The sequence below is a fragment of the Vitis riparia genome, chromosome 6, assembly GCF_004353265.1.
Source record: "Vitis riparia cultivar Riparia Gloire de Montpellier isolate 1030 chromosome 6, EGFV_Vit.rip_1.0, whole genome shotgun sequence".
In the NCBI taxonomy this organism is placed as follows: Eukaryota; Viridiplantae; Streptophyta; class Magnoliopsida; order Vitales; family Vitaceae; genus Vitis; species Vitis riparia.
Window position 1 is genome coordinate 15,119,776 of NC_048436.1, and position 143,407 is coordinate 15,263,182.

Sequence of the window (143,407 nt, forward strand, 5' to 3'; positions counted from 1 at the left end):
ACCATAAGTTAAAGAAAAAAAAAATTATTCATCGAGAGTAATGGAGTTTGTGAGACCATTTCAAACAATGAGATAAATAATTTCTAAATTCCATTTATCTTTTTATTTAATCATTTATGAGTAAGTTGAAGCAAACCATTATTTAAAAAGACCACGTTTGGCATAGGTCAAGGTAGACCTCAAATATTAATTAGAGTCTAGAAGTTTAGTGCTCATCTCACCTAGATTCTCTTTCATGTTGTCAATTTCAAATCCAAATTATCAAATTTCCAGCATTTTTAGTATAGTTTATTTATTTTGCTTTAAACGTAAATTATATCAACTCTTCTAAGATGATTTTCATAATAATTTTTGTAATAAAATGTATATTAAAAAAATGCAATATTTAGTAAAAAATCACCGTCCAACTCCTGCATCAGATGAAGGGTTCAGATTTTAGGGGAATATGCAGCTTGGGAGCACATCAAAATGACCCTCCCTGATCATCATCAATCAATCTGTGGGGGCACAACGGATCTGTATCTTTCAATAAATATAAACTAAAAGATAAAGAAATAAATAAAGAAAGAGTAGCGTAAGGGGAGATGGTGGTTACGTCGTACGGCCTATGCAATCTGATTGCAATTTTGTATTGATTTTTAAACGCAAAAGAAAACGCATCCAATGCCTTCTCCTCTCTCAATTTCTTCTTATACCCTAAAACCAAGACAAAAGATGTCCATCTCACAACCCCACATTATTCATTAATAATTTTTCACTATCTTCTAATAAAAAATTTAATAGCCGTATGCCCCACCACAAAACGATTCCTTTCAATCATTCATGCTTGCTTCGAAAATGAAGCCCCATTAGATGGGATGTCTCAAGGCTTTTTACCCCAAATCTTTTATTACTCATCATAATCTTATCTTATTGTAATATACTATTTTGCTCTTTAGACTAATTAGTACATTAGGGTCTTGGATGAGTAGAGTCTGACCCATATCAGGAAATATTTACTTATTTATGATGGTGATTTCATGGCTTTAAAATAATTTTAATGATGGAATATATTTTTTTTAATGTATTTATCACATAATATATTCTTTCATTTGCAAATGTCTAATGTAAAAGGTTACTTGGAAAGGTTTTGTAGGTCATCCACAGACTTGTTACAAATCATTAGTATTATATATCATTGCTAACATTTTTTTTAATTTTTTTTTTTAGTGTGAGCAAGCCACTTTTATTTTAGGCAATCATTTCTTTTAATTATGACACCATTCACCAAAAAGTTAAAAAAAAAAGAAAAAAAAAGCCCTCAAATCATATCATTCAAAATAATTTTATAGCACAAATGTTTGATACATAAATAAGGTTGCTTGGACAATTTTATTGGATATCATTAACATTTATTAATCTTTTTTTTAAAAAAAAAAAATTAATCATGACACCATGAAACATAATTTCCAAACAAGATTTAAAATTACTCAAACTTCAAATTATTCTTTACCAGATAATAAAATCATACTCATATCATTTTTTTTGGGGGGACATATTTTCTATAATATTCCTATCTAACAGTCCATGAAGAAAAAGAACCCACGAGAAGTGATGTAGATTCAAGTAGTGACCATTACAGGTTGATTTAAGACTCAAAAGTTTGAGCTAATTGGAATTTTATACAAGATATTTGTTTAGATTTTATTATCACTAAATTATTAAAAAAGAGAGAAAAAAAAAGGGGTCATATTCGTTTAGAGGCGATAAGGAGCAGCACAAATATAAGTAAAATAAGAAGAGTGTAGGATTGGTGGTGCATGATCTTTGTTGAAAGCATTCATGTGAAATGGGTATCTCATATTATGTGTTGTACACATGTCGTTGTTTTATTTATTATCCCCACCCACCATTCATGTCTGTTGTTCTCATTCTTATGTAGAGTCTATTTCCTTGTGATGGTGACCCTAAAGTCATGAAAGCTTAGAATGACTAATTGGATAAACCCCACACCGAAATTTTAAAATAAATATACAAAACTCCCCCCACCCTACGGATAACCTATATGTATCAATCAATCTGCACCCTCCAATCAATCATCTACTCTCAGAATAGAGGACCCCCCCCGGTTGATCAGGCTTTTTCAAATTTACGTGTAGGAAAAAAGGTTTTAGTGACATTTAAAGATTCTATTTGTTTTTTATTTTTTATTTTTATTTGTTATTATAAAGTTTTGCCAAGGTTGGAGTGGCAGATTTGGAGAGTAGAAAGTTAGATAGCAGGGTATAATTTTTTGTGAGTGGGTAGGCCTTACTTTTCTCTTTGTCACCTTCTTGATCCATGTCAAGGAGTCTAATCTCTACAAAGCGGTGTTGGGCTCCACCGACCCACATCGTACTAGTGTGGGCCCAAAATTTTAACTTGGACCAACCCATTTGACGGGTCTCACACCAACCAGGTGATCCAGTGCCATAATCATCATGACCCCATTCAAGGGCATTTAATGGTGTGTACATCTATTTAATTCTGTAGGAGAAAAAGTGAAATAAATTAAATTGCTTGAAAATGAAGCGATTGTGCACCATTTTTCCTCAAAAAAAAAAAAAAAGGGAAGCTGACGACCAGACGTTCACTTGGGTCTATATATCCCTCTACTCCTTACTAAAACTATTTAAATACCGAAGAGGGTCGAACTTGGGACTTCTGGTTCATTGCAAGAGAACAAACCGCCCGGCCACGCCCCAAGGTCAAGGAATACGAGGATGTACATTGGCTTTGAGAAACATGCTAGTATAATTCACTATAGGTTATGTTTGGTTCCCGGAAAATACTAAGGAAAGAAAAAAAATGCAAAGGAAAATGATTTTTTTATGTTTGATTGTCCTATGAAAAATATCAAAGAAAATCAAATATGATTAAAACTAATTAAAAACTTATATATTTTTAAATTATTTAATTTTTATATTGACGAGTTAAAATAAATAAAATGGGTTTGAAGTAACAAAAAAAATAATTTATCAACTTTTAATCTTTTTTTTTTTTTTCCTTCACTTTTTCTTTCCCTCTACTTTTCCTTTGTATTTTCTTTTCCTTGCATTTTCCTTCAAATTTTCTGGAAACCAAACATAGCCAGTGTAACAATGTTTTCTTAAAACAAATGAATTCGTTTCAAAAGCATGTAAAACACAGAAGTATTTGATTTACATGGGATGTCCAAGAGCACCCTGAAACAATAATCATGCCAGGACAAGCCCATGATACTGTGTGCACTAACACACACTTTGAAGGAATGAATAGGATTGTATGCATTGTGTAGTAGGACCTTAATCACAAGAAGCGACTGAGAGGGCTACCTGGAGATCATTTGAGGTTCCACATATATACATCCGATATGTTTCTATTTCTTGTTCATAGCCCCGGCTGGTGGAGGCTGCATAGTGGTTGCCACTCACTCTATCCCATATGGAAAATATTATCTCCCTTAGGATTGGTTCATGGCCGTTGAGAAGATTACCCATGCTTAGAACTTTTCTCCAAGACTGATTAGCGGTGGGTGGTGTAAACATATTTGCCAGCACTTGTCTCTCATGGAACCTTACTTGTTGCTTTGAGTCAAACTCCTAAAAAAAGTTGACAGTGACAGAGTATCAAACCAAGTTATAACAATAGATAGGATGTTTTGGCCTGTATGACATGTCGTATGGCTACAAAAGCTTACCAAATAAATTTTTGAAATTTCCAAAAATGAAACTTCATTTTGGTTGTGCTCAGACCATTCTGAAGTTTCATACAATATGCCAAAACTTCAAAATTGTTTTTGGTTTCATTTCTATCCAAATCAAACTCAATACTGAAATTGAAATCTACAACCATGATCAAAATGATGTTATCTCCCAGGAAAGGGCTAAGATTATAGTTTCTCAAATAGCAAAATCCAGAATGGAACTTTTTCTAAACCGCCTAAGAGGCATGGTGCAAAATGGCAGGGCAAAAGATATGTCATGGCATAGTGGCAGTACCTTATGAACATCACCTCCAACTGAGCCTGTTCCCATTTTTGGAAGATAAAAGTTGTAGTAGTCACTAAAAATTGCTTCTCGGAGGCGTGGTGCTTGCAGGAACTTGCGATAAAGAGAAGCCGCAAGGGTTAGCAACTTCTCAACATGTTCAAAGACAACACACAGCCGTCTTACGTCTTCAATAATCTCACTGTCACCAAATAAACGATTTGCTGCAACACACACAAGTTTGTAAATTCTGAAAATTCACTTCCAAGGATTACAACCTGCAAGTGAGATGAAAAGCAAACAGAAGGATGAAATATACATTGCAGAGGCTTCAATGTAGAAGCCATAGTAAGGTAAAGTTGCCCTATTTTGGTTGTCATCTGCTTTAAGCCACCAAAATTAGTCTGGTTTAGAGTGTCAGCTGATGCTCTGAAGGCGGTACAGACCATTTGCTCAAGCAGCTGATGTGGTCGTAATGTTTCCAGGTAATGAAGGACCTACAGAATTTAGGCTTGTGATCAGATAATTTTTCAGAAAAAAAATCGACGAGTTCATAAAATCAACAAAAACAAAAAGCATCTCAAGAAAACTAAGCACTTTGAATGAAAATACAACAATGCTGAAGTTATCATTAACTGAGCTACAATCTAATGACCCCAAATGATATATTTATAGGAATAGTCCTTCATGCTTCTTTCCATTGAATGTTTCATCATTTTAACAAAAAATCTAAGTCAAAAAAACCTTGTAATATTTCCATTCCCCTACAAATCCACACCTATCCAACCCCCCACCTCCACCTTTCTCTCTTTCTTATTTGCATAACAGGATTAAAATTTGAACAGGTAACCAAAAGTCAATAGTTTCTTTCTACATGCAAATATATAAATAGATAACCAGAATTCTACGCTTTATTTCAAGAGAAGCCCATCACTGACAGCTGAGAAATTATTATCTCAAAATATAAGTCATGGTTCCTTCTAGATGTCCTTGAAAGCAAACCATTGTTTGTGTTCATTAGGATATTACACATACCAGTTCTGATTACATGGAGAAATGGATAGGTGCCATTAAGAAGCAGTGACATGTAGAAAAAATTTGGAAAGTTTCATTGTAAGTAATGCATAGAAAGAAAAACTGAACCAACTATCGAATAGAGGCAAAGGTGATGTTCATCATACCCACCTATCATCTCTTTACATCCTCCTTATTTTCCCTTCTTTTTTAATAATAAATGTGTGAAAGGGCAAAAATGCCCTCATTTTCTTGTGTTTTTTGCACCCCACCAAACCCTTAACCCTAACCTTTCCCCTTCCCTTCCCTTTCCTTCCTTTTCTTTCTTCTTCAAATTTCTTTAAAATAAATAATCAAGGAGAGGTGGCTGTGCAGCCATGGCTGCTGCTGTAACTGGCGGCAAAGCCTGGTGCACAGCTGTGACCTGAGAGGATCATTAAAATATATTTAACTTACTTCTGGCCAGAAGAACCAAACAAGGTTAAAGTTGGGCCTTTTTATTTGGTTTTTGCTCATATCATCAACAAAATCTTTGATGCCAAATACTAATCCTCTTGTTCTCATGGACACTTGGATTTGGCTGACACTGCAGTCTACACATGCAAAACAAGAGAGTCCACAAAAGAGTTTGGTAGTGGAACTGCTCTTCCTACGCCACAATGTTTCTAGTAGTCTTCTTTTAGTTCTTGTTTTTATATGATTGGCCTGCAGGAGACCCTGCTGTCATTAACAAAAAAGGCAGGAATGAAAGCAGAACCTGATAGGTTTAGTCAAGAATAACAAGCTGAAAGTTTCTGCCAAGAGATTTACCTTTTCTTGACTAAGCCTATCAGGTTCTGCTTTCATTCACACTACAGAGAAAGTGGTTTCGTGTAACATGCTATGGTCTCAACGCTCTAAAGAGGTAGTGAGATTTACCTTTTCTCCTTCTCTATTTGGATCCAAAAGCGGCTTCTGCTCAGAAGCTGGCAAAGCAGGTGCATCATTCCAAATTTTTCGCCATGAATTCCCATGCGCCGACATTCTCTCAGAAAGTCGTCCTCGAGGTGGCCAATCATCTTTTGACCCCTCTGCTGCATGACTTCGGCATACTCCACCCTCCTTGATGTCATCATCCACCCAATCTCCAGGTGAATGCCATCGGATAAAATCTTCAAAAACAGAATCTGGATTTGCTGCTTTGAATGCTGACATGTCTAGTTTATTTTCAAAATCATCAATACCAAACTAATACAATGGCATAAGAAAAGAAAAATGAGCATTTATTCGAAACTAAAGCATTCCTCCATATGGGATTAGGATCTATATGACATCCTCCATGAATCTTTACCCTTGAAACAAAAATAATAAAACAGAAAATAAGAAGAAGCTGTGTATCTGCACAAGCATGTCTCAATTCCCCTTTATCATTGAAGCTTCCCATTTTACGACTTTTACTGTATTGCTTGTAAAGGCAACTAGAGCCAATATCAAACAAAATGTAGCACAATTTGAGGAAAATAAACATGAGTTAGAGAATAAAATTTAGAGCTTATCACCTGAAGATAAGATATCTTTCTCCAGTTGAGCAGAGAAGCTCTGTAACAAAATGGTACACAACACTTTATTAGTAAAAACAATAAAATTCATCAAGAGTAATATATTTCCAAATATGGTACACCGATGAAAAATTAAAATAAAAGCATTATGGTACCCCAGAGGAAAAAAGGGATAAATGAAACATGATGTAAACATTCTGCAAGCAAAAGACTAGTGAACATAAAAAATTCAAATACACAACGAAATGGTTAAAGGAATAGTTTCAAGGAATATTTCAATTTCAAAGTAAGAAGAAGAAAATATACAGTGCCATCAAATAAATGGAAGCAACATTAGCTCCATAATAAAACAATGATGATTAGAGAGCAGTATTTGAACCCTTCTCAGTCAGGGAAACATATACTCCAAACTTGCAAGGGTTCACATGTGGAGATGGAATAGAGATACAAAATGTGCATCCCACACTTGATTGTGCAGATCCATCCCAACTACAAAACAAGGAGACTCCTACAGTCCCCAACTTTTTTTTCTTTTTTTCTGTAGGATCTATGCTTGCCGATATGCTGCTGCATCAGGCACAACACCCATGTAAGGTTGCCAGCCATATTCATTGTTTTGGAGGTTATCCCGTCATACAACTCATAACTGTACCAGTCACTAATTGTGTGTCAGTGTCCTCTTATCGTAAATCTCAACTAGTATAGAAGTCCATCTTCAGAAAAATTTCCACAAAATGTCAACACTTATTTCACCAAACCTAAACCACTGAAATGTAGAGCTAGACCTCAGGTTCACCACAGAATTGAAATTACCCTATTTAGATGCCTTCCCACAATATATGCAGTCACCTTAGGAAAAGGATGGATGTAAATAATATCAAATGATAGGGTAAATTTTTTGGTGTGAGACAACATGAATTGAATAAAACTGATATGTTCGATTATGTGGTATTAATGATATGGTATCTGGGGAACCAGATCCTGCACCAGGTCATGAAATGGTCAACACATCAAATAACAGGACTTATCCCAGTGAAAATGAATCTACCTCTACAACTTACTTTATATTGTATCATAACCTCACAACCATATGTATGGTAAATGAGGATGGACTCCCTTTGGCTCTGGCTTTGGAGGAGCATATAAGAAAAGGTTGTGGGAAGGGAAAGAGGAAAAGAAACCTCAGTTGTAAAATTATACGTAAAATGATAAAAAAAATTCATCAATATTATCTCCATAAAACTAGAGTTTATTGGGGTAGTGTTAACATCTATAGAAAACATCACAAGCGAATTAGTCTTGTTCTTAAGTTTAGGTGTGGTTGAAAGACACTTCTTTTTCTTTTCTTTCTCTTTCCTCTTTTCATAGAAAATACGAAGTTACTAGTAAAAAAAATTAATAGCTTCTATAACACATCACAAAGAAGTGTAGCTAGGTGTTCAATCATATTCTAATTGCCTAACAAACTTTGAATGACTGTTCAGTACAATAGCAAGTTTTGATGAGTAGCTGGAACATTAGGGAAGCACCTAACCCCCTAGAAGCCTAATTTATAAGCCTTGAAAAGTAACCTGAGACTGCCCAAGCCTTAGCTTGTACCATGAATCCTTAATGCTGAATTAGGGCATCACTGAGGGTGGACATAAGCAATAATCTCCCTAGCCTCTTACACACCAGAGTGAATGGCAGATATTAAGGGATCACGTTCCTTGAGTCTATAAAGGATCAAAACATAGGTTTTGCTCCTATCAATTCATTACAAGAAAGAAAGAAACATTTTTTTAAGGAAAAACAAAGGAGGGGCTTGGCAATAACAAAATTTCAATGTACAAGATCTAGAAAACCTTCCCACAGAGAGAAAAAATCCCTCTAAAAGGAAAGCATCTCACTTCGAGACAACCCTACTTGCATGATGCACAAGGAGGTCCAATCTCCATGAAGACTTTGTCACAAGATTGGTAAGCTCCTTGGCACATTCATCCTTCACCATTCACCAATTACTGCCACCTATGATATAATGCATCTGATAAATTTGCACAGCTGGAGCTGCTACCCTAAATCAGATAATTGTGTCATTGAGAAAAATAATGTCTAAGATGAAGAGTTTTAAGCTTACAAATGAATCACCAAAGGCTTCAACCGCTTGTAGTCTTTCTTCATGCATGTCTTCTGTCATTAGTGGTGCATCCTATAAGATAAGAAGATTAACCATTGTATTTTCAAACTTGGTAGGTGAAATAGAGAAGCCAAAGTAATGTGGAATAATTCAGAAAGGTAAGAGAAACCTGGGTGAATGGAGCATGCAAGTTCTGGTGTGAGTTTAGAAGCATCATATTCCCCACCACTCCAGCTGAACCCCTCCCGATCCCATCTGAAGGTTTTTGATCAGCACAAACCACAGCATCCTCTGGCTCAGTACTAAACCTTGACACGGTTGCTCCAGAATTATACAAACCATTTGCTGTCAAAGGGCTGGAATATGAACATGGAAAGTAAGAACAATTAAATGCATGGGAAGTATATGGATCATTTCCAAGGGTAATAATCACACAAATAGCATATATTAACTTCTGTCATGAGTGCAATGATATATACAATGCACATGATGCAGCAGATCATCAGGCAAGCCAGAGTGTAACTAAATCTTGTTTATGAAGTGGAAATTCTCTTCCCTAGTCTCTATGGCCCTAATTCCTATTATAAATACAGATCATATGCTAATACTCAATTCAAAAAAGGAAAAGAAAATTATCAATCTAACTTCAGACGAATCACTAAGAAGTTAATCAAATATAACAATGCCAAGTTCAATTCCAAACCAACATTAAGGATAGACCACAGAGTGTTGCATTCCATGCTAGCCAGGAATGGATAATACAACAACCAAGCAACCAGGTAGTTCATAAACTATTTTCAAAATAATTACTTACTTAGAAAGGTGATTGTTAGGATAGAGACCTTAAAAGCATGACATGATATAACAAAAAAGGATTTTATTATTTATAATATGATTCTAGTCTCCCTTTTATCTATCATATTCATGCATTACACTATTAAAGCATTTAGGTCTAACATCTCTTGCATTGTATATGACTTGAGTGCATTAGGAGTTGTACAAAAAATCCAAGCCCTAGGTTCCTTGCAAGTAAATGAATCGTTCACAACTGGTTCATGAACTTAGCCAATTCCTTTGAGGTTGTAGTGAACTAACTTCTAATTGGAGGTATGACTTGTCTTGGTTATCAAGATGGGTTTCCCATATTAAGTGCATTAGTGTGTGTGGTTACACATTAGATAAGACTTATGTTGAGTCATGATAGTTATTTTTTTGATAAGTGAGCGCATATATTTAAAAATAGGCAAAAAGCCACAAAGCATACAGGAAGTATACATAGTAGCCTACGCAAAAACAAAAACAACACTCACCATCCCTTAGGGAGTGGCAAGCCATTCCAAAAAACCTAAAAGCGAAGAGGACTCCTAATGCTAATTACAAAAAAAACTTATGTTGAGTCATGATAGTTATGACTTCACCAAACTACTATGTTGTATGGATTCTCAACCTTGAGAGGATACTAAACTAATGTTAAAGTCTTCAATGACTTTAACCAACAGGTGAGACCTTGAGGTGGTTGTATATTTTCTATGGATTCAGTTATTGTTGATTCAGGCTAGCGGCAACAAGTATTCTCAAGATAAACACTATAATATCTCATAGGTTTGAGATAGCGTGTCCCCTTAGGTGATTTTAAGGACATGTAATTAAGAAATCTATGGTCGTAGTAATTCCTCAATTGGAATTTGACATATGCTTTTAGAGAATTAAAGTATGTTAGTTGATAACAAAATAGAAGGATTTGAGACTCAAGGATGTCAAAGGTAACCTTGCGAGGTTGATATCACCCATCTCGTTAGATTATGGACACCAGTTCATGAAAACTTTACATATAGTGGATAATAGATCATGAACTTGAGTTCCAATATCTTATATTAATATCATACGATATTGAAGTGTAGTTAACTCTTTATAGTGGGATGTTGAGTCAACTTTAGAATTAGATTCTAAAAGAGCCAGTATTTTCCAATGTTTTTAGAATCGGACCGATCATTGAACTGGAAAAGTTACCAGTTCACGGTTCACTGGTCGGACCGGCGGTCGAACCAGTGAAGTCATTAATATATATTTTTATATATTATTAAAATTTAAAAAAAATTAATAAATAAAAATTATAAATTCTATCTAAATTTTGATAGTATTTATCATGTTTGTTGATTTTTTTCACAAAATTTTTTATCTATAGTTGTCAATCAACCCTATATTTTCAATAATTTCAATAAATTAAAATTTCAATATGTAATAAATAAAAAAATTAAATATTAAACATATCACAACAATTATAATCAATAAAAAAAATTAAAAAATTAAATATAAATTTTTAAAAACTAAAATGGAAGGCAAGGCTTTTCTAGTCATGGGGGGATGAGGAGGAGGAGAAAGAGAGAAAAAATTAAATTTTAAAAAACTAAAATGGAAGGCAACTTTTCCAGTTGTGGGGGAGAGAGAGGGAGAAATGGGAGCTTTCCAGGGGTGGAAGGAACTTCTAGTGGGAGGGCTTTTTGCCGTTGCGGGGGGAGGAGGGAGTTTTCCAGTCCGCCACCGAGGGTGGGGTGACAGGATTTGCACTGGGTGCTGCCGAGGTTGGGAGGGCTTTTCAGTGCGCAGTGGGGGAGGTGGGGTGGGGTTCCCAGCGTCGGGGGTGCTGCCGGCGGGATGATGCTCCAGGCGACAGTGGAGGTACCGTTGCTAGCCGGACAACGCTCCAGGTGACAGTGGGGGTACCAATCGCATGGGGAAGGGGAAAGGAAAATGAACTGTTGGGTCTGGAGGGAACCAATTGGTTCGTCCGGTTCGCCGATCGAACCACCGGTTCAAACGGTCCAATTCCGATTTGATTGCTTCCCAGTCCAATTGGCCGGACCGGACCAGAATCGTGACCGGCCGGTCCGGTCCGGTTTTCAAAACCTTGGTATTTTCCAATCAATTCTAGTGGCCACCGCTTAAGCTCATATTCCTAGGTGACAGATTTATTAAGGGATATTTGGGTTCTCTATTCATATTTATGCATAAGAGTATTTTAATAAATACAAAAAGTTGTACAAAAGCTTATGAATAGTCTTTCTAAATTGGGTTAATTAATTAATTAAGACACAATAGACTAGATTAAGTGACCCAAGTCTAAGATGGGCTCAAGTCACTTCAGAGCACGGGGAAGTCTATATAAACCCCCTTAAGGGTTAGGGCTTCACACTACTCTTACTATTTAGTCTTCCAAAGAGAAGACTCCTAGCCTCCATCCCCATTAAAGAGGATTTCACTTCCTCGTGTGCCAAGATCTACGAAAAAGAGTGTCATCAAGTGAAAGATCTACTAATCTTCGAGATTTGCGCCGACTCTTCACCAACTAAAATCGATTTGGGAACATTCATATCACAAGTATAGCATTCATTCTCTAGATCTAAGTTTTTATATGTATATTGCTTATGCTATGTAGATCTAGATAGCTCCTAGGATAGTCTTGCATGCACCCTATAAATCCAAGGACAGGAATGGAATAATCCAAGTTTTTCTACAGTAACTTAGCTAGTAGGTTAAGCTACTAATGAACTACCTAGTAGGCCAGACAATGACCCATTAATATGACAATAAAATACTTTGAACCCCTTTAAATTTTAACTTTACGTAACCTGCCTAGATTTTAGGCATTATGATGTCATGTTAAACTAAAAAAATTGACAATACAAATTATTAACACTCAATTGATAGAGGTGAATGAACCCAGTATGAAAAGCAATCACCTTAAGAAGCTAAAGAAACATACAAAGTATGTCAATCAAGAATAGAGGGGCACCTCTCTAGTACACCAAGAGCATACAAAACTACTATGATCCTATATAATCAATGAAATAAAACAAAGAGGAAGAATTTGTCTACTTGCTATTAATTGTCAACAAAGAGGAAGAATTCTTTTCTTTTCTTTTCTTTGGTTCATTTTTTTTTTCTTTTGGTGTGTGTGTGATCCACTAAAGGTGTTCTATGGATGATAACTGTGAAAAAATATTGCAGTAGTCTGAAGTTATAACATTAAAATCAATCGCTAGGGGGTGTAAGTGAAAATCGATAGAATCAATCCAATCAAACCAAAACCAATCAAATTGGGTCAGTTTTCAACAACTATTAAGGTAGGTTCAGTTTTTAATTTCCTTGTCTCCTAACTAATAAAAGTTGAACCAAATTGACATTCTAAGACTTACGTCTTTACAATTGTTCGATGTCAATTTTTTTTTACATTTATTACTATGTATATTTTGTAAACTTTATTATTCATTGTCATTAGGTAATCAAACAATTTTTTAAATGCATTCATTATATTTTGGAAAAGAAATTTTAAATGTATTTTGAACTTAAAATTCAAGTTGGTATTAAAAATCAATTACATTTAAGACCTACATCAACTTCAACTTAAGAACTAAATTAACTTCTATCCAACTGATCATTTAAAATGAACCAAACCAGCTTTAAACAAATTTGGTTTGGTTCGGTTTTCCCATCACTTAAAGGTCAGTTCTATTTTTATTTAAGCATAAACTGGCCATGTTGGGTCGGCTAATTTTTCCTTTCAAAATCAATGAAACCGCACCTTTTCACACCCCTACCAATTTCCCATTACCACTTTGTAACAAGTGAGCCTCTTCATCCTTCAAAGGATTTGCTCTATTCTTGAACAATACATTAACCCAAGCAAATTCATGTTAGCCAGAGATACCTTCAGGTGTCAAATATGGGATACCATGTGTTCCGCATGCTGACAAAGGAATTGAGATATTTTGGCATAATTAAACTCATAAAGTAGGTTACAACATAAATATTTGGGGGGTGAAGACCGCAACTGGCTGATGATGATAATGATTAGGTGGTCAGCACAAACATCAACAGACAGGGCCATTCCAATATCCTAATTTAAGGTTTGGCCAGTTTCCACAAAAATAAATAAATAACATAAAATAAAGAAGTTCTCACTTGCTTATTTCACCTGTCACGTTTCCCATCAAAGTCTTCAGTGGGTGTCTGCATATGAGATGAGTCCTCCTGAATTAGAATGTCTTCCTGCATCATAAGTTAGATAACCATTTCAGGCCAAAAGGACAAGTATCACTGATTCTCAAACACTATAAACTGTATATGCTCTGGAAAAAGATAGCATAAGAGAAGTATTCAAACCTCAATGGGAGTAGAAACCTTGCTTTCAATACTGTCTTGATAATCTTCACTCAGTTGACGCTTCTTTTCAATGCATATCGCAAGCTGCACATATTAGTGATGGATTAAAACAAGTTCGACGTTGTTATCATGTGTGATCTAAGAGAACAAAGATAAAGGCATTTCAAAATTTTCAGATCTATAAGGCATTTTACCATGTCATTTTCAATAAACAACATTTGTCTTTCAATGGAATATAATGATGGCATAGAGTTGCTTATGTAGGACAGCAGAGAGAAAAAGAATATAGGAGAGAAAACTATAAGTAGGAAAGAGAAATTCCAAAGAATTATGAATATTATTAATCAAAAGTCTAAAGTATTTAAAATCATAGGCTCTATATATATATACACAATTCTAACTCTATTAAGAAACTAATTTTAATAATCCTAACTCTAAAAAACTTTATCACTATATAATAATAGCCCTAAAATAGATAAGAAAATAAAATAAGTGGTGCATGTTCTCCAACCAAAAAAGTCCTAAACAAACAAAATAATATAGGTGAAGAGAATTTGACAAGGCCTAGCTCAGGTGGCAAGGGGTTGGGGTAGGGATGGGGGAGGTTCTAAGTTCAATTCCATATCCCAAAAAAGATGTATGTAAAAAATACAATAAAAGAGCAATATTGTAATTCGTTTCATCAACAAGATTATGGCACGAAAAAAGACAGACAATATTGATGTATGCAGGTGAGAGGATTGTCTTTGAGAAAGAGGAGGATGCAACAAAACACTACCTGAAAATTTGACGGATACACATTACTGGTCTCACTATGTGAGGATTTGCGGTAACAAGAGATGCACACAGATGGCTATTTGACTATGTCACATGATCAACAATGAGGTTCTTACATCTAAGAAATTGAAGGCTCTAGCAATGTACAGAAACTCTTATTAGGCAGCATATCCACCTATGATATTCTTCCACATACAACCACTGAAATTTGGACAATGGAAAACCAGATATGACAGCACAAGAGATTCTCATTGAGCCAACAATTGATTGATATGCACATTGCACACACCAGGCAGGCATACATAGAACCAAACACAATTATTTCCAAGGTTGAAGTTCTACATCTACCACTGCCATCATGACACCCATGCATTGGAGATTTGACCAAAAAAGGACAATCTAATTATTCTGAAGAAAATTTAACAATTAGTTTTTACAATTATCATGGGTAAGGGTGAAATATTTTGGCCACAAGAACATTATTCAAACTAATCATCATGAATATGATCCATATCCACAATATATAGCTCATTTGTGTTCCCAACAATTGATGCAATAGAGCATTTGAAATGAAACCTTTGAACCAAGAAATATTAACAGATTTATCATATTTAAGAACAAAAAGCATACTTCAAACTTTCATCATTATCATACACCTGCTCCACACATTCATATGAAGAACAAGAAGCAAATTACACTTTCCCTGCACTTCAAATTTTAGCACTTTAAAAAAAACATTAGAAATAAATTTTCTCTGCATTTTGAAAAAGTCCATGGCAGAATAATTTTTGGTAGCAAACAGTCTTCAACACAAAATGCAAGGCTACCTTCTAAAAATTGAGATGCAAATATGTGTGCAGGGAATAAATTCCTAAGTGCTCTGGAAGAGTTGTACAATTACTACCATCTTCAGTTTCTGGTTGATCAAACAAGTAGATAGGTCAATTACACCACTAGCTGCCATATGAGGCAATGGCTGCGACTCTTCCCAACACCAACGAACTTCTCGAACAAACTCAATCCAGAGAGATGCAATAGCTATTCACACAAAGATAATAACCAAACCAAGTGAAGAGACAAGAATAAAATATATTTTGGAAAAAAATTTCAGTAATATGTCCCATATGTGATCAACAATTAACTTCACAGCTAACAGAGTGGTAACACCCACAGCATTCCTGTTTTCATACATACCACGTATGTTGCAGTTCCCAAACCAAAGAGAATGTAAACAAAACTGTGCAAAAAGTGACCCAATGGGTGCGCCTTTAATGGCTCGAGAACTCTTATGCTCAGCCTTAGTAAGATCTGGGGATTCCACTCCTGCAGGTAGTAATATAAGAACAATTAGCGATACTAGCATACTGAATTAAAGCAGGTAATAGACTCCTGAAGACCTAAGATTGTCAAAAAACATGAATCACATTGAAGTGCAGCCAATAAGAAATGAGAATAAGGAAATGAAATACCTTCGTGAAAGAGATCTTTTAGTACACGATCCAGAACTGTTGGAGGTGGTATGACCATTGAGGACTTCAAATTATCAGAACCAGATTTTTCAACTGCTTCAAACCAGAAAGAAGAATAAAGGAGTGAAATTCTTAAGAAATATTATATGATGTCTCCAACTAATATGGAGATGATGCTCATAATATGTGTCTTTTCCTATTCAGACCTGATACAAAATCTTCCATAAATTGAGCTTCAAAGGACATATCCAGTGCATTAACCAAAAGGAGCAATTGCGAAGAAAACCCCATTGTGTTTTCTCTCGAATCATCAACTCTGAAAGAAAAGTTATTATTACATTTTTTAGGTTATAATACTCCAGACAAGCACAACAAAAATCAATTCAGAAGCAACAAGAAGAATATCCCTCAGGATTCTGAAGAATATAATCAAAAGTAAACAAAGAAAATATGCAAACCTTGTCTTTACATTTTTCATTTTTTATCCCAGTACAACAAATTTAGAGCTTCTTTATCTTTGACAAGAATACAAATATTGTTTTAAAATTATTATAGCTTCCAGGAAAAGAATGTAGTGGATTGCTCTATTAGTTTTCTATCACTTGTACACTAGACAACTGATTTTGCTGACCACAGCTGCTTCTTTTTCTTCTTTCTGAAGGAGTTGCACCTGATAATCTTTTACTAATGACAATAAAAAAAATTATAGGAAATCACTTTTTACATAGAAATTTGTGTTGTTGCATAGATAGAATAGATTTCAGACACATCTTTTGCATATCAATTTATTTTTATTGGAATTACATATTTTCTGATAGGAAAAAAGATTTTTTTTTTTTTGCAAGAATTTAGTATGAGCAAACCATCCCAAAAAATATAAAGAGGATAGAAAGACTGAGCAAAACAGACACATTAATTCATGTCAATGTGATCCTCAAGATACCATTCAAATTAAAAAGAAGGTTCTACAAGACAGCTATAAAACCGGCTTCGCTTTATGATAAAATGATGGTAATAAAGTTCAAAAAATAGCCCTCAAGCAAACTGCATCTGTAAACCACCATCAAATACTGAACATTCATAAGAAAAAAACAGAAATCATGCACTTGACAATCAAAAGCAAATCGTACAGCTGTGAAGACAGATTTGGAAATACTATCCACTTCTCAGCTTCATGGGGTGAAGCGTTTTCCAATTCAGCCATTTCCAAAGAGTTTTCAACCATTTTCTCTGACCACAAGGCAATCAATTCAAATCCTGCATGCATTTAGTTCAATACATGAGGAAAAATTATCTTCCAAAACAGGCCTAAAGCAAGATTAAACATTTGAGAGCAGATAGGTTTGATAAAATATTATCAGGTACCCAGGACCAGTAGTAGATTATGAAAAGAAAAAGGAAAAAGGGTGCCCAGATAAGATATGATGCTTGAACCGCCATATTGAAGGGAAGAGTTACTTTATGACACAGAATAGCTCCCATAAAAGGACAATTTTTGTGCTTGGAAAAAAGAAGCGAAGTTTTACTCATCACCCAATGTATTCCAAACACCAAAACTAGCGTAACAGCACCAAACAGGAAATGAGAGCATGGTAAAAAAGTCATATATAAGTTTACCTTTTATTGGGTCTTCTGCAGAATACCACTCACTCCAGGGACAATCGTCATCCCATTGAGCTTTGTTGCGAGTGTCACCTCTAGGAGTTCCACCAGATTCTGTAATGTCAGCATCAGCTCCTTGAATATCAACATCATTGTCATCATCGTCATAGGGAAGGGTTCTGTAGGTTAGCTTCATTGTAAAATGGACTTTGAAAAGATGTGTTGAAACGTCCAATGTGGTGAATGCCTTCAACATTTAAAAAAAAAAATAAAAAAATAAAAAAGCAAGAAAGAAAGAAAGAAGGTCTTGGAAGGATAAGAGACTTTATTGTAATCTGAAAATAATTATTCGAAAACATAACAAACACATATTCTTTTAAGAAAAAAATGGAAAACAAACATTAGTACAGAAACCCTTGCACAAACTTGGGCTTGAAAAGGAGATGGCTAAACAGATAGTACAGCAAGATGTCATATGATAAAAAACAGGATACAGAAAAATTATATATAAAATACAAAGATTATATAGCACTATTGTTATTGAGAGCATAATACCACCTCTCTCTAAAGGGCATAGACATTAAGTTAGATATTCAAAAGTTAATGTTACTATGAAGATATATTTACCAATGTTTGACTTTCTAAATCCTTCCCTAGAACAAAGAGTAATACAAGAAAAATACGAGCAACAAAAGATCATGAACAAATAGTACCACATGAGTTATCTGGTCAATTTCAAATCACAAGAAAATGAGAGGAACTCCTTAATTTTCAAGTTCAGTAGAACTAAGCTGAGAGAATAACAAAGCTGTCTTCTATCTCTATGAAATATGAACTTTGGAAAGAACTTACAAACTTAGAAACAAATAACTCATATAACCCTTCCAAGTGCATGAGTTTTACTGGAACCTGGCTGCCAATACGATCTGCCTCAAATCTTCTAGTGAAAACTGTTCCCATATTTTGGATGCCGATATACGCTTTCCGAGAAGGATCATGCACTGGAACGAATGCTGGCCACAAACTGCATTGTCAAAATGTACAAGGGATCAAAATTCAATCTAAGATGCTGAAAATCTTACATAACACACTGACCTATGATACAAATATAGATGATGTTCATTGACAACAAGTTGATAAAAACTTCTAAAACAATTTTCTTTTGTTTCCTTTTTTTTCTCTCTTTTTCTTTTATAGGTTCTATGCTTTGTTGATAACTTTATAGAAAAATTTTCAACTCAAACCTCACCTAGAACAATTTGACAAAGCAATTGCAATAGCACTTAGAAGCTTGCTAGCCTCCGGTGCATCAAGAACCACACCACTAGCACTTTGGGGTGCAATCACCTGTTGACACACATATAAGTACAAAAATTATGAATTTTTATTTTCATATACTGTGCAGATACAAAGTAGAAAACATACCAAAAACTCCTTTACTCCAAAAGACAATTGCAAATCATGCATAGAGACATTCCAGTCTGTAACCTTGCCTGTGAAAACCAGAACTCAATATAATAAAATTGGAGAAATCCCCTTTTATAAAAAGATGACTATTTCCGTGGAATTTCTAGGTACCAGCACTAGTAGTTTCAAAGTAATACTCCATGCAATAACTTCTCATAAGATACTTCAGCTCAAATTTGACCTTATACAAGTCCCTTGAAAAACCCAAGTGAACTGCACCTTTTTCCTACACCCAAATAATAAAGGAAAATTCATATTGAAGGTCAAACAGATCTCAAAGAATCAGATAACATTGCATGCAGCCTATCTCTTAACAGAATTTTTTAATCAGATGGTAATAAAAATAAGGGTTGATTTCATTTGCCTCCCCTTAGAATTTGGCTAAATACACTTGACCCCCATTGGTTTGAAATTTCGTCAAATACCTTCCTTATTTTGAGTGATAGGGGAGGTGAGTGAAAATAACAAATGAAAAGGATAGTGGAGGTATTTGATGAAATTTCAAACTAATGGAGGTCAGGTGTATTTAGTTAAAACCTCAAGAGAAGTGAATGAAATTAACCTTAAAAATAAAAATAAAACATGAAGCCAAGGGTGTAATGCTTTCATCATGAAGGAAATGGATATCAAAGATTACACATTGTACATGAATTAAACCAACAGCATACCTAAAGTCTATGATTCAACAAAATATTTAGAAGTCAAACTACTGTGTTTATAACAAGAATTTTGGGACTGATCACAGGAAACAAAGAATCCAGCAAAGGATAAAATCTGCTTACAGATAATGATAAAATATAAAAGCAACGGCAGGCATGAGTATGCCAAATTTGAATCTCCTGCAACTTTAAGTAGAAGAAACAAATTTGTAACACCAATTTTAAAATTTTAATAAATAAATAAATAAATAAGGATTCCTAGAACTACCAATTATTCATAAAAGGACTTGATCCATTCAACATGAGAAAACCCTCAAACACTTCCATGTGAGAATATTAGTTGAAGCTCTTGCAAATTTCAGTGGTAAAAATAAATATGTAACACTATATTTTAAACAATAAAAATGCAAAAATAAAATAAAATAAAATATTACTGGCACCCCCAATTATCTTCACAGCAGAACCTTGACCCAGTCACCCACTCAAAATTCAGACCCTCAAACACTTCCCATGTGAGATCATTATCGGTTTTTTACCCTCAGGGAACTGAAAGGTGATGAATGATCCATATCAGGAAGTTACATATAGACGAAACTTATAACCAAGTCAAAAACTTCAAAACCATGAGTTTTGCAAGGCGTCAAGCAAATTACCAAACAGATGTCCATATTGATAACAATCAAAGAACACACATGCACACATGTCTCTGTTTGTTTTATTCATTCAAAGAAAACATTTAATGAATGAAACAGGTTTCAAATCCAAGCAAGCTTACCAACAAATTCTTTGGGCCATCAGCCAACCATAACCGACATACTGCCTCTATTTCAGAGATGAACCTACAAAAGATGAAATTAGTAACACCAATCCTTCATTTTGTAAGTTACATGGTCTGATATATGTAAGAGAAAAAAACAGGATGGAAGAGTGAAGTTACCTTTCCCATGAAGAGGCAAGAGTGAAATCATCAAACCGTTGAAGCTGCACCAAAATTTTAGAGTAATCAAAATGAACCATTAGTTCATTTCCTCCTTAGTGCATCTAAATTGATAACAATGGAAGTGAATATCCTCTCTTGTCATGAAGAGATGGTTATGCACATTACACTTAACATGCTCTTCTGGAGGGAATTTTAGCCATATCAATGTTATTTCAAGTTGAGAAACCAAATATGTTATGAACTCTGGACCACTTCTGTTGGTTTAAACAGACAGATTGTCCCATTTTCTAACCATCTTAAAGGTCCATCAGGATGTATTTGCAAACAAAGTTGAAACTAAAATTATGTTATCCATATACAATTGAATAAAGCTGCCTGATCAACCTAAAATACAATGGATCAAACATGGGAGAAAATAAATAGACATAACCCAAGTGTGCTACACATTTAAAGTTTTTTTGTTGCTGATTTAATGATAACAGTCAGAGAATAATTGATTTGTTTAATATTTTACATTATTCTCAATTGTCCAATGCATCTATCAGCCTCGTTCTCAAAATTCTCCAAATGAAAGTAAAGCAACTTAATTGTGCTGTCCTCATGACAACCAACATAAAGCTAGCAAAATATAGAGTGGCCGTCTTTCTTTCTTCCTTTCATTCTTTCATTCTTTCTTTTTTCTTTTCAAGCAGACTTCTTGCTCTAATGTAAATGATGACCACATAATTAATTTGAAAAAAAAAAAAACATTGGGAACAAAACAACGCCAAGAAGAACTTGAAGCAACATTTGCAAATGGATAAAAAAACATGGTAGTTGCAAGCACAATTTCAGAAACAGATGACAAAAAGAAGAGAGCAGCAACATAGACATACTTCTTCCTCGTCATCTTTTCCTGTAGCTTCCATCTTGCTGGAGGACGCCATGAAAGATCAGTAAGCCAAAAGGTAAAATGCTGTATTTCAGTTTCCTGTAAGCAAACAGATAAACACCATTGTGAAAACCTGATATAAATAAAGAACATCGACATGTTTTGCTACTAAACAACAATCTTCATACTTCCAAGACACGATGAAATTCAGATAACAAAAAACTATCACATGTTTGATTGCTGCAAAATAGAGGAAAATGAAATAAATTTCAGAATTTTCGAGTAGTGGATGAGAAAATTTTCCTTTCTGCAGTTTTTTTTTTTCTTCTTTTCCCGCATTTTCTTGGCAACAAAACGAATCGGAAGTTTGATTATACCTTTTATGATGACAACTAATGCTTTTAGATCTTGTTTTCAGCAACAGGACAATTAAACCTACCAGTGGCTGCTGAATGTGAAGAAATCAACCACTCTGTGTCACAATTTCTCGCCACAATTAATAGGAATCAATTCGTGTATCTCAATTTCTTGGCGCAAGCCGACTCGGGACAGAGAAGAAGACGGAGTAGGATCTGCTTGTACAATGAGGCAAAAGGAAGACGATGGTTTTGGGTTGCGGGCTAGGATCCTCTGCTGTGGGGTGCACGAACTTAAGGGATTCCTGCTCTTCGTGGTTGTACCTTGTGGATCTCCCTAGTACAATAGGTTTAGGTGGCCGAGCCCGTAAGCAAACCATTAGATTCCGACCCTCAAGTGACTTGGGTCTGTTTTGAAAATCAGTTTTTTATACTTTTTACAATAAAACTCTGTTTAAAAATACGGTGTGTTTTATATTTTAGAAATCGATTGCATTTACTGGATTAATGACAAATTAGATGGAAATGTCTTCAAAAATTTATTTTAAAATTTGAAATTCATTAATATAATGGCATTAAAATTTAATAATATGATTTTAAATTTAAAAAAAATTAGTGGTGCATTAAAAATAATGATAATGTCTAAGAGTTATTATAAATTATTTTAATTAATATAATATTATACTCAATAATAAACTTTAAAACATTTGAATTCAAATTCCATTTTATTTTATAAGTCTATGATCTTTTAATTACTAATCCCAAATTATTCTTAATTTTTGCTAGATAAAAAAAAAAAATTATATCATTTTATACAAAGCCGCTATATTAAATATATACATCATTTCATCTCCCTAGTAATTAAATCTATTTTGTTTTTTTTTTTAAAAAAAAAAAGGTTTGTTCCTTGACTTGCTTTTTAATAGTTTTACAAACTATTCGATTAAATTTATTGTTGTGCTAACAAAAAAATTTAATACAAATAATACTAGATTAATACTATGAAAATAAAATATTGTACATAAATATATATGATATTTTAATGTAATTAGATTAATCATGTTTATATTAATGAATGAGATAGAATCATTTTGCTATACAATCAAAAATATTATAAATAACAAAAACCAAATATAATTATTGGATTTTTAAAAAATCTTATATTTATCATATTTTGTATTTATGCCCTAAATCATGAGGGTCCTTGCTCTATTAGGTGTCTTTTAGCTTGGTATCTGTTGGCGTGAATTGTTAGAAACCAACTTAGGAATGATACAACTGTAGACGTAAATATAGAATCATGTCATACAAGTATGGCATGATCTTTGTCGAGATATTTGTATAGACAAAAATACGATTGTAATTTTCTTATTTATTTTGTATTTTCTCCATGTAAATAATATACTAAAAAAATCTAGAAAAGTTGATATGGTATTAAAGCAAAGAATCTGATCCTTGGCTCCCTTCATCGGAAAAACTCTAGTTTTGTTTGTTTGATCCGTGCCTTTTAGTTATGACTGACACCGGCATTATCACCAACTCTGGTGATCCTCCATCACATATCGACTCCATTATCACCACCCTTACCAGCCAAATGATTGAAGCCTTATCCAAAGTCCAAGTCTTGACTTCAACGACCAAAAACTCAACTGCTCCATATCAAGTTGGATGGTTCCAACTATGCCCTTTGGTCCCAGGTTGTCGAGATGTACATCTCCGGCAAAGATAAACTGGGTTATATCAACGACGATTGTCCACCATCACCACAGGTAGATCCATCCTTTCGAAAATGGCGTACTGATAATGCCATTGTCAAATGATGGTTGATAAACTCTATGGATCAGACACTCATTGGAAATTTCATCTGATTTCCCACAGGAAAATTGGTCTAGGATGCCATTGCTACGACTTATTTCGATGGTAGCGATACTTCTCAAGTCTATGAACTCCGACGACATGTGACTCGTCTATGACAAGGTAGTGGATCCCTTGAGAAGTTCTACACCGAACTACAAGGACTATGGTGGGAAATTGATTTTCGTCGTCCGAACGATGGAATGTGCCATTGACATCTACCACTACAACAACTTATTCCAACAAGATCACATTTACACTTTCCTTGATGGTCTTGATGATCGCCTTGACGACATCCGCAGTGATGTGCTTCAAATGCACCCATATTCCTCAATCGAGCAAGCTTATGCTCATGTTCGCAGAGAGGCTCTCCGACAAACAGTCATGAGCATTAGCGATCTCGACAATACCTTAGGCGTGGTTTTGACTACCAAATGACTGAAACTGAGTTCAACCAACACAAACTCTGTTGCAGTCTCTAGCCATGGGAAATCTACTACAGCCTCTAAGTCACGAACTGTTCCTGATGGAATGAAATGCTCCCATTGTGGCAACCAGCGCCACACAAGTGAGAATTGTTTAAAAAAAAATGGTTATCCTGATTTGTGGTATGAGTTGCATGCAAAAAAAAAAAAAGAATGACTCAGTTGGTGTGGATGCAAACAAGGGCAAAGTGGCTATAATGTCAGCCGAACCTCACCTTTCCTTGATTCCTCAGGCTGAGTCTTCTCAGGATGCAGGACTCGTCTCTAATACAGGTAACTGTGGTTCTAATTTAGTTACCTCATCCTATGATGTTGATCGTGGTGCATGGCTTCTTGACTCCGGAGCCACAGACCACATGACTTTTGCAGCTACTAACTTTACTACGATATCTCCATCGCGATGCACCAGTGTTGCCAATGCTAATGAGGTTGTCTCTTCTGTCACAAGGGTCGGATATGTGTATCTGCCTCCTTCACCCTAATTATCGAATACGTTACTTGTTCCATCGCTCTCACATAAATTACTATCTGTTAGTCAAGTTACAACAAAACTAAATTGTGTTGTCCTAATGTATCTTACATTTTGTATTCTTCAGGATATTCTCACCAAGGAGATAATTGGACATGGTACTAAAAAAGGGGGTCTATACTACATGGAAGATGTTAACACAGGTCATGTTCACCAAATACAAAGTGGTGTGAGAGAACGACAAATTTGGCTTTGGCATCGACGTTTGGGGCATCCAAATTTTGGTTATCTGAAACATCTACGACCTGATCTTTTTTCTAATACGAGGTTGTCTGACCTTAAATGTAATACCTACATTATAGTCAAAAGTCATCGGACTTCCTATCCACTAAGTATGAATAAAAGCACTCTTCCCTTTGCTTTAGTTCACTCTGATGTGTGGGGTCCTTCCCCTATCTCGATTGGTTCTGGTGTTTGTTGGTTTGTCATTTTTGTTGATGAATGTACCCGTATGACTTGGCTTTACTTGATGAAACATAAAGATGAAGTATTACATGTGTTTCAATCATTTTATGTGATGATCCAAACTCAGTTTTCTTCCAAGCTCCAAGCTCTCCGCTCTGATAATGGTGGTGAATATGTTAATTAGCGTTTCCATACTTATTTTGAACACCATGGACTTGTTCATGAGACATTGTGTCCTCAAACCCCTCAACAAAATGGCATAGCTGAACGGAAGCACTACCATATTCTTGAAACTGCACGAGCTTTACTACATGAAATGCATGTGCCACCCCAATACTAGTCTAATGCAGTGTCCACTGCCATCCATTTACTTAATAGACTACCCTCTAAAGTCTTAAATTTTAAGACTCCGCTCCAAGTTCTGGCATCACACGTCTCTTTACCTACAACCCTAATGTTTCCTCCTAGAGTATTTGGGTGTGTAGCTTATGTACATCTTCACAAAAATCAAAGAACCAAACTGGATTTGTGTGCTCGTCGTTGTCTCTTCCTAGGCTACACTATGCACCAAAAGGGCTATCGGTGCTATGATCACTCTACTTGACGCACCTATGTAACTATGGATGTCACCTTCCTAGAGTCTGAACCTTTTTTCCCAGCCCTCACTTCTTCTTTTCAGGGGGAGACACGAGATGAAGAGCAAAAATGGTTGCACTTTGACTGGCCAAATAGTGAAACTATGGTGGATGAAGCACCAAGCTTAGTGTCGATTGATCCCACAAGACTAGATGGACCCATAGAGCAGAATATAACTTCAGAAAATTATACGCCTTCAGCAACTGAACCAAGTTTCCCCCTTCCTTAGTACATGCAGACCTACCTCCTGATAATATCCCTGAGGTAAGGATTCTTGACACGTCTTCCAATATAAGTGACTTGAATACATTTGTTGGATATACATTGCCTTTCAGGGAAAATCGTGGCAAGCCATCGACTAGATATTCTCATGATATTGAAAAACGAAAATCAAAGTATCCAATTGCCAACTATGTGACTACCAGGAGATTATCTGAACCCCTCAGAGCATTTGTCCATGTACTTTCCTCAAGTCAAATTCCAACTGGAGTTCAAGAAGCCTTGTCTGACCTGAAATGGACTCAAGTAATAAAAGAGGAATTGGAGGCACTACTAAAGAACAACACATGGACCATAGTTCCGTTACCTGAAGGGACGAAAACAATAGGATGCAAATTGGTATTTTCTATCAAACACAAGCCAGATGGTACGATCGAAAGTTACAAAGCAAGACTGGTGGCAAAAGGCTATAAACAAACATACGGGGTAGACTACCAAGAAACTTTTCACCAGTTGCAAAACTGAGCACTGTAAGGGTATTCTTATCTCTCGCAGCCAACCTTAACTGGCCATTACATCAATTTGATGTAAAAAATGTCTTTCTACACGGAGATCTTGAAGAAGTGTACATGGAACTTCCTCCGGGATACACGACATCTAATGAAACCAAGGTTGTGTGCAAACTACAACGAGTACTACATGGATTGAAACAATCACCTCGAGTGTGGTTTGGGTAGTTCAGTCTAGCAATGAGGAAATACATATTCAAGCAAAGCAACTCGAACCATACACTATTCATAAAGCACAAAGTGGGAAAGGTAACTATGTTGATAGTATATGTGGATGACATGATTATCACAAGAAATGATGGAGAAGAAAGAACCAGACTACAAAAGGAGTTAGCCACCGAATTTGAGATGAAGAACTTGGGAGGACTCGAGTATTTTATAGGAATTGAAGTTGTCAGGTCCAAACAAGGAATATTTCTTTCCCAAAGGAAGTATGTGTTGGATATATTAACTGAGGTAGGAATGTTGGAGTGCAAACCGGTGGATACTCCAATTGTTCAAAACCATAGACTCGGAGAATACTCAGATCAAGCACCAACGGATAAAGGGAGGTACCAAAGATTAGTTGGCAAACTCATATACCTCTCACATGCTCTTCCAGACATTGCATATGTTGTAAGCGTAGTTAGCCAATTCATTCTTTCCCAAAGAAAGTATGTGTTGGATATATTAACTGAGGTAGGAATGTTGGAGTGCAAACCGGTGGATACTCCAATTTTCCAAAACCATAGACTCGAAGAATACTCAGATCAAGCACCAACGGATAAAGGGAGGTACCAAAGGTTAGTTGGCAAACTCATATACCTCTCACATGCTCGTCCAAACATTGCATATGTTGTAAGCGTAGTTAGCCAATTCATGCATAACCCTATTGAAGACCACATGGATGCGGTAATCAGGATACTAAGATACTTGAAGTCCTCACCTCGGAAAGAACTTCTGTTTTCAAAGAATGGTCATTTAAGAATTAATGACTATACAGATGCAGACTGGGTTGGAAATATCTCAGACAGAAGATCTACTTTAGGTTATTTTATGTTTGTCAGTGGGAATCTTGTTACATGGAGAAACAATAAGCAAAAGGTAGTATCACTTTCTAGCGTTGAAGCAGAATTTCGTGGAATGGCAAAAGGGGTGTGTGAACTACTCTAGATCAAGAGACTACTTATTGAACTAGGTTTCGCCTCTACCTTAGAAATGGATCTTTTTTGTGACAACAAAGCTGCTATTGCAATATCTCAAGACCCAGTCCAACATGATCGTACAAAACATGTGGAAGTGGATCGACATTTTATCAAGGAAAACCTAGAAGCAAAAATAATCCGATTTCTATTTGTGAAGTCCAAATACCAACTAGCAGACATACTCACAAGGCGATATCAAGCAAAGAGTTTCATAACTCACTCAACAAGTTGTGCATAAGATATTTGTATGCATCAACTTGAAGGGGAGTGTTGGCGTGAGTTGTTAGAAACCAACTTAGGAAGGATACAATTGTAGACGTAAATATAGAATCATGCCATACAAGTATGACATGATCTTTGTTGAGATATTTGTATAGACAAAAATAAGACTGTAATTTTCTTATTTATTTTATATTCTCTCCGTGTAAATAGTATATTGAAAAAACCCAGAAAAGCTGATAGTATCTTTATCAATTTCATATAATCTTTATAAATCCTAATATATATATATATATATATATATATATATATATATATATTTACTTTATAAAAAAATCTTATACTGCAATAACATATGAAGATTGAAAATATTTTTTAAAATATGAATTTATATTAATTAAAATTTTGAGACGCTTCCTTACATTTATGATTATTATTTCTTTCATTCTCATTTTAATCCTCTTTCCTTCTATTCTATTTTTCAAAAAAATAAAAATAAAAATCATTAGTCACTCTTTCTATTATCTTTTATTTTTATTTTGATTTTTTTTTTGAAAATTTTAATAAAAATATAATTCTATTTTATTTTGTACAAATTCTAATAAATATATCATAAAATTACACCAACTATAAAAATGATAACGAAAACCTCCGAAAGAATCCTCTTAGCCTTTAATTACTAAAGCGATGAGGATCAAATTTTACATGATAAAAACTTCATCATCATTTGATGAATGTTCTGTTCCATGAGCCGGTTGGTTTCGGTCGGGTTAATGATGCAATTAAATTGACTAAAACAAACCCAATTATGTACAAACATGACTAAAAGCTCAACCGCTATCATTAACATCATTCCTTCTTATCTTGATCTTGATGTGGCTGGACCCAGGCTCAACATGTCTTTTTGAGGGCCAGGGTCCGGCCGTTAGGCTTCCATGCGAGGTCGAATCGGACCGGCCCTATTCCAGATATGCCCACATCAGTTCGTACAACTTATTGGTATATGTGGGGAATGATTGTAATGGATGCATTGGGATGACACGATCCATAATAAGATTTTTTAAGTGACACCAAACGACTCGAGCGAAAAACCGCTCCAACACGTATATGATCCTATCGACCATAATGATATTGTCTCTCAAAGTCCCCAACCCCATTGGCCCGCCTTTAATTGTTTCACGTTATTTTTTTTCTCACAAGGATTTTATTAGAAGCTTGAAATTTCCTCTCCGTAATTTGTTTGCTTTAGTTTATATTTTAGAATCATTCTGTGCACGCAGCCATGTGATAGGTTTTTTATTTTTTATTTATTTATATTTATGAATTTAAATGTACATGACATATGATTTTCCATATGCATGAATATGATATGTAGAAAATAATCTTTCAATAATACCAAAAATAGTTTTTAGAATAAATTTTAAAATTTATTTATAAAAATAATTTTTTGTATATAAACATATATATTTTTAATTTATCCTCTATGAAAATACCATAACCTAAAACATATGCAAAGGCTCTCAAAATATTATAATTTGAGTGGTATAGTTTTTGTTGGGGCATTATCAAAGTCTCCTATTGTTTTTTAAATTAGTTTCTTATTTGTTACAACAAAAATTAGAAAATATATTTGAATTTTAAGTAGAGTTTTATTATTAAAAGTGATTTAAAACTGTTTTCAGAAATTATTTGTCGAGAACTTGATAACGTTTCGAAACAGCCGGAAATTCATCGGTGGAGATTACCAAATTGAGACAAATTTTCTGAGGTAGGGTCACGTGGCAGACCGATGGGTCGCGCAAGGGCCCAAACGGGGCACGTCCCGTCAAGCCTACTGGGCCCCACAACGTTACCACGACAGCAACAGTGCTCCATATACCATCCTGAGCATACACAAAATCAAACCGGACTCTTTCAAATACTTCTCCGCAATGATTGTCTAAGCCAAGACCAAAAACAAAATTAATGTTTTTTTTTTTTTTTTTCCGTTGCCTTTTAAACTAAATCTAATATATTTTATAACTTTTCCTAAAATTAAGCGTAATGCTATCCTCTTCTCAATGTTCTCATTCAGGCCTCGTCAAAAGTCACAACCTCATTTAGTAAGTCGTTTGGATTATTTGGATTGAATTTTAAGGAGGTTTTTTTTTTTTTTAAATGATAAATAACACAAACAATAAGAAAAACATAAAAAGTGGAGTGGTAATGATTTTAATTTTTTAAAGCAAGTAAAATGTTTCTTTTTAAAGAAAGAAAGTACCGCTATTAAATACAAAGAGCAGTATATAGTGATAAAAATATTATTTTCTGGAATTTAATTTAATAAATAATTAAAATACTTTTTAAAATTGCTTTTGGACAAAATATATGTTCTTCAGGCATATCTCAATTTAATCCCTAAACAATTTTATTTATTTTTTAACAATTTAATATAAAAAAACTCAAATTATGAAAAAAAAACTATTAAAATAAATAGTCTATTTGAAATTTAGATCTGCTTTAAGGGCTTAAAAATGACTAAATTCATGAGGTGGTTTTTATAATTTATTATATATTTTTTAAGATATATAAAAATATATCGTATTAATCTATTATAAATTTTTTTTTTAAAAAAATTATATACTGATAACAGCCAATGTTGGTGACAAAGGAGGAGGCCTAGCGGGCATTTCAAAACAACTACTTATTTTTACGAGAGAAGTCAGTAGTGATTTAGTATAAGATTAATATTTGTAAATGTTAATAAAAATTTAAAGAATGGATCAAGTCAGATCACAGAGGTTTAAGGCCAAAAGAAAGAGAAAGGGAAATGGAAGTGAAGCAGACCAATTTCACAAACATCAGGACCGTCATCCTCATCTGATATAGCAGAGCATCGCCATCAGTGGTCCTCATCACTGTCAATCATAGCTCATTATTTATTACTCACCCTCCCAAAAAGACTCCCTTCACCTCCCATAAACGTTCCTCACCCCTTCTCTCTCCCCAAAATTTCTCAGTGTCAGAAGGAAAATGTGGGAAACCTCAGCAATCTGATTGAAACGTATCTCCACAGCCTAAAGCTAAGGTTTACTCTGGGTGTGGTTCGAGCCACATTTTGCTTGGGTTCGACCATGGCTGCAGCTCTCGAGTGTTGGTCCAGCCGAGCTAGCACAGACGAGGACATGGTGGAACAAGTCCTGATGAGAACTCAGGACAGATCGGAGGGTCTGCCGGAGAATTCGTCCGGTGCAGGAGTCAAGGAGTCGTCGGCGATGCAGAAGAGGTTGCAGAGGCTGAGTCGAAATGTGTCCGAGGCTATTGCATCGCTGAAGAACTCACTGAATCTGGACTCGCCCCGTGATCCGCCTGCTTCTAAGATCGAGAGCTGTCGCAAGCTTGTGTGGGGCGGTGTTGTTCGGAACCTCACGCAACTGTACCCTGGTAGTCAGCTACCGGAGAAGCTCGTCTCCAATATTCGCAAGCATTATGATTCCTTGCCTCTCAGGTTGAGTCATTAAAGTTTATATGAACTCGAGTTCCACTTTGGTTGCTGAAAAAATGGAGGAAAAATAGAAAGAAAATGAAATTTCAAGTATTATATTTTATGCTGTGTGTTTTTTTCTCCCTTAAAATGAAAAAGCGCTTGACCTGGGGGCGACTACGGTTGAAGTTCTTAAATATGCAATCAACTTCAAATTAATCCCATGTTTGGCTACTCAGAAAATGAAGGAAAAGCACAGAAAATGAAAACTTGAAATTTTGTTCTGTTTTTTTTTTTTCCCCACAAAACGTGAAAAACTAGGTCCTACTAAGTCAAATGAATCTTAGTCGGCTCATTTGTGCGGTTTTTTTTTTGGTTATCGTTTGCTCAGATCCTAAGAAAAGCAGTTATACGTTGCAAAATTTGATTTGTTTTTTTTTTTTTCCTAACATTTTCTCATCAACCAAACAGAGCATGGACTGTATTTATTGGACTCAGAATATTCTTACACTCATTTATAATCTACATATATTTTTTATTTTGTTGCCATTTATCTTACGTTTCTTTTGGGTGATCTTAACAGTTATGCCCAGGCTGGATTCGATATGAAAGATGTCTTTCTTCATATTAGAATGATCGAGCAAGCATCCGTGGATGACCATCCTGCGATTTTGATTCAAGAAGTGTCTGATGATGAGATTCAAGGTTCTGTTTTCAAGCTCACTTTTGCCTGTAACTCTTCGATTTCATGGCCAGCCATGTCCGGTGCACTTGATAGTGCTTCCATTTGTTGCAAGAAGATACAGATCTTTGAGAAGAAAGGATTTACTTTAGGAATTATTCTTCTTCTGGTTCAAGCTGGGCAAGAGAAATCGTTCCAGAACAGGATTGAGAATGCCCTGAAGTTTGCTATAAAGAAGTCCAAACCCACCACCGTGAAGCTTCCATTTGGCCTATGTGGCTGTCAAGAGGAAAATACTAAGGGGAGAGAGGTGGGGGAGATTGAAGAGGAAGGCGGTGAACCACACCATAGAAATGGCATTGATAATTCGAACACTAAGGTTCAGCTCCAGATGCCACTGCCAACATCATCTTTTGTTGTTTCAGTTGATGAATGGCAGACGGTCCAATCAGGTGGAGAGGAAATTGGGAAATGGTTGTTGAACTCAGATAATCTTGAATTTGTTGATCAGATTGGGCCAAATTCATTTAAAGGGGTTTACAAGGGAAAAAGGGTTGGAATCGAGAAGCTCAAGGGTTGTGACAAGGGAAATTCATATGAGTTTGAGCTCCGAAAGGATCTGTTAGAGCTGATGACATGTGGGCATAAGAACATTCTGCAATTTTTTGGTGTTTGTGTTGATGAAAATCATGGTTTATGTGTTGTGACTAAACTAATGGAAGGTGGATCAGTTCATGATGTTATCCTAAAGAACAAGAAGTTTCAGAACAAGGAAATAATAAGGATTGCTATTGATGTAGCAGAGGGGATCAAGTTCATGAATGATCATGGTGTTGCATATAGAGATCTCAACACACAAAGGGTCTTATTGGATAGACATGGGAATGCTTGCCTGGGGGACATGGGTATAGTCACTGCTTGCAAGAGTGTTGGTGAGGCAATGGAGTATGAAACTGATGGCTATCGGTGGCTAGCTCCTGAGGTTTGTCTCCTGCTATATCAGTTATTCTTTCCAATCTCATATTGTTAAAGTCAGCTTAAGTTGATCAGGAAAATTCCATTGAATGAAACATCTTCATGTTAACAGTCATGAGCCTAACATTTTAATTCTGTGTTAGCATAACCAGTGAAAATGATGCCATTCCATGTTGTTTCATGAAGTGTTTGAAACAAATCTCAGAGCTCAACAAAAACATCGATTCTTTGTGATGATTTGTGTTTCAGATGCTATGGAAACAAATGAAATGGTTCATTTCTTGGGGATACTTATACAATGTTCAAATTAATAATTCTACATCGATTCTTTGTGATGATTTGTGTTTCAGATGCTATGGAAACAAATGAAATGGTTCATTTCTTGGGGATACTTATACAATGTTCAAATTAATAATTCTGTTCTGATAATAATAATAATAATAATAATAATAACTAATAACTAATAACTCTGTTGCCATATTCCTAATGTTTCTTCAATATGTTCAACTATCCTGACAATTTAGATAGCATTTGGATCGTACAAAATAGAAAAGAAGTGAAACATTTTTCAAGTGAATATTTTTGTTTTGTTATGTTTGAAACTGAGTCTTGCCTTGCTGCAATTTTTAGAATCTTAATAAACAAGGTAGTATAGATGTTTTTCCATTATTCTTGCAGTGATGGAAACATCTGTAAGATTTTATATTCATGCAATGTCCAATTGCCTTTAAAAACTTTGCCCATTGAATTGATCTCTTGGCTGTAATATTTGGATGGTGCTCAACATAGAAATAGCCTTCCAATAACTGGTTGGTTATGTTATAACATACTTCTCAGATTGGTGCTCCATGTTTAATGATTTAACTGAAATCTGTGTGCCCATAACCCACTGGCCTAATGAATATCATTGTGTGAGGTTGAGAGTTCACATCATTCTCTCCTACTTTATGTTGGAGGAAAGGGGTCATACTAGCAGATTAGTTGCATGGTAGTGAACTGATGCTATGATATTTACCAAAAAGAAAAAAAAGAAAAAAAGGAACTGATAGGAATTTAACTGTATCACTTGAGTACATGTTTTAACAGAAGAAACCATTATATCCATGCTTAGTAAATCATTTGTGCAATATATCCTAGTGGCCCTGCCATGATTAACTGCTGCAACTTTACCAATATGAATATTTCCAATGTTTGCTGTAAATTTCCTTTTGATGCTCTTTTTGGGTTTTACTATATGTTGTGTTCAAGGATATTAGTTGGCTTCAATGTATTTGCAGAGGGTTTTAAGGGTCGGTTTAGTCTTGTTTAAAGTGGCTTTACCTCACTATCCTAAACATCATTGTTTTAGCATGCGTAAACATGTCTTCATAATTTATTTTGCTTTAAACTCGAATCAAGTGTTTGCCTTTATGTAAGCGCTCCTGTATGTTAAACAAATTGTTTGGCTACAACCTTGCAGAATTGCACTTTAGCCCAAAATTGGTTGAATCATGGACCCTACCTTAGGAGCCTTTTCAATCTTTAGCTTGATCTGTCCAAATAATATATGGACCTTTTTAATACCTTTCTTGTTACTCCCAATGAATTACTGGACACTACTTTTGCAAATTTAGCTTCTCAAAGTTGATGTTATGGGTGTGTCTGGGAGCAATTTCAAAGATGAATAGCTTCTAAGGATCTCCAAATGTTTTTTTATTCGTATACTACATGAAAGTAGTATTTACTTCTTTTATGAAAAAATAAGGTTAGCAAAAATATTATTGCTCCTAATTGAACACTTCTCTATTGGCAAATTGTTTATTTGTATTTTGGTCATGAATTTGCTTGAAATTCTTATTTCACCACATGACTGGTAGTTTTAATACAATTAAGAGTTTAAAAATGAAATTCAATTAGAAGTCACTCTTCCTCGAATTCAATTCTCTACTGTAAGTGATGGAAGCAATGAATTGAATTTCTTCTCTTTTGGTTGAGACAGATCATTGCAGGTGACCCAGAGAGTGTTACAGAGACATTGATGAGTAATGTGTATAGCTTTGGGATGGTACTTTGGGAGATGGTAACTGGTGAGGCAGCCTACTCGGCATATTCACCTGTGCAGGCAGCTGTTGGAATAGCTGCTTGTGGGCTTAGACCTGAAATTCCAAAGGATTGCCCACAAATCCTGAGATCTCTGATGACAAAATGCTGGAACAATTGCCCTTCCAAGCGCCCTCAATTCTCAGAGATTCTATCGATATTGCTGCGGCCCAACAACAACAACAACAACAACAACAACAACAACAATAGCAACAATAGTATTAGGTAAGAAGCCTTTGGATTACCAAGGAACCTAATCTACTGATACTAAAAGTTTGTGTAAAAAATGAGCCCCTTGTTAAATGGGTGCTGCCATGCCTAAATGTAGATCCAGTAAGTTTATTTTTCTCAAAGGAAATGAAGATATAAATCTTCTTTTCATCCTTGTCAATGGAAATCCACCTCTTTCTTTTACCATCTTTCTAATAATATCAGAAAAATTATATATATATAAATGTTTGTGGGTTGCTTTATAATATGTCTGCCATCACATGTGTCATGCAGATATACCTTTTTTTTTTATATAGATATGAATGGTGGGAATCTTCATATATTTGTTAGGCATGTGTCATTATGAGTCACTGGGCCTTTCACATTTCATCGCCTCTAAGAGACTAGATCATTGGCTTAGAAAAAGGGGAATAAAAGGCAAAAAGGCAAATGAGATTATGTGGCCCGATGGGTATACGAGTTTCGAGCGATACAAGGGTTTTTGTTTTCCAATTTCTCTTTTTGTTTGTATGGTGGCTATCTGAGGGGCCCGAGGGACTTCACTCCTTTTGCTTTGGTGTCGTGAGGGAGGTGAAAACCATCAAACACCTCTCCCTGCTTTCCTCCTCTCCAAGAAGTTTCAACATCAATGGACCAGCTCCTAAGGCCCCACAATTTAGGCATAATTTATATATTATGACCCTTTGCTTCTGTCATTCGATACTTTTAGACTGACTAAGCCCCTTGTGGCACCCATCAAGGCGATGTTCCCGGCTGTGCCCATGAATTTAGACTGTACCAGGTCAGGTTGCTTCCGCCTCAATAGACAATTGGTAGATTGTTTGTCTATATTGTGCTAGATGTATACATGACTCTGGGACTGGGTAGGGTAGGGCCGGGGTTTGGAAGGTTAACCTGTGTCAAACCCGTCTATCATTCGTCTACTATGCCAAGCTTGTCGGCTATATGTCTAAACTCATAACAAACCCAAGCCACCCTAAAGTGGAGTCGGAATTCTCATGATAAATCCGTGGGTAACTTAGGTTCCAATGGGTTTTCATGTGTTATCAAACAAATATTTATAACAGAGCTTTCTGATACGTAAAATATTTATTTTAAACCTATAAAATAAATTTTTAGAAATGAAATATGTTACAAAATAATATTGAACCTCGGGTTGGGCAAGGGTTTGACCGCCCAAATTGCAATCCAGGTTAGGCTCAGCTTTCAGTTACACGTGACGAGGATTTGCTGAATTTTACTCAAATCTGTATACCTCTATACTAAGGCCCCAACATAGGTCATAGGATCAGTTCAATCATACTCAACATCTGCACATGCAGTTGCATGTGCATGATGAACATGCAAGGTCAAAACAGAACGAGCAACTCCCTTCAATTTAATACAGTTCTCCTAGGTCTTAGTTCTTTCAACCAATGCATCGCTAAATAATTGAAGGAATCTGCCTACCAATCCCATATTATATTTTTGTCATCACACCATCTATGTTGTAGGCTGCAATTATCCATAGAGGCATTTCACAAAGCCCAAGCAGTCAGTTACCTAACTAATAATTCAACTAGTAATCCTTACACCTTACACTAAATCCAATTAGCTCGATATGTGTTACTAATTCATTACCTTTAGGTTGAATCGATAATTTAACGATAATGGTAGGTCGTTTATTATATTCTCTTTTTGTTAATATATTTTAATTCTTATTTGCCAATCATTTTTTCTGAAAATGATAATACTCAACTTAAGTGCATGAAACATGGAGCAAAAGATCAAAAAGCAAAATAAATAAATCAAATTCCCATGCCTTGAACACCTTATCGTTCTGCTGTCTCTCTTTTCAAGCGATGTTTTGGAATATCCGAAGACAATTGAAAGCCCCTGCCACGTCCTGACCAAGTGATCGAGTGTTAAGTAATGAGAATGCGCCATGCACCACCATTTAAGGCATCTTATCTCCTCCTAGATGCTCGTTTATCGCCTTCTGCTTGCCTACAATAAATAGAAAAAGAAGTGACCATCACCCTAACTCTCTTTCTCACGCGCACAGAAGAACCCTCGTTGTAGCTCTGAGCCCTGCATCTACTGGCTGGACGTTGCCGGGCCCTGCTCCTTCAAAGTAGGCCGGCCAAACTTGCCATCCTCTCAACTTTGATTAAGACCCAGTTCCTTTGGGTTAAGCCCATAATTCATGGGTCAACTGAGAAGAGTTGACTTGTACCCTTTAGTCCAAAACTTTACGTAAAACATAATTTGGGCTTAGCTCGTTTCTTAAGCCCACTGTCAAGGTTCATACAATTTTTGTGGTTTTCAGTTAGTGAGCCCATCATGGATGGACATCATTCTATTAATAACAATAGCCAAAGAATGGTTGGAGTACAATGGTATAAGACACGTAACATGAAGACACTAAATAATTTAGTGGTTATACTTTTTATCTTGTTTCTCCTTTAGTAGACTTTATTCTGGTCCCCTAACATTATCGCAGAAAAAAATATGGAGGAAGAATAAATTCGTTCAAGACCAAAGGAAAAAAAATTTCCTCCTTACCTGCAACAAGATCCGAGTCACTTACTACCACATAAATTAAAAAGGGATCCTGGCACAAAGTCCCCTGCGCCATACACACCAAGAGGTTGGTTCATGAATCATGTATTTTTTGCACCCATTTCACAGGACATTCTCACACTCACTCCAGCTGTTGAATAAATACATGCCATACGACCCACGTGATTTTTTTTTTTTTTTTTTTATAAATAATTTTATATCTTATCTCATTTGTTTTTACGATTTAAAAGTTTTAAATAATAATACTAATATTATAAAAATTTTATTAAATGTAAAGTTAATTTTTATAAGTCAAAATGTAGTTTCCATTAATTTTTTTTATACCAAAAATGATAAAACTTTTAATATTTTTATATATATATTTTTATTTTTTATAAGTTTTTTACATTAAAAGGGAAAGAAATGAAATGCGACTTGTCAGTTATGAGGAGTGTTAGGCTAGGCACTATCGCATCTGATTTGGAACCCAAAATATGGGCAAATTTTTACCCTGAACTGGATTCAGCCAAGGTCAAAACGGTGACGTTTTAGATGATGTTTTTCACCTGAAACGACGACGTTTTATGTCTTATTCCCGGTTTGCCGTGCATAATCAGCCGACTTTATCTTCCAGTGCCGCTCTCCTCCAATGACCACACCAAACAAACCCTCCCTCTCTCTCTAGAAGAGGAGAGAGATGACCGACCATCACAATTCGCAACAGCACCTGTCAGCCCAAAACCCTAGAAATGCAAATCCATAAATACCCCTTCCTCTCTTCACAAACCCAAACGACCCCTTCCAAATTCACCAGCGTAGAGTACTAGAAAAGGAACATACATCACGCCAAAGCAATTCTCTCTTTCTCTCTCTTTCTTAAACATTCAGATTCTGTTCTTTTTTGTTTCTGCATCAGAGCTCTAATCGGTACGTTTCTTTTTATTTGCTTTTTATCCATCCCTAATCGGTCTTTGTCTCTCTAGATTAATCTTCTTTGCTTCGATTGTCCGTTTCGAATCAATAAAGCCAGAAATGACGGTGTTGATCAGATTAGGGTTAGGGTTAGGGTTTTTGGTTTTGGCACCGATCATTGTTGGATTCGTGTATGACAAGTCTTTCGATCTTTATACTTTGTTGAATGTGTTTGGGTTGTCGATGATTTGGATGGGGTTTTGTGGGGTTTTCAGCAGTTTATTGCACTATATGCTTCCTAGAAAGAGAGCAGTTGCAGGAGAGGTTGTAGACGACGACAGTGATAACACAGGTACTTCTTCGATCAAGAAGCATCGGATCTCCTCATCGGCCGCCGGCACCGAAACCACGGTGAACAACAATAACAGCGGCAGCTCTTTGGGCAATAACAGCGGCAACAGTAATCACAGCGGCGGCAGCGAAGTTGAACTGCAAATTATGGCTTTGGGCGATGGAAATCCGCCAGATATCGATGAGGATCTGCATAGCCGCCAGCTTGCAGTGTACGGCCGGGAAACCATGCGGCGGCTTTTCGCCTCCAACGTCCTCGTCTCTGGGCTTCAGGGACTTGGTGCTGAAATCGGTATAAATATTGCATTGATACTTGCCTTCTGGAGTTATGTAGTTAATCATTGGTTCTTCCTTTATGCCTTGTGGAATTCTTGTATGGTGATAGGGAATCTTGAAATTTCAGGAGTAAGTAGTTTTCATGATAACCGATTTTGTAGTTTTCTAAGTTCCAAGTTTACTTTTATCTATCATTTGTGTTTATTTTTGTCTCAGTTTCTCTGATATGAAACTATTGCTGTTGAATATTGTGGATTTGTCTTATTCATTGTTTCATAGTTTTTGCCTTTCGAGCTTCTTCTGATGAGCTACTGCTGTTGAATATTGTTGATTTGTCATATTGGTTATTTCATAGTTTTTGCTCCTTGGTAGAAAAGACTGAAAAAAATAAATAAAAAAGGTGCATGCAGATGCTTGAAATTCTAATATTGCCTACTTTGGGAATATTTTGAATGCATGGATTTCAGGTAGTCAAACCTGTGGGCATATTTACCCAAAATATATATCCACGGATTTAAAATGCTCTTTCAGAGCTGAAATTCATGTCTATACGTATAATTTTTTTCATCCATTCTTGTTGAGAACCACAGTTGCCAATGTTTCTTTCCTGCAATTTGTTGTGCAACTCATGCTATGGATTGATTTGGACAAGATTTCCGATCTATCTGTCATTAGAAAGTTGATCTTTGTGTTTGAATTTTGGATTTTATGAGATGTGCTGTTGTCTTTCTTTTGAAGTGACTGTTGTGTGTAAGTGACTGAGAGACTCATTGATTTGATGATATACTTGATTTTTGCAGCAAAGAACCTCATTCTTGCTGGCGTAAAATCTGTGACCTTGCATGATGAAGGAACCGTGGAGTTGTGGGACATGTCCAGCAATTTCATATTTTCAGAGAATGATGTTGGTAAGAACAGGGCACTGGCTTCTGTTCAAAAGTTACAAGAGCTGAATAATGCTGTGGTTATTTCTACCTTAACGACAAAATTGACGAAAGAGGATCTTTCTGATTTTCAGGTGCGTCCTGTTTTTTCCTCAATTTCAGTAGTTGGTTTTGGTTTATGAATGACTGTTAAATTATTAGATTCCAAGATTTTGTTCATTTTTTGAAGCAGCTAAGAAAAACACCAGGTGAAAATATAAAACGTTGTATGCTGTTTTAGTTTTTGGTTTAACTTGTAATTCATATATAAAATTATATAAACTTCACTGAATCAGTTTCCTTTTAAGGAACCGAAGTGTAACCCAAAATAAATGGTGGTTGTGAACTTAATTGGTCACACCCTTCAAATGAATCTTGCCTTGTTTTTGAGGTGGCTTTTTGAAATTTTGATCTAAGTGATCAGGTAGAGTATACTTTTTTTTGGTGTTAGTATTCATGCATATATTTCATTTGAATGCATGCAGGGAGTTTTACATCTGAAGATGTTTCCTTTTGGTTGCATGTTTACTCATTTATTGTCTATAAAAAAAAAAAAGGTTTACGCATATGTTAGCTGCACTGTTCAATGTATATGTGTGGTTACTTTGGTATGCAGATAGGTTGTATGATGGACAAACTTACAAAGCATAAATGGAATATTACCTTATCATGATCATTAATTCCTTTTTGATTCTTTCCTTATCCTAAGTATTAGGTAGAAAAAATCTATGGTGCGTATATCTCATTCCAATTCTTAGACTTCAAACAATATGAATCTATATTTCAATGTAAGACTAGAAAAATGTCCCTCATTACCATTTGTTCAAAATTGTTTCTCACTGCTGTTTATCACTTTTCCTGTTTCAAATACAGAAAACACCTGCTTCATTTGATTCACAACATTAAAAAAAATAAACAATCACAGAAATGTCATTTTTCTCACTTAATTTCACCACATCTTCCAAATTTTATTATATCTACCAACACACTTCTGATTTTCATACATTTTTTAAACATCTTGTGAGATAAATGTTCATCATTTTGTATCATTTGGCATTGAGAAAATGGATATATAAAAAAAATTAAGTTGGTATTAAAATTCTAATTACCCCACATTTTTCTTGACCTAATTGGATGTGTATCATCTCTTTATATAGTTTAACGTCAAAAGAAGACAGTGGTGTTAAAGAAAATCAAGATAGAATACAAAGTTTTTAGAACATTGAGTATAAAACTAATTTACTAACTTCACTCATAACTTGGTCACATATGTATTGTGCATAGTTTAAAAAGCACAAGGCGCACCTAAGGGGCAAAAGTCTCCTACAACATATACTCCAAGTGTGTGCTTGAGCAAAGTGAAACTTAACCTATGATGCATATCAATTTTATCAAATATGATCCCAAATCTAATCCAATCAATAAAAATTTTAAACATTTAAAGGAAACATTCAACAAAAAAAGTAGTGAAATTATATAAATTTCAAAATACAGTTAGAGATTTCAAGAATATAAGTGTTTAAAAATGGAAAATAAAGTAAATGAGGCATGCCTCTCCAACAAGGTGCTATAATTAGGGAGTGGCTGTGCCTCCGCCTTGGGCCTAGGTGTGCTTTAAGCTCTCCTTTTAAAGCCATGTCATTCTGAACATTTTTAGTAGATATCCATGCCAAGATTGGCTAGGTTGCACATACATTAGGAAGACAGAGAGTTTCTTGAATAATTAGTATAAGATTAATCACATGCATAAAATTAATCATCTAACTCTTGACTCACCTATGTAGGTCATAGGTGCATTGTGTGTCCCCAACATCTAAGTACATATCAATGCCAAAATTGACTAGGTTGCACATACATTAGGAAGAAATACATTTTTTGGAATAATAAATATGGAAATAATCAATTGCATAAAATAGATGTCAACTCTTCACTTAGTTTAGAGATGTATTGAGTGTACCCAATATTTAAGTTCGTATCTATGCCAAAATTGACCAGGTTGCACATACTTAGGTGTATCATACTACTAGTATGTATATTTACCAAATTGATCGGTATACCTTTCTATGTGGTTAATGGAATTATGAAGCATTTTTATTTTAATTTTTGTTTTTATAGGTTGAATATGTATTATTTTCATAATTTTTTTTTAATGTCTTATGCTTCTAGTTTGACTTTCCAAGTGAAATTTTTGGGTTCGCACTTATATTGATTGTCTCTCTTAAAAGAAAATCATATAATGCAATTTTTTTTCCATACATTGAATTTACTTCCGATTGATAATATCCAATGATGAAAAGGTTGATGTCGATAGAAACATCGACGAATTGATTTTATAGAAATATCAATTGAAATATGGATATCAATGAAATATTGATAAAATTGAAAAAAATTATCAATGGGATGCCAAAGAAAGTGAAATGACCCTTTTTGATGAAGAGGTTGAAGCTAGAAGGATAACCATGGAGGAGTATTATCATTTGGCCTTGTGGGAAGAAGCATCTTGGAGGTAGAAACCAATGGAACTTTGGTTGAGGGAAGGGGACATAAATGCTATTTTTTCCCCTACAAGATGGCGAAAGCTCACCAAATGAGTAAATTTCATGGCTAGAGTCAAGATAAATAGTAGTTGGCTTTTGAGGGAGGAAGAAATAAAAGGGAGTAGTAACTTAGTCCTTTTGAAACCTATTATTTAAATTAAGAGATTGGAGTATTACAGGTTTGACATTAGAGTCTTTGGGTGGGGTAGGGTAGGGAGAATGTAGAGGCTTTGGAAGTCCCAATTTCAAAGAATGTAAACACTTTGGCATCCTTTGTATACCTCCCATGTCCTTAGGGTCGCCCCCTTCTTTTTGTTTGGTGTCTTTAATTCTTCCCATTGTGTATTTGGGTCTTCTTCCTAGGGACTCCTTATTAGTCCATAAGAGGCTAACTATGTGGAAAAAACAATAATCTTTCTAAAGGTGGGGGACTCACTCTCATAAGAGTACTCTATCAAGTTTGCCCATTTAGCATGTCTCCTTTTGTCATACTCATGAACGTGAGATGGGGAGGGATTGAAAGGGGGGATTGAGAAGATTCAAAGAAGTTTTTTGTGGGAAGGAGGCTCGTTAGAGAAAAAACCATACTTGGTGAGATAGATTATGATTTGCCGAGATCAAATAAGGAAGGCTTTGGGATTAAAAACCTCTTGGTTCTCAATAGGGCTTTGCTAGGTAAGTGGAATTGAAGGTTTATCTCAAAAAGTGAATCCTTGTGGAAGTGGGTTCTTGTTGGGATGTATGGTTAGGAGGAAGGGGATTGGCATTCCATGGAAAGTAGGGATAGTTTTCTAATTGGATTGTGGAAGACCATCATATGAGTTTGGGAGAATATCAATAGGAAAACCTCATTCAAAGTGGACAATGGGAGAAGATGAAGTTTTGGAATGATAAATGTTGTGGTGATTCATTTTTAAAAGAGTCTTATGACAGGATTCTTGGGTGGTTGATGTGTGGGAAGTCTTAGAATGATAGATGGTGTGGTGATTCATCTTTAAAAGAGTCTTTTGACAAAGGATTTTTTGGTGGTTGATGTGTGGGATCAAAAAATTGAGGGTGGGCATTGGAACACTAGCTTCTAAAAGAATTTGAATGAATGGGAGATGGGGAGGCTTAAAGCCTTCCTTGTAATACTTCAAGGCAAGGTTGTGAATAGGGATTGGGAAGACATGATGGTTTGGATGCAAGCAAAGAGGGTAATTTTTCAGTCAAATCCTTCTAAAATTTCTTGGGATTGGAAAGAGTGGAAGAGTTCCTTACAAAAGTTATTTGGCTTGCAATGGCTTCACCCAAGGATTAAAATATCGGTAAATACGGATATATCGGTACTTGGATTTTACGTATATATCGGTGGATATTTTGACAAAAATATCGATGAGACAAAAAAATTATTCAAAATTCACAAGAATGCTTGAAAAAACTCAAAAAAAAAAAAGATAAATTAAGTAATGTTAATTTTTTATAAAAATTAGCATAAATTCCTTTACTATATTTATATTCATTTATTTTAAAAATTAAAATACTTTTATTAAAACATATTTTATTACATTTTAAATAAAAAATGAAATTGATTTATATAAAATATTTTATTTGAGATTTGATTTCTAAAAATTTATTACAAGTGATAAATTTTCTATCATCATTTAAATAATTAAAATTATTACTAATTTATCTTATCAAATTAATTTTAATTTATAGAATATTAAGACTTCATTAATTTTTTTATATTGTAGCAATTTTTGAGTAAAATTATATTTTTAATATTTTAAATAAATGAATATAAATTAAATAAAATTAAATGGATAAAAAAAAGAATGAAGTGATAGTAATTTTTTAAAATAGCATTAATGAGATAAATAAAAAAATAGTTAAAAATAAAATGATAATATAGATTTAAAATAAAAAATAAAAAAAGGATAAATATTTTTAAAAAAAAATCTTTCAAAAAAATCTCTGATATTTCCCAGATATATCCGATATATTTGTCGATATATCCGATATATTGCCGATATATCTTTGATGTTTTGACAAGCTTCCTTTGCTACTCCGTGCGTTGCTTCACGCTCAATTTTTTTCGTCGATTTTCCTGATATTCCTCATGTTTGATAATTGGTGCTCAATATCCTTTCAGGGCCATCCAATATCCGATATATCGTCGATAAAAACCGATTTTGAATCCATGGCTTCACCTAAAGTTGTTTTTTTTTCTTCTTCTTTTGGTGGGGTGCTTATTGGGGAAAGGTTTTGACATTTATAGGATGCAAAGGAGGAGGGATTGGTCTTTGGTAAATCAATCCTTTCATTGTAAGGATGATGAAGAATCATCCTTTTGCATTATGTTAGAGTTGAAGTGTTATGGAATTTGGTGCTTTCCTTGTTTGGGATTGTTAGGGTGATATTAAGTTTGGTTGGGAAATTTCTCTTGGGGTTGCATGGCTCTTTTATTTCAAAAGGTAGTGTGGAGGGTTATCTAGTTGTGCGTATTTTGGTTTTGGTGGAAGGAGAGAAACCAGAGAGCATTCGAAAGTAAAGAAATGTTTGATCAAATTCTTAAGTCAATTTTTCTTTGCAACCTTCTATTGTGGGTAGGATATATAGATGACGTTTCCCTAACCATGATAAATTTTATTAATTGGTTAGGATCTACATGAAGGGTCTTTTGTTTTGTGTGTCTTCCCAACAGTTTTGTCAAGTTCTCCAATTGTTTGGGGTTGCCAGTTTTGGGTTTTGAAAAGGAAATCAGCTTTCTTCTTAGAAAATTGGAAGCGAAGAAAGGTCATGGGGTTAAGGTGTTAGGGGAAGGCAAAAATCCATGTCCTCTTCGAGTCTTGAGAAGGAAATTTGAAGGCTCAAGTGCTTAGTCAATTACAGTGGTGTTCCGTCCACGGTAAATGGAAAGGGGAGGGGGATGGGGACTTAACAGCAGGGGTTTCTGCTGGCCACTGGTATTTAATTTATTTTGCTAAGGGTTTTTTGTTTGTTTCGAGTAGGGGTTTTTGTTTTTGTTTTTAGGTTTCTGCTTGGGGGTTTCCAACCGCCGTGGGAGCTGGGTGTTGGTGGGAAGGTGGTTTTTAGTCTTTCTCTTTTCTTTTCTTGCTTGCCTTGGGCCATATATGCATACTTCCTGTGTACTTTGTTGTGCCTTTTTGCAAGCGCCTTTAATATATTTTGCTTATTTACCTATAAAAAAAGCCTCTTGTTTATTATTTTTTATTTTTGCTTTGCCTCTTGACGTACAAAGTACACAATAAGATGGCAGCATGTTAGTATTCTCGTATTGCAACTGGTATAAAGCCAAGGGAGCCTTTTCTATTTTTATAAGCAAATAGATAATATATAGAAAAGTGCCATATAGAGGTTGAGTCCATTTATGTGTGCCAAGCAAAAGTAAAAGGTTGAATGACTTTAAGAAAAGGTTAGACCAATGGCCTCAAGCCATCTCCATCAAATTGATAAACTTCAGATATGACACTCTTTTTTGCAAAAGAATCCCTCAACCAAAAGTGCAGGAAAACATCTTTCAGCTTTGACAATTCCACCCCTTCAAAGATTCTACCCTTTAACCAAGGGAACTTGCATGATAAGTCTGGTCAGAACCCTTACCTTCACAACTCCTATTGGGAGGTCAAAATATTAGAACTTTCTTTGTTTTTTCCAGCTGCACAAAAGCAAGGGGCAGATCTTACACAAAATTCTCCAGCCTCCGAAATTTAGATGTCTGTATACTTGATGATGACCTTGAGTTCTGTAGACAGATGGCGCCCTCATCATGCTTAGCTTTATTCATGATTCCTTTATTGGGGAGTGAGCATTATATTGAGTGAGGTCTTCTTTGTGTTTGTATTGGGCCTGCATTTCAAGCGGAATGGCACCCTAAAGGGGTTTGAATAGTTTCAAATAAATTCTAAGTCTAGCAAAATGATGCAGTGCAGACAGATGAGAACTTTTGACCAATTAGATTGAAAAATAGATTGTGAATGAGCTGTAACCACTTTTTCTTATTTGAATAATGTTAAATGGAACGAATTAACTGTCACTTCCATCATTATATATTTTTGTTTTGGTGACAAGGAGTTCAGACATAGAGTAGTTTTCTACTTCCAGGGTGTAGGGCCTTTTTGACATCATATTGTGCTTTATGACTTGTATTTTTGTTCCATTGCTTGTGTGTGGGTGGTGGGGGTTAGTGTTTGGTCGTGTGGGGGTTGCATAGAGACTGTGTTATATGTTGCTACTTGCTACTGTTGATAAGATTATCTAATGATTATTTACCGCTGAGTGGCTATTTTTTTCTATGCATGATGCAGGCTGTTGTATTTACGGATATCAATTTTGAGAAAGCTATCGAGTTCAATGATTATTGCCATAGTCATCAGCCTCCTATCGCTTTCATCAAGGCTGAAGTTAGAGGCCTTTTTGGTTCAGTGTTTTGTGACTTCGGTCCTGAATTCACAGTTTTTGATGTTGATGGAGAGGAACCACACACGGGTATAATTGCATCCATTAGCAATGATAATCCTGCACTGGTGTCATGTGTTGATGATGAGAGGCTTGAGTTTCAGGATGGGGATCTTGTTGTATTCTCAGAAGTCCATGGAATGACAGAACTCAATGATGGAAAGCCAAGAAAGATAAAAAATGCAAGGCCGTATTCGTTTACTCTTGAGGAGGACACCACAAATTTTGGTACCTACGAGAAAGGTGGTATTGTCACACAGGTGAAACAGCCCAAGGTCTTGAACTTTAAGCCATTGAGAGAAGCACTCAGTGATCCTGGTGATTTTCTTCTGAGTGATTTCTCCAAGTTTGATCGCCCACCCCTCCTACATCTGGCATTCCAAGCGCTTGACAGGTTTATATCCGAGTTGGGACGCTTCCCTGTTGCTGGTTCTGAGGAGGATGCTCAGAAACTGATATTCATATCCAGTAACATCAATGAGAGCTTGGGAGATGGGAAACTAGAAGATATTAATCCAAAACTTTTGCGGCACTTTGCTTTTGGTGCCAGGGCGGTATTGAATCCCATGGCTGCTATGTTTGGTGGTATTGTAGGACAGGAGGTTGTGAAGGCATGCTCTGGAAAGTTTCATCCACTTTTTCAGGTTTTGTACTTTCAATTCATTGATTTGTTCTATTTAGATTGGAAATTACACATTGATATGTTCTATATGTATATTGGTTAGTCACAAGCATCTATCTCCACTTTTTTCATTGCTTTGAGTTCCATAATGATACTTGATTGCTTTTGCTGGTGAATTAACATTGTTGTTACTTGCTTTTGCAGTTCTTCTACTTCGACTCAGTGGAGTCACTTCCTACAGAGGCACTGGATTCCAGTGATTTCAAACCATTGAATAGCCGATACGATGCACAGATTTCGGTGTTTGGGTCTAAGCTACAGAAGAAACTGGAGGATGCTGTAGTGTTCATGGTAGGATCTGGTGCGCTAGGTTGTGAGTTCTTAAAAAATGTAGCTCTGATGGGAGTTTCATGTGGCAATCAAGGGAAGCTAACAATTACTGATGATGATGTGATTGAGAAGAGTAACCTTAGTAGGCAGTTCCTCTTCCGTGATTGGAACATTGGGCAGGCCAAATCCACTGTTGCTGCTTCTGCTGCTCAAACAATAAATCCTTGTCTCCACATTGAAGCTTTGCAAAATCGTGTGGGCCCTGAGACAGAGAATGTGTTTAATGATGCCTTTTGGGAGAATTTGAGTGTCGTTATCAATGCACTAGACAATGTCAATGCGAGGTTGTATGTTGATCAGAGGTGCTTGTATTTCCAGAAACCACTGCTTGAGTCGGGAACTCTGGGTGCCAAATGCAACACACAGATGGTAATTCCTCACCTGACAGAGAATTATGGTGCCTCAAGAGACCCACCTGAGAGACAAGCTCCCATGTGCACGGTGCACTCTTTCCCACACAATATTGACCACTGCTTGACATGGGCTCGATCCGAGTTTGAGGGTTTGCTTGAGAAAACGCCAGCAGAAGTGAATGCATTTTTGTCTAATCCAACTGAATATGCATCTGCAATGAGGAATGCTGGTGATGCTCAAGCTAGGGATAACCTGGAACGTGTTCTCGAATGCCTTGAGAGAGAGAGATGTGAGACATTCCAGGACTGTATCACCTGGGCCCGTCTCAGGTATTTCCCGTGTAATTGATCATATTTGTCATTTCCCTACACACTATGTTCTCTGTGCTGATTTCTCACTGCCTTCTATTTAACAGGTTTGAAGATTATTTTGTTAACCGTGTTAAGCAGTTGATTTTTACTTTTCCTGAGGATGCTGCAACCAGCACTGGGGCTCCATTCTGGTCAGCTCCCAAGCGATTCCCTCATCCATTACAGTTCTCAGCTGCTGATCCTGGTCACCTCTATTTTGTCATGGCGGCATCCATTCTACGGGCAGAGACATTTGGCATCCCAATTCCTGACTGGGCCAAGCAACCTAAGAAGTTGGCTGAAGCTGTTGATAAGGTGATAGTGCCAGAATTTCAGCCAAAGACTGATGTGAAGATTGTGACCGATGAGAAGGCTACTAGCCTTTCTACTGCATCTGTAGATGATGCAGCAGTCATCAATGAACTACTTGCTAAGATAGACCAGAGCTGGAAGAGTCTGCCACCAGGGTTCAGGATGAACCCAATTCAGTTTGAGAAGGTTTGTCTCCTTTTTGCTTTTTTAGAAATTTCGAAACACTTACAGGTGTGTTTGAATAAACTGTGTTAAACTTGGCACATCTGGTAGATGGTGTGGAAAACGCCCTATGTTTTGTTTTAACACTCCTTAATATGGTCCCATAAATGTAATGTGCAGGATGATGATACAAATTACCATATGGACCTGATAGCTGGTCTTGCAAACATGAGGGCGAGGAACTACAGCATTCCTGAAGTTGACAAACTGAAAGCCAAGTTCATTGCTGGAAGGATTATCCCTGCGATTGCAACCTCCACAGCAATGGCCACGGGTCTTGTCTGCCTTGAACTGTACAAGGTTTTGGATGGAGGGCACAAACTGGAAGACTATCGCAACACATTTGCCAACCTAGCCCTCCCACTTTTCTCCATGGCTGAGCCAGTCCCGCCCAAAGTCATCAAGCACCGGGATATGAGCTGGACTGTTTGGGACAGGTGGATCCTCAAAGACAATCCGACTCTAAGGGAACTTCTCCAATGGCTCAAGGACAAGGGGCTGAATGCATATAGCATCTCATGTGGAAGTTGCCTGCTCTACAACAGTATGTTCCCTCGACACAGGGAGCGAATGGACAAGAAGGTAGTGGATCTGGCCCGGGAAGTGGCCAAGGTGGAACTACCTGCATACCGGTCTCACTTGGATGTTGTGGTGGCATGTGAGGATGATGAGGATAATGATATTGACATTCCTCAGGTATCAATTTACTTCGGGTAGGTTGATTGTCTGCAAGCCAATCCACTTCCTGTGGTCGGGTTGGTTGGTCTCTGTTCTCTGTTCTTGTGATTCGTGGACCAACTCTCTTTAGCATATGTGGCCTTTTTATTCTGCTGCTCAATTCATGATGAGAACAGAAAATGGATATTACTATTGAAACACCACCTTTAATATAAAATTGATTGTCTTGATGGTGTATCCATATTGCTTGTTTGTCTTTGGATTGCATTTGCATATTTGGTTTTCCTTTCTACTCTCTTTCATTTTTTGTAGTAGCCAACTTAAAAGACTTTTCATGCTTGCAATTTGCCTTTTAGGACGGCTTTATGCTTTTAGTTCAGTTTTATAGCTTTGGTTTTGGTTTGTGTGAAAGAGGATTGTTGTTGCCTCGCAAGACCCATAGTACCGCAAATGTATTAGGTCCAGGCCCAACATGATTTCATCAAGCCCTTTGCCCATTAGCCCTCTGATGTCTATCGGCCCAATAAGCGCATCACAAAAGTAAAGCTTCTGATGCAGGCCCATTACGCCATTTGCCCCCGGCCCAAACTCACTTCGGCATGCTCATCGCCCATCGGGTTTATGTCCAAGGCCAAGCCCATTTCTCATTGGGCTCTAGAGGCCATGGTCCATTGGGCCCAAACCTAAGATGTAAAAATCTACTTGCATCGCGTACTTGTGCTTTCTAGGCTATGGGCTCCTTCTATTTCTCTTGGGCTCTTTAGGCTCAGGATCAGGCTCCGAATTTTCGTTGATGAAGTAGTGAGAATTCACTTTCAGATCCATCCCTCGGGTTCTCCAGGCGGCTCAGTTTAGGTTCCAGTATTAAGTTAAGCCCAAAAGATTTTTGCCATCCGAAAACAAACAATAGTCCATGTTTATGATTTCAAAAAATGTGACAGAAAAATCACGCATAAAAGAGAGCTACAATGTTTTGCACCTGTAACACGTCTGAATCTATTTGCGGAGCCGATTTATATGAGCAGCCAACTATGCTGTCAGTTTTTATCAGCTCCTTCATCAAATGCGGTAGAGTCCACAACTCTAAAATCCAGTTGCTTCTGATGTTTGTCCCGACGACGTTCATCAAAATTTTCCCATCCTTCAAACTGGCAGATAAATGTTCATTTACATGTCTTAGAATGAAGTGGGCAGAAAAGGAACCGAAATTAATGTAATGAATGACAGAAAGGAAAGAACATACTTGACGGAGGAGATCCATAGTGATTTCGGTGCCATGGAGATCAAGGGTTGAGAGTTGGAGGCACATCTTGAATAAATTACGGGGGAGGGATTTGATCCCATTGTTACTTAGATGCAGAGCCTGAATAAATAATTGCACCAAGAGAAAAACGTTGAACATAGATGCATCACAAGTCTCACGTGTGTAACATACCATTAATGATATATGCAATTAAGGCTTTACAATCAATATGAAATGCATGGAGATGGTATTAGAGCAAATGTCATATCATGGACTGAGTTTCAACAAATATAGCTAAAAATGACCTGTGCGCTGGGGTATAGGCCAAAGACCACTAAAATCCTGAGGAAAAGACAGTGTGTAAACTTGAGATACAGAAAAGATGGCGATACTCACTGAACAATGAATACCAGGTGCCGCATAAATGGTAAGGTTCAATACTCATAATATTATGAGATTACAACTTATAAGAACAAGGAGATTTTTTATTTATTTTTTGATCAATTTATAAGAACAAGGAGATAGCAACGAGAATTATAAGAGCGAGGAGAAAGTTATGGCAAAACACACTCACATTTACTAAATGAAAACATATAAAACAATAGAATAATCAAGTCTCTAAATTAGTTGTGAAATATTTATGGTGCTCCTAATAAGAAGATAATACTAATTGGAGTTGGCTTCGTTCCTATTGAATAGGGTAGGAAATCTAAAAAGATAAAAAAATGGAATAAAAAAAAATCCTTAAAAGTTAAAAAGAAGCTACTCTATATTTTTTATATTAGCAAAGGTTCACGTAGTCGTAGGGCAGGCTTCTCATTTAAAATACTAGCAAGGGCCTCAAACTTGCTCTCACCAAAAAGCAAGTTAGGAAAACAAATAAATACAAAAGAAGAGTATTCTCTATTTTAATTGACTAAGATATTAGCAAAGATTCACATACTCATTGGGCAGCTTCTCATTTAAAATGCTAGAGGTTAACACAGGAAATAAAAACAAAAGAGAAAGAAGAAATCATTTCATCAGAGGATAGAAGGGGACCTTTAGATTTTGTAAATTGCTAAATGTCTCAGGCAACTCTGACAGAAGGTTCGATGAAAATTCAACCTACACAATGTCAAAACTAAGTCAAGCATGATAATGAAACTACATAATAGAGAAAAGAAATCATCTCTTTAATCTGGACAGTGGGCACCTAAAGAGGATCATAAGGTTTGTAACAAACACGAATTAGATATTAAAATTTTTAAGCATTAATCAGAAATCTACCTCAATTAGAGAATTACAATCGCCTATTTGTGTAGGAATGGTGCTTATCCTGAGCCAGCGCCAAAAAATTAATTAATTATATCAATCACAAAACATGTATAAAAGGTTATTAGCGTTCCATAAAAATGAAAAATAGAATATTAATATCAAAGGAGTCTACATTTCTGGACATCAACTGCTACAGTCAAATGAAAAGAAACTGCTACACTCAGTTAAACATTCATACCAAAAAAATAATAGGGAAAAATATAGGAGAAACAAAGCAGGGTGATTGACTTACTAATAGCATTCTACATTTCAAAGTTACCTATTATTGTTAGCTTTCAAAACTTCCAGCTGAGTCATAAGTCCTATCTGGATTGGGAGACTTTTCAGCTTGTTGCTTGCAATGTGAAGTTGCCTTAGAGAAGTCAGAGCACCCAGTGCAGAAGGCAACATTGTTAAACTGCATAAATTGTGTAATGCAAGATAATCAATTATGCAGATTTCACAAACTAATCGGATAGCAATAGTGCTACAACTTGGATGGATTGAACCCAACCCAAAAGATACAACCTTCATTGAGAAATCCCACCCTGATCTATGGTTGGGTTGGGCTTCGCCTCTGGTGTTGACAATCCAAATTTGAGTCAACGTATACATTTGTTATCATTACACATATTGTTTTATGTTAGATGGCTATGTTTCCAAATGTAACTTGTTGAATTTTTTGTTAAAAACAATACAAATTTTTAAAATTTGAAAAATCACCTATAACATGTGACATTTTAACAAAGGGCAGGTGTAGGGGTGGAATCATATAGAGCTCAGGGAGGCACATGTCCCCTTGAAAAATTAAATTAAAAAAAAAAAAAGAACTTAGAAAGAGCTGTGGTCAAACTGTTGACCTCTTTTATAAAAGAAGAGGTTTGCCACCAAATTAAACTTTTCAGCGATGTTTTATTTTGAAAACCACAACAACCTCCTCCCCCACCCCCTCCTCTCTCTCTCTCTCTCTCTCTCTTTCCACACACACTAGATTGAATTTCTGGCTCCACCACTGGTGTATGGTAACTTCATTTTTATTATATTCAAATATGTAAACAAAAAAGTTGAAAATAAAAATAAAACTAGATTAATCAAAGCACAGAATGTAAAATGAACCTTCCCACAATTACAAGCGTGATAGAAAACCTTAATTTAAAATATATCAATTTTTTGTATATATATAATATCATAATTATTTTCATTTTAAATTTACAAGTCTTTATGTTGTTCCATTAATTAATATGGATGGAAATTGAGGTACTAATAAATAAAAATTAAATGTATACATCTAAAAATTCTTTAAAAAACAAATTTAGTAAAGATATATTTCTTATATAGCCTATGCAACTCCGTTAATTTGCTTGAACCTGACTAAAGCCAATCTCTTAGGTTGAAAATCTACAATCTGATATGAGAATGATTAGGCTTAGGTTAACCTCAGACCTGACCCAAGACAGCTGAGTTGACAATCAGTATAAACTTATACCTAAAGCCTTAGGCACGTAATACTTAATACAAAGATCAAAACAGTATCTGAGGTGAGGTGTTCAGGGGAGGGTGGGACCTTGGGGCTTCACAAGCACAGCTTCTGTAAACAAATGGTAAATGCCATACGATACATGATACAAAGATAATCGTATGTGAGAAAATAAAATTATGCTTTGAGATATATCTGTCATGTGCCTCATTTAAGGTGTAGTGTGAACCTTTTATGCCTTGTAACAGTTTTTCATTAATGAGAAATGCAAGCCTAAAGGTGAAGTTCAATTTCCCATATTTTCTATGACAATTTGCACCAATGCACACCTTGGTCGGTAGTGCCTCAAGCATCGTTGAAAACACTGCATCATTGATCAAACCTACAAACTTGAAGGTCATAAAGGATTACAAAACCAGCATGCTCAAGGTTTTTCTATTATTTATTTATTTGTGTGTGTTAATAATTCTGGTCACATAACAAGTTCATCACAGAAGGCAACATGATTTCTGATATGCACTTCAGAGAAAAAAATGAACAAAACCAAGTCAGGGTCATGAAGGACAGAAACACTTACTAGTTTTGGCTCAGAGACAGAACTGTTAGAGACTTCAGAGATACTACTCCTTCCCAGCTAATGGATTCATCCAATATATCATTTGCACTAAGGAGCAATTTCTACCCAAAAAAGAAAAAAGCAGCAGTCCAATTTTAGTTTATAAAAGAATAGAAAAGAGTGGTACTATTCAAGCTCCACAATTATCCTCTCCTTCCCCATGCTCCACCTAATCAATGAATGGAAATTACAAGACATCCATACTGGGGTGAGTAGGACGCTAAAAGTGGAGCACAAATAGCAGAGCGCAAATAGAAATAAAACAGTATAGCTAACCTGCATAGAACTCAAACAGCCAATTTTGACTGGTACATCTTGAATAAAGTTGTTGTTTAGATCAAGTACTCTTGCAGAAGGTCCACAAACCCACACTTCATCAGGTATAGCCTTTCAAGTCCGAATCAACAAGAATAATAGTGATAGTTTCCCACCCACAAAAATCAAAACGAAAATTGGAAAATGGAATAAAATAGTAAAATATTGATATATAACCCTTTACAAACACCCAATTTCTGTTGGTAATTAAATATATTTCTTTGTCTTTTTCATACATACATACATGCACACACATATATATATATATATGTACGTATGTATGTATGTATGTATAACACATCAAAGTGGAAACAACTCCTGCCCGTTGAGACTAAAGCTTGGGACACCAACAAAAGAAGTACAAATGAATAAAAATAAAAGAGAAAAATATTCCTAGAACATTCACCTGGATCCCTGGGCCAACCCACGCCATTAATAGCAAAAAAAAAAAAAAAAGAGAAAAAAAAAATTCTAAGGAGAAAGCAACAGCACACAGCACACTTTATTTCTTGAAGATTTTAATGGCATGCCTCTTATCACTATTTCAACACCAAGAAGGAAGAATGATAAACAACAAGAAAAGAAACTCAAATTTTGCAAAGAAAACAGAGGAAGGCACATATATTAGTTAAAGGCTAATTAATGATTCATAAAATTTTCAAATCACAGCAGGCTCTTGTAGAATCTGCATAACCAATCAATAATCAGAACTGTGGGGACCTTCTTCCACGTGTCTGCCCACGTGGTAGAACCCTAGTCGGACCACGTGTCACTCCTTCCATCACTGACCGGACAACCTTCGAGGCACCCAGAAGCATTCTATCATGACCATTTGGGGCCACTGAGTGGGATACGTTTTCCTGACGTCCCCAAATCCCCTCTGATGTGGGAGATGATAATTACCAGACACTGGAGTGACTGATGGGACTCTTTTTACCCTTATGTCTACATCAGTGGACTGGCACTTCCAATCCCATACCCTCAACAGGATTGAAATGATGGCAAGTTGTGTCTTGACACGCCGCCTGACACAGCTACCAACCACCTTACAACTACGATGATTGCCCTGACACTTATTGTGCAGTAATCATTGCGGCATTAAGTTAAGGGCCAGCTCATCACTACTATGCTCTCCTTTTGAGCATTATAAAAACCCCAATGAAACAGGGCACAGGTACGCAATACCGAGGATTCTTCCTCTCTCTCTCTCTCTAAGGGTTCCTACCCACCTCAGGGTCTGACTTAGGCTTTGGAGAGTGTGTCCGGACAACCCGTCCGGACATCTTTGTGCAGGGACGACGAAGGCCCAGTCTCTGGCATCTGGATAGAGGCTCTCGCTGCCACAACCAAAGGAGGAGTCCATCCTCAGTTGATCAGGTATCAACAAGAACCAGTGTTACACATACCCAATCTAATTAAATTGTTTCTTAGAAATATTTTTGTGCATTATAATCTAAAGTATAGACATTAATGCTTCAGCTAGTCATTTGTAGCTGACACACCCATAAAACATATATAACAGATCAAGAAAACATGAAGCATATGAGAGATCAAACGAGCAATGCATTTACAAAAGCCAGAATTTGCAAGAAAATACATAATTATGATCAGTTTCCTATACCTTCAAATGGCATTCAGACAATGCAATAACTCCAGTAAGCTTCCACCGATCCAAATGACCCTTACCAATAAAAACTTCAGACCTCTTATTCCCCTTTGGATTGGCATGCGCTGTTTCCCTCAAAATGGGACGGGTTGGAGCTTCCTTCAAGATTGGACCGCCCTGTTCAAACAAACTACAAAATTAACCCTAATTTCGAAATCAAAAACCGTAACTTCCAATTGAATCTTGAATCAATCATTTTACCCCTTTCCCTTTTCATTTTACGGAACCAAACACCCAATTCAATTCTATTCGAACTTCGTAATGCCAAGAAACAGTAAAAGAAAAAAAAAAAAAAACACAATGAAGATACCCCTTGATGCAAGCCCTGAGAAGCCATCAGCATAACCTTAGCCCCATCCGTGATCTCCGACTCACGCAACGTCATGCCATCTGCCAGAACCCTCCCTGCGCAAACAGAAACCATCAAGAACCAATTTCTTCCCCGTGTTTGTTTCTTGAGAAAATATCTAGGGTTTCGTGATTTGTAAAGAGGGAAAAGACCTTTGAAAATGAGTTTTTGTCCCCGAGTAAGGACATTGGTGAGAGGCTGGAGAAGAGACTTGAGGTCTTTGACGGTAGAGTTCGGAGAGACAGAAACAGGTATGGATCTTCCACTGAACTTGATGTTCAGTGTTATGGTGGTGGCTGTCTTGGCATCGTCAACGCCACCGCTAGTACCACTGTTTTCCATTTGGGTTTCCAATAAGAAATCCCAAGAAATGTTTTGCCGTTAGCTCTCTGCCTTGCTTTTAAACCAAAAATCAAACGAGGAACCTGCCCTCCTGCCTTGCTCCCTTCGCGTCCCTCTATTTTCTAAAAAATTCATAACATTTCGTTGTGTCTTTGCGAATTGAACTATTTGATATTCAAATAATAAAGACAGACCGTAATTAATTTTCTATATTAATAGAGACAATCAAATGATAACAAGGTTTAGTTTCTTGAATTTTGTTGACACCTCAGCGGGTCCTTTATACTGCAATTCTTGTTCTACGTGTCAACCAAAATTTATAGTCACGTGCCAGTATTTTATATTTGTTTGTTAATTTTCTAAAGTCGGTTCCTCACTTAAAATGTAGCAACTCGACAATGATATTGGGCATTTGGGATAGTGGATGCAAGTCATATTTAATATGTTCAAAACCGATGCATAATGTTTTGCCTCTTTACAGGATTTACCATTATGATCTATGAGTAACGATGATATCCCTTTCTTTATGGTAGAAAGAAAGATAGATGTGTGTGATGCCACAACCGTTTCAGTCATGTCAAGCATCAACGCTATAAGAGTTGAGTTTGGTTCCATCATATCTCTAATCACTAATGATAATTCCTTTGCGGTGGACAGTGGTCAACTAAGATGATGCACATAGTTCATTTGAAAGACGAGAGATCCAAAGAGATATCGAGTATAAGAATGTGGTGTTGGTTCTTGATATTGAATTTAAAGAATTTGGTTGAGTTTTTAGGTATCCTTTTGGTCATTATTTGCAATATCCAAATTATGCATTTTGAAGATCTTAAATTTTTCTTTAAATAGTTCGGGGAGAGTAGGATAGGATGTGAGAAAAGATAAAAAGAAGAATCATTCTCTAAATATAGTTCTTTATTCAAGAATATGCCTTGAAATGTACTAGAGATATAGTGAATATGCCGAAAGCGATCGGAGAAAACTATTTATGGAATTTTTTTTCATGAGTTTCTTGTAAGATTTTTTACCCTTTCAAGTCTTTTTTTCTTTTATAGGATTGACAACTTTACAGGCCTTGGAACCATAAATTTTTACTATTCTCGTGTTTGCAATAGTTTTTTACTAATGTTTTTAGAATAAAATTGATTAATGAATTGAAAAAGTTATTGATTCATAGTTCACTAATTGGATCTGCGATTGAACTGATGACATCATAAATATATAATTTATAAATTATTAAAATTTAAAAAATAATTTATATATTATTTAAAAATTTAAAATTTATTTTTAAATAAAAAACTTATTTTTAAATTAGAAATTTATATAAAATTGTAATGTTTTCATTAATTTAAATTAAAATCATAAGTTTTAAAAATCATAAAATAAAAAAAAATATATATAAAAAAATAATAATAAAGAGATGAGGTAAAAATTTTTTTTTTAAAAAATTGGAAAGGAAGGGAGGAGAGAGACGACCAAAAAGGGCATTGAAAGGTAGGGAAGAAGGAAGGATTGCTTGGAGGTGGGTGGAAGGGGAGGTGTTTTTGCTCTGGGGGTGAGGGGTTTTGAGGTAGGGGGGCGACGTCCAACTGATCAGTGGCTGACAACAACAGCTCGGTGCCGATGATAGTGGGAGGTAGCAACTAAGGCAAGTTAGGCAACCACATGGGGGTGAAGGAAAATGAGCTTTTATACTCATCAAAATGGTCCCATTTTGATGTTGAGAAAAAAAAAATGGTTGAATTGGACGGTTTAGAGGGAACCGTCCAGTTCAATCGATCCGATTTCAATTCAATCACTTTCTGGCCCAATTCATCAGATTGGATTGAAACCGTGATCAGATAGAGGTCGATCCGATCCGATTTTTAAAACCATGCTTTTTACTTAGTGATTATGTTTTGTGTTTTTTTTTTAATTAAGTCATTAGGTTTGGTGATTGATTTCACTGGCCTTAATGAGAAAAGTGTACTCTAGAATACCCAAGGTGAGGTGATACATTCGTGGCCATCCCTTTACAGCAACATGTACAGACAACTGAAGCATCCGTTGTGGAAGAGCCCAATACACCTAAAGTACCTCCCACAGAAGAGCCCAATGCTGCCACTCAGCTAGTCACCAAGCATTCCAAGGCCCAGTCCAACTCAGGCCCACGCAGGCCCAGAAAACCACCAACTTGGATGAACGACTACGTCGTGTAAGGAAAGGAATGTGAAGCTCCAGTTTTATCTTTTGGTTTGTTTTTTTTATTTTTCCTGCACTTTACTATTTCTGGTTGTAACCAATTCTGTTAGATGGTGGTGTTGCTGTGGTTTTGATTTTTCCAAGAGAAGGCATAAAACTCTCGGGAGAGGTCTGCTTAAGGGGATTATGAGATTTTGGATCTGATCTTTCTCTCTTTTCCTTATTCTTCCTTGTTCTGCTCAACATTTTCTCTGTTTTCTCTCTTCTTTGTTTTGGAGATATTGGAGCTGACACTCGCTCGAAGAGTGCCCTTGTGCTAACCGGTCATTTTTGCAGGAAGATCGTATCAATTGGTGCTTTCATCGACTCCTTTGATGGCGGACTCGGATGTGCTTTCAGCGGTTAAGGCTTTGCAGGATCAATTTGAAGCTCAATTTGAGAGCCAAACGGTGTCGTTTCATCAAATACTCCAACAATATATGTCTACTGTGGATTCGCGACTGGAGGAGTTTCGTTCTCAGTTTCGTGGATCGTCGGGATCGCCTGCGAGTCTTCTGGGTCCTCCACCGGCCCCGCCGCCTATTACTGAGATGGGTGCTGGAGGTAATGAGTTAGCCACTGCCTCACGTTTTATGAAAATGGAGATTCTGAAGTTTAACGGAACCGATCCACACGGGTGGGTATTTCGCATTGAGGAATTTTTTGATTTTCATGGAACACCTGAGCCGCTCCGGTTGCAGATTGTCTCATTCCATATGGAAGGTCCGGCAACAGGTTGGTATCAATGGATGAAGGCCAATAATATGTTGTCTTCGTGGAAGACATTTTTACTCAGTCTGAAGCACCGTTTCGGAGCTTCCCTCTATGAAGACCATCAAGGTAATCTCTCTAAGCTCACTCAGACTTCGACTGTGGCGGAATTTCAGTCGACCTTCGAGGACCTGATGAATAAAGTCACGGGAATTTCTGAGCCGTTGTTGATTAGTTTTTTCATTACCGGCTTGAAATCGGATATTCGTCGTGAACTACTTTTCTCACGGCCGTCCACGTTGATGGAGGCTTTTGCCTTAGCTCGAGCCTATGAAACTCGCTGTGAGGAGATCAAGCAGAGCGCTCACCCTTGGCATAAGTGGTCCTCATCCAATGCTGCCAACACGTCTACGGTGACTTCCACTAGACAACATGTTGTAATGGCCGTTCCGACGGGCCCATTTCAGACAACCACCCCTGCTCCAGCCTCACCACTGACAACGGTCGGGCATAAGCAAACACCACCCATAGCTCCGGCCCCTGCTTTACCTATTCGTCGCCTCACCCCTACTGAGTTACGAGAAAAGCGCGAAAAGGGATTATGCTATAATTGTGACAAAAAATATTCTGCTAATCATCGTTGTCGCAGCAAATTTTTGCTTCTTTTGGGAACGGATGATATTGATGAGGATACAGATGATGATGGCGTGGCGACCGAACTGGCCGAGGACTTGGTCACGGGCGACATTTCCAGCCTCAATGCATTGGCAGGCCAAGGTAATCCTCGCTCCCTGCGTTTAGTTGGTGAGTTTGGGTCTCATCACTTCCATGTGCTCATCGACAGTGGTAGTACTCACAATTTTATTAAACCGACTCTGGTGGAGCGTTTGGGTCTCCCTATTCAGCCAACTCCTAAATTTCGAGTTTACATTGGCAATGGAGATTATTTAATTTGCCAGCACACTTGCCCCCAAGTTGCTTTGACGTTGCAAGGGAATGTGTTTCCCTTAGATCTTTTTATCCTGCCAATTGAAGGACCTGACGTCGTTCTTGGCATTCAATGGCTGCAACAATTGGGTCGTGTTGCCCATGATTATGCAGCCCTGTCAATGGAGTTTTGTTGGGAAGGGCGTCCGATCAGTCTCCATGGGGATTTGCACCAGTCCTCTGGCTTGATTACTTTTAATCAATTCCAGGCACTGATCCACAGTTCAAATGTCCACAGCATGTTTGCCTTACAGCCATTAGCAACAGAAGAGTTGGAAACTGCCTCACTTATGTTTCCCAATACCTTGCCCGTGGCTATCTCTACTACTTTGCAGAAATTTCGTGACCTGTTCCTTCCGCCAACAGGCCTTCCCCCGCACCGCACCATTGACCACAAGATCCATCTCATTCCTAATTCAAAGCCAGTGAATGTTCGTCCTTATCGGTATCCACATTTCCAAAAAAATGAGATGGAAAAATTAATTCGAGAGATGCTGGATCAAGGTATAATTTGGCCAAGTCAAAGTCCTTTCTCCTCTCTGGTGTTATTGGTTAAAAAAAAGGACGGTACCTATCGTTTTTGTGTCGATTACCGCGCTCTCAATGCAGTAACGATCAAAGATAAATTCCCGATTCCAACCATTGACGAGCTTTTGGATGAACTAGGAGGCGCTACTATTTTTAGCAAACTGGACCTCCGGGCTGGTTACCACCAACTCAGGGTACATAATAGGGATGTCTATAAAACAGCGTTTCGGACTCATGAGGGCCACTACGAATTTCTTGTCATGCCTTTTGGGTTGTCGAATGCCCCATCCACTTTTCAAGCTACAATGAACCGGTTGTTTGCTGCATTCTTGCGCAAGTTTGTAATCGTTTTTTTTGACGATATTCTGGTTTACAGCACTACTATTTCTGAGCATGTTACTCATCTGGAGCAGGTTTTGACTTGCCTTCACAAGGGTAGTTTTTACGTCAAGCTCTCCAAATGCCACTTTTGCCAGGAGACAATTGAGTATCTGGGACACATAGTTTCTGCTGGTGGGGTACGTGCCGATCCGCAAAAACTCGATGCCATGATGAAGTGGCCCATACCCCGCACCTTGAAGCACCTCCGCGGTTTCCTCGGCCTTACTGGCTATTATCGGCGGTTCATTCACGGTTATGCTTCAATCGCGGCTCCGCTCACGGATTTGTTACGCAAAGACGCTTTTAATTGGACTCCGGAGGTTACCGTGGCTTTTGATGCCCTGAAAAGTGCAATGGTTGCAGCGCCAGTTTTACGGTTGCCAGATTTCAATGAGACCTTCGTGATCGAAACTGACGCGTCTAATGTGGGAATAGGCGCCGTTCTCATGCAAGCAGGTCACCCAATCTCTTATTTCAGCAAGAAATTGGGTCCGCGCCTACAAGCTTCATCAACATACCTCAAGGAACTTCACGCCATTGCTGAGGCAGTACACAAATGGCGCCAATACCTATTGGACAGGTTTTTCATTATCCGAACGGATCACAAAAGCATCAAAGAATTATTGCAACAGGTGGTACAAACTCCAGATCAACAGATTTATATCCGGAAGTTGTTGGGCTACCATTTTCGGATTGAATATAAGCCGGGGCGTGCTAATCAAGCTGTAGACGCTTTGTCTCGGGTCCATGAAGAGGAATTGGAACAGCCTGCGCTATCCACGCCTTCATGTCTATCGTTCTCGAGCCACCCCTCCTTAGAGTTTTTGACCACCCTTCGTCAGGAAAACTCTACACTCCCGGACTTAGTCTCCCTTCATCAACAGTTCACGAAGGGTTCCCTCTCTTCGGACTATTCCCTTCATGATGGCTTGTTGTTCTTCAAGCATAGATACTACATTAGCCCCAACTCTTCCTTGAAGGCCCTACTGTTGCACGAGTTTCATGCTACCCCATTCGCGGGTCATGGTGGAGTAAAACGTACCTTGGTTCGCTTGGCTACTCTTTTTTATTGGCCACGCATGCGGGCAGATGTGGAGCAATATGTTTCAGCATGCTTAGTTTGTCAACAGACAAAGTATTCAACCCAAGCACCAGCTGGACTCCTCCAGCCACTCCCAGTTCCTTCGTTGGTCTGGGACGAAGTCACCATGGACTTCATTACCAACCTGCCCCCTTCCCGCAATTTTACAGTTATCATGGTGGTGGTCGACCGTCTCACCAAGTTAGCGCACTTCGGGGCTTTGCCAACTCAGTTCACAGCCGCCAAATCAGCGGAAGTTTTTGCGGCAATTGTGGTCAAGATTCATGGATTTCCGAGTTCGATCATATCCGATCGCGACCCCGTCTTCATGAGTAAATTTTGGCAGACACTCTTTCAGCTTAGCGGGACATCCTTGCGCCATAGTACGGCTTACCACCCACAAACGGACGGGCAGTCCGAAGTCACCAATCGGGGACTAGAGCAGTACTTACGTGCATTCACGAATGAGAAGCCACACTCGTGGATCTCTTTTCTCGGTTGGGCTGAATTTTGTTATAATTCCAGTTATCATAGTGGACTAAAAATGACTCCTTTTCAGGCCTTATTCGGACGTCTCCCTCCAATCATTCCGGCTTATACCCAGGGCTCTACTTCAATCCAAGCCCTTGATGAGGCACTTGTGGAGCGCGATGCCTTGCTCCGTACCTTGAAGGAGAATCTACGTCAAGCTCAACACCGGATGACGCAAAAGGCCAATGCACATCGGCGCGACCTGCAGCTTGAAGTAGGAGATATGGTTCTTGTTCGCTTACAACCGTATCGGCAAACTACCGCAGCTCATCGTCCCTACCAAAAATTGGCCAAACGGTATTATGGACCGTACCAAGTGCTTGAGCGGATTGGGGCCGTCGCTTATCGTTTAGCATTACCCAGTGGCTGCAAGATCCATCCCGTGTTTCACATATCCGCCCTTAAGCCTTTTCGAGGACCCGTTCCTGAAGAAATCTATCCACTCCCAACCGAAACTATGGGCATCCATCCTCTATTAGTACCAGCGGCTATTTGTGCTGTTCGAACGATTCTCCGACAAGGAAAAGAAGTCCAACAAATTCTGGTGCAGTGGATCGCCAGTGACCCTGAGAATGCAACCTGGGAAGATTTTGTCGCATTCTGCAAACTTTACCCTGATTACCACCTTGAGGACAAGGTCGATTTTCATGGAGTGGGGAATGATACATTCGTGGCCATCCCTTTACAGCAACATGTACAGACAACTGAAGCATCCGTTGTGGAAGAGCCCAATACACCTAAAGTACCTCCCACAGAAGAGCCCAATGCTGCCACTCAGCTAGTCACCAAGCATTCCAAGGCCCAGTCCAACTCAGGCCCACGCAGGCCCAGAAAACCACCAACTTGGATGAACGACTACGTCGTGTAAGGAAAGGGATGTGAAGCTCCAGTTTTATCTTTTGGTTTGTTTTTTTTTATTTTTCCTGCACTTTACTATTTCTGGTTGTAACCAATTCTATTAGATGGTGGTGTCGCTGTGGTTTTGATTTTTCCAAGAGAAGGCATAAAACTCTCGGGAGAGGTCTGCTTAAAGGGATTATGAGATTTTGGATCTGATCTTTCTCTTTTTTCCTTATTCTTCCTTGTTCTGCTCAACCTTTTCTCTGTTTTCTCTCTTCTTCGTTTTGGAGATATTGGAGCTGACACTCGCTCGAAGAGTGCCCTTGTGCTAACCGGTCATTTTTGCAGGAAGATCGTATCATGAGGGTTGTTAAAATTTTCACACCTCCGGTATCCCCTTAATCCTCCACTTCTTCTAAGTGAAGGGTTTGAAGAGTGGAGGCTTTTTCTTTGAAAATAGGGCCAAACAATGACGGTTGTCCAAACAATTGCTTCTTGATCCTTTTTCTAAAAGAATAGTCTTGAAAAGCTAAGTCATCTATCTTTGATGAGCTATTCTAGGTCAAACGGTTTTCTTAAGATGTTAAGCTTGTACGAGTCTGATATGAGAAGTTTTATCGTTATAAGTTCGTTAAATTTCCTACACCTCCACATTCTCAACTTGTTAGCGTAAAAGTACTCATTAATAATAATAGCACGACTATGCTGGTGCTCATTCATATGGCTCTCAATGGTAAATAAATATATTGTCTTGGTGGAAATGGGCTTGTCAATTTGCCAACTGGAAGAAAACTATCTATCATCCTGAAGACCAGCTTGGCCAAGTACGAACCATCCACCTTTGCCTCTTATTCAAGCTAAGAAAGCATAACCAACAAATCAGAAAATGGGGAACAGGTCTTAATGGTTTGCTCTTGAGTAACACGAACTTAACCATGTTGCTTAATGCATCAGATTCCACTTTGAGCTATAACTAAACATGGTTTAAGTCATATAGATATATGTGCGTGTACATAGAGGTGAAGTCATTGATAAGATAAGCCAATCTAGACCAAAAAGGAAAACTTTACCAAATCCTATTATTTTTTCTCTCCTTATTGAATTAGAAATGCACCAGAAAAGACTCCAATCATCTTTATTACAGGCCCCTCTCGTTTTCCTCCTTGCCAACGTAGAAGGTGGACCTAGAGGGACTCTGAGATCATTGTTATTGCAGGTTCTAACACTTGCTTGTGACAAAATACCAAGAACATCTCATGGGTCTGAAAAAAGAAACTATTGGATGGCCTACCAGCCCAAGCCCATCTTGATTTCATCAACCGTATTAAGGTGAGCCTGCCCGGGCGTCAATATGAAGGGTTGTGCATATAGTTGGCATGTGCAAATGATCCAAAGATTGATGGTAGGGTCTAGGCATGGTTTCACTTTAGCAACATTTGGAGACACTTATATGTGCTTGTTTCGTAACATCGCCATCATTATCATGTGCTGTCGAGCATGGATCTTCAGAAGGCCTCATCACTATCCACTCGTGTCTGGTGCACCTGTCCTAGGAACCTCATATAAGCTTATACGAGACAATGACGACTGCGAATATTATTGATCAGCAATTTGATGGTGCTATGCCCCACACAACATGACACCTCTCTTGGGCTCATTAAGAAGTTTGGTGTCTTAAAACTCTTAGGGAATTCTAATTGCAATTGATACCCAAGAGTAAACCCCATACCAGCTCTTGTTAGATAGAGTCAAACCTGCCTATTTTGATATTAGGATCCAGGTGGAAATAAATCTTGCTGGCTAGTAAAAGAAACCACCACAATTGATATGGAAGAAAAACAAAGGGGTGGGTGAGGGGAGGAAGGAGATGAGCACCTTAATGAGGATGGCCCAGCATTGTTCCGAAAGTCAAAACAAATGACAATTTTGACATGCATGAGTGAGCTTTAAAGGGCATCTCTAGGTCTTCGATTCTTCCAGAATGGGCATGTGGGTTTAGCTCTCCACTTTCTCACCTCTGCCAGCATGTGAAGCTTTTCAGAACCACCACCCACTACTAGCTTGGTGGCTTTCACCTTTAGCTTTTAGAAACAATTCACTCGGTACCGCCATACACGCCTTGTCTCCGTTACAGTAGTTGTATATAATGGTCCCCGGAGTACCCGGTTGTCCCTTTTTTTTTTTTTGGTTGTTTTTGGATTGGCATAATTCAGCTTTTCTACGGTATTATAAACACTTGGTGACAAACGCTATAATTATTAGGTAGCAACTGTGTTTATATTTGAAAATGACAATGATACAAGGCATTTTCACTTTTATCTTTTACTTATTCACTGCGTATTCAGCCTTAATTTTTTAGTGGACTTGAATATTTCTAATTTAATATAGAATGATGAAGACTAGCAAGGTACTCGAACTCACTCCAATATAAACAGTCATAGGAGCTGATAAGAGCACGAGGGATGGTCAATTTGCTAGCATTTAACACATATCTAGACAATGAATACTGCTGTTCAGGACATTATCCCTCTTCTTGATCTGTCTTTTTCAGTAACTAATAGTCTTTCATTAAATTCCAGATGAATCATATTTTTCTCCGAGTAAATTGGATGAGGTGCTATATTAATAGCATATTCTTAAAAAATAAACACTCAGGCAGACACCACTTTTGGAGGCCATGGAAGTATATGAAGAGGAGACTTGGATTGACCGGGTCTAGGAGAAAAATATCTGCAATTAGGCTAATGATATCAGGTATTAACCAGGACCTCTCATCCGTTGTCTCTTAAAAACCCCCATTAAAGCAAACAAAACTACCCTCCCAACTAACTTAACAACCTCCTAACCCCATCCTGCTTCCCAAAATTTTTGTTACCTCCTGATTCTTTCTCTCTCTCTCTCTCTCGTTCAGTGCTAAAGAGAAAAGCTAACCTGCAACACCGGCTTTTGCAGCTGCTCCTTCATTCCACCAAAACGTTCTCTTTAAGCATATCATACCAGAAAACCCTATCTACATTTCGTCTCTTTCTTTCTCTATCCCTCTGTTTCTCCAAAGCTCTGATTTTTCTCTTGTTTGAATTCTGAATATTGATCCTTGGTCCTCATGTGGCAGCCGTGGGGAAAATCAACCGTTCGGATTCATACCCCATCCCCAACTACAAATTTCTCCTGCTCCTCATTTAAAGATATCCAACATCTCTGCAAAGACGAAACCGAGACACAAACTCCCAATAAATCTTCCATCTTCCACCGAGTCCGTGTCGCCACAGCAGTCCTACGGTCGTGGGCACCCCACCCGGCCCAACAAGTAGAAACCAATGCAGCATCTGTGCCCGAAGAACCTCTCACTCCCTCTGAGCCATTGATCTCCATTCCCGGCGCCGAGAGTCGCATTGTTGTCTACTTCACCAGCCTCCGCGTGGTCCGCTCCACCTTCGAGGACTGCAGAGTCGTTCGGTCAATACTCCGAGGCTTTCGTGTCTCCATGGACGAACGAGATCTGGCGATGGACTCTGGATTCCTAGAGGAGCTACAAGGGATCTTGGGACAGACCAAGTTGACCCTACCTAGGGTTTTCATCGGCGGGAGGTACATTGGTGGCGCAGAGGAAATTCGGCAGCTTCACGAGACCGGCGAGCTGAAGAAATTCGTCGAAGGCCTGCCGGCGGCGGAGTCCGGAGTCTGCGAGATGTGTGGCGGTTACGGGTTCATTCTATGCCACGAGTGCAACGGTAGCCACAAGTGTTACTCCGAGAAGGGTGACAGCATTGGGTTCAGGAGCTGTACGTATTGCAACGAAAACGGTCTAATCAGGTGCCCTTCTTGTTCCGCTGTGGCACTTTGATCCGTTCAATCAGAAAAGAGAGGGAAAGGGAAAGAAACGGAAAGAGAAAAGAAAATTGCAAAAAGAGAAGGGAGGGAGAAAAAACTCTGCCTTTCTAATTTTATATTTTTCTTTTTGGGGGGTTCAATTAGTTCGCTAGTTTCTTACCTATCTGATTGCTAGCCTTAAAGGGATATGATCTTTGTAAAGTAGCTAACATGAGGTGGAAGGATCATAACGTTGTGTTTCTGTCTAATCATGGATCTTCAAAAGTAATCAAATTGGTGTGTATCATTCTCTTGGTCTTGCTTACATGTTCCCCGCAGGTTTTGAGTAGGGTTTTAGGTTTTTGATGTTATTTTGCAATAACTTCACTGTAATATGAACATATTGGAAGGTAGACGGATGGAAACGTATGTCACAGGAAAACCAAAATGAGATTACGAGTGTTTTACGATAAGGTAATTTTGATCTCACAAACCCCGGCAGCTTTAAAATCGTTGTTATTCAACCCATTGAATAATGATTAGTTTCCCATTCATACTCAGGAAAGACAGTCCTAATCTGTTATCAGAGCTATTGGAGTAGTTGTCTTGTAGTCAATTCTATGTTTGGATTTTAATAATAAACTTCTTCCATATTCATTTTGTAAGCTTAATTTGGATGTAGGCATACCTCCCAACCACATAACTCTGATCTAAGCTTTTTACTCCTGAAAATGTCTGGTTTCCAAAGTTGAAGCATCGAGAGGTTTTGTGATCTTAATTTGGATGTAAGGGCCAGCTTTGAACCACATAATTCCTTTATTTGTTTATTTTTTGGTGTTGTTTTTCACTTTTTTTTCCTTTTCTTTTCTATGTTTGATTGTGTTTTATTTTTGTTATTATTTTGACATTGAGTTTGTGGGATGACAAAACACGGTGATCAAATAAAGACAAACTCGCAAGTTAAACTACAATAATAATTCTGTTTCTCCATTCCCTTGCAAAAAGTGAAGAAGGAGATAACTGCGCCCTCCAATAATTTTGGTCACTCAAATGATTGATGAAGGGACCTTGTGTAGCTGGATAAGTTAGACATGTCAAATTCTACCATGGATAGTGCAAATTAGGTGGAGTTATTTTTGCAATAAGTGCAATAGTACCTCGGCTCATCCTACATTACTTCATAATATTGCTTAATCCATAGTTGTTTGCCTTGTAAATTCACTTCCAAACCTAAAATCGGTCAATAAGACGTGAAGAAAATTTCCATTTTCTTCATTCACAGCAACAAATTCGAACAACAAATTCAAAATTAGGTCAAATAAGAGATGGGTTATTGAGACTCTCCATACCAATTGAAGATCCTAATTTAGTGGTGTATCCACTTGTGCCATGTGCTCTAATGGGTTGAACTTTTTACATGTGCGCTTTAGATAAGTATGTTTTATTCACCTACAATTTTAAAACAAAATTACTGTTTAACACAGACTTCCTACCCCTTAGGTTGTTGTGAATGTCATCATGTCCATTATTATGAACTTCTGCTCGCGGAGGATTCTAAGGAAGTTTTACTTACCTACCTTAGGTTAAGATGATATTTATGAAGAAAAGTTTGCTAATTTCTCTATCCACAAGAAGAACCTCTCTACTCTCTCAATGTATAGCAATAAACCCCTATGGATGATGTTGATATGAACCCCAGAGATGGTATCAACAGAACGCTCCTTAGAATTGTGCTGACGAGATCTCCTAGGGGAGTTTCACTATAATCCTCTTAAGGGAATTTTTTTTTTCTTTTTAAGGCAAAGAAAAATTTATTAGTAAAAACACAACCACATATACAGGGGTACATAAAGGATGCCGACAGGCACACCCACAAGGCCCCAAACCACTAAGGAGTCCCCCTATCAAAAGGCTACATCTCTTAGGATGGTGTCATTGTGGCCTTTTGATTGGTGACTTAAAGACATGTGACTTTTTCCATAGGTAGACAGCCCTTGAATTTATTTTACTCAGCTACCACTTGGAATATCTTCGCACTTCCTTGAAAGCATTCATGTGGCATACATCCCTTTTACTGTATGCATGTCCAACTATAAAGCTAGGAGTAAAGTGATCCTACATAAATTTGGTGCACGTTGATAATGAGCTCCAATCTCTCATCATTCAGTACTTGATGAACACCTTGATTTGGTGGATAGAGTGGAGGGAAAATGAACACATAATATCAAAGCTATTCATGTCATCTTCAACACACTTTGGATCTATTAAGACCTAATTACTAGTTTTGGAGCCTCTTGTTCTTAGGAGGAAAGGATTTTTTATGCTTTGAATTACAAGAGCATTTGAACTCATTTTGAGCTTTTTCAAGCACTCATGAGAGTTGAGAGCTCCAACTCCCCAAAGTCACTAGTAGTTGTTGGGGCTATAGCTTGATTTACATTGTTGACCGACTACTTCATAACTTAAGCTTTTAAGTTAATTAGTAACTTAACATCATGTTAGTCTTATTTGAAAGAAGGTCATGAGTTCAAATTTTAAGTCAATTGATAACTTCACACCAACCTCTCCAATTTCCTTTTTCTTGTCAATTCATTTCACTAATCACTTCAATTCCCTTCATCAATTCATTCCTAGGGCTATAGTCCAAATAAACTTGATATTCGTTATTGACCCCTATTTAACAACTTTTATAAGTAAACAGTAACTAATTCAACTCTCTTTCCCTTGTCAATTCATTCCTTATCTAAAACCCCACCTTGGACTGACATATTCTAATTAAAAAAAAAAGAAAAGAAAAAATATCTCATAAAGATTAGCGACTGGAACTCACCTCAAGTCTAATTTTCTCAGAGAAATTCATTGTTTGACAGATTTCACTTAATTCTTCACATGTACAAAAAAATTAACTTGATTATATTATCTTTGATAATAAGATTAACGCAACTGTTTTTATAATTATTTTTCAACCATTGGAAGGATTGAATAGAAATCAATGAAAATCAAATAAACAAACAAGGGTTTTTTAAAGTAATCGTCTGTGATTGACAAAATGTTAGAACCTATTAGATGGTAGATCTTGATCGTTTAGTTTTTGATATGATAATGACTTGTGATGAAAAATTTGAGAACTGGATGATAATAGGACTTGAAGTGAGAAACTGCCCAAGGTTAGCCTCAATCTAGTGTTAGATGCCATCTCCTAACTCTTACATTGTCGTGGGTTAATCAGGGAAAAAGTGAAAATTCTTAAGAATACAGAATGCAGGATCAAATTCTACAGGAAGCAAAAACATACCTGAAGCAGCAACCACACATGTGAAGGGAAAGTAAAATGTCTGGCTATAATCTTGTCACAGAAAAGACACAGCTGTGATGATGGACTTTTGACGTCTTCTGTATTGGTGAAATGCCTCTGATCTAGTGGCAGAGCAGCACCGCACCCATGTTCCATCATCAAAGCTTGAGAGCAACTTGAGTTCTTGAGATGGAGTTATGAAGGATAGTGGGATAGTGAGGCTAATCTAGGATAGGTTTAAAAGTGAACTGGCATTTAGTGATTAGAAGAAACTCTCTTCCCGATTGGTTGTCCCCATTACCCTTTGCATTAATTCTCCAATTTCTAGACTTCTAACATCCTATATGGCTATATCATAATTTGCATGAATAATGCATATATGATGCATACCAACATGATTTTGTGCCGAAGTCCATGGAAGCTATTTGGGTTGCACTGCAATCCATGGTAGCTATTCAGCAATTTCTGGGTAGGTAAGTTTAAAAATGACCTGCGGGAAGGCATGCCAACTTATGATCATAAACTAGATGTAGGGATTTTGATGTGAAAAGCTTATCTGACCTTAATATTGTAGAACTAAAAGAGAATGGATAAATTATACAATCCACACTTATGCTTTCTTCCATGTTTCAATTTAATTCCTAAACCTTTTTTTTCTTTTTCTTTTTCTTTTTTTGAAACAATATCACCCTTGAATATTCCCAATTGTCAGATAGACCCTTTGTTAGCAATTTTCATTAGAATGAATGGAGAAGCCCACATGGAAGCATACGTGATTTAGGCATGATTAAACTCTTTATATTTAATAAGTTATGTTTGATAAAAAGAAGAAAAAAAGATTAAAAACACTAAAGAGGAGATGATCATGTGCTTAGGGACTAAAGCCTGACGGTTTAGGGTTTATTAGGTGATGTACTTAACTATGGAGGATTGAATTTTGAAGACTAAATATTTCCCCGTCTTCATGGATTGAGTTTAAGATCCAGAATTTGTTCCCTGGCATTGCACCTACAAGCTACAACCAAAACAGCTTGAACATTTCAATGCAGTGTATAGTGAAGTTGGTATCTACCCAAACGAGGATCTCCTACATTGTTTCTGGAATTCTCAAGTGTGTTTACAAACAATGTGTAGGCGCTCTTCACTTTGTTGTGCTTCTGTGGATGGAATCAGAATCATTTCCAAAACATTCTAGAAACTCTTGTTAATCTATTAACAGTGATGAAAATTATGTGATCTATACCATTAGACCATGAATTTTACATTTTAAACTCATGATTCCTAAGGAACCTAAATGGTGGGTACCAATTGGGTAAATAAGTTTAAGCTCACTGTGACCAGAAAAATTCACTATTTGAACTGGGTTCGCCAGCCCTACTCTACCAGCAATGCCAGTGCCCAAAAAGCTCATATCCACCATGCACCTTTCATTTCTTGCATCTCACACTTGAATCCTTCATCTTGAACCACCTTATTCGAGCCCAAGTCCATGCCAGGCCTCAACCCGTTCTGCAATCTCTATCTTCATTCACATGCACTTACACTGCATCCAAGCTGATTTCCACACATTCCCTTTTCTTCTCCAAATCCTTTGGAACTTCTCCATCTCCTTCATCCTGATTTTCTGTTTACTGTGTTTTAATATATATATATATATATATATATATATATATATATATATATATATATATTCTGTTGTGAAACAAAACCCATTAAATTTGAAGAGTTTAATCATGTCTAAATCACATCGTTATGCCCACTTGCTTGTCACATGGGCTTTTGGATCCATTATCACCAAAAATTGCTAAAGAATGTTTATTTGACATTCAAGGATAGTTAAATGGTTACATTCTTTGGAAAAAAATATGAGGGACTAAATTGAAATATGATGAAAATATATGGGTGGATTTTGTAATTTATGTAAAGAAAATTGATGAATAATAACTTCCAAACTTGTTTGATGGTTGCTAGTCCCCAAGACTTGCACTATCAATGTCTACACCTACTCTCATGTTTATGACATAACACTTCCGTGCTCCTTAGTGGATTCCTTAATAAGTTGAGAGGATTTGATCATATTTTGACAAAGTCAAGAACAATGATGAAATCTTTTAACTAATGTTAAACACAGATACTAATGACGTAAAGTTTAGACACATAAAGGTGAAAATTGTATAATATGAGGTATATATATATACAGAAAAATCCTAATAAACTTAGATAAAATTTAGAAATCTTATATATATATATATATAGGAAACTCAAGAAACTTTAGAAACGGATAATTCTGGGTCAATTCAATGTTCAACTCTTGAGCGATCCTTAAGTTGAATGCTCTTACATTAATTTTCATTTTTCAATTATTTTTCAAACATAGTTTCCTTTCGTCTTTTTATAAATTTTCAATTAAAATTATTTTTCAAATTAAGTAATTTAAGTTTATTCCCAATTTTCATATGAGGGACTATATTTTTTTTACATCATTCTTCCCAATTAACTCAATAACCTATGTCATTGCTTTAACCAACCATAAATCATATGATTTATACCTAGATTCATAACATGATCAATACATAATTTTATTGTCCATATAACTCTATAACAATATCCATATGATTAAAGACAAAGACATGGTTTCACAAAACCCATATAATCCAACCAACTACTTAAGTCTAGTGATTTGATAAATAATCACATCAATTGTCATATAAATCCATTCCTTATAAGCTAGACTAATTCTTTTATTTATTAATTACTTCTCACAAGAATATGGTTTACATACATAGTCAACCCTTAAACAAATTTTAGCCCCTATATCAATCAATCAATCAACACACGAAAACTTAGTTTACATTATTAGTAACCTTTAACAGCAATTCAACTATCTGATTCAACAATTAGCATCACAAATACTTGGCTACACAAATTTTCGATCAAAATCATCATAGCGTGATTTTTGAGCTGGTTGGATCGATAAATGAACATCTTAACCACACAATTTGACTACTAAAAATCATTTCATACACAATTTAACCAGAAAAAAATGATCTCAAATGGAAGAATAAAATAAATTATACATTAACTTTCGGTAGCTCATGAAACAAAGAAAGAAGAGGAAAACAAAAATTTTGGATTCAGAATTTTAAACCGTTTAGAATTTCAGAAAGAAAATGAAAAAATTAGATGAAATAATTGTAATATCACTAGAGGCACGATCACCGGAGAAATCAAAACTATTATCTCCTTTCCTTATCCTATCTTCTCTCGGGAATCAAATGAAGTATAGATCAATTTCATACCTGATCAGTACGAGCCCAGCAACCAAATCATACCACATAAAAAAATGTCAGATACTCTGTTTCCTCTATCGGAACCGATTTCATCGCCATCCAAAAAACCCGGTTTGGCTTTTAGATCTTTGGGGATCGTTTGCAGTCTTTCTTCCCGATCTCTTCTCCTTGGAAAAGATTTGTTATGAACTCTCCAGAACCAGATCCAAATGCCTTTGAGTAATGTTACTGATAGGATCGATTTCTAGGGTTTGTTATTCTTCATGTTTTTTTCCTCACGTTTGGGCTTTTTTTAGTTCTCTTTCAAACCGACCCTCATTTCGCTTCATTAAAACTTACGTTCCCGCCAACTCTTCAATGTTCGTTGGCTCCCCCTCCCTCCAACATTTAAAATATATATATACATATGAAAAAAATTAAAAAAAAAAAGTGTAAACATATGATTTTTAATATTTTAAATAATAAAATTATACCATGGAGACCCAAAATAGGGATCACATTTCTCAGTACTCGTCCTGATCAATTGGAATAACCCGACGAGTTATACCATATAAATCCTTTCCCCCCCTTTTTTTTTGGGATCCAACTTTTTTAATAATAAATTAAATTATCTTAAGTGTATGTAATTTAATTAAGAAATGAATTTATTATATACTAACAAAAGTTATCAAAAAAATTAAATGTAACTAAACTAAATTTTATTTTTACCCATTTATTTCTCATTTCTCAAAAAAAATTGCATTTAACTTTTTTTCTATGAATTGTTACTCAAAAATGAAACCAAGAACATAAAAAATTATTCAAAAATAAAAATAAATAATACTAAAAGAACAAAATTAGGAATAGAATAAATCTACTACACAATTTTAAAACCCAATCTCTTATCTAATAACAAAACCAAAATAAACTAACTATCATTGATCCCAATAATTTTTTAGTTAGACTAAATATCCACTAATTTCAATTAATTTTTTTAAAAATAAAAAATTAGGATGCTTTCTCAAATTAAAAAATTAATTTTAATAATAGATTAGATATCTTAATCATAAATCTATAAATTTGGAAATATACAATATGAAAATAAGTTTTAATTTAAGTTTTTTTACATTTTCTTAACAACTAAGCACAATTAGAAATTCTAATTAATATTTGATTACCAAATTCTTAACGTATTAAATATTTAATCATGATAAGAGTAATAAATTTTAATATTTTGGAAATTTGGTAATGTATTGAATTTTTTTTTTTCCAAATTATTAGTTTTTAAATTAAAATAAAAAAGTATTATAACTAATTTTGTGAATAATTTTAACATGTAAAAATCATTAACATACTTAAAACACTAATAAAAGCAAATAATTTAACATTTAATAGCATTTCTACACTAATAAAAAATAGTCTAAATATTTAATGGCATTCAACTTCATTCAAATTTTGGTCAAACTCACATTTATTAAGATGATAAAAAAAATAAAAATAAACACCCGTGATTTAGAATTTTCTAGGTGATATCCTTAGGAAAATCTTAATTTTGTGACTATCATGTTGCAGGCTCTGTTTTTCCAAGTAGACAAATTCAATATCTAACCTAACACCAAACTGCACGACCGTCCAAATCCATGTAGCAACCAAGATTTAAAAGGCCAATTGACTACAACAGTTAAAGGGTAGCTTCCCGGAAACTCCAGGCTCAGACCTTTTCCAAAGAAGCAAGCAGGGTGACCATGACTTTTTTTAGTCTCCCATCCCATTTCACAGATTGAATAGGTCACCCATCAGCAGTTTCTATAGCTGTGGACAGTAGGAAGGAGGTTAGAGAGTCCTTTTAAAAATGACCAAAAGGAGCCCCACTGCAGTTCGCTTGTCTGATTCCATTCAAAAACAACACCAGGAAAATTTCAGGAGCAAGTAAAATGTGGTCCAGCCCTGTTCATCATTGCTGGTTCCAACCCCAAGCTTCAGCCATATGTAATATAATGCCAATATTACAAGACACAACACAATGATTTAAGATTTTTTTGCCCCCATTGCCATCTAAAGACATCCAAACAAAGGCTCATTTCCAATTTTTTGTAGGGTGGATGGTCAATTTATTGGTCCTTTGTAGCGTCACCAACAGTGGGTGCAAGAAAGAAACAACACATTGTTATTGTTCAATAATTGCAGGATTGCTCAAGTTAGACACATTAACTTTTGGATTTTCACAATGAGTACGTCCAAAGAGATCTAGGCATCATCAACACCCTTTTTTTCTCTCTTGGGTAAACACCAAAATGTGGTATCAATATCATTTATGAAAATTCTATTCCAAACTTTAAATATAAGTCTATGATTAAATTTTTACTATTAAACAAATATACAAATAAATAAGATTTAGATACAAACAAAGGAAACTAAAATATAAAAAAAAAAAATCATGAATTAAATCCGCATCAACGAACTTTTAATTTGAACGATTCAAATTGAAATTTGGATTGTTAAAAATGATAGTACAATCATATGAGATTGTTTTTCCATTGGTCATTATATTTTTCTCCATCTCATTGATTGTCTATTTATATAATCCTCTATACACATGTGTTTCTATTATTTGTCGAAGTTACGGAAATCTTCAAATAATTTTGACTTTTAACAAGAAGTGAAGTTTGTGATTGCCAAAACTCGGGATGCTTGTTTATCTGTTTTAGGGATCGTGATACAAATGAATGAAACAATATAAGAAAAATATACGATCAAAATATAAAATAATTGAACCAATATACAAAATAATGACACTCAAACAGAGCAATGAGACTCTATTTTCATACATGACATTACTTAAATGGCGATGCTTTTTCAATAGATATAAAAAAAAATTACCTTTCAATATTACCCTGAGCAGATCCAAGATATAAATATGAGATAAATTTAGAAATGAAAAATGAGAATATTATAATAAAACTATTGTTATAAGGTAGAAAGAAAGGGACTTATAGTAACCATGTGACGACTTTAGTTTGGTTGGGTTGCACTCTCACTTGAATACATTCCATCTTTTTATCTCCAAATGCATTTACCTCTAATACTTGTACAACAAGAAATCTTTAAGAACAGTTACTCCCATCCCATACATGTCCCTACGCCAGTCAGCCTCTCAGAAGATTACATTTCGTTTTCTCTTCCTTCTCCGCCCTGCTTCCAAAATTACATCCAAAGGCAACCTCCATACTTGGCTCACAAGCTACACAGATCGCCCATTATTGTTTACATGAACCATTATTATAATTGAGAAGCTATCACTTAGTGTTTACTTCTACTCCATGTACTTGTCCCGTATTCAGAGCTGGGTCCATGGCACACATCCAAGTGGCTCTAAACTATTCATATTGTTCATGTCGTAGTAGTAGTGTCTACCTGCCGACCGCTTAGTTATCGACTTGGACCTGTTCAAATTTGATAAGAAAATGGGCTTAGATTATCGAGGGCATATCAAATGTTTATTAGACTAAGTTACCATGCCATGAATAAATGGTCAATGGGGGTGGGTGATACCAAAGTTTTAGAATTTTGAAGAAAATCAGCAGTGCCAATGAGACTGCAGTGAACACAAGGTTTTAAAGTCATATACTAATATTCTTTATTGGAATGCGGCATGTGGCAAATAAAAGAGTCTCTGTGTAAGGACGCTTACTTGTTGGGGTTCCTGTTCGGTTGGCGATTGAACTACCCGGATTTGAATTTTCACCATCCAAATTTAGTACGTTTGTTCAAAGGCTGGGTATCTGCATTTGACATGGGCAACTGCGACTTTAAATGCTTGGTTAACAAATTGAGAATAGGGGTAATTTTATTCGATTATCTAACAAAATATTTGTAAAGTAAAAATATATGTAAATGGAAATTCATTTTTTATATTTTAAATTATATTATACTATTTTAAAATATTTATTATTTTATGTATTTTTAGAAATTAAGAAAAAGGAAAAAAAATCTTACATCATATATCGGCATGTAATTTTTGTAGTCTTTTTTCCTTTTCTTCACGGGAGCACTTGCTGGGACAATTACACATACGTTGCCAAAAAGGGTAATTAGAAGAGGAATGGATAGAAAAGTACTAAATTATAAGAGAAATGGGAAGGGAAAGTATTCAGCACGTGAGCAGCGAGTGGCTTTAGCGACGGTGCCTTTATATGGGATTCGCCTCCGGCAACGAGACAAGGAAACCAACGTCATCATTCCAAGAACCGGAGCGAAACTGAATCAGTTTATCCCCGATATTTCTGCCTCTCTCGGCATTTCTTTACGAAAATTTAAAAAGCGCCGATACGGGCGCTTTCTTCTCTGCTCATCTGGACTCGGCTGCAGAGACAAAACGTTCTCTGGTCAGCTTGAATTTGGTTTGCGATTGAACGGAGTTTGACTCGAGTACATAGAGGTTTTGGAATCGGAAATTTGAGTTTGAAATGGATGGAAAGTGGAGATTCAATCGGTTCAAGCTGCGGGCAGCGATGACAATGGTGGTGATGTCATTGCTTCACCAGCATCTGAGACTCTGTTGGTGTCTCAACAGCGAAGGTACTGCTGAATTCTACATGCCTGTAAAGTTTTGGAGTTTTCAAGAACTGCATTCAGCTATAAAGCGTGTTTATTGTGTGAATTGCAGGTTTGGCACTGTTGAAATTTCGGGAGAGTGTGGTAAAAGATCCATTTGGTGCTTTGTCGGATTGGAACGACAGTGGTGGCGAGGTTGATCACTGTTCCTGGTTCGGAGTCGAGTGCTCGGACGGAAAAGTTGTTATCTTGTGAGTAGTTCTTTGGTGAAATTGTTATTCGTTATTGATACTGCGATTTTGCTTGGCAAAGTTTCTTGACATTTCACCTTCGTTTGGCTCTCGGGAAAGTCGACACAAAAAAGGAAAATGCTTAAGAAATTAATCAAATTTTTAGGCATTTTCAAGTTGTTTTTTATCGATCAAAGGTCAGAGGCATGGACCTGGACGAATCTATGCTATGATTTCTGATGTAATTTTTTTTTCTCTCCTATTTCTTAATTGTTGCCATAAAAACATTCAGAATCGTGTAACTCTGAATTCCAATGGGATTCAGAAAACATCATATTTTATTTGCTGTTAGAATCACTTTGTCAATCCCTTTATGGGTAGAGTATGAGAAGTTGCAATGCTCCCAAACTACATATACTTCCCTCAGGAACTTATTGATAAAGCATATGTAAGTAAAAGGGACATTGTTCAATGCTTTACATGGCCATAATATTGTCTTTGGGTCAAAGAATTTTAAGATTCAAACTAATATCGTTTTTAGGGTAGCGACTAGGGGCAGATCTGTGAATGTTTCAGGTTTGCTTGAGTTTCATGTTGTACCTGAAAAATTAACACTACCGGGGGGGAAGGAAACTGTCCAAACTCAGATGATGTGAAGTCCTTTTGGAAGTAATAAAATGAAAAATATTCAATGCTGTATGCATAAAGATCATGTTGTAAATGGTTAGAAATAATCTAGACATGAATGGAGGAATCTTTTCATTTTCTAATGCTGTTTTTTGGTTTGTTGCATATCAAAGGTATTGTCCTCATTTGGATGCCTTTGAGTTTTCTTTTCATCCTTTTTAAAGTCGGTGTTGATGGAGTAGGTCTTCGAACTTTTTATGTTGTTTTATGGTTTATCACAGATCAAGGGTGCCTTTCTTAATTTTATTTTTCATTTTCATTTTACCCTAAAGTTCTACATATATTTTTTACTTGTAGGAATTTGAGAGATCTCTGTCTCGTAGGAAAAATGGCACCTGAAGTTGGGAAGTTGGCTTTTATAAAATCTATGTAAGCATATATTACTATGTTCAATCAATTTTACAAGCATTATTTTTTAATTATTTTGTTTATATGCTGGTTTGGTTTGCATGTCTCCTATGTAGTATTCTACGGAATAATTCTTTCTCCGGAAACATTCCTAAAGAGATTGGAGAGTTGAAGGAGCTGGAGGTGTTGGACCTGGGTTACAATAACTTTAGTGGATCATTCCCATCTGATTTTGGCAATAATCAGTCCCTGACAATCCTGTAAGTTGCTCTTTCAACCTTTTAATATAATCACCTGGTTTTCTTGTTCTTTACTTACTCCATCTTCTGATCATTATTGCAGTTTATTGGACAATAATGAGTTCCTTGGCAGCATATCTCCTGAAATCTACGAGCTTAAGATGCTTTCTGAATATCAGGTTGATGAAAACCAGCTATCTAGTGCTGCTTCAGGACCAACTGGCAAAAGTAGATCTATTTCTGGGTAAGTACAGACCATCAATTTGAATTTATTTTTCCTATTAACATTAATGTAGGATATTTTCTGTAAACTATACATCTCCTTCGGTTTTCAGAAAATTTGAGGTGAAGGAATTGAAAATGCTTAGAGTACTTTAGAAAGGAAGCATCTTTTGATCATTTTAGAAGCATTTCCTTCATTTTGTTCTCTTGAGCTAAGAGGGTAAAAGTCTGTTTGGCTAGTGGAATACTGAACTTCAATAATTGGACAAGAATTTTCACATACCAGGCAAGTAACCTTGTGGATGGTTTGGATTTAAGGTGTTTGTCACACACACACACACACGTGTGTATGTGTGTGTGTGTGTATTCAGAGCTGTGATTTTTCCTTCTTTAATGTCAAGTTTGGAACAGTTGCCTTAGTACATTAGAACTTCAGAATAAGAGAAGAATTAATACGTTGTTGTTTGAATGGGGTTACTAGTGACATTCATGGATTATTAAATAATACGTGTCAAACTTGTTTCATGCATTATGTTTATTGAGGCTTTTAGAATGGTCTTTAACTGCCCCTGCAGCTGTACCATGGTACAAACAAGAAATTCAAATGTAGTTCTTGTGATCTTGATTTGACTTGTTTACAGTGGTTTTCAAGAAAACATGTTTGTATATTATTTCCTGCATCTGCCTTATGACAACTGCTTTTATCTCTGTTAGGGACACTGCTCAACCTCGAGATGTATCTTATAGGAGGGTGCTGCAGGTGGTGGATGCTGTGGGTCCACCCAAAGAAAGGGAAAAAAATGTGAAAAGTGGATTTGAGTCATTACCATTGTCTTCACCTTCTTTGTCACCATCGCCCTCAGCTTCTTTGTCACCATCATCCTCAGCTTCTTTGTCACTATCACCCTCACCTTCTTTTTCATCATCACTATCACCATTTTTACCCTCAGACTCACCCTCGGCTCCTCCATCACCATCTCCAGCAGAGTTTTCGTTATCTTCCCCTGCAGCATCTCCCTTTACAAAATTTTGGCCGGGTCCACTCTCACCCAAACTACCACCAAGTCCAGCTTCACCAGTTCCATCAAATCCACCAATGATTGTTTCTGCACCCCCATCCAATTCAGCTCTAGTGCCTTCCCCTGCTCCAGCTCCTAGTCCAATGCTCAATAAAAGTTCTTATGGGAAGAATTATACAGTTCTAATTTTGTCTGGAGTTTTGGGGAGTTCTTTAGTCATATTTATTTCAGCCATGGGCATTATCTTCTGTAGAAGCCATAAGGTGGTTACCGTCAAGCCTTGGGCCACAGGTCTAAGCGGGCAGCTGCAGAAAGCATTTGTAACAGGTTAGTCTTCTTCCCATGAGAAAAAAGGATTTATCAATTGTTTGCATTCTGAGAAAATTTAGGACTCCATGTACACAATAGGACAATTTGTTAACAGCCCAACAGCATAGCTGAATGTACAGTGGAGTGTGGGAGTCTGGTTAGTTGGTGCCCAATGGCCATCAACCTATTACAGTTTGAAGGTTTTCTTTGGATCTCCTAGAAAGCATGCGAGGAAGGATAAGGAAAAGGAAGGAAACGGAAATAAAATAACAGTACAAACTTGAGCTCGATATACTTTTCTCCGTACTTTCTCCAATTTTTATTTACTTCATAAATAGAGATTCAATAATTTGAAAATGTACGAGTTTTATAATTTTCATTATATTTTATTATACTTATTCCACCACAATCAAACAGCAGAACTCAAGATTCTTTCCTATTTTATCTTTTTCTTTCTTTTTCTAGTACTTTCTGACATCCAAATGGAATCTAGGGATTTCTTTGCCCCCTCTATCTCAACTGTAGAGTAAACAGTTTATGATTATCCTCTTATGGTTGTATTTCCTAATAAGAACCATGGATAGAGACTCTCAATGCCTGCATTTGGGCAAGTGTAGAATGCAAATGTCATCTTTTAATCCATCCACTCTGGTGTAAGCATTCCTGCTGTTTCAATGTATGTGTCTATATGTTCACATTTGAGAGTGCATTTCAGGTGTACCAAAGCTCAATCGAGCAGAACTCGAAACAGCTTGTGAAGATTTCAGCAATATAATTGGTTCTCTATCAGATGGCACTGTGTACAAAGGAACTCTTTCAAGTGGAGTTGAAATAGCAGTGACATCTAGTGGAGTGGCATCTCTTGGAGACTGGTCAAAGAATTTAGAAGCCCAGTTCAGAAAGAAGGTACTTTAAACCCAAATTTCACCAAACCTTATGTATCATCCATCCATTTGTGAATCTTACTGTTAGTTTTGGTTACTATTTCAGATAGACACGTTATCAAAAGTGAACCACAAGAATTTTGTGAACCTTATTGGGTTTTGTGAAGAGGATAAGCCTTTTACGAGAATGATGGTTTTTGAATATGCTCCTAATGGAACGCTCTTTGAGCATCTGCACAGTGAGTATCTAGCTTTCCTCAATATATACAGCCATGCAGCATATTTTTCAAGGAAATATGTACTTCATTTAGTATATCATGATCTATTGCATAAACCAACATATGTGAATATGCCTGAGAAGAAGCATTTTCTATTTTCCCCACATTTATGGAAAATGAGATAAGTATGCAGAGGACTCATCTTTTAACAGTTTCCACTTCATGCAACTCAAATAACTGACTGGGTGATCATCACAGCCAAAAGAGTTTCATTCCCTTGGAAAACTCATTAACTTGATTTGGGATTTAATCAAGTGTCAATATATAAGGTTCAATTAATCCATCTTCACTACTAAAGTTTGGTTCACTCTGATTCCTTTCCAAATCATAATCATTAAAAACTGTGTTTAACCTTCAATTGTCAGCTGCAAAAAGTGAGTCATATCCTGTAGGGTCAGCCACCATAATGTTCTGTGTCAAGGTGGTTGGAACTCATTACTGCTGACTACACCTGCATTTTAGGGCAATTATCTAAGTTCATAATGTACCCTGTCATGGTGCAAACAACCGCATTGACTGTAGAAGACATGTGCCAAATCATGCATTAACCATTAAACATATAATGACCGAAGATAAATGTAGTGTTTGTATGGTTGGTTGATTTTGGATTGGGAACATGTTGCAGTAAAGGAAGCAGAGCACTTAGACTGGGGAATGCGGCTGCGGATAGCTATGGGCTTGGCATACTGCCTTGAATATATGCACCAGCTGAATCCACCCATAGCCCACCAAAAGCTACAATCTTCCTCTATATATCTGACCGAAGATTATGCAGCAAAAATATCAGACTTCAGTTTCTGGAATGAGGTAACTGCAGCAAAGATGGGATCAGTTGTCATGGAGCTCTTGGAAACCCCATCAGCAGATCCAGAGAGTAACGTTTACAGCTTGGGGGTAATATTGTTTGAGATGATAACAGGCAGGCTCCCATACTCTGTGGACAATGGTCCTTCCTCAGATTGGGCATCAGACTATTTGAAAATGGACCAACCCTCAAGAGAAATGGTGGATCCAACTCTAAAATCTTTCCAAGAGGAGGAGCTCGAGAAACTGCTTCAAGTAGTAAAAGATTGTGTCCATCCTGATCCAAGCCAGAGGCCAACAATGAGAGAGGTAACAGCTAGATTGAAGGAAATAACCACAATGGGGCCTGATGGAGCAACACCGAAACTATCTCCTCTTTGGTGGGCAGAACTTGAGATCATGTCTTCGGAAGCAAGTTAAGAGGTTAATTTGACCGTTAAATATTAAGTTAAAAAGTTTCTTGTTTTTCTTCCTCCAAAAGGGAGAAAAAAAAAACCATTTCCTTCTCACCCCCAATTCTGTGTTCCATGTCTCATCTCAAAGCAGGCTTCTATTTAAGGTAGATGAATGATGTTTGTATATAAACAGAGAAAGGGAGACCTGTTGGATTTTCTTGCTTGATTTTTCTCTTTACTAGTGGGTTGTGAAATTCTGATACCTAAAAACATACTTATGAAATCAATAAATGCTGAGTTTCTCCAAATTATGATGTTGTATTCACTAGTCCGAGAATTCAACTGACACATTCGACTCATCTCTTAAAGGATTACCTGTTTTGAAGGTCCCCTATGGAGAATTCATTTGCAGTTGCTAGTATGAGAGAATTTGCTTCCATGCTTTGGAATCTCCCTTTTCTATGGTAAGGAAACGGTAGGAGGTCAATATGGCAACCCATCTTCTATATGGTGATCAAGATTGAAGGACCCCCTACCTTAGCATCCATCTTTCAAAAGAGTCATAAGTTCATAAGGGGCAAAATCCCATATTCCTGTGTCCCACTGCACAAAACTCAAAACAAAAGTCTTTTTAAGTAAAAATGAAAAGGAATTACAGAGCACACCCATGATCTTTGCTACATGAAATAAGAAAATTTTCAATATTCCAGGATGAATGGATGTACAAATTTACCGTGGGGATATAGCTACCTTTCCAATAAATCAAGCGAACGTGAATGGGTTGTCACAACTGGGACATAGTTGGATCTCTTAATGACATATCTCATGTGCAAGAGAAATGGTGTTTCTAAAGAGGCAAAATTTGAGAAACCTATACCATTCTCAAGAAACAATGATGTAGAAATTACAGTGATGAACCTTTAAACAGCAACCCATTCACAAGAGGCAAATTTTGGCACTCCTTTTAACAGCGGCCTTCTACCTGGTACATGCTGTTCCATCATCATCAACCCCATGATGCCACCACACCTGTATACATTCTATGCTCTGCTTGATGTGTTCTCTTCTCATGGCCATGTCTGTTTCTCATCCAGACTCTTTCTGGAAAAATTGAGCCAGGTGGAAAATTGGTCTAGTAGTTTTCTCCTGGAAATTGATATCGAAGTTGTTGTCAGACTTTGATTTTATGGGCAGCAATAAATATGATGCTTCACTTCTGCTGCTGATGGGTAGCTTGATCCCGTGCTCGATTGTACAGATCGAGTGTGTCTGTGTGGTTGGGATCCAAGCAGAGAGCTGCCTCACAATCTTGGATTGCAGAAATGAAGTCGCCCATTGACTCATAGAATGCTGCTCGAAGATGGAGCATTTGCAGGTCAGGCTTAAAAGCTATGGCCTTTGTGAGCTCTTCTACAGCTTCAGTTTCTTTTTGGTCATCCATCAACACTGGTAAGAAGAGGTTCAGATTATTAGTACAGGTTTCTCATTTCCTAGATAACCAGTAGATCAGAGCGACAACAAAACATAAAATGAAAAGCTGAGGCAAGTCTTTGAAGAACTTGTACAAGAAAATGTTCCTTATGGAACTACCACAGAAAGCTCATTTTTTCAGTGCAAGACAATGAAAAAGCCATAGCTTTCTTATTCTCTTGCATTTTTTCAGTTTAGTCAGGTTTCTGACAGTGTCATGGTCTTTTTTTTTTTTTTTTTTTTTTCTGAACAAAGTAAAAATTTCCAACTCACAACCAATGTTATATAAATACTTCAAATGAAATACCCAGGCTGAACATGATATGACAGTTTAGGGCGGTGGATATTTCTCTAATATACCTACCAGTCATATGTCCCCAGTAGGGATGTTGAACAATAAATTCCTTTGTTGTTCAAAATAGCCTTGGGCTTGATATGAACGTGTTATCTTAATACACACTCTAATTGGGCAAAGGCATAGGATGAGGAGAGAAAAATGGACATTAGGTTTAACCATGTATCTGTATCCTAGGATGTGGTGATCAAACAAATCTAACACTTTGGTAGATACCAACATTTGACACTTGCATCCATGTTCATCTAATGCAGCCCAATACAAACAAAATGAAATGGAACATTGTCCTTCTTGAGGAAAAGAACAGTAGGTTGGTGGCTGCAGTTACAGCATCAAGTAATGAACTACTCATTCATTTCCTTTGCCAGTACTTGAAATCATCTACAAGATAAAAGACAGATTTCCAATTTATTTTCTTTTGTTTGACCAAGTTGTTCCATAAACTCAAAGTGCCTCTCAAAGACATGCCAGCAGGGGGCTAGCAGCCATCCACCTAGTTCACCCAAGATGACTAGAACATGATCTAAGGTCCAAAGACTCTAAAAAAATTCAGTCTGAAGGAAGATGTACATAAACAGGTCTTCCTAGAATTAAAGGAGTTTCATTTTTTTTCTTTCTTTTTGATTGGTAAAATAAGAGAATATATTAAAAGTTCTAGGAATGAGTGCAACAACGCACACACAGAGTATACAAAAAGCGCCACTAAGACCAGCAAGAAAGCAAAGAGAACAGCAAGGGACAACCCTCCAAAAAAAATCACCACCGTAACTACCCAGAAAACTATACTGTCCCCAGTTGACTCTCTTGCCCCTACTGCTCACAACACTAAGGGACAACTCATTTCTAGGCTTATAAGGCACCTTTGATTCTTCCTGCAACAAGAGCTGGATCCTTGCTGCTCCTCCCCCTGCCCCTAACCATCAGAGGAAAGCTTTTGTAATTTAATCAAACACTTGCAATTTCTCTCCCTCTTGAGACGGGAAGATGAGAAGAAGAAAAATGTGGCAAATATACACCATAATGTTAATTAAATACCACTGATGACTGCCAGGACCAGCAACCCAAGAGAATTTAGAGAAACTGACAATAGTTACACCTCTACACTGTCAACTGATCAAAGTGACTGTAATAGAATCATACGAAAATCTGGATATTATCGATTGCCTAGATGTGGATCACTAAAACCATGATTGAGTCCCTCCAATCCCCCAAACTAGTATCTCTGGTTTCATGGACAGTACTGGAAGTAGGGAAAAAAACCTTTGCCTCAATAACGAAGATATTATTGATTGCCTACATATCATAAGATTTTCAGCTCCAAAGAACTTTACGCTTACAATTTAACTTATAGTTTTTACAACAGAGGTTAACATAACCATAACAAATTCAACAAGCAACACATGGAACAAGGGCAGTTTCATTGGGCATGACCTCACAATGAATCGAATTGCAAAGAAAAGACAAAAACAAAGGGTCACAAAAAATTACCTGCTGCCCTGTATCTGTATGGGTAAGTTCTCAGTGGATCCAATCTTGTTGCCATACTTAGATCATTCATAGCCATCTCGCGATCACAGTATTCAGACCGCTTTTCATATGCTGATGCATTGTTTCTTGCCTTATCTATCAGCTTTGTCATCTCATTATAAGCAGCTTTCCTTTGATTTTTAAGATGACATACCCGTGCCAACCCTTGATGTGCTCTTGTATGCTTGATGTCAAGGGCATTCATGTAGCAGTCTGCGGCAAGATCCAGTTTACCACAATCCACATAAATACTTCCTAGGTTATTTAATGCCTGCAAAATATTGCAATATAACATCAAACAAACAGATCCTCAGACATAGGACAGCAATACACAAGGGTTTCACTATGTATAATACTTGTCCTTTCCGAAGACCATCTGAAGGACATTTAAGAGCTTCCTCCAGAAGTTGGATGACATAAGCTGATGATTCTGGATTCAGACTTGTATCTGCCAACACGTATGCTTTGAGGAAAAAGGCTTCAAATGACCTCTGAAGAGTGATGGACTCCTCTGCCTTAGAGAGTGCTTCTTCACGATGGCCAGTATCATATGATATCCATCCTTCATACACAAGCCTTTCATGCTCAGAGCTAGAATGATTTCTCGCCAACCGCAAACTGCGCATTGCAGCCTTTTGACAATTTAACCTGTAATATTCTTGGATATTAGGCCATCTTCAATATGTTGAAATGAGTTCAATTTTGAAAATAATCACATTGTGGAATTCATAACTTCTTACTTGGACAAGATACAACTTCTAATGTGTCAGAGATCACAGAGATAGGACAATTATTAAAATTTATCAAACCATTATCTAAGGAACTGCAAGTTTGAGGTTCCACATGAATTACTGGAAAAACTTTTGGGAATCAAGTTCTAGGCAAACAGTTAACAAACATTTTTTTAGGAGAATCATCTCAAGTTTAATCATGAAACTTACCGCAAAAGAAGAAGAGATTGCCGAAACCGTAGAAGGCTCTTATGAGGATCATTGACAAGCATCTGATGTATGACAGCCAGAGATCCAATATCATCAATGCAAGACCATCTATTATAGAGTTGCATCCAGCAATCAGCCTGACTCCACTGTTGAACACGACGACTGAGGAGCTCAACCAAGTGATCTGCACTCACCTTCCCATGAAACATGATGTAATTTGGTTCCAATGCTAACAACGCCCGAATATCTCTCAGTGCACTTTGATAATCCTCGAGTGCTATAAAGAACCAAGCCCGCAGTTCAAGGCAGTCAGGAGACACCTTAAATCCAATGATTTTGTCAATCTCAGTGATGGATGCCCTAATCTGTTTCTCCTCCATCAATGCAACAGCTCTGTATTTATATGGAAACGGAAGTGTGGGATCCAGTTCAGTTGCAGTATTCAAATCAAAAATCTTCATCCTCCCACTGCAGTACAGAGATCGCTCCTGGTACATCCACCCAACTGATTTATAATCAGAGATGAGAGAATTCATCAGCTCATACGATGAATACTGGTGCCCTTGCTTGTACTTAGCTCTTGCAACACCAGCCACAGAATAAACATGACCCACCTCAGTTGCAGCTTCAAAGCAACATTCAGCATCCTCATACTCCTTCCTCTCAAGCCTCACACAGCCCAATTGATGAAATGCAAGTGCCTTCTGCCACTTTTCTGTAGCACACTCTCTCATTCTTTCCAGCAACATTACAGTTGTTTTTGATACCATATTCTCTTCCATAGCCACTTGACTAAGAAAATAATACAACAAAAAAGAAGCATGACCTACCATGGCCAGCCTCTCCTTTGCCTCAATACTGCAAAAAATTTTCACAACCTTCAGATTATACAAAGAACTCGGAAGCTCTCTTAACAGCACTTGCAAGCAAGCAGCTACAAGAAGACTCGCAGTCTCCTCCAAACCATAATCAATAAGAATCAATGCATCCCCAATATTACAAACCAATGAAGCTAAATAAGCATCACAAGCACTCTTCATCTCCTCACAACAGAACCTATTTGCAAAGGATAGCATCTCCAAAACAATCTCAGGATGAAATGAATCTAATCTTCTGGTTCTACTAAATACTTCCACAGCTCTCATTCCCTCCACCGATATCCCGTTTTCTGAAAAATCAATCTTAACCCTTTTCGACTCAATAAAGCTACCATAAAGCATGGTCTCAAAAGGGCCAGAGAGGACTGCAATCTTATTTCTCACACAGTTGATCTCTTCATCATCAATACAAAAAGAAACATCACTATTCTCATTTGAAGTCGAACACTCATCATCCCCAACGATGATTTGCTTATCGGTTCCATCTACTGTGGCTAGACGACATCGGCAATGATCATAGAATGACTTGAGATCACACCCAGGTACCATTGCTGCCTTGGGACATTCAAGAATGTGCCCACCACATTCCATGGATGTTGACCCCGAAAGCTCATCCTCCCTCCTCTCGTAGCGTAACCACGCCGAGAGCACGACCTTTGACTGTATATCAGCAACGTTTTGCCGCGCCGTCCAAAGGCACCGGCGGAGCAGCTTCGGATCACCGAGGCTGCGCAAGAGCGAGTACTGCTCAAGGCATATCAACGATTTATCGAATTGTGAGCATGTCTGAAACCGACGATACAAGCTCGCTAGGGTTTCTACATGATTGACGGATTTGAGGTGGAGGTCTATGGGTGGCTCAATGAGCTCCGTCGTAGGGAGCCCATAAGGGAGAAGAGGCTCAGCTACTGACGCTGAGATGGCCTGACTCAGTTTCAGCCACTTGGAGTGGTGGTTGACCTTACCTGTTACAGCGCAGCTGGTGGTGCTACTGGGATTGGCGTCTGGAGGAGTTAGGGCATGAACTTGGGTGCTCTTGTATCGCTCTATAAGCTTGAAGCTACGCATTGGATCGGATGTGATTATATTCCAAGATTTGATTCAGAAATCTCTAGTTTTTCATTCAAACCAATGATGGAAACCGATGTGGGTATGAGCGATTGAACACCTCCGGCCCGCAAACACCACCGTGAGCCAGAGGGAGGCAAGCGAGAAGGAGGTGATGTTGGAGACTATGGACTCAAACGTTGGTGTTTGTTTCTCGGGAAAATTAAAACCAAAATTATATGTAGGCGCTTTTCATTAAGCCGGCCATGTTGACAGTTGACCGGCACTTTTGCATCTGATTGGGACTGGGCTGTATTCCACTTCTCTCCTCTCTATCTTTCCATTTACATGTATACCATTTTTGTATTTTTCTTCCCTACTTTTTTTTTTCTTCTAATTTATGATTCTAACGTATCTTATATATTTCTTCAACTACAAACACAACACAAATAAAATGTATATTAAATATTATTTTTTTAATCAAAATTAGAAAATTAAGATATAGTTTTAATTTAAATATCATTTTATTTTTATCATCAAATTAAGCCAAGTAATAATTTAACCATATCTTAATGTCCATCATTTTTTTTTTCAGGTTTTAATAACTAAATGTGTAGTCCAAATGCTATATGTAATTAACTTTATTTTAATATAAACTTTACTATAAAACTAATATTTAAAAATTTTGAACCATACAATACTTGAAATTGTGGTTAATGTCATGGTCTTGCACACATATTATCCTTTATTATTTATTTTTAATATAAATATAATTTATACATAAAAATTTAATATCGTGCAATGGTTAAAATAGTAAATTTGTGTTTATTTAATAAATGTTCTCGAAAGTTTTTGAATAGTCCTATAATTCCATAATTCTACACAACATAACAAAAATATTGTATCTGATGGATTTTCATGATATCTCACATCAATCATTAGAAGAAATTCTTGATACTACTCTTTATATGAGCTTCTTTTACGGGCTTTAAAATCTTGAATATCCTCGTCGTTATATATGAGAACAATTTGTCGGGATGTCATCAAATTTCTCAATCGATACAAATATGGGATGAATTAGGCTGCAAATGGTATATTTATTAATTAGGTGATAAGCATAGGTCAAAGCGAAATGAGGGTTTGTTAAGAAAAAGGAAAATGGTTGAGTAGCTTACAAACTATGGAATTAGTTAGCTCTTGAGTCTCATAATTCAAAAGCGTATTCTGCAATCCATGAGGCCTTTTCTACAGTGTAAAGCAAACCCTGACCAATAATTCATGATGAGTTGACACCAAAATCTGGAGAATTACATTGCCAACCGTTTATGGTATATGATTGGTAGAACAGTAGTCTTGTTGTCTTCAATCATTTATGAAAAATACTATTGATGTTGCTTCTGATCTGTATCCACAAACCTCATACACCATGGAAGATCAGATAAAGAACTTATGAAAGCGGGGAGGAAATATGATTGGAGAGCAACCTTTCACCTTCCGGTGTTAATTCCAGTTGGAGGAATTTTCAAACATATATTTACGGATAGAGTATGAAAAGATAACACTAAAATTTTTGAGTAAACACATTACACACGATATACTCATTGTGGTTTGTCGATATTTCCTTACAAAATTTTGCGATTGATTCATTGTTGAAATGTCAAAATCAAGACCTAATTGGCGCACCGCCCCAAAATAAAAAAATGGGAATTCAAGCTAATCGTAGAAGCCAAACATCCTAATCGTTTTTATTCGTAGGACAAGTGCCCAACACGTGAGTATGCATGCACCAAACAATACATTACGCCAATTATTCACTAAACTCATTGAGGGAGAGAGGCTCATGGCCCCAATTATTTATGGTTTGGTGACCATTAGATCTAGGGCACTCCTTCCCATAATGTTTATTAAAAATAAATAAATAAAGGTACCATGTCCTCCAGGACAAGGGCTCTAGGCATTATTGGGTTACTAATAAACTAATTATTCTGGGAGAGAGAGAGAGAGAGTCAGCAAACATATCCAAAAGATTTGAGGGCATTTTTCAGTGGTGGGTGAGGTGGAACCGTGGAAGCAAATCCTGAAAAGAAGACAAGAGAATATATAGGGGAGGGGCTTGGAGGGAGGGAAGAGGATTGGGGGGAGGCGTCACGTGGCTTGGGGACTCCATGTGAGGCGCTGTGGAGCAGTCTGTTGCTGGCGAGTCAGAGTAGGACATGCGCATCGAGAGGAGATGGTGCACATGGGAAGAGACACCAATCAGTGTTTGGTTCCTTGTAGGGTCGAATCATCATCTCTGGGTGTGTTAAAGACAAGCGTTACAGACTCACTAGGGAGGGAAGTAGATGGTTAGATACTCCAAGGAAAAGTAACTAATTTTCGAAGCTTTTGAAGGGGGTGTTTGGTACATAGTGATAGAAAATGGGAAGTAAAAAATCATTCAGTTTTTTATTTGTTAATATTAATATACTTAAAATACTCATCTCATTGTCTTAAAAGATAAAACCCATTATTACAAAGAATTTGATTCCTCTTTTCCCATGCTATATTGCAAACACACCCTAAGAAAATGGTAAATTTGTGTCAATTTTTAAACGTTGGTTTTAACCTTTAAAAGGCCAATACTGCAAAATGGCAAAGTGGTAGGAGTAAGAAATGGAATGGTTTAGCCATACACATGGCCTCTTTTGCCAACCTTGCAAGATTTGGGGGCATGAGGGCGGGCCAGGAAAAATGGAGATGCAGCCTTTTGGTGCCCATGGGTCCAGAAAAAGAATGCCTAATACATCCCTCTTTCTTTCCTTCTTTTTATTATTTTTTTATTTTTTTATTTTGATGTAATTAAAGCATGGTATAAACAGCCAAGAAAGTACTACTTAAATTCATGAACACACGGACCTCTAGGAGTAAAATCCAAGGTGCTCTCATGAAACTATATGGCCAGCCAGCTTCTCTCTCTAATACCTTCACAGGGTTTACTTTTAAATGACAATCTCAAGGCCTTAACTGCAAAAAAAAAAATGTCAAATCCTTGGAGAGGACACACTGGAGACAGACAAGGAGCATGAAAGCTGTAGTTACCAGACCCAAATAAAACCCAAATAGACCTTGGCAGCGTCTGCCCTACCTTCCGCACTACAGCAGATAAATCACATTAAAAAGCTTGTAAATTTATGTGGTTTTGAAGGCAAGACATTAATGCAGTGCACATCTTTACAGACTTGGTGGCCCCGTAAACGCTGATAACTAAAACAACCTACTTGGATTGTCGCCCAGTCGCTGTTATGAAGTGTTACAGTTGACATCATCGGGCATCACACATTACATGTGAAGGGAGTTGATTCTGAAAAAACCTTCTAACCAATTAGGTTACCTATGAGACAGGAAATAAATTGTGCAGGCATCTACCAGAATAGCCATGGGCAAAATCATCACTATTTTATGTTTCAAGCAAGGATTGTGAGTTTGCTCAGCAAAGTAGGGGGATTAGTTAGCTTGGGGTGTTGTGTAGTTTTGTTTTCCAATGTGCCGCTGGTATAGTTGTATAAGGAAAGTTCTAAGATTTTGAAGGTACTTGTTGAAAATGTAATATGGGTGATTGAAAGCGTATGTTGAAATCTAGATGGTTGAATAAAGATATAAGACAAAGAAATGAAACTAAAATATAAAAGAAAGAGACTAGGAGGGTGTTTGATAAATCAATCTAATGACTTAATAAGATTTGATGACTTAATTTAAGTGATTAAGAATATTAAAGAGTTTATTACACTTTATCTCTCCAACTTATAGCATGTTTTGCACATTGCCTCCTCAAGTTCAAAATCGAGAAATGTATCCTCCATCCTTTATAATTGTATGCAATGTACATTTTTTGAGAGACAATATTATTTTTTTTAGATGAAAAGGCATGTGCTCTTCACGTTACCAAGGGCAAAATGATCATTTTAAAAAAACCCTAACTAACCCTCCTCTTCCTTCGTTCTTCTTCTTCTCTCTTCAGTGTTTCTCTCTCCTCTCCAATCCTCAATCCTCTCTTTGATGAAAAAGCCAATTGGGAGGACTAAAATTCTTGAAAATTCAGTTTTGAAACCTCAATTATGGTAAGTATTCATATATGGGCTTTGAGGAAGGATGTGATGAAAACAACAAAAAACTCATATTTCAAACCTAAATTTTATTTTATTCTAATCGACAGCTCCCACAATTCAACAAAATCAGGTTTATGGCTATAAGGAATTGAAATACCTCCGATTCACAACCAAAGATCCAAAAAATCAAGCTTTTTGAAAAAAACCCAAATCAAGAATCGAGACATTCTAGCAATTCTACAAATTTTTTGAGAAAAATCTTAAAAAAACCAAAACTTTTCGTTGATAGGTATCTTTTGACAAGAGAAAAAAAGATGCCTAAATGTTTATCTAGCATCGACCACAATGGAAAGAGGTAGGAGAGAGAGAGTGAAGAGAGAAGCGGAAGAAGAAGAAGGAAGAAGGACCGGTTAGGGTTTCAAAATTTTTTTGACCCTTTTGCCCTCAATCACATGGAGAACATATGCCTTTCCGTCCAAAAAAATAACCCTATCTTTCAAAAAATGCATGTTGCATGCAATTATAAAGGACATATGATACATTGCTTAATTTTGAACTTGAAGGGACAATATGTAAAACACGCTATAAGTTGGGGGTAAAGTGCAATAAACCCAATATTAAATATGTTTGACAAAGTAACTTAATATTATAATTTAAAATTAAAATTAATTTTAATAAATCAATTTAATGAATTAATATTACTTAATAATTTAAGCATAATTTAACTTAAAATTACTTTAAATCATTAATCATTAAGTATTAAGATTTACCAAGTGCCCTCCAAAGTACAAAGCAAAGAGACCAGACTTAGGTGTAAAGAAATGGACCCTAAAATGTATATATGTCACGATTTGATTGGTCCCATTTTCCAGTATGTACTGAATCGGTAATGCAGCTGGACCCTATCATAATCCTGTGTACATAGATTCTGGCCTTTTTGTTAGGCTAACTGGTAATATTTTGTGTAGTGAAACCTTTAAGATCATTCTTACTTGTAGTCAGCAGCCACATAAATCTAGACTTTTTTGGGCATGCCATAGCTGTTCTTATCTTTCAATGCTAGGGTTTATGCAAGGTTTTATACTAGGCTCCTTGTTCAAGAATCCTCCATTTCTCATGTCAGATGTTTGTAGGCGAGACAATATATCAAGGTACCCGAAAGAGTGACTTTTCTCCCATAAGTTAAAGCTGATTTAAACAGAAAGAGAAGCATGCGCCATCAGAATTACGAATGATCATAACAGATGAACATAAAATATATAATAGAGGTCCAACATATATAAATTATCTTCTAATTTTGTTCTTTGTATAAGTATGACACTCAAGCAAGAAAGGAACAAGAATGCCATAAGAACACACCTGTAGTACGTATATGCAGTCTTTCAAGTTACATCATGTCGAAGGTTCTCGAATCTTGACTGTGTTTACAGCATCACCTTATTTACACATATTCGAGTCTGAGAGCAAGATTAACCAAAATGTATTTCTAATTTCCACAGGCACTCAATCTCCTAGACTGGTTCATCAGCATCATTTACTCTCTTATAGCATCCAAAACTATACAGGATTCGCACGTAAAAAAGGTTCCAGTACAATAAACTTTTGTGGTACAAAATCTGAACCATGAGTGCATGCTTCCAAAACAGATTTTGGAACACAGAATCTTGTAGCTTTTCTTCAGAATTATTCAAATCGTTTTTAAGATCCAAAGCTTATACTTCTTTATATACAGATATACAAGACAAGGTCCAATCAAATTGGCATCGGAAAGGTGCTTGCAAAGCTTGAGATAAGTTTCTACATTTCCTGTTTGTTGGATCCTATTTCTCAGTCCCTGCAGCACAGCTGCCCTGTCTAGATACTCTGGACACAGGCCCAAGTCAAGCATTTTAATAATTGTTTCTGAAGCATCATCAAAATGGCTTCCTTTAATGTAACCTCTCAACAACCATGATAAGGTTTTCTTCCTACGTATAGAACTTGTGACCTCCATTCCAGTAAGCAATCGTGAAATAGCACTGGCCTCTTTTTTGGAAGCACAGATGGCCAGGACAATGTCATAAAGCTCCCTATCGGCTTCTTTACCCACAAGCTTCATTTCCCACAATTGTCTTTCTGCCTCAAGTCCACGACCAGCACAAATGTACATAGCAAGGAGTCTCTCATAAACCACCCCATGAAGGGGAGACCTTCCCTCTTGAATCACCCAATTGGACAAGCACACCCCATCAGCTAGAAGGTCAGATTGGTACTTCTCAATAAGTTCAACATTTTCTGCATCAAGTTCAGCTATCAAACCAGACTTTGTGAAACCTTTTAACTTGCGTAAAGCTTTTGCAAATTCATTCAGCTCTTTAACTACAGCTGTCATTGCAATGAGGTAGCTATAGACCTCTGGCTTCAACCCAGATTCTCTAAGATGAATCACCAATTTGACTGCACCCCTGTAGTTCCCCTCTGCCTGATAAAGTGGATTTTAAATGGATCATAACCATAACAAGCAAAAGGTAAGTACTTATAAGATCTGCAAGCCAAAATATAACCAAGCCTGTAAAAAGGTACTGTAATTAAATTCACTATAAAATATGCCAAAGAATGCCTACCAATCAATCAATATTAAGTAGTTGATAAACACAGTTAGTTCGACCTGTCATGAGTGGAGTCCAAGTACATTTAAGAGACTTGTGATATATGAAAAAGCCCCCTTGCTTACTTCTTCAGCCTTGTGTCTGGACTGAGCATGATATGACTCACTAAGTTGATCCTCATTTGGTTGTTTACCAAAGTTTAACCCATGATCTCACTTTGATTAAATGCAAAAAAGCGAGTTTAGGTCTTACTTCACCTAAATGCAATAATTTTTTTTTGATAGGTAGAAGCAATTGTATTCAAAGCACCTAAAAAGAGCCCAAAAGTATACAACTTAAATGTAAGAATATGATTTGCCCAACAAAATTTCATGTGTTGATATTCATAAAACATGTCCATCTGACATCCCACCCGTTGTATCTAGGCCTATCATCGTGATCCAATCTCAACAAGTAGATTAGGTAAGTGATCCCATTACAAAAACCCATCAATGATCTAAATCTGTTTGATCCAACAACTAGAGGATTGAATTTGAATATAAGGAGATCTAATCTGCCTGGGGCCTAGTCTGTTTATACGATAATAAAATGCATAGATATTACAAACACTGTATACACAATATATGCTACATCGGATATCATAAAACAACTAATATTCTATATGGCACTTAAAAAGTATTTTTAGTTCCACCAGACTATATCAGGTTATAGATCTAATATTCAACAATATACGAATTAAAATCTAATTTCCTAAATTCAATCAGGTTAATGGATTGTATCAGTTCCCGATAATTTCTCAATGAACAGGACCCAGAAACCCCAATCTGATCCAAACCCTTTCCACTCAGAAGCATATTTGTAGGTCCACCAATTCAATACCTATGAAATACAAAAGAAACATTTAAGGATGCAACAATTTTTATTTTCCATAAATAGGAACTGGTATTTATGGGCTCTGAAAACCCATTAGTTGAAATTGCGTAAGTGAACCTGACAACATGGTGTTTCAAAACCATTCCATAATCATCCAGTTAAGAGTTCTAATGTTATTTTAATGAGAATCAAGTTATCATGCAAACTCAATAACATGATAATAAGAATTTCAACTAGATCAAATACCACATGAAATTCCAATCCAATCACTAAAACAAAGGAATTCAACCCCACCAATAGAATCACAGAAACACAGAATGAGGAAGACAACAATGTCTCCTTGACATAAGATTAAGGGCCACAGCATCTAGTCCTAATGCCCGGTATGAGATGGCTTCAATGTATTGTTCTTCTACAATCTATAATATGAGAAAAAACATTAATGGCATTCAAATTCAGAATAAAAAACAATTCATCTAGCCATAAAACCAAGAATTATAATTCAAAAAAAGTTTACCATCATCTTCCAAGCAAGATACCCAGTTGGGCCTCCTTTATGGCCATCCCCATCATCCTCAGAATAAGCAATTTCCCGTCTCAAAACCTCTTTCACAAACAAAACTGCTTTCTCCTTCTCCTCCATCTCCCAATACAGAGATATCACTTTCTCAATCATACTAAAACCAGGCTTGAGTCCAACACAATCCATGTCCACAAGAAGGTCGACCACATCCCCAACATCATGTTCCCCTTCAATCAGCTTCTTAACCCAACTGCACATTATCGAAACCATAAGCTCCATAGTCTCCTTATCAACTCGGTTCTCCTTCCTAAGCCACTCAAACACCTCCAGTGCACACCACGAGTCCCTTCCTTCTTGCGAAAAATACACCAGCACCAGCTGTAATTCACGAGCAGAAAGCCGATCATTCATTTCCTCGAGAACATCCGAGGGCTCCCTCGTCATTCGCTCTAATTCCTCTATGGCTTCGAAAAAGCCCTCGCTCATTTCATCTTCATCGTCACTCGTCAGAAACTGATCCAATTCAACCGATTTGAACAACCTAAATTCTCGAATTTTATCTCGTTTCGGGACTACAAACCTAGGGTTTTGGTGGTTGCAGATTGTAGTTGCCCTTGAACAATATTCCCCTAAAAAACTCCGAGAAAACTTGGGAACGATCAACCGGGGCCGTTGAATTGAGAAGGATGAAGAAAGTGTAAAGCCCAATTCGGTCGGACTCATCAGAGAAGAAGCAAATCCATGCGCAGAGGCCATGTCTTCACTTCACTTCACTTCACTTCACTTCAATTCAAGACTTTCGGGTCACATGAACAAAGCTACCAGAATCACACAGCGTTTGGTTGCCAAGAAACAAAGAAAAGAAAAGAAAATTTTGATGTTCAAAAGATGAACCGCCCATTCATACCAGACTCAGTTGAGTAAAAGTTTTTTTTTCCTTTTTCTTCTGGATTTCCAAATAGAAATTCAAAATTTAAGCTTCTGTTTCATTTTTCCCGGCAACCAAACACAATTGTCATGAAAAATGAAGTCCAAGAGAAAAGGGAGTGCTGTCTGGCACATCCATTCATTCAGTAGCATCGCCAAGACAAACGAAAGAATAAAAGAGGAGACGTGTTCCAATGGAGTCTACTCAGCGAATCTAACCACAGGGCCCAAATCCAGTGATACTGACCCCATTTTCCTTTCACACAAGGCCGAGCCCGATATCTATGAGGTTGAATCCTCTGCCCAAACAAAACAAGCCCTGGCCCAATTAATTGTTTTCTTGGCCCTAATAAAATCAAAGCGATTACTGGACCACTAATAGAAGCTTAGCCTCATTTACCCCATTGGTTTGAGGAAAATTATATCATTCCTCCAAAATCAGAATCGCTCTATGTTTGAACATCAACATTGATCGTTAGATCCAAAAACTATAATTTTTTTTTCAATTTTCAATTATTGGGCCTAACATTAGGAAAAAATTTAATTTATTATATATTAAGGAATGTGTGGACTTGATATATTGGAATTATTATCACAAAAGAGAGTTTCCTATGCTAAAAACTAATCCAAACCATATCAAAATTTTGGGCTGGGCCTCTGCCGAGATGCCTCACGGCATGAGGGCATGGTGGATATGATGGCACGATGAGATGATGGGTGAGGCAGCACGCATGGAAGAGAGAGGGAGGAAGGTGGTGGAAAAAGGACAAATATGCTAATTCTGGAATAATGGTTTGATCCGCATTAATAGGGCTACGTATTTTCTCATGCAATAAAATAATATGGTTTCGGTGGAATGTAATAAATAAAAAAATGGGGATGGATTGTTGGGAGTTGACCTTTGAGCATTTCAAGTCTCACTCTGCATACCAAACAAACCTTCAGTGTTTTAATAATTCTCACATGCAGGACAAGGCCCTCCCTTTTAATACTCACAAAACACCCACCTCCCCCACCCCCGCCTCCCTACATCTCTCCTTTCTTATTTATAAGCCACATTCATTCTTCAATAATTCATATGAAACTTTATACAACTTATAAATAAGTATGAGATTTATTCGTAGCTGTATTTGAGTCAAAAGTTTATATTAAGGGACCAAAAAAAATAAAATAAATTATTTCGACTCTTTAAAGGAATAAATTTATTTTATATCTTTAAAATTTACTTTAAAATTCACCACAATTTAAATTTTTGTTTGATATCCCATTTTTTAAAAACAAATTTTAAAACCGTTAACATTTTATTTTATTTTTTATTTTTTATGTAAAGTTACTAAGGGTTTGTTTGAGAATTATTTTTTAGAACAGTTTTTTGTTCTCAAGAAAAAAAAATACAAAAAAATATATTTAACAACTAAATATTGTTTTGTGTTTTAGGTTCTTAAGAACAAAAAATATGGTATTTTTAAAAAACATCTTTTTATTATTTTCATTTGTTTTCTAAAGATTATTTTAAGAAATAATTATATATATATATATATATATATATATATATATATATATATTACATGTAAAAATTATTTTTAAAACATATTTAAAAATATTAAAAATATTTCAAGTTTTTAAATAAACTTTTGTTCTACAAAAATTAGAAAATAATTTTTAAAAACTATTGTTAAAAGCTATTTTTTAAAATTGTTTTCGAAAACAATTACCAAACAAATCTCTTAATATTCTCTGACTTTAAAAATAAAAAATAAAAAATACATCTAAGTATATGCTTATTTAGTGGCATGATATAATTAATTTTATGTAAAATTTATTAAAAAAACAATATTAAGGCTGTGTAATTATTTTATTATTATTATTATTATTATAATTTTGAGCAGACATCAGAGGGCCAAGGACAATATAAGTAAAAAAATAAAAGAATAAAAAAAAAGTTTATTGTATTTAAACAAAGGGAGGAGCTGAGGATAGAGATTAAGTGATGGGCTATCAACTTGAGGAGGCTGCGAGGCATTTGATTAAGAAGTCTGCGGTCCGCGGTCCCAGTGTGAATGGGAAAATACATGCTGGCCATTGTCAATGATAAATGGACGTCATACTTAATTTCGGGGTCCACAGCTTATAGTAGAGGGAGAATATCACCCTTCAGATATAAACTAAGAAGAAATTGAATTTTGAATGGTGATGGGTTGGTGATGAAGAAGCGTGAGGCTGAAGTGGCGTGATATCATCAGATGCCTAGATTCCTATACATCTGGCTGTGCCTGTCACTTCTAATCAGACATTTTCATAGACAAGGGTCCACTTACACTATGGCTTTGTCTCCAACCTCAATTTCTAGATTGGTCAAGAATGTAATGCCATTCTCATCTAAGAAAATGGATGCTCCTGACAACAAATCCACGTTATGTTAGATTTTTCTCCCATTTGTATGAACATATTAGTCTGATTCTTTAAGCTCCTTCCTTGTGACATTTCCATGGGAAAAGGGCTGGTTTTTTGTGTTCAAATGATCAAAGTCAAATTTGAACAATAAATTTTGCACCAATTCCGATTTATTTGAATGGCAACACCAAGGTGAGTAAATGAGAATTTATGAAGGAATAGTTAGACAATCCCAAAAAAGAGATAATTTTAAGGGTTGGGATGACAAGTTCAGGACAGGTCGCCCCCGTTCCAACCCCACCCTATTTATTCGAAACAATATCCATCCCCATCCCATTTAAAAAATTAAACAGGGTGAGACTGGACGGGATAGGTATGATAAATTCTCATACTCGTCCTACCGTTTAACTTTTTAAAATTTTTTTTTTAAAAATTACTTTTAAAATTTTTAATTATATTAAAATAAATATATTCTATAAATAATTAAATTATTATATTTTTTTAATAACTTATTTTATTAAAAATATTTTATTATTATCTATATATTAAAAATAGTAAAATAAAAATTAAATTAAATTAAATTTAAATTTTAAATTAAATTAAATTTAAATTTAAATTTTATATATAATCGAGGCAGGGTGGGGTGGAACAATACTTGAACCTGCCTTGGGTTTTTAAAAAAATTCTCAAATCCGTCTCAAACCTGTTTATTAAAATTAAACCCCGTCCCATTAGGGGCGGGGTGGGGCGGATACCCGAAAAGACCCGCTCCATTGCTATCCCTACTTAAGGGCCTATTTGGTAAAGATATATTTTCCAAAATATTATTCAATTTTTTAGAATTAAAATATATATATATTTGACAATAAAAAATATAAAAAAAAATATTTTTATTCTTAAAAACAAAAAATATGATTTTTTTTTTAGAGAATATTTTTCAATTATTTTTAATTATTTCACTTTTTTTGAGGATTGTTTTGAAAAATAATTTAAAATATATTTAAAAATATAAACATTTCAAGTTTTTAAATAAACATTTGTTTTATACAATAAAGAACAATTTTCCATCTTTTTTTAATTTTTAAACTGTCTTCCAAAATAGTTTTCAAAAACTGTTATCAACACACCTTAATTTGTCTAAAAAAAAAGTCATTAACAAAGCATATAGTTAGGCATATGATGTATATTTAATTATGAAAATTTTCTAGAGTGTACTATTTTAGATTCATGTTAATTTATACTAATGAATATTATCACCATTGTCTTCTAATGAACTTTCCGAACATACAACTGAATATATAATCAAGTAGTCATATCATGATGCATGATTCATACATAAAAACAATTTGAAGAGTCCAACCAGAACACATCGCTTTCCTGATGAATTCAATGCTCACCTTTTCCACACTTGATTCTTAGCAGCCCAGATTGACTACAGCCAACAACAGTAATGTTGGACCTGTATGAAATATATTAATGGTTTTATCAGAAGAGGCTCCTCAGAGATTGTGCTGTTCCTCCTTGATGGATGAAGTAGTAGCCCTAGGCATAAACAGAAGCATCATCCTGACGATCCATCATACAATTAATTAACTATGGGAACAATGAATATATTAAGCTTTAGGTATTGGAAAGGAGCATTCAATATTGTGAGGGATTTGAGGAGCAAACCATACTATATACTATATACCAACCCCATATAAAGATAAGGAATCTTGGGGATGAAAAATACAACTTTTGGTGTTATTAGGTGCGGTCATATGGTAAGAAGTGAAGACAAATCCGTGAACACCGACAGCAAGAATCATCACCACAGACTTCCCAAGGCCTTGCTTCCCAACATTTACATTTTTATTTGCCTTTCTGTAAGTGTTTCCCCTCCTCACTTGCCTCTGAAACGCGTGGGAGGAAATCGATTCATGCCATGAAAGTGAAGCAAACTCACCAAAGTTGTGTACTCAATATGGGTTTTTGGTTTTGTTGCCAAGAGTTCGGATTTTTGTTCTGAGAAGTCAAAAAGAAAAAAAATTATGAAGGGAAATGATTTTTTTTTCTTTTAATTTTTTTAGATTTAGATGTTATAAAAAAAACTAATAAAAAATAAAGAAAAGACGAAAATGTTAAAAGATTTTTCTTATAATTTTTTTAGATTATATTTGGTGATTAGAAAGCATTAAGAAATAGTTGTTTATATTTAAAAATAAGAGAGAATCATTCCACTATACAATAAATGTGGAAAAACTTTGGATTACCTTTTTGAAATGTCCAAGATTTAAAAAATAGTTGTTTCATTGTTAAGTTCTTCGTCTTAAATCTTGAATGAAATCACATTAAAATTGAGAATCACTTCATTTTACAGTAGAACAATCTTTTCACATTCTTTTGTAGAGAACTTTTCTTTCCAAGTTCACTCTATCTTTTTTATTTTTTATTTTTATTGTGGTGGTTTTTAGGCAATTTTTGACGGTTCCAACTCTAAAAAATTGTTCCCCCATTATCTTATTTGATTGGATCGGGTTGGATCACTCTGACTTAAACACCCATCCAACAATAAATAATATTATAGAAGAACAAAACCAAAATTGGGTTTTCGAAACATTTCAATCTTGTCTCATTTATGCACTAAACCGTAAGTCCTTTGACTCGATATCTCTCATTTTTACTCAAATCTATCTCCACTTCAAATTCAAACTCTGCAAACATTACATAAAGAAAGAAAGAAAGAAATAAGATCAATGAAGTCCACTATAATGTTCTAGCCCCATAGTTGTAATCCAAGTATTAGTAGTAGTTGATGATCAGCGGGGAGTATATACGAAGCGAATACGTGAGAGGAATATGCTTTGCACGCGCTGGAGAGTACTTGGGTCTAACATTTGACTAGGTTTCATTATACAATGTGCTTTTCCTCTTCAATTTGGCAAAGCTAGCCCATTCTACTTCACATGTATTCCCATACCATGCATTAATGAATGATGATGATGTTGTTATGATATCGCATGTATGCCTACATGACTAAGAACATCAGCATCTACATATGCTAAGACTTTAAGAGTTAGGGTTTCTATATTTCCATCTCTAAATAAAAAAAAATTCAATCTTCCAGTTGAAGAAATTTGCTCATATGTTGGAAATATTGACAGAAGGAAGATGATAAATAGGGAGCTGTCCATACCAAGAAAGCTCTAATGCCCAATTGTAATTTGTTTTAGTCATGCCTTGCCGTTGAAGTGTCTCAACTTCCTTTTTAGATCGAGTTTAAAGCCATGGAAAGAAGCATGGAGGAAAGTGGAAAAGATGACGGTTCTAAGACAATTGATCCTTTTGATGGGAAGGATGATGAACAGGAAGATGATGGAAATAAGACTAAAACTAGTGTCAGCTCAGGCAACAGCGTAGTTGATCAGGAGAGTGAAAAGAAGACAACCTCCAATGGGGTGAGGCAGTATGTGAGATCAAAGGTGCCAAGGCTTCGGTGGACTCCTGATCTTCATCTTTCTTTTGTTCGAGCCATAGAGAGACTCGGCGGTCAAGAAAGTAAGTTTCATGAATTTTCTTCACTCTTTCATGATCATTGCAACTAAATTCTACTATATATCCACCAAAGCTTTTGGGGCTTCCTATTTGTAAGAACATGGCTTGATCTCCGTATTTCAATTTTTTTTAATTGATATAGGAGCAACTCCTAAGCTAGTTCAGCAACTGATGAACATCAAGGGCCTCAGCATTGCTCATGTCAAGAGCCATTTACAGGTAATATAAGATTACACAAAATGAAATGAGAAGCAAATTGAATTTTCAGTTTAATTTACTGTTTCAATTATCATTAAGATCAAAATTTTTTCCATGGACTTTGTTGTGACAGATGTATCGAAGCAAGAAGATCGATGATAAGGGTCAAGGTATACGCATTCAAATTGTTGTTCTAGGAGATTTAGCAATTAGTTAAGGTTAATCCTTGGCCATCTAGGATGATTTTAATAATATAACATGAGTGTGTTTGACAGTTATAAATTCTAGAGGACAATTGCATCCCAACGGGAGTGCAGTTCACAACCTTTGGCAACTTCCCACATTTGAAAGTATTGACCAAAGGGTTGGTTTCAACTTCAGGTATAAAACTATGTGTGCTTGTTTTGATTAATATAAGTGTTGATAAATTTTATCGTCTTAACATCACGGCATCTCTCTAGATATAGCAACATTTCGTGGGGTGGACATGGGGACTGGATATCCAGACCTTCTATGCCTGCTATGGGAGCCGGCTTTCATGATTCAGTAGCTGGAAGGATCTCTAAAGGAATCGGCACCAGTCTAAACAGAAGGAATGAGGTTTTCTACATGAATAATGATTGCACTTTGATCACTGAGCAATACAGCAAGAGACCCCATGAATTCCGGGAAGAATTTCAGATGTTTCATGATCGAGAACACATCCGTGCGCTAACCTGCAGATCAATCCCTACAGAAACCACTTGCACAATACAATTGCATAGAAGAGGAGTGCAAGATAAAGGCTTTAACAATTCAATTTCCCTAGATGGGAACTGGAGTAGTAATAGGGAAGATCAAAACTCGCTCAAAAGGAAAGCTCCAGATAGTGATATTGATCTGAATCTGTCACTGAATACAAGATCAAGAAAAGAGGCTAGGAAAGTGGCTTTGGATGAGGAAGAAGTACTGGACAACAATTTATCTCTTTCTTTGTCTTCTCCATTAAAGAAAGTAAACTATTCTATAGATCTAAACATGCCCTCAAAGTTTGCAGGTTGAAAGAAGGTATATAGTACAAATGAAGAAGCCAAGGTTGGCAAGTACTCTGGATCTGACTCTATGAATTAGAGAATTCTAGTGAGATCTTGTTGGTACTTGGACACAAGGATATTGTTGTGTGTTGACATGTAAGGCTATGTCAAACCGTACTTCTATATCATTTATGCAACTCATTTTGTTCTTCCAAAAACATTTTCTTGGTCCAGAATTTCAGTTCACTTGCATTTCTAGCCTAGTTTTCTTTCTCTCATGTAGCTTGAATTTACCCTTGAAAATGCGAAGTATATATCTGATTTTTTTTTCTTTTCTGCAGAGTGACTGACTAACTAATTAAGTCCTTAAGAGCAATCTTATACTGAGACCTATGTGAGTTCGTGCCCTGGTTGTACCTGCCATTGATCATCTATTATATCAGTCTAGCTATCAGACAACACATCTTGTCCTTTTCTTTTTTCTCGAGGGAGTGACCAATGGATTTGGAGCTTTTAGAGTTATTATTAACTTGATTAATTTTTAGGAGTAATCTTATGCTAAGAACAATGCGACCACATCCCTATTGATTGTAGTGATTTTTATATGAAGATAGTCCAAATTGTATGCTCCACTCTTGCTTGCAAACAATAGTAATCCCGCTGCAAAGCTTAAGAACCATACAAAGGTTGCAAAAGTCATAATTTATGTTATGGGTGCAGGGTGTTTTCTCAATCTTTTCTAAGCAACATATTCCAAAGGTTTCTTTTTTTTTTTTGACATTTTTGTATTTTTAAGAAGGGGTTTTTCTTTTGTAAGAGTCACAACCCTGAAAGAGTATGCTTTCTGGGTTTAAGAAAGAGGTGATTGAAGGCCTGAAGATGCTCTAAACCCATCCTCATATAAAATGAAGTTCATCTAATTTCATCCATATATATATATATATACACACACACACCATGAATCTTGTGTCTTTTTTGCTAGGCATCAGATTTTCAGTAATTTGGCAATGAACATTTAGCGGGGTATGTCAATTAGAAAAAAAAACTACGAGTGATTTCGTAGTGTTTTTAAATTTAAAGAAAATAAATGTTCTCGAGTCCGAGTACTTTAAGTTTAAAGAAAAGGACAGGGAAAAGGAAAAAAATTCTGGAGTTCAGTAGTGCGCATATCTCTGACAATTCCACTGCATGAACTAAATACATATAGCAAGTAGCCTGATTAATTTCCACGTACCGAAAGGCTAGCTAAGGCAACTTCTACTATTCTAGGGGGAAAAAAACTTGCAATTTTACAACAGTCACTTCAAGTTTGAGTAGGAATGAACTAAAGCAGAGTCATGGCATAGCCCAAGTAAAATTGCCATCTGAAAAACATAAACAGGCATGCATCTGTTCTGGGAAGTGCTGCAATTTCATATTAACTCACATAATGCTTTGCCAGGGGTGAAAACTCCATGGCACTCGGGCATATTTTCTCACTTTATAAAATCACTAACAGTTTAACAATTCTAGCATATTAATTTGGACCTAAACAACAAAGCTAGAATCCATTAGCCAGGTTCGTTTCGGAAAAGCCAGAAGTTCTTTTCAAAGTAAATAATACTTCAGATTTGACTATCTTTCTTTAAACAAACTCATGACTTTAGAAAAATGTCAATATGAAAGTTACGAAAATATTACTTGTGATACAATTTTTTTTTCCTGTTTAATTTTGCTTCTAGCAGAACGTGGAAGCAAGAAGCCTTAAATAAGACTTCAGAGAGGACTGGGCCACAATGTTAACCCATTAATCAGTGGCTTGGCCTTGTCTTGTGTTGGTGCCTGAATGGTGGCTGGTTTACACATACAGAGAATTATAAAAAGCCTTGCAGGTTACCAAGAGCAGATGAACAAAATTAAGAATCATTCCTTCAAAACCCCTTTACTGATCTTAGTCAAATCTGAAAAATTCTTTATGCAATTATCCAGAATCTGAAGTATCTGCATAGTAACATAGATGTGTACTCTTCTTTTCTCAAACTTGCCCTAATATTATGTTGGTTGGATGTTCAATGGAAATGAATATAATTAACCTAAACTTTATCTTCCAAAGCTTATTCCATATCATAATTTTTTTGCAAATTATATATATATAATCTCAATTGGGGCTAAACTTGGATTTAATTTGGCTTGGAGGGAAAATTCCCGCTAAAATCCCGTACAGTTCATACTTAATTACACACCTAATAATTATGTTTAATTAAGTTTTCAAAATTCTCATTTTGATGCACTTTTGGTTTTACTATTTTAAAAGTAGAAAACCTAAATAAATTTTTAATTTTTATAAATATCAAACATGATTCCATAATTCTAATTTTATTTTTTTCTTGTTTAAGATAAAAAATAAGAAACATATGAGCAAGAAGTGCATTTTTCTAACATTATGATTCTTGGTGCAAGTTTTGTCAAATTTTCAATATTCATGGTTGCAAGTGAGTGTGTTTTATTTTCTTATTTTAAGATTTGTTTAAACACTCATATAATTGAAATTTTTTTGATACCTTTCCCTTTTTTTATTTTTGGTATTAAATTTTAAAACAAAAAGGTAAAAATAGGTTAAAAAAATGATTCATAAATTGTTTTAAAAATGTTTATTCAATAAATATAGAATAAAAAATTTGCAACCAAACATACCTTTAATATAAAAGATAAGTGTACATTTGAATTTGATGGTAGTTTGTTTTTAAAGTATTAAGGGTCACAAAATTAACAACATAAATTGAATAAATGAAAACTATATTTTAATTAATGGTTGATTATGAGGATGATTCTGATTTTTAAAAACAACTCAATCACATTCAAGGAAATAATAACAAGGTTTATTTAGAGTTGTGTTCCAGCTAGGATTCAGTCTTTAGCAGTTCTCTTTTGAGTTGGAACTTGAAAGATACACCATGGATAACAGCAAAGATAAGCATTCAACAACAGCCAATTTTACAGAAGATAAAGACATTCAACACAGAACTTAATGAAAAAAAAACACAAGAAAATCAACAAAACATGGAAAGAGATGATTAAGTTCAAAGAAAACAGACCAAGGACTAAAGAAAGTTCAATTGAAGCTACTGGGGACCTTGAAGATTCGGTGAGTTAAAGCCTTAAACTTTTTCACCTCTACTCTACCCCACCAGGCTGATATTTTCCTGGATCTGCCACCCGTTCCTGCCCAGGTTGATATGCCTCAGAAGCCACTATCTGATCGACCTTAGTCATGGATATTCCCAAATTCTCCATCTTCTCAGACCCAGATGGTTGGCGCATGTTGGGATGAGCAAACTGCTGCTCTGCCCAAGGTTGATAATACATGCCTTGATTTGCGATATAATCCTCCTGCCCAGATGCCCAAGCGGCCATCCATCCCTGTTTTTGCTGTTGTTGCAGTTCAAAGAGTTGCCTGAGGTGATATAATTCTGTTTGGTGAGCATCGGTTTCGGCTGCCAAAGGTGAGCATTAGTGTCAGCGAGGGGGAGAGAGAGGGAGTTAGAGAGCGAGAAGAGAAAGATTGGGTGGTACGTACCATTTTTGAGATTTATATGTTCTTGCAGCTTTGTCTCCTTTTGTTTCATGAGCTCATTATCCATTTGCAATAGCTTTTTCTTACGCTGGATCAATACCACTTCTGGAGAGAGTTGCGCTATTTGAGCCTGTACATATGCATATAGATATTAGAAAATGAAAGAAAAAATTGCTGATACTTATAGATTCTCCATAAATGTTGATTACCTCAAATTCTTTCACCTGGGTTTCCATTTCATTAATGTAGTTGGTCCTTCTCAGTCTAGATCTCTGGGCGGAAATTCGGTTTGAAAGAAGCCTGTGAGCCAACATAATATGTAAATGCTTAGAGTGCTCTCCATCATTAGAAGAATCAAGACCAAAATGATTGATAGGTTCTTGAAAAGAAAAGAGGTGAAAGCAGAAATGGACAAACCGTCTGAGTCTCCTGTCGTCCAAGTTAGGGTCTGGTTGAGGACCCCTGGTGGCATCAGGCACAGTCACAGGTTCAGTTCTGGAAGAGACTTCCGTACCACCACCGGCAGAGATTGGATGATTTTGAGGGTGTTGAGATTGATAATGGGGAATGATGCTGCGGTTCAATCCTTCTGGAAGTGGTCTGTTGCCACCCCCGCTATGGACTGTCAGCTGGTGTTGCCTTCCATGTTGGGATGAAATAGGGGGCAACACTTGGGTTGATGGATCCACCCTCGACCTTGGGGGCGGTGGAGGTGGCGGTCGCGGAAGTCCGAAGTGATCCTTTTTGTTAATTCCATCCATTGCTTCTCCTGAAAAACAACCACAAAGCAACTACTGTTTTAACAAAAGATAGAGAAAACCTGAGGAAAAAAATAGACTGAGCATACTAACCCTAACAAGATATGGTTATGGCATTTTCAAAAGGAAAGCTTTGTATATATAGGGTAAGAAAATAAATATATTAGTAAGAGAAATTACTAAATATAAACCTACTTTATTGCACTGTAATTAATTTCACTCACAATGTGAAAATAATGCCATTAATTTAAGAACCAATTAATATTATATTTGACTAATTAAATGCACTTGGTGGAGTCAGATTTTTTGGTCTAAATGCTAACATTAGCTCTAACGAGAAGAGCATGGAGACGGAGAAAATTATTGGTTAATTTTGGAAAGCTTTGTTAGTAAAATTCAGTGGAGTAACTCTTTTTAATAGAAATTTGAAGGCTTTCAGATTGACAAATAAAGATTAAGGCATCTTATTTTCAAAGTAGAAGCCAAATAAAGGATATATATGCAATGCTAAAAGAGCAAGGGTGTTCTCTCATCAACTCTTTAAATAAGTTTTTCAATATGCATAAAAGCTGTTCAAGGGTGCACTGATGCTTTTATGTTTCAAAAAGCATCACTTATTATAGATTCATACCGTAAATTCCATGCTTGGGAAGAGGAATTAAAGACCATATAGTAATGGTATAAAAAAACACACTTTCTATTTCTAAAAAATTAAAACTCATAAAAAAGAGCCCAAATTTCAGAAAAATGACAAGCATATTCAACACAAACCATAATGAAAAACAAATAGAAAATGCTAATACAAACTGTTGCTGCACCCAAGGTTGATATATGATTTGTACTAGCCAAGCTTAGTGTTTTTTATTACCTTCAATCATCTTCCTTTAATAATCATTAGAACCATCTCATATGTGAGAAATTTGAAAGCAGTCAAGTTGAATGAATAAAGATTAAGGCATCTTATTTTGAAGTTTGAATGGACATTGGACAATGATCATCAGCATGGTACAACCCCATGTCCTTCTTGGTGCCTAATCCACCTAATGGAGTCTTACTTACAAAATGTGTGTAATCATGATTATTAGCATTTGATCTAGCTAGGTATAAGGTTGCATTTCATTTTCCAAGTTTTTAGAATTCTTGATTAATGCCTAATAGTTAAAATATGTGTGTTCATGATTATCAACATTCCTAAGTTGTGATGCCAAATAATGAATATGAAATTATAAAAGGAACATCCGTGTTTCCTATAAATAAATTTTCCAATATGAACAAGAGATGCACAAATGCTTTTATTGTTGTAAATTAAACAATGAAAACCATTGCCATTATGCTAGCTTATCAAATAAGAAATTCAAAGAATTCATTAATTAAAATAAACAAATAATTTCTATTATGAAAATATGCTCATTTCATAGTTCTTTTCATTAAGAAAAAGAAAAAGAGAAAAAGAGAGATGCCATTGCCACCCTCGAGACTAGAAGTTCCAAGGATATTGTGAGATTAAATTTGAATTCAAACTCAAGACTAATACTCACAGTAAGACAAAAGATAAGTAATTGGTGGAACATGTTAGTATTTTGCTAGATATGCCTTGCCCCATGATATGAAAAGTTTTATGAAACCACTCAAATATTAGGGTTCCTAGTTTCTATACGCAAGACCTATACATTCCATGCTTAATTGCAAAGAAGAGTTAAATTCCATGGTAATAGCATAAAGAGAGAACACATTCAAATTCCATAAAATTCATACCTACAAACAACCCAAGTTTTAGAAAAATAACAAGCATTCAAGACAACCCTATAATGAAAAACAACACATAAAACATGCATAAGCATTACAAAGAAAAAAATAAAAAGGATATCCATGGGTTTAAAGACAACCAACCAAACACTAAAAAGGTTCAATTGAAGCTATGAGGGTCTTCAAGATGCAATGAATTAAAAGCCTTTGTTTGCCTCTGCCCACCTCCATAGACGACATCTATTGATCTTCCCTCTTGCGATTTTTTATTGGATTTGACATGGCTTCTTGCCTTTAAATACACTATTCGATCAAGCTTAAAAACATATATTCCCAAATTTTCCATATGCTCCAATCTAGGTGGTTGGTGCATGTTGGGATTCACAAATTGTTGCTACACCCAAGGTTGATACATGTTCTATGCTAGGTAAGCTTGATACTATTGAAGAGTATGATATACATTGTGAACCTAAATCCTACAAGTTTAAGCTTTTAGAAAAATTGCTTGTTCAACATAGTATCAGAGCCTTGTTTGGTGGGAGGTCATGTGTTCGAATCTCACCACTATAAGTTTATTTCCCTAATTTACTAAGTCTGTGTGTAAGCCTAAAAAAAAAGGTTATATATCAGGGAAGGTGTTGAAGAGCATGATATATCTTGTTTAATACAAGATAACTCCTAGAAGTTTCTAGCAACTAGAAGTTTTCCTCTTGACCAAGTTCCTTACAATTGCTCAATCTTCCCAAACTTAATGCTCAATGTCCATAATATGACATTATTCATTCTTTCCTTAGATGGCCTTAGATTAACAACTAAGGGTTGACAAACTCTTACATCTATTTTTGATGCAATTGTGTATATTGTCATGACTTAAACAAATCAAGGGGAATACTTTTAAGTCTTTTCTCTTATTCTTTAATTGTTCTTTTAATGTTTTTCTATAAAAAAGTTTTAGACCATCCCCATATCAAGCGATAATTAAAAACGTCACAAGTTGTTAATTAGATAATAGAAGTAAATACCCTAGAAAGGGCCTTAAGGATCCCACTTTAGAAATAGGCATGAGTACCAAACCATTTGTATTCCCATCGCATCTAGACACACTCTACATAATTTTAATTTTTCTCTACATAATTTTAATTTTTTTCATTTCCTCATTATTTTATAATCCAAACAAAAGCGTAAGTAAATGTCAAAAAATCAAGATGTTGTTTGTTGGTTGTCACAATTTTTTTCATTTATTTATTCAAAGATACATACTATTTTAACCATTGATCTTTTGACAACTAACTATACTAGCTATAAACTCAGAATTGAATTGCTAAAACTTGTAAATGTTGATAAAGCTCATTTATATTAGTAACATGATTGAAACTAAAACCTCAATTTTTGATCAATTGTTGTCTATATAATAGAACAACTTGACACTAATTGAACATCAAAAAAATAAAATAAAATGATGCTAATGAACATGAATTCCAATATTTAGCAACTTGATATTGACCAAACATTCGAAAACAATGGACATTATATAATGGAATGCAACCTTTTATATCAAATGCTAATGATTATGAGAAAATGCGTTTAACAACTTGACATTTGTTGGACATTCAAAGGTAACAAATAACAAGAATGCTATCTTTTAGAGTAAATGTTATATTACAAGAAAATTTATTATTTGTCATGAATTTTCATTCATGACTAATAGCCATCTATGACAAAAATGTTTACCTTTAGTCATGGCCAATAGTTAGCCCATGATTATGATGAAAGTTTTTTGTGATGGATTTAGGTGAGACAATCACGTTTCTATGACCTTGACCAAAAGTTATATTTTTTTGTGAAATTAATAATCATACTCATGTTCATATTAACTACTAGGCATTAATCGAGTGCTCTAACAACATGAAGAATGGAATCACAAAAGCACAAGTACTGTTACTAGTATAAGCAACTACTTAAAATAGGCAACAATAGAGAATAGGTTGTCCATATAGGAAAAAAAAAAATGACTGACAATTTCTATTGTATATATATTAGGTGTGTATTGAAGACAAGAAACCTTGAATCTTCATTTGTTCAACTTTGATAGCTTTCAAACCTTGAGTCTTCGCACTCTTCTCCTTGTTTTAAGGCTAATATTGACATTTAGTCCAAAAAACTGGCTCCACTAGGTACATTTGAGTCAATTGTAACAAGACAGGATTATTGAATATGACATTATCATCAAATTAGAAAGTAAAATTTGAATATGACATTATTTCTCTAAGATGAGTTATTTATTTTCCTGCCTATATGATAAAGGAAAAACAAAGGTTTTCCATCTCAAGAAAGTTATTAAATACTACATCTTGCTAAGGTTTGCACAAATAGATATTTTAGCTTTTCCATATTAGCTTTCCTCTATTTTCTACTAAAATGAGTGGTTTTCTATGTTTGTTTTTGTAGGCAAAACAACGATGGCATTAACAAAAAGGATTGCCTCGGACTTGTACTAGTTAATCCCCAGGGGGTATTGGGGGAGAAAGAAAAAGCTAGAGTTGCTGGGAGGAACACTTACCCAAAAATTAAAAGTAGTGTTCAGTCCAGCCTTCCTCACTTTTCGTGCTTCTCTTTTTCCCTCAACACCCTTTTTTCCCTGGGTATGGAGCCATCGTCGGTCAGTCAGCTTGCTCAACTATGGGCTTTTATTTAACGGACTGCGGAAGAAAGATCTCTGCAGTTTTTATTCCGGAGCGAGTGTCACCACTACCCGCCCACAGCATAGAGTTTGCGTCGTTGTGCTTTTAATGTTTCCTTTAATTGTCCCGAAGAGTCTATTCTTTATTGAGAGTTCGCTTCGAGATTAATTAAGTTCGGACAGGGTCACTAGGTTTCACTCAATAAACAAACATAGCGGTACAGGGACCATCAGTTCCCATTTCCCGTCTATTATTTGATAGTTTGCCTAGTAGCCTAACCCCAATCCGGTATATGGAAATAGACATCGACAACCAGAGCCTTCTTGTTAACAGAACCCTAGGAAGGATTATGTGGTCAGGTTGGCTTGAATGAAAGAACCATACAAGTCATTTTGCCGCCCCGTCCTTTGATATATAAAGTTCCTAGCGCTCCTAGAGAGTCTAGAACAGTTATAATCTTTCCGGTCTTTTCGGGGTCCCTTCTTCGAGTTCTGTCATTTCTCTGGTCATTTTACGATGACACAAAAACTTAAAAATACTGATTTCACCTGGATAAGTTGTTCGCTTCTAGAGCGCTCAGCCCTGTGTCAGAAAGAGAGTGAGGGCCTGCCAGTACCGGCTAAGATGAGTGAAATCCATTTTTTTGGCTAAAGTAGCCGAAGTTCCAGTGCCATTTGAGTGAGGAATTTAGTTTGAGCCCCAAAGCATGGTTACCGGGGAATTCTATAGCGAAACAAAAAACCTAGTTAGGTACGAAAGAGCTGACAAAAGAGCTATTAGCTATTAGACCTAGGAGTTGGGAGGGCTTTTTCGGGTATCACCTCGAACGGGCAATCGGATTAGGCCCGGAAGAGAGGGTATTCTTGACCTTCAACAACATCAGCTTGCAGAAGACCTAGAAACCCTCCTCAACCACTTTTTGGACCTTTCTCGCTAGAGTAACGAGTGGGATAACATGTGCTTTTAGGAAAGACGGAAAGCGGAACTTATCGCTTGGCTAGGGGGGAAGAGCTAGCTGCCATCTTGGTTCAGTCCGAAAGCACAGAAGAGACTCATTCCTTTGGTCCCCATCTACGCCTGTGTGACCTTCTGTTTTCAGTCAGTCGTGGTCGGGGCTTAGCCCTCAATCCCTATCTCAAGGGCATGACCTAGGGCCCCCTTTCGGGAGAAGAAAAGGGTAGGGATGACAGGATCATAGCTATCAACCAAGGAGTTGTTGATTCGGAAAGATTTTCTAGAAGGTTTAGGAGGTTTATTCCTTCCTTTTGATCTAACAAAGGAGGATTCTTGGTATCTCAGGAAAAGCTCTTCGATCTCCCTAGTGATAATCCGCCTCACTTCGCTCTCTTCTCTTGTTCGTGTTTTGAACAGAGGTCCCTCTTCCCTGCGTTGGGAATGCTAACGCATTTCCTTGTTCGTTTCGTTTTGTGTATATGTCAGAATGAGACTGGAAAGCTTTCCATTCTTCCAAGTGATGAAGCGAGGGTAAGAGGTGGATCACCATTTCCGAGTGGTTAAGGTGCAATGCAATGGCTTTTCCTTTAGTTGTTGGTTGAATGCTTTTTTCTTGAGACTCTTTACCGTCCTATTACTCTTCAACTAGAGGATTGGTTAGACCGATTGGACAGCTTTCAAAGGCTATAATAGCTAAGAGGCTAGCTTCCTTGCTTGCATCCCTTTTCTTGCTTAGTATCTCCTCTTTGCCGCACTCTTCTGGTACAAAGGACTAGACTGATAATTGTGTATAGATAGAAGAGTTCTGTCTTTCGAAGCTCGTGGAAAGAAAGTAAAGGACTTATGCTTAGTTAAGACTACCTTTCTTTTATTAAGCGGTAGGGAAATTCCTTTTTCCTAAAGGAGAGAAGTCGGCTAGCTCCAGGTTTGCTTTAGCTAATAAGATCTTTTTTCGATGAAAATGATCATCGATTAACTTACTCTTTGTCTTCTTCGAACTCTCTTCCCCGATTCGATAGCATTCACTCTTCGACTATCTCCTTAGTTGCCTTGGACACTTTCTATAAGACTGCTTGAAACCGGCTTGGTACTGGCTTTACCTATTCTTCATTCGTACATCGTATTCTGTAAGAGCGAATTCTATGGTACAAAAAGGCAATTAAGATTTTATGCTTTCCTTTACACCTTCAAGCTTGAAGGTTCGAAAGCAGTTCGGTGATTGCAATGTACTCAATCAGGCCAATTCTCCTACGCTACCATCTGTCTTCGATTATTCAATTGATAGATAGTTAGAGGGAATTAGAGAGAAAAAGAACTCCTAAAAGAAAAACAAGCATGATAAAGTATACGATAGCACCTGATCTTCGACCACCCTTCCTCTATATGCTCTTCTCTTTCCTTTCTTTTCCTTCTTAGCGCTAAAGCTATATGCTTAACTTCCCCTTACTTAGATTGATTAGATTGAGGAGATAGTCAAAAATACTTTATACGCTACGACCTTTCTTCTTGCAATTTCTAGTTACAGGGTGACGAAGGAACTCCTAAAAAAAATCTGTATCGTATATACCACTACCACCAAAAGGGGGAAGGTAAAGAAACTTCTTGCTACTTAAAATACATTAGACCTTGTGTTTTCACCTAGTTCATCTCAATACTTAAGTCCAATTGATGATCCACGGTATGGGAAGCAATAGGCCATTTCTGTAGGGATTGAACCACAACATCATTCCCTAAAATCAATCTCAACACTCCCAAAATTATCTAATCTTTTCTAATCTTGTAGTCTTCACCATAGGTGGTGGTTCAAGAGTTTCTTTTATAACTGAAATATGATTGTGGATAATGGTAGGGTCATCAAGTAGACCCTAACATGGACCACAGGACACTCAAGACAATTATATAATTTCTACCTTCAATATTTTTTTTTTCAATTACCTATCAATTGTTTTTATTATTATTCTTTTAATGGTGGAAAACACTTTAGTATTTGCATATTTTGTTTGCTCATGGGCTTCTTTTCAACAAATTTTCTACTTAAATATCTAGAATATATGAGAAGGGCTAACTAAGTTAATGAAATGGAAACTCAAGTGAAACAACTTGAGGTAATCAATTTTGTTCCTTAAATTCTTCATAATCGAAAATCTAAAAGAGTCAACTTTCTTTCTATTAACATTTATATATAAGTCCATATAGCACATTTTTCTCTTAAAATAATACTTTTCCAACGCAAATGAACATCGTTACAAGTGGACAATGAGCTGATGAAACAAAAAAGAGAGCACGATTCAAGAACAAATGAATCTCAAACATGGTATCACTTAATTTCACTCTCATGTTCTTCCTTTCTCTTTTGCCGCTCTAACAATTATGCAATCTTGGGCAACTGAAACTAAGACCCACCAGATAGAATTATATCACCTTAGGCAACTCTTTGATAGGTAATAACAACAAAACTTAGCATTTATGGTTGCTTGGACATATAATTTGTGGATCATGTCTTGTATTAACACATTTATCAGGCTTACCAAACACAAAACATGTATTAACCTTGGGTGTAGCAACAATTTATGAATCCTAACATGCACCAACCAACTAGGGAGCATACAGAAAATTTGGGAATATCTATTTCTAATCTCGGTTAGATAATGTGTTCCAAAGCATATCAAACTAGGCAAAAGGTCATGGCAGATCTATGCAAAAATCAGCCTAGGGAAGATAAGTAGATGTCTTCTATGGAGGTAGGGCAAAGTTTTTTGGATAAAACTTTTAAAAATAAGACATGATGTAACAAAGTTAGAATTGAGTTCCTATTCATCTATCATTTGTTTGTAATATTGATATTTAAGCATTCAGGCCTACATCACTTGCATTGTTCATGACTACGTATTTGCACGATTCAAATTATGAATTCCTTGTAAGATTGATGAGTTGGTGACAATTGATTCATGTACCTAGGCAATCCATTCGAGGTTGTAAGAATAACTTGTGTTGGTCATCAAAATAGTTAGGTTTCCCATAGTGAGTATACTAGTGTACATCGTTACCTATAAAACAAGACTTATAAAGAATCACGACATTAATTATCAACACCAAAATACTATACTACATGGACTCTCAATTTTGAAAGGATTTTGAGTTTGTGTTGAAATCATTAGTAACTTTAGATTGAGTCACTATCGATGAAGGTTGGTAGCAATAAGTATTCTCCATATAGGCATCATGATCTTTCATAGGTTTTAGATGGTATATCCTCTTGGGTGATTCTAAGGACATATTATAAAAATAAAAACTATGATTATAATAATTCCTTAATTAGAATATGACATACGTTTTTTGTAAGTAAGAGTATGTCAATTGATTATATAATAAGATAATCTATAACTCAAGGATTGGAGAGGTAATCTTGAGAGATTGATAATACATACCTTATTAGACTACGATCATCAGTTTATGAGGAGTCTACATGTAGTAAATAGTAGGTTACAAACTTGAGTTTTATAATATTACAATTGATTCCCCATGCTCTCTTGTTGTTCTAGGGCTAATGTTGGTATCTAGTCCAAAAAATTGGCTCCACCAAGTATATTTGAGTCAATTGTAATGGGATATGATTATTAAATATGGTATTATCATCAAATTAGAGAGTAAAATTATGGTGCAATAAAATAAGACTGTATTTGATGATTTCTCTTAAACGAGTTATTTATTTTCTTGCCTATATAATAAAGGGAAAGCAAAGGCTCTCCATCTTAAGAAAGTTATTAAATACTACATCTTACTAGGGTTGGTACAAACTAATAGTTCAATTTTTCCTTTATTAGACTTGCATATAGTAGGCGCAACCACTTAGGGTACATAGGCTTCATCAAACCTTGTGTTGTCACCTAGCTTATCTCAATACTAAAGAGAAAATCCCAATTTCATGGTAGGGGAAGCAATAGGCTATTTCTAAAGGGATTGAGCCACAATATCATTCCCCAAAATCAATCTTAATACTCTCATAATTATCCAATCTCTTCTAGTTTTGAAGTCTTCACCACAAATGTTGGTTTTAGAGTCTCTTCCATAACTGAATCTATGATTATGGATGATGCTAAGGGTCATAAAGCAAACCCTAACTGAATCAATTGCTTTTGCTGTTATTATTTTAATGGTGGAGAGCACTTTAGCATTTGCATACTCTGTTTACTCATAAGCTTCTTTCCAGCTAAGTTTTTGTTTAAAGATTTGGAATGGAAAGGGCTAACTAAGTTAATGAAATGGAAACCCAAGTGAAACAACTTGAGGTAATCGATTTTGTGCCTAAAATTATTTGTTTTTGAACATAAAACTATTTATGGAAAATCTAAAAGTATCTACTTTATTTCTATTAATATCTATATGTATAGGTCCATATAGCACACTTTTCTCCTAAAGCAATTTTCTTCGAACGCAAACAAACACTGTTACAAGTGGATAATAAGCTAATGAAACAAAAGAAGACCATGATTCAAGAACAGATGAAGCTCAAACATGGTATCACTTAATTTCTCTCCCCATCTCTTCCTTTGCAACTCTTTGAGAGGCAACAACAACAAAACCTACTCGAGCATCTAATTCGGTGGATCGTATCATGAATTGACACATATATTTATTGAACAACCAATTTTTCTAAAAACTTAAGCTTGTAGGATTTGGGTTCACAATGTATATCTTAGTCAAGAGGAAAACTTCTAGTTGTTTGAAACTTCTAGCAGTTATCTTGTATTCAACAAGATTTGTTTCAAACTTTTTAGTGTCATATGATCTTTCTTATTATGATCTTTCTTATCATGCACCCTCAAGCTAGAGATGGGAAACTAGTGAACTCCTAGCTTAAATCGAAAAAAATGATGTTGAGTGGAACAAAAGAGACTTGGCAAGTATGTTAACAATATGAGAAGAAATAAGAATGTCTGGTAATGGATGCTCCAATTTGTTACATTTTCTCATGTGAAGCGATTATCAAAGTCAACATTTTTGTTTTACAATGAAGATAGGAGTTTTGGACGTCTGAGAACTACTGAAGTGGTTTAAGCAATTGAATACTAATATCTTGAAGAAGGAAGGTAATCCACATGAGTTTTATAGCCATAGAACGCCTAGAGATCTGTATTTAGCTTCAGTATACTAGAACAATCAATTAATGGTCATTTGTTTCTTTGAACACCATGATTTACAACATGCTCCAAGGAAAATGCAATAACCTATTGTGCTTCATCATGTTATAAGATAGGCAGGAGTATGTAAAGAATAAGAAAATCAAAGGAGAAACAAAAATTGAGGTTAGTGTTGGGATCAATCCAACTGTGACCTATTTTGTGAAACTTTTACTCCCATCATGAGATCCTTGTGCAAAATGAATGTTAGAAAAGTAGCCAATAAGACTTCTCTAACTATTAAATAAAGATAATGAACTAGAAAATAAGAAAATGTGATGGTTGGAAAATGAAAATTTGCCCTATTTGGAAAAGGCATATATAATATATCCATCTATAGCCAAAATAAACTTTATTTTATTTCTAATTGCCATTTTGATCATCATCAATCTCCACCTATTTTACTGGGGAAAAAAAGAAAAGAGAATTGAGATTAGTTCTTAGTAGTGTTGAATGGTCTGGGTTAGCCTAATGTTACTTGAAAGTTTTAGGAAGTTTTAGGAAGTTCTTAGATTAGTCCTTTTAGTCAAGAAATTAAAAGGAGAAACAAAAGACAAGTTTTAGGAAGTTAGAAGCTATGTGTTTATGTGGATGTGCTTATGTTGAACTTATCACTAGTAAAAGAAAGGGTGTTTGTAGTGTGTGGATGTGCTTGCATTTTCTCTCCTCCATACCCTTACCATTGCCTTTTGAATTATATATATCACATATCACATTTCCATCATTTAGTAGGAGAAAATAGAAAATAGTGAATTATTGAACAATGTTTCATATCTTGAAATTAAATTCCACACATAAAATACCAATCCTTTCCTTGAAATTAGGTTCCAAAGGTTGATGTAGAAAGAAACAAGAAAAAAAGAAAATCATGATCATCGTTTTAAATTATCCTAAAAACAGTGGGTTGTTGTAGAGTGAAGCTTTTCATACGCTTGAGTAAGGTCTAGGCCTAATTGTGTATATGTTTGTGTGTGCGCACATTAAATTTACCACCAAAAAGAGAAGGCAAGAGAAAAGGAAAAAAAAAAAAGAAGAGGAATACAAGGAAATAATAGATAAATCATCGCAAAGACAATGAGAATGGCTGTGGAATGGAAACTTGCATGTGCTCAAGAATAAGGTCTAAGCACAACTGAGATCAAGGGTTCTATGTCAGTCTAGGTCCAACTGTCAAGGGCACCAAGCTATGACTCAGAATATTAAGTTGAGCTAAAAGATGAAAGCCATTTTTGCAGTCATGTGGAACTATACAATATATGTATGTCTATTATAATTACTATTTAAGAGAAGCAAAACATTTTCTCTCCTCAAGACCCTTACCATTGGTTTTTGAACTATATATATATAAATCACATTTCCATAGAAAATAGTGAATTCTTGAACAATGTTACATGTCTTGAAATTATATTCCACACATAAAATAACAATCCTTTTCTTGAAATTAGAATTTGTCTTACAAAGTAAGGGCATCACCAATAACATCAAAAGGCAAACAGGTGGCTACCTCCTAGAATTAAGTCCCCAACATTTAATTATTCCACATACATATATACACTCTCTCTTCTTATAAGCTCCTCAAATATTAATAGCTAGTATACATAATATTTGAAGTAGCGGTGCCAAATAATTGGTTCCCTTCTTAGAATTAAATCTACTAAAAAAAAAAGGCCAAGACTCTAAGCTTTTATCTGCAGTGTCAACAGGCCAACCATTGTAAAGAACTGTCAGCAGGACACATGCAATTCCATTACCCAAGTTTGCAATCATCTTTACCTATTTTATTATCTTGATTAATTATATATCTTCATGTTCATATTTCTTTCAATAATTTAATGTCTGTTTTTTCAATTCGTTCTTAGGTTCAGACATAACACCCTCATTTACTGATATTACAGTTTTTTCCCTTTTTGATTCAATCCATAGCAAATAAATTATCTGGCAGCAGACCACAGGGAAAGATAAATTTGGTTGGCAATAAGAGGAAGCACACTAAATAGCTGGACCAGTTTGAATTTCAAAGAAAGCCATAAAAGGACAAAAAAAGGACCTAAACCCTAGAAACAAACTAAGCAAGAACAACAACAGGAATGGAGAAATTCAAATCAGAAGGGAAAAAAAACGCAATCGTCCTCTAAGCCAACCAGCCTGGCTAGAGTTTTCAATCTGTTCATTCATGAAAATGCAATATCCTAAACCAGCAATCCTCAACCTTGCATTTTCTGTTGTTGGAGCCTTTATATCTCCTTAAGCCCCTTCACTTCCGAAGCAGGTTGATATGCCTCGGAAGTCACCTTCTCATTAGGCTCAGAAATTGATATTCCCAAACTCCCTGAATTCTCCCACCCGGTTGGTTGAAGGATGTCGGGATTCTCAGCCTGCTCCACCCAAGGTTGATACATGTTCTGAACAGGCCAAGCCTGATACATGCCTTGATTTGTGATATAATCCACCGGCCCAGATGTGCAGGAGGACATCCATGCCTGGTTTTGCTGCTGTTGCATCTCAAAAAGTTGCTTAAGGTGATAAATTTCCTTTTGGTGAGCCTTAGTTTCAGCTGCCGGAAATGAGCATTACTGTCAGAGAGAGGAAAAAGAGGAAGGCCAGGGAGAGATGGGGAGAAAAAATGAGTGATTTATACCATGTTTGAGATTCAGATGTTCTTGAATCATGGTCTTCTTTTGTTTCATCAACTCATTCTCCAGTTGTAGCAGCTTTTTCTTCCCTTGGTATACTATCAATTCAGGAGAGAGTTCTGCTAGCCGGGTCTGAACATATACACATATAGATAATAATAATAATAATAATAATAAAAGCTGATACCTGCAGATTTTAGGAGAGAGTTCTGTTATGTTGAATAACCAAGAATTTTAGGGACAGTACCTCAAGTTCTTTCACATGGTTTTCCAATTCATTAATGTAGTTAGTCCTTCTCATTCTAGATCTCTGAGCAGACACTCGGTTTGAAAGAAGCCTGTGAACCAACAGAATAATTGCAAATGCTTAGGGGCTCCCCATCATTGAAAGAATAACAAAAGTAATTGATAGGTGATTGAAAAGAAAAGAGATGAAAGCAGAAATGGGCCAACCGTCTGAGTCTCCTGTCATCCATGTTAGGGTCTGGTTGTGTACCCCTGGCATCACTCACAGTCATGGATTCAGTTCTGAAAGTGACTCCAGAACCAACACCAGCGGCGGAGACTACAAGACCAGTGGAGATTGGATCATTTTCAGGGTGTTGAGACTGATTCTGGGGAATGATGTTGCGGCTCAATCCTTCTGGAAATGGCCTCCTGCCATCCCCACCACTGATCATCATCAACTGGGGTTGCCTCCCAAGTTGAGATGGCATAGGGGGTACAAGGGTTGAAGGAGCCCTAGACCGAGGTGGCTGTGGCAGAGGCGGAAGTCCGAAGCGATCCTTTCTGTTCATGCCATCCATTGCTATGCCTGCAAAACAAGCAGGCAACAGCTATGTTAGCAGAAAATACATGAAACGGAAAAAAGGACTCACAATTTATACTAACCCTAAGAAGATGTGATAATTTTCTGGAGATAGAGAACCTTGCCTTTCCCCTCTATATATATATAGATAGGCAGAAAATAAGTACATTAATTCAGACAAATCACCAAACATAACCCTACTTTATTATACTTTAATTTCAGTGTGCAGTTTGAAGATACTGCCAGAAATTTAAGAACCATTTCCTGACTCAAATGCACCTGGTGGGGTCAGATTTGTAGGTCTAAATATTGTTATTAGCCCTAGAACAATGAGAATAGCATGAAGATGGAAAATATTATCGTTAGGTTTGGACTGTTTTGTCAGTAAAGTTCAGTCTAGCTGGGTTTTGCAAACTACTGATGCACTGAAAATATGCTCTGAGCCAGTAGGTTATTGCATGTTCAGATTTGCAAATTGCTGCTGTACCCAAGATTGATACATGTTCTGTGCTAGCCAAGCCCAATATAGCACAGTCAAGTAAGTCTTTTTAGTCTTTGTGATTTTCTTTTATGAATCCTCTTTAATGATCTATAGAACTCTTTTATGAATGTGTGCGAAATTTGAAAGCTACCAAGTTAGATGAATGAAGATTAAGACCTCTTATTTTCAAAACTGACTTCAGGCTAATATGCCATGATCATTATCACTCTACAGACCACATGAGTAAGAAAAACTTTCCCATATTGATGGCCTATGTCTTTCTTGGTGTTATTCCACCCAATAAGACATATATACTAATAAAATGTGTGTACTCATGATTATTAGCATATGACCTAGCTCTTACGCTGCATTCCATTCTTCATTTTATTAGAGGCCATTAGGGCCTAGAAGTTAAAATGTGCTTGTACCTGCTTCTTACTGTTCATAATAGAAGGTAGCATTCTTGTTATCTGTTATTTCCTTAGTGTTCGACATATATTAAGTTATTGAATGCAAATATTTATGATAATTAGCATTTGATCTAGAAGGTCACATTTCATCATCTGACATCTGTTATTTTCAAATGATATGTTAACTTCAAATCGTTAAAAAAAAAGTAGTAAATGCACGTGTTTATGATAATTTGCATATGATTTGGAAGGTATCACATTTCATTCTTTGACATCCGTTAACTTCAAATGATATGTCAACGTCTAGTTGTTAAAAACCGATATTTATGATCGTTAGTATCTAAATTAAAATGTTGCAACCGTTTTTTGTTATTTTTAATATGCAAGTAGTGTCAACTTGTTCCGTTACATACATACGACAAATTTTCAAGATTATATATAATCAATCATTAAGGTAAAGAGAAATCAAGGGTTTAAAAATTTCAATCATATTACTATTTCAAGTTAATTATTTACTTATAAACTGGTCATTTGACATCCATTGCATTTCGTTATCTAACATTTGTTATTTTCAAATGATCTGTCAACGTCAAGTAGTTAAAATACTAATATTTCTAATCATAAGTATGTCTAATTTAGAATGTTTCATTTTGTCATTTTTAATATGCAATTACTGTCAACTTGTAAGGACAATTGGTCAAGAGTAATAAAGGGTTTAGCAATTTCGATCATGTTGCTATTTCAAATTAATTAATCACTTATTACATGCAATTAAACTATATGATTCTTTAGTTAGTATAGTTGTTGATAATTGGAGGTTAAAGGACGAATGTAGCTCTAAATAAAAAAGAAAAGAAAAAAGAACTTTATATTAGTGAATCATATTTCTCAAAGCATTACAGGGACTAAAGAACATGGTCTTGATTTTCAAAGATTTACTAAAAACCTTGTATGAGTCTCAAAAATAGTAGGTAAATGAAAAAGGAGAATTGTTCAAATGATTGGCTAGGTATGTTGATGGCATGGTACTTAGACTTGATTTGAGCTAAACTAAGATTCTTGACTTGTAGCCCTTTTGTATTAATTACTAATATTGATTGGCAACTTCTGAAATTTCTAGAGTTTCCTTAACAAATTAAGTAGTAGCATCCCTCTATTTAATTACCTCGTGATCTACAACCAACCTTCACCTACAATTTCCAAATTCATGGACTATATATGCATATGCATCAATATGACCTAGTGTGCTAAGCTTGAAAGATATCTGTTGAAGTATAAAGTAACTGTGAGGAAATGCTAAAGTCTTCCTAGTATTGATTTTTTTTATAATTATTATTGTATGACCTCAAACTAAAGCATGGTTTTCTCGCACTTGTAGACTAAAGGGCTTCGACCAAATGATACATGACTACATTTATTCTTGATAATCACATCACTAGTCATTTAGAAATAAAGATTCAATTTTTTTTGTTTTGTTTTGTTTTGTTTTTTTTTTTTGTGGATTATAGATTGGTTGTTAGCTTATATTAGGAATGTTCTTAATCAATTCAAAAGAAGAATGTCAAAGGATGTAGAGGCATGATTCATTGAAGTGTGATGCCTCAAGTCTTGGAAAGGGTTCGCATAGTTGTCATAGACATGCTATTGATCTAAGCAGGTTATTTTAGTTTCATGGGAAGATGCAGTTGAACACTTAATTTTCTTATTTGGTTTAGTGTGAAAGATATAATATAATGAAATTTTTGTTTCAAATTCTATGTTTTTGTATAAAAAAATATTATAATTGAAAGAAAGATGAGACGAAAAAAATTATGTTTAAATTTATATTTTATTTACCCTTGATTTTCATTTTTTTTTCTCACTAATATTTTTTTATTCATCTTTACTTGAACTTTGTATAATTCAAATAAAGTCTTATAGCATGTATTTGCTAGTTATGTGTTAGTGCTAAGACTAGCTCTAGTTTTACATTCTCAAATGTGAACTCATAACATTCCTCATGATAATGGTAAAGTGCAAAACGTTTGCACTCACTCAAAGAACTCTTTAGTAGAGGTTAACACAATTTGAATTTGAAATAGCAACACTTATTGGCTTAAGTCACACAAAAAACTCTTTGGTAGAGTTTAATACAATTTGAATTTCAAATAGAATCCCCTTATTGGTTTAAGAATGTTTAATTTATGTATATTTATAATTCGAATAGATCACTTATTTAGCATTTGGATATGTCCATGATGTAGAAACATGCATGGGAACGTGAATCAAGGTAAGGGCCCAATCAAAGAGACATAGGATCAATAGGTTGTTAACTTACTAAGGAAAGTAAGGATTAAATTTAAGTTTTATGAAAATTTAATATATATGTATGTATGTATGTATGTCCATGACATAGAAACATGCATGGGAACACAAATCAAGGTAAGGGCCCAATCAAAGAGACGTAGGATCAATTGGTTAACTCACTAAGGAAAGTCCATAACCCAAATTTTAAGTTCTATACATTTATATATATATATATATATATATATATATATATATATGCTTGTATGTAGTATGTATGTGAATATATAACAAGAAAAAAATTGTTATTATGAAAGAAGGAGATGAGGATTATATAGTAGAAGTGATCACTTTTATAATTATAGAAATTTGTATGTATGTTGCATTGAAGTAGAAAAATTGGTTCATTAATTAAGATAGAAAGAAGAAGAAAAGAAGAATAAGAAAGGGAAAAATAATGGTTGATGTTAGTATTGGGATTGATCCAACCATGAGTTACTTCGTGAAACTTTCACCCCCACAACTAAATGGGAAAAGTATGTTTGGGTATACTATTTTGAGGAAATAAATAAATAAAAATCCTCTAAAAATAATTCAAATTTCATATAATATAATATTCATTCAAGTTAAAGATACTGCCTTTAACCTAAAAGTGCACAAAATGCTAAATATTTTGAGTTGATTGTATTAAGTTTGAATTTTATAAATCTTAATCTTTTTTTGTATTTTTTTTCCTAAAAGAATGTACCAAAACATACTTTTCCTTAACTAAATACCTATGCAAAAGGAATGCCATGGTGAGCGTTCTTTAACTATCATGCAAATAAGGATATTGGAAAAGAAGAGGGAAAACAACGGAAATGATAGAGAGATTGAATATTACCACCCTATTCTAAGAACATACTAGATATTTACAACAAAAGACATGGCAATCCTTATCTTTGATTGATGTTTGCCTTTATGAGGCTCTACAAGAAAAAAAGAATTAATGACATTTTTAAAACATCATGGAATAGATATAATGATGCTTCATAGAAACATAATATTATTGACGGTCAAGAAATGAATATAGCATATGCTATCTTTTGTGTCACTAATAAGAGTCATCGTTTATCGAAAGTGTTTTCCTTGATACTTGTAATTAGTGTCATTGTTTTGTAGTCAATTTACCAAATTGTCACCACAAATTAAAGTCATTGTTTGTTTGATTAGTAATCTCGACACTTATAGAAAGTGTCATCATATGTGCAATAACAAAGACAATGATGTTTTTTATAGGCACTATATATATTCAATTGCTTTTTTACCCTGACACTTATAGAAGGGTCATTGTATTTTATGTTTGTTTTTACATCAACCTTAACACTCTTTACAAGGTCATGCTAGGGTGATTAATAGTTGTCTTCTAAATTTCTAACAGCTTGCTAGTAGATCGTTGATATCTTGTTGGAGTGTGAGAGTGACTAATGTAGTTTTGTAGTTGTGTTTTCATGGGCAGATCTTCAATGTATCTTGTCGAGGTATGAGAGTGAAGGGAACTCTATTTGGTGGGTCTATTTTGCAGTGTGAAGCTGAAATTTTAGAAAAAGGTATATATAGGCTATTAGAAGATGGCGCTTCACAAAAGTGCCAAGGATAAGAAAAGGTAAATTATTTAAGGATGCTTGTACAAATTAAACGCCAAGGATTCCAATAACAAGCGTTATTATTATCTGGCTATCAAACGCCATTATATATTACACATTACACTCAATATTGACACTCTTTTTAAGAGCCATGGAAAAAAGCGTCATTGTTTGTCTATTTTGTAGTTGATAAAATAATAATAATAATAATAAATGCACTACGGAAAGAAGTGTTGTTTATCTATTTTGTAGTGGTTAGATAAAGGGAACTAAACACTAATTAGGCTTTTGTCTCTAATTTAGCATTGAATTGCTTGCACAGCCCCATGTTCCTTGAAAGAAAGTTGCCTTAGTGCTTGGTTTGAAAGACATACGTCCATGGACGATTTGATGTCCTTCTGGTTAAGAAAAGAAAGAAAGGCACACATGTGTCTTGTGTACATGTACGTGTTTGTGTGAAACTTAGCAGCATATTAAGAGAGGTTAGGAGAAGGGAGAGAAAGAAGGAATAAAAATAAGGAATTAAGAGAGAAAAAAAAAAAGCCAGCGGGGTTCCATAGGTTGATAATTAAAGAAAACGATATCACCATTAAGAGAGTGTAGAAGGGGAAGAAAGGAGAAAGCATACTGATAAGTAAACAAGAGATAGGTGCCATGGAGGTGACAAAGATTGATAGAGAAACAAAAATAACAGATCAAAAGCCATGATTTCCTAATCAATTATTATAAAGACAATGATAGTGATTGTGTTTGAAAATAAATTTGGTTTGCAATAAAAGGAAGCACACAACAATAATCTAACCTGGCTGGAGTCCACATAAAAAGGAAGCCAAAAAAGGAGATTCCACAATGAACAAATTAAGACAAGAAAACATGTCCTAAACCCTAAAAACAAAGGAAGATCAATAACAGGAGTGGAGATATTTGAATCATAAGGGGAAAAAAAGAAAATTATTCTCTATCCCCACCATCATGGCTGTTTGAGTTTTTGATCATCATTCACATGAATCCCATTTTCCAACTGAACATTCCTCTACCCTGGATTTGCTGTTGTTGAAGCCTGTAAATCTCCTTAAGCCTCCTCACTTCCTCTCTTTTCTGTTCCACTACAGCTGCAAACAAAAGAAAAGACGTTAATTTTTTAAACCATATACTTTTTCTCATTGATCAATAGGGTTTCTGTGTGGTAGAGAAAGGGGGTTGCACTCCAACCATCTTTTATCACATTCTTCTCTTCCACGGAAGCCAACTTTTGATTCAAGAAACTGTTCTCCATTTTCAATAATTCAACCCGGTGTTCCTGAACTGCTACTTGAGGAGTGAGCAAAGATATTTCAGCCTGTTTATGTAGAAAAGATTGATGAATAATTAAATATTATTAGTCATTGTTTGTAGCTTTGAATATCATGGTGTTATGTTGAATAGAGAGATCTCTGTTACCTCTAAGGCTTTCACCTTTCTTTCCATTTCATCAATGTATTGAAATTTTTTCTGCCTAGATTTTTGAGCGGAAAGTCTGTTTGAAAGGATCCTACAACCAAAATCAACATTAAAAAAAAAAAGAGAAAAAAAAATTAATAGAGAGAAAGTTGGAAACAATATAGAAATGGAACAATTTCTACAAACGAACTGCAGTATTGATCATAGCAATTAATACAAGAAAAAATCCTTCACCTTTTGAGCTTTTTCGGATCCATGTTAGAATTGTTCAGGTTCCGATCCCATTTGGACTTTGGTTCATTTCCAGGCTTATCAGAATTCAAAGGCAAACCACTGCTAGAAGATGCTGCTACTCCATCACCCGAGATTGGTGCCTTATCTGATGGTTGATGTTGCATCAATATTTGCTTGTTTCTATCATCTGGAGTACTGAGCTTACCTTGGGAAGGCTCTGGATATTGCTTCATAGTCCCACTGCGGCCATCTCCAACATGGTTCATGAAGGAGGGTTTTTTGAATAAAGGAAATGGAGGAGTACCGCATGGAATATCCACCGGAGAAATCATCTTAAAGGCCTGGCTACCAGTGGAAGAAGGCCCTCCATTCGGGTTTTTGCTTATTGTTAACTGTAGCCCCATGGTGCAAGGCTGCTTCCCATTCTCCATTTCTGCAACACGTCTTCACCTGCAAAAACAAAGCAGTAAATGCAAATTTTAGAGGAAACCCAAGAAGATCTTGCAAAGATAATTCACTTTCTACTTAGTACAATTAGGTACCCACATTCAAGGGAATGATACAAAAAATGAGACTGCATTCTGGTTATATTTATACAGCATTTTCCATGTTCAATTGTCCTAAAATGTAACAATTGGCAAATATAGATCTCTCCTTATATGGTTTCTGCCTTATTTTCCTTTCATTTTCTCCATTCATTGTACTTGAAACCAACTTGAACGAAGCTCACCCACTTGACTGCGGATTCAGAACTGAGAGCAAGACTCTTCTTGAGAGAGAGAGCATGGTCAGAAAACAGAAACAAAATCTATGTTCTGATTTCAAGTAGAACTGTGTTATCACTTTCGTAAGGTTTTTGATGATGGTACTGAAAGGACCGGAGCACCACAAGTCATAGGATTCAAACCTATCAAATTTGTATTATACATAATTTAAAAATGGTTTGTGATTTCTAATTAATTTTATTTTTCTTTAATTGCTCATGTTTCGATCAATTCTTTGAAAGCAAAATAGGTAGTAACACAATTGGTCAAATGTATATAAATATATATTAAAGTTCTAACATTAGACACATAGTATGTCTTTGAAAAAAAGCCTACATCTAAGGAGCACTATTAGAGAAAAAAAGATCTATATCTTTTAGAAGGCAAGAATAAAAAGATAGGGTTAATTTTATCGGGACCTCTGAGGGTTTGATATAAATACACTCAATTATCATTTGTTTCAAATTTCATCAATCAGGATCCTTATAAATTTATTTCGCTTATTAAATTTATTTTCTAAAGAGATTTTAAGTAAAAATATTTTAAATAGGAGTTTTTAACAATTCTCTAAAAATTAAATTTTATTCTTTAAAATATAAAATTTAAATATGAAATACATTTATAAAAGTACACGAAATTGGAAACCTATGGTGACTTAGTATATTTAACTTAGGAAATCTCAATAAAATTAACCCTAAAAAGATATATATCTCTTGCAGAAGAGAAGAATAAAAAGGTATCTATGTGGTGGAGTCCTTGCAAACTAATATGAGACCATAATGACCATTAATTCTATCACAATTAAAATGTCCCTCATTTAGTAATAAAAATAATAATAATTATACCTTGATTTTGTACAATATTTTTCCCATATGTGGCGCACTAAACAATTGTGATATACTCATTATATCTCATAATAAGGGCCTGTCATTCAATGAATTTAAATGTTGATATGACAAGTCGATAATTATTTGCACTTATAAGGTATGTAATTATAGCCTAAAATCTAAAAATAAATCCTGCATTTAATTTAAATATTTTAATTCTGTGTCAAATTTTATAACAATTTTTTTGTTATACTTATTGACCTCTTGATTTCTGTAAGTAATTAATGGTGTTGGAAGCAGGAAACAATTAGCTTCTACATGCTATCATATATGCATTGAATCTTAAGCATGAATTTGTTGAACCCCAAGGCATAAAAATAGTACATGAGGCCTATATGGACTCTTTGTGATAGCATTTATATATAGACTCTTTGTGATAGCATTTAGAGATGACAAGAAAAAACAAATGGTTCAATCTATAGACTAATAATAGATTCCTTTTTAAAAATATTTTATGATGTAATTTAATAGTGAATTTATTTTGAAATCATTTTCTTTATACATTTGATTTTAGTACTATTGAATGGAGAAGGAAGTACAAGACAATTAACTTCTAGATGGTATCATATAGGCATTGAATCTCAAGCATGAATTTGGAAAACTCACTCTTTGTCATAGCATTTGGAGGTGACACGATAAACCCAATTGCACAATCCATTAAATAATCGAATATTCACTTTTAAAAATATTTTATGATGTAATTTAATAATGAATTTATTTTGAAATCATTTTCTTTCGCTTACCTATACATTTGATTTTGGTACTACTTAATGGAGAAGGAAGTACAAGACAATTACTTCTAGATGGTATCATATAGGCATTGAATCTCAAGCATGAATTTGGAAAACTCACTCTTTGTCGTAGCATTTGGAGGTGACACGATAAACCCAATTGCACAATCCATTAAATAATTGAATATTCACTTTTAAAAATATTTTATGATGTAATTTAATAGTGAATTTATTTTGAAATCATTTTCTTTCACTTGCCTATACATTTGATTTTAGTACTATTGAATGGAGAATGAAGTACAAGACAATTAACTTCTAGATGGTATCATATAGGCATTGAATCTCAAGCATGAATTTGGGAAACTCACTCTTTGTGATAGCATTTGGAGGTGACAAGATAAACCCAATTGCACAATCCATTAAATAATCGAATATTTACTTTTAAAAATATTTTATGATTTAATTTAGTATTGAATTTATTTTGAGTTTAATATATGCCGGTAAAATTGAAATCGTCTTCTTTCACTGGCATATAGATTTGATATAATTTGCATCTAGATGCTATCATATATACATTGAATCTTAAACATGAATTTGTAAAACATAAAGCATAAAGACTCTTAATTTATGATAGCATTTTAAGGTGACAAGACAAACCAAGATGTGCAATCTATACTCATATTCACTTTTAAAAATATTTTATGATTTAATTTAATATTAAATTTATTTTGAGTTTAATATCATATCATATGTCGTGAAAATTGAGTAAGTAATTAATGGTGAATATATATATAGAAAACAAATGGTGCAATAATTACTCAAATAATACTCAACTTTGGGTAATGCCATTGGTTGCTTGTTCGATGCCATGAATTCATGAATTAAGATCTGATCAGAGAAGTCATTTGCAAAATCAATCATCTTTATTAGAAGTCAATGGCACAATTTGGTGGAGGAGAAAACCTTGAACCTTCCAATGTTCTATGATTTAACTTAACATTTACTGTCAAGAATGGAACTCCACATTTATTCCTCAATTTTTCATGATTATGTACTCCCAAAGAGAAACCTTTTATTCTCTACTTTGGCAACCGAGAAAGAGGCTGGAGGAGAAAAGTGCTTTCATCAGATACAGCAGAAATTATGAATTCAAACTCAAATTCATCATCTCTCCCACACCAATTGGGTAGAAGCTAATTCACATTCCCAATCTGTTGAAACTTGGACAGTTCAGCATATTCTTAGTCCCTGGAGGCTGGTTGAAGCTCATGTTCAGAACAGGCTGCAACCCAGGTCTGATAAACCGCTGTGGCCCAGCTTGGTTCACGTTCATATTCGCCATTGTATCCACACCTTGCCCCACCATCTGACCATGACCCATCAATTGACCAGGACCCACCAGCTGCCCAGCTCGTGGTTGGTTCCAGTTCATGTTGTTCATGGCCTGAAGCCCAGGATCGGGCGGCGCCATGCTTGACTGTTGTAGACGGCGTTGGCGTTGCAGCATATAAAGCTGGGTCAGCATCTCCCTCTCCAGTGTCAGATTCTCGTATTTAGCTGCAAAATTTTATAATACATAAATTATGATTGTCTCAATTTTATGCAAATGTGGGAGAAGAGATATCTAGAGATGTATAGCAAACCTCTTTTGGACACAAGTTCATCAGTATAGACTGAGATTTTTTGCTCAATCAAACTGCTTTGCATTTTCAGAGAAGAATTATGCCGATCAAAATACTTGATCCTTGTGGGAGCAATCGCAACCTCGATCTTCATGTAACAAGCAAACAAACAGGCAAAATAATATAGTAGATGCTTTGGATCGTGTTAAGAGTCTAGAAAATGTACAAAATTGTAGACTTAGTTACTTCGAGAGCTTTCACTTGACCCTCAAGTTCCAAAGCATACTGGCGCTTTCGAAGACGAGTTCTCTGCGCGGACTGCCTCTTAGCCAGCATTCTACATGCCACAAAAGGAGAGATATCCAAATGTTAAACCAAAAATAAATAAATAAATAAAAAGAAAAAGAAAATATTCCATTTTATTTCTTTAATTGGAGTTTGAGAATTCAGTGGAAAGGATAACAGAAAGGTTCAGGTATATGTATATCCACCGTCGAAGCTTCTTGGGGTCCTTGTCTCCATCTCCGCTTCGACCCTGGTTCATCTGGGGTTCAGTCACTAGCTCAGTTTCATTCTGAACTTCTCCTTCCTCTGGGCCCTCGGTGCTCTCATTCCTTGGTCTGGCAGAGGGCATTGCCGGCACCACGGTCTTTTCCTCACCACTTACTCGCCTGAAAGACCTCCACCAAAACCAATTACCACTAAAAAAGAACCAAAAACAACTCTACAAACACACATAAGATGCAACATTTTTTATGTTCATATTCTGAAAAACGCATAGAAGGGTTCCTCCACCTCTTGCGCTTGGGTTTGGTTTTCGCAGTGCGGCCTTTGTTAGGGACAGGATCCGGATTCTCCTGAACCAAATGGGTCTCGGTCTCCTGCTCGGTTTCAGTAGACACCACCTCTTTTTCTTTTCCAGGGCTTTCAACCTTGTTCTGATCCTCCAACCCATTTTGGGGTCGAATTTGGCTGATTCCCATGTTCAAAATCCAGGTCAAATCCTCCATTCCTTCAATACTGAAACACCTGGACAAACACAACCCATATCACTAGAAAGGAGATGAATTTAAGAAGGAAAGTGAAATCCAACTCAAATCATTCAGATCAAAGCTTTTCGGGTTTTCAAACACTATCCCTACCACAATCACCAAATGAATCTTGCAGTGACGAACTCTCCCTTTATATAGAAAGAAACATTTCCCCCTAACTCACCAGCCAATCCCTGTTGTCCGGTCGCAAACACACAGCCTTTTAACAATCGTGAATACCAAATCTACCCCTGCATAAATGGAATATAAAAATGCTAAACATATTTTGGGTTGGTTATTTTGGTCATTACATGTTAATCCCTGAATGAGAAATGTCCTGGATGGTGGGGTATTATATTGCGTATTTTGGGAGATTACATCTGGGGGGTATTTAAAATATTGTCAAAGGGAAAAATGAGTCATTTAAAAAAAAACAAAAGGACAAGCATTAAAAATAAATTTTTATGCAAAAATGAATGAGACATGGGTCGATGCTTCTAAAACTAAATCAAAGAATGCACCATTGTTTGAAATATAGGAGAGAAATTTAACCCAATTTAACTCTTTTAATCATTTGAGTTAATTATTTAAAAATAATATAAAAATATAGAGGTATTTTTTTTATCACATCTTGACGTGATATTTACAAAGAAAAATATTATAAATAAAAAATTGTGCAAAAAGTTTATATAATATAAGATGAACAAAGTCGTTATGATTAAATTAATTTTACTTTAAAACAAACAATAAAAATAGTATTATTTTTTTTTTATGCAAACAATAATATAAAATCTTTTATTTGTATATGTAATATTATTTTTCCATTATTATAAAATAAAATTACTAAGTTCATCAACGTCTTATAACTAATATTATAAAGACACGATGATACAAATTACATATTTTTTTTTCTATTTATATAGATAGCATTGTTGTTTGTTCTAAAATCGAATAATTGAACTAATTATTGTCTTGTAACGGGTACTCGTATTATTTTTCTGTTATCATAAAATAAAATTATTGAGTTTGTTAACATCTTATAACTAATATTATAAAGATACAATTGATATAAACCACATAATTTTTTTTTTTATTTATATAGATAGCATCGTTGAATGTTCTAAAATCGAATAATTGAACTTGTTATTGTCTTGTAATGAATATTAAAGTTCTATTAATTTTTAAATTATTGAAATTAATTGACACTATAAAAATTTAATTGGTTATAATTAACACTAGATTTTTTGCGTTAATTTTAACTAGATGAAATTAATTATTTTTTTAACCAATACTTTTTTTTTTTAATAATTATCAAATTTGGTTCAAATTTTATTTTTCTTCCTGGTTCCTTATCAATAATTTTTAATAGTAATTAAGCCCTTTTCAGCCCACTGAAATCCCAACTACAGGATATGCATGCACTTATTTTTTCAAAGTGCTATACATTCCCCCTTCCCCCCCCCCCCCCCCCCCCCCCCCCCTCTTTTAACAAGGGGCAAAAGACCAAGAAAAGCCCAATATTGCTTATGAGTGACATTTCATTTGGTCATTATTTTTCATATCTTGGACCACATGATAAACATACTTTATTATTTGTTATAGGATGTTAATTTATCAGTGATAATTACATGCATATTTTTGGTTATTATATTCATTTATAAATGAATCAAGGCTCTAGATTTTGTGATTCTCTTAATAAGTTGTGTAATCAATTATAACACATACCTTTTATATACCTCGCCCAGTTATAAATAGAACAATATCTCTTCTTTTGGAGAATCTTATCCTTCACAATCTTAAAAGATCTCAACTACTACTTTTGCAAATGTATATGATTAATCTATAACACATATGGAATGCCCTCTAAATTTTTTCTTAAAAAATAAAAATACCAAAATTAAAAAAAATTAACAAATTAAAAATAGGTCATTGATATATTCAACTTAAGAGTAGATTATTAATGGAGTGCTACTACTTAGGCCCGATATATTTCCATTGATATATTTAATCAAGTGTAATACATATATTCTTGCTACTCTTATACCTATGGTGTAATGATCGACTCCCAATTGTGTAACTCATACTTATATTGTATTAAAAAAAAAATTCTTATCCGATATAAAATATTACTATAATCACCTCCTCCTCACAAGGCTAAATAAACCCGCATACGTAGTCAAAGATTAACGCTCTAATACCCCATGTAGAGGTTCAAGGGACCCTCACAACTTAAAAATATGTTTACAAGGATAAGAAGAGTATTCATACTTATATAACACTAAAAAAATTCCTTTTTATCCATGTTATATTAAGAAAATTAATTATTAATCATATTTTTTAAAAGATGTGATGATATATCATATGGTATCTGTAGATGCTTCAAAAAAAAATCCCTTGCCTTTTCTCTCTCTTTTCCTTTTATAGCCAATCATACCGTTCAACAAGTCTCCTATTTCACGATACAACAAATTATGGGACCTTTTAATAATTGGGCATCTTCCTAATAAATGGTAAGAATTCACCTCTTCACCACTTGGAGGACCCTAACTTCAATCATTCCAAGATTACTCTAAATGTATTCTCATTTTCACGTAGGGCTCAGCCCCCCATTTCACCCACTTATATGGCGGTTTCTCCACTTTTTCGAATCTTTCCCTGCCAATTAGTTCACCCAAATGTGTTTAGGTTATTAAGGGGGTGCTTGATTTTGATCCAAATTCAAAACCTAGACATTGGGCTAGGTGATATTTTATTTTTATGTATACATTCTAAAGCGTCTTTAAAGAGGTCATACTCCCTTATTCATAATCTCCTAGACTACAACAAAGGATGAGAGAATGGGGGTATGGTAATAGGTAAGTTGGAGCTCGAGGCTTGGATAATGAAAAGTAGGACAGCCCTCACATTTTCTATTGAGTAGATGGTTATCAAACCACTATTTAATTGTCTAACTTTGTTATTTTCTTGAAAATAAATGACATGAACCATAGGGGTCATGGGAGGTTTTGGTACTCTTTGAAGAAGGATAGAATTTGAGTTATTATCTCTGCTTGGAAAAGGTTAGACAAGCAGAAGAAAGTTCATTAGTCTTAAGGAAGATAATTAATAGAGTTTTGGTGGATTTTCCTTTTATTAACTCTGATTTCTCCAATTCTAAAGAACTACCAAGGTATAAGAAGTTCAAGTTATTGCCTATATATATATATTTTCTTCTTATTCCCATTATAATAAAATCCTTTGTCATAGTAAAAACTCTTGAATAGAATCTAGACAACCAGATGCAAGAAATAAAGTTAGAATTTCCAAGTCGTCTCCAAGTGAGTGACACCCCAAATCCCTCTTTAAAAATTGACTAAGAGTACCTGATAAATAGTGAATTGTTTGACGAGAGCCTCGTCAAGATGAAGTTAATTAGTTGAATGAGAGTTCTTTGTGTACCCTAAGCGCACATGGAGTAAACTAAGATGTGCAAACAGCATCAAGTTGACTCCTTTATTATTCTAGTGCGCGCTGACTCTAAGGTTACAAAGTTGATGGAGATTTTTTAGGCCATTGTTAACCCCAAGGTTACAAAGTTGATGAAGATTCTTTAGGCCATTGTAACCACAACTTTTCACAAGTTTGTTGTAGCCTACCAAAAGTCCATTCTACAGTACTTTAAAAATGAAAGTTTAGCACAAAAAACTATTTTTAAAGAAAAATAAGGTGTTTAACAAAATTTACAAAAACGCTTTTAAAGAATTGAAATACCGCTTATAGTGTTTTTTGAAAAAATACTTGATAAATTATTTTCTCAAAAACACTTCCACTAAAAGGACTTTAAAAGTGTGTTTATAATTGATTATAAAAAACGTTTTTAACACTTATAATACTTGAATGACAAAACTTTTTAAGTATTAAAAAATTTAAAAATACTTTCTAAAATAACTATCAAACAGGTTATAAGAATGTGTTTAACAGTGATTCTATAAAGTGTTTTTAATTTTTTTAACACTTGAAATTTTTTATTTTTAAAATAATAAAAATGGTAGAAATAGTTCTTAAAATCACTATCCAACATACTCTAAGTGTGTTTGACAATGATTTTAGAAAATATTTATAATTTTTTTAATATTTGAATGATAATTTTTTTTCCTAAAATCAATGTCAAACAAAATACTACCAAACACACTTTTTAAGTCTAAACCCAAAGGGTAGGAATATCTCTAGGAATGTTTCTTTGACTTCAAGGAGAATGGGCATCAAAGGTGGCACCAACATGTATATTTGTTACATTTACCTTAGATGTCCTACATAATGAAGTCAATTACTTTAACCATAGTTCAATTAACAATTTTTCCTTGGTAATTTAGATTCTGGCTATATTTTTTTACATGATGTCAGAGCTGGAAAATCACCATACTTTTTGCCCAAACAAAGACAAAGTTATTACCAAGAAGAAGCAAAGCATTGAAAATTATCACAAAGGCTAAAGAAGTAGAAACTCCAAAGCCAAAAACTTCAAGAAAAGTTATCCAATTTGAAAAAGAAATATGCTAACTTGTAGGAAGTCGTTCATAATAATAAGGGAGAATGAGAAGATTAAGTCTAAAATGAATTAGATGTTTGAGAACTTTGAGAAAGAGAAAGAAGCAACTTTATTCTAGCTTCATGAGGAGTATATTAAACAACGAAAGTAACCTCAAAAGAACCAAAAGATGCAGGAAATGATGATGTTATTATTGTGATAAGAAAAGAATGAGTAGTAGTTGACCATTCCTTGATCACCTTATATGGATTTTGGACTCAACATTAATTTGTTTGAATTGTAGAGTTCACAACAATTCTCATCAAATTAGGAATTCTCTAGTAAGTATATATTGTCATGCATGCTTTTACTTAGTCATTTGCTTAATCTTTTCTTGGATAATGTGACTTTGGAACATCAAACTTTTGTGTTGTCACTATATATTAGTGTTCAAGAACTTTTGGTGGCTTGTATATTCAAGTGCTTTACTTTCTATTTATATGACATTGGAAAATTTCTTTCTCCTTTTAATGCGGCAATTTACTTTACTATATGTGTTTTTTTCCAATATTTTAAAAATCAAACTGGATCAACCAATGACCTTTTTGGTCTGATCCCCCATTTTGAAAGGTTTATCTATTGAACCAATATCAAATCGCATACCAGCCTTTCCAATCTAGCTCCCCCTTTTGAAAGGTTTATCTATTAGACTAATATGGAATCGCTTAAACTAGTGGTTGGACCAATGAACTAGATAAGTCGGGCGGTTTTTAACCAAATGATTCAATGGCCCTTTTATTTATTTATTTATTTTGGCAAAATAGGCCAAACTGACCCTCACAACCCAACATTCAATGCCTCCTTTTTTATTTTGCAAAATAGATCACTACCCATGTATTACACCTCACAACTAGTTGTTTGAGTTATAATGAATGAATAAGAACCACAAACAACAAGTTCAAGGTAAAATGGTTGCACCACTCTCCTACTATTCTATTTATGTTAAAAATTATAGAAATTTAAAAAAAAAACTATATATTTTATTTCAAAAAATAATATATATATATATATATATATATATATATATATATATATAATATGATTTTCTTCCATTTTCAACATATTTTCATATTTAAATACTATACATGTTTAGTTTAATAAAATTTAAAATATTAATACATTTATATAAAAATGAAGAAATAAATATTATTAATTTTGAATTATATATTTATTATTAATTTTAAAAATTATTTTTAATTTTAATAAATTATAAGTTATATATTTTTTATGTCACCGATTCAACCATGATTCAACCACCGATCTAACCATTGAACTGTGAATCGATAACTTTTCCGATTTAATGATTAGTTCGGTTTAATCATGTTG

The 143,407-nt window shown here is 35.7% G+C and overlaps 11 protein-coding genes across 16 annotated transcripts; 5 read left to right on the forward strand and 6 right to left on the reverse strand.

Moving 5' to 3' along the window:
* Positions 1-3,105: 3,105 nt before the first annotated feature.
* On the reverse strand, positions 3,106-22,272 carry LOC117916366 (rab3 GTPase-activating protein catalytic subunit). 3 transcript variants are annotated; one of them, XM_034832323.1, is made up of 23 exons: positions 22,042-22,272; positions 21,607-21,701; positions 20,729-20,772; positions 20,567-20,630; positions 19,244-19,358; positions 19,091-19,158; positions 18,915-19,012; positions 18,518-18,689; positions 17,681-17,912; positions 17,194-17,320; positions 16,270-16,379; positions 16,064-16,156; positions 15,789-15,917; positions 15,499-15,632; positions 13,818-13,901; positions 13,630-13,709; positions 8,824-9,010; positions 8,655-8,726; positions 6,539-6,578; positions 5,919-6,196; positions 4,306-4,483; positions 3,999-4,210; positions 3,106-3,599 (listed from the first exon to the last, which is right to left on the reverse strand). In XM_034832323.1, the coding sequence occupies exons 2-23, from the start codon at positions 21,655-21,657 to the stop codon at positions 3,303-3,305; spliced, it is 2,865 nt and encodes a 954-aa protein (XP_034688214.1). In that variant the 5' UTR covers positions 21,658-21,701; positions 22,042-22,272; the 3' UTR covers positions 3,106-3,302. The 3 variants fall into 3 exon arrangements, with proteins under 3 accessions (XP_034688214.1, XP_034688215.1, XP_034688216.1); XM_034832324.1 differs by having other exon boundaries at positions 21,980-22,272; XM_034832325.1 differs by having other exon boundaries at positions 13,630-13,703; positions 22,042-22,271.
* An 8,617-nt stretch (positions 22,273-30,889) lies between these two features.
* On the forward strand, positions 30,890-35,706 carry LOC117916813 (probable serine/threonine-protein kinase drkD). The gene is made up of 3 exons (XM_034832993.1): positions 30,890-31,545; positions 32,105-33,185; positions 35,157-35,706. The coding sequence occupies exons 1-3, from the start codon at positions 31,172-31,174 to the stop codon at positions 35,484-35,486; spliced, it is 1,785 nt and encodes a 594-aa protein (XP_034688884.1). The 5' UTR covers positions 30,890-31,171; the 3' UTR covers positions 35,487-35,706.
* Positions 35,707-38,677: 2,971 nt separating this feature from the next.
* On the forward strand, positions 38,678-50,657 carry LOC117916084 (ubiquitin-activating enzyme E1 1). 3 transcript variants are annotated; one of them, XM_034831912.1, is made up of 7 exons: positions 38,678-38,956; positions 39,217-39,584; positions 40,369-40,586; positions 47,336-48,130; positions 48,313-49,181; positions 49,268-49,700; positions 49,857-50,657. In XM_034831912.1, exons 2-7 carry the CDS (start codon positions 39,233-39,235, stop codon positions 50,451-50,453), a joined length of 3,264 nt encoding a protein of 1,087 aa, XP_034687803.1. In that variant the 5' UTR covers positions 38,678-38,956; positions 39,217-39,232; the 3' UTR covers positions 50,454-50,657. The 3 variants fall into 3 exon arrangements, with proteins under 3 accessions (XP_034687803.1, XP_034687804.1, XP_034687802.1); XM_034831913.1 differs by having other exon boundaries at positions 39,220-39,584; XM_034831911.1 differs by lacking the exon at positions 38,678-38,956 and having other exon boundaries at positions 38,968-39,584.
* Positions 50,658-51,297: 640 nt separating this feature from the next.
* On the reverse strand, positions 51,298-57,851 carry LOC117916088 (LRR repeats and ubiquitin-like domain-containing protein At2g30105). Its single transcript, XM_034831917.1, has 10 exons — positions 57,529-57,851; positions 57,338-57,432; positions 56,983-57,144; positions 55,323-55,433; positions 55,008-55,108; positions 53,234-53,371; positions 52,927-52,975; positions 52,699-52,764; positions 51,658-51,777; positions 51,298-51,562 (listed from the first exon to the last, which is right to left on the reverse strand). The coding sequence occupies exons 1-10, from the start codon at positions 57,716-57,718 to the stop codon at positions 51,452-51,454; spliced, it is 1,143 nt and encodes a 380-aa protein (XP_034687808.1). The 5' UTR covers positions 57,719-57,851; the 3' UTR covers positions 51,298-51,451.
* A 9,806-nt stretch (positions 57,852-67,657) lies between these two features.
* LOC117916089 (uncharacterized protein At5g39865) lies at positions 67,658-69,114 on the forward strand. The gene has a single exon (XM_034831918.1). The coding sequence runs from the start codon at positions 68,101-68,103 to the stop codon at positions 68,839-68,841; it is 741 nt and encodes a 246-aa protein (XP_034687809.1). The 5' UTR covers positions 67,658-68,100; the 3' UTR covers positions 68,842-69,114.
* Positions 69,115-79,537: 10,423 nt separating this feature from the next.
* Positions 79,538-85,648, forward strand: LOC117916086 (inactive receptor-like serine/threonine-protein kinase At2g40270). The gene is made up of 9 exons (XM_034831915.1): positions 79,538-79,949; positions 80,038-80,176; positions 81,140-81,211; positions 81,307-81,450; positions 81,533-81,673; positions 82,366-82,997; positions 83,695-83,885; positions 83,970-84,102; positions 84,767-85,648. The coding sequence occupies exons 1-9, from the start codon at positions 79,838-79,840 to the stop codon at positions 85,363-85,365; spliced, it is 2,163 nt and encodes a 720-aa protein (XP_034687806.1). The 5' UTR covers positions 79,538-79,837; the 3' UTR covers positions 85,366-85,648.
* Positions 85,649-85,954: 306 nt separating this feature from the next.
* LOC117916085 (ethylene-overproduction protein 1) lies at positions 85,955-91,879 on the reverse strand. Its single transcript, XM_034831914.1, has 4 exons — positions 89,634-91,879; positions 89,049-89,340; positions 88,654-88,963; positions 85,955-86,786 (listed from the first exon to the last, which is right to left on the reverse strand). The coding sequence occupies exons 1-4, from the start codon at positions 91,577-91,579 to the stop codon at positions 86,551-86,553; spliced, it is 2,784 nt and encodes a 927-aa protein (XP_034687805.1). The 5' UTR covers positions 91,580-91,879; the 3' UTR covers positions 85,955-86,550.
* A 4,996-nt stretch (positions 91,880-96,875) lies between these two features.
* LOC117916087 (pentatricopeptide repeat-containing protein At2g30100, chloroplastic) lies at positions 96,876-100,699 on the reverse strand. Its single transcript, XM_034831916.1, has 2 exons — positions 99,622-100,699; positions 96,876-98,104 (listed from the first exon to the last, which is right to left on the reverse strand). Exons 1-2 carry the CDS (start codon positions 100,381-100,383, stop codon positions 97,331-97,333), a joined length of 1,536 nt encoding a protein of 511 aa, XP_034687807.1. The 5' UTR covers positions 100,384-100,699; the 3' UTR covers positions 96,876-97,330.
* Positions 100,700-106,016: 5,317 nt separating this feature from the next.
* On the forward strand, positions 106,017-108,281 carry LOC117915918. Of its 2 annotated transcripts, XR_004651476.1 has the most exons (6): positions 106,017-106,485; positions 106,625-106,701; positions 106,814-106,850; positions 106,956-107,061; positions 107,142-107,849; positions 108,035-108,281. XR_004651476.1 is itself a non-coding variant. In XM_034831664.1 (5 exons), exons 1-5 carry the CDS (start codon positions 106,215-106,217, stop codon positions 107,719-107,721), a joined length of 1,071 nt encoding a protein of 356 aa, XP_034687555.1. In that variant the 5' UTR covers positions 106,017-106,214; the 3' UTR covers positions 107,722-107,926. The 2 variants fall into 2 exon arrangements, 1 of the variants encoding a protein (XP_034687555.1); XM_034831664.1 differs by lacking the exon at positions 108,035-108,281 and having other exon boundaries at positions 107,142-107,926.
* Positions 108,282-110,846: 2,565 nt separating this feature from the next.
* Positions 110,847-112,007, reverse strand: LOC117917029 (light-inducible protein CPRF2-like). Its single transcript, XM_034833259.1, has 4 exons — positions 111,664-112,007; positions 111,456-111,546; positions 111,250-111,376; positions 110,847-111,166 (listed from the first exon to the last, which is right to left on the reverse strand). Exons 1-4 carry the CDS (start codon positions 112,005-112,007, stop codon positions 110,847-110,849), a joined length of 882 nt encoding a protein of 293 aa, XP_034689150.1.
* Positions 112,008-135,924: 23,917 nt separating this feature from the next.
* LOC117915601 lies at positions 135,925-137,555 on the reverse strand. Its single transcript, XM_034831200.1, has 5 exons — positions 137,279-137,555; positions 136,975-137,154; positions 136,730-136,820; positions 136,505-136,631; positions 135,925-136,418 (listed from the first exon to the last, which is right to left on the reverse strand). Exons 1-5 carry the CDS (start codon positions 137,491-137,493, stop codon positions 136,060-136,062), a joined length of 972 nt encoding a protein of 323 aa, XP_034687091.1. The 5' UTR covers positions 137,494-137,555; the 3' UTR covers positions 135,925-136,059.
* Positions 137,556-143,407: the final 5,852 nt, after the last annotated feature.

What these genes read in the sequence shown, in the direction of transcription:
- LOC117916366 (XM_034832323.1), bottom strand. Translation starts at nt 21,657, where the DNA reads ATGGCGTCCTCCAGCAAGATGGAAGCTACAGGAAAAGATGACGAGGAA. An exon ending in AAAAGATCTCTTTCACGAAG is followed by an intron (nt 15,918 to 16,063) that starts GTATTTCATTTC and finishes TACTACCTGCAG; the next exon opens with GAGTGGAATCCCCAGATCTT. An exon ending in TTGGAGGTGATGTTCATAAG is followed by an intron (nt 3,600 to 3,998) that starts GTACTGCCACTA and finishes AACTTTTTTTAG; the next exon opens with GAGTTTGACTCAAAGCAACA.
- LOC117916813 (XM_034832993.1), top strand. Translation starts at nt 31,172, where the DNA reads ATGGCTGCAGCTCTCGAGTGTTGGTCCAGCCGAGCTAGCACAGACGAG. An exon ending in TATGATTCCTTGCCTCTCAG is followed by an intron (nt 31,546 to 32,104) that starts GTTGAGTCATTA and finishes TGATCTTAACAG; the next exon opens with TTATGCCCAGGCTGGATTCG. An exon ending in ATCGGTGGCTAGCTCCTGAG is followed by an intron (nt 33,186 to 35,156) that starts GTTTGTCTCCTG and finishes TGGTTGAGACAG; the next exon opens with ATCATTGCAGGTGACCCAGA.
- LOC117916084 (XM_034831911.1), top strand. Translation starts at nt 39,062, where the DNA reads ATGACGGTGTTGATCAGATTAGGGTTAGGGTTAGGGTTTTTGGTTTTG. An exon ending in AGTTTCATCCACTTTTTCAG is followed by an intron (nt 48,131 to 48,312) that starts GTTTTGTACTTT and finishes TTGCTTTTGCAG; the next exon opens with TTCTTCTACTTCGACTCAGT. An exon ending in ACCCAATTCAGTTTGAGAAG is followed by an intron (nt 49,701 to 49,856) that starts GTTTGTCTCCTT and finishes TGTAATGTGCAG; the next exon opens with GATGATGATACAAATTACCA.
- LOC117916088 (XM_034831917.1), bottom strand. Translation starts at nt 57,718, where the DNA reads ATGGAAAACAGTGGTACTAGCGGTGGCGTTGACGATGCCAAGACAGCC. An exon ending in TTGAAAGCTAACAATAATAG is followed by an intron (nt 52,976 to 53,233) that starts GTAACTTTGAAA and finishes GCGCTGGCTCAG; the next exon opens with GATAAGCACCATTCCTACAC. An exon ending in ATTGTAATTCTCTAATTGAG is followed by an intron (nt 52,765 to 52,926) that starts GTAGATTTCTGA and finishes GACATTGTGTAG; the next exon opens with GTTGAATTTTCATCGAACCT.
- LOC117916089 (XM_034831918.1), top strand. Translation starts at nt 68,101, where the DNA reads ATGTGGCAGCCGTGGGGAAAATCAACCGTTCGGATTCATACCCCATCC.
- LOC117916086 (XM_034831915.1), top strand. Translation starts at nt 79,838, where the DNA reads ATGGATGGAAAGTGGAGATTCAATCGGTTCAAGCTGCGGGCAGCGATG. An exon ending in GACGGAAAAGTTGTTATCTT is followed by an intron (nt 80,177 to 81,139) that starts GTGAGTAGTTCT and finishes TTTTACTTGTAG; the next exon opens with GAATTTGAGAGATCTCTGTC. An exon ending in AAAAGTAGATCTATTTCTGG is followed by an intron (nt 81,674 to 82,365) that starts GTAAGTACAGAC and finishes TATCTCTGTTAG; the next exon opens with GGACACTGCTCAACCTCGAG.
- LOC117916085 (XM_034831914.1), bottom strand. Translation starts at nt 91,579, where the DNA reads ATGCGTAGCTTCAAGCTTATAGAGCGATACAAGAGCACCCAAGTTCAT. An exon ending in CAATCTCTTCTTCTTTTGCG is followed by an intron (nt 89,341 to 89,633) that starts GTAAGTTTCATG and finishes AGAATATTACAG; the next exon opens with GTTAAATTGTCAAAAGGCTG. An exon ending in ATGGTCTTCGGAAAGGACAA is followed by an intron (nt 88,964 to 89,048) that starts GTATTATACATA and finishes AATATTTTGCAG; the next exon opens with GCATTAAATAACCTAGGAAG.
- LOC117916087 (XM_034831916.1), bottom strand. Translation starts at nt 100,383, where the DNA reads ATGGCCTCTGCGCATGGATTTGCTTCTTCTCTGATGAGTCCGACCGAA. An exon ending in ATCTTGCTTGGAAGATGATG is followed by an intron (nt 98,105 to 99,621) that starts GTAAACTTTTTT and finishes CCACTTTATCAG; the next exon opens with GCAGAGGGGAACTACAGGGG.
- LOC117915918 (XM_034831664.1), top strand. Translation starts at nt 106,215, where the DNA reads ATGGAAAGAAGCATGGAGGAAAGTGGAAAAGATGACGGTTCTAAGACA. An exon ending in GAGACTCGGCGGTCAAGAAA is followed by an intron (nt 106,486 to 106,624) that starts GTAAGTTTCATG and finishes TAATTGATATAG; the next exon opens with GAGCAACTCCTAAGCTAGTT. An exon ending in ATGTCAAGAGCCATTTACAG is followed by an intron (nt 106,702 to 106,813) that starts GTAATATAAGAT and finishes TTGTTGTGACAG; the next exon opens with ATGTATCGAAGCAAGAAGAT.
- LOC117917029 (XM_034833259.1), bottom strand. Translation starts at nt 112,007, where the DNA reads ATGGATGGAATTAACAAAAAGGATCACTTCGGACTTCCGCGACCGCCA. An exon ending in CCCAGGTGAAAGAATTTGAG is followed by an intron (nt 111,377 to 111,455) that starts GTAATCAACATT and finishes GCATATGTACAG; the next exon opens with GCTCAAATAGCGCAACTCTC. An exon ending in ACATATAAATCTCAAAAATG is followed by an intron (nt 111,167 to 111,249) that starts GTACGTACCACC and finishes CACCTTTGGCAG; the next exon opens with CCGAAACCGATGCTCACCAA.
- LOC117915601 (XM_034831200.1), bottom strand. Translation starts at nt 137,493, where the DNA reads ATGGAGGATTTGACCTGGATTTTGAACATGGGAATCAGCCAAATTCGA. An exon ending in GACCCCAAGAAGCTTCGACG is followed by an intron (nt 136,821 to 136,974) that starts GTGGATATACAT and finishes TGTGGCATGTAG; the next exon opens with AATGCTGGCTAAGAGGCAGT. An exon ending in GTCAAGTGAAAGCTCTCGAA is followed by an intron (nt 136,632 to 136,729) that starts GTAACTAAGTCT and finishes TGTTACATGAAG; the next exon opens with ATCGAGGTTGCGATTGCTCC.